Here is a 119,191-nt window from a genome sequence, read left to right as displayed (position 1 = left end):
TTCTTCCATTTAATTATATGAAAGTCAAATGAATTTTAAGTTTTTTTTTTTGCAATTATACATTATGGTGCTTTAGTTAACTTCCTCCCTCTCTTTTTGTTTTGTTTTATTTAGTTAGTAATAAACATCTTTATTAATTAATTACACTAAAGACCCAAGACTATACAGTAACAAATCACTAAATTTCTTCTTATCCTACTTTTCTCAGTAAACTACTTAATGAAGTAATTAACTCTCCAATTCTTTTAGCAAAATAAAACTGATGCAGATTTGTTTGCTTACAACTTATATAAGCAATTAAATGCAAATACTAATTAATTGGGAAGAATGGCAATTAATTTAATTAATTTTCCAAAAAATAACTCCATGGTATCCAATTTTAATATTTATTCTTACGGTAATTTCCGTTTTATCTAGCGGACTTAATTTTAACTCCTATCTTAAGTGAATATTACGACTATAAATTGTATGCCCACAACAAAGCTATTATTCAAAACAAATCAACCAGTGAGTTGAAACTAATTTAGAGAAAAATTGTTTTTAGTTAAAATGGCCAAACACCAAAGTTTCTTCATTTTGTTTATTACATTTGTTGCTATTTTTTTAGTAGAAACATATGAAAGTAAAAAGATTGAAGGAAATTTGGCTGCCCAGGGATGGATAAATGCTCGTGCTACATTTTATGGTGACATGGGGGGTGGTGGAACTATGCGTAAGATATACTTGTACCTTAATTCCTTACCTATGTTGTTGAGACACTTATCGTAGTGTCAACACATTGACGAAGCTATAAATTTTATTTTTTGAAAAAATATTTGAGATTAATATTCGGTTAAAGTTATTCAATTGACTACCTTTCATTCTATGTAGTGACAACATGATATTAAGATATGTTACAACATGTTATTGAGATATGTTGCAGCATATAGGCCATAATTGAATTTCCCATCACATTTCGCCTACTGTAGGCCTCCTCTATATATATTTAGGAATCTAATTAAGCTCACACTAACAAAAGAAAATTATTTTATTTCATTTATTTGTTCTTTTTCTTTTCTTTTGTACACCCTTCACTCTCATATAAATAAATTTCTTGTACTTTTTTTATGGTCGAAGAAGAAAAATAAATTCAAAGGCCAATATATATTTTTTCATAATGTGTGAGTCGAGGGTCCTTCAAAAACAATTTCTATACCTCCATAAGATAAAGTTAAGGTCTGGTCTGCGTATACTCTATTCTTTTCAAACCCCACTTGTGGAATTTCATTAGGTATGTTATTGTTGATGATGACTTTTCATAACATAAAAATTAACATTTGTAACTTTTTTTTTTTAATTACTATATTGCAGAGGGAGCTTGTGGTTATGGAGACTTATTCAAGCAAGGGTATGGCCTGGAAACAACAGCACTAAGCACAGCACTCTTTAACAAAGGATCTACCTGTGGAGCTTGCTTTCAAATAATGTGTGTGAATGCTCCTAAAGCATGCCATCCAGGCCAAGTCATAACTGTAACTGCCACCAATTTATGCCCTCCAAATTTCACAAAAACTAAAAACGTTTGGTGCAATCCTCCACAACAACACTTTGATCTGACAATGCCTATGTTCATAAAGATTGCCGAGCAACAAGCAGGGGTTGTACCAGTTGTTTATAGAAGAGTTACTTGCCAGAAAAAAGGAGGTCTCAAGTTTGAGATCAAAGGGAATTCTAATTGGATTCTTCTTCTTGTTTTCAATGTGGGAGGTGTTGGAGATGTTGTCAATGTTAAGATCAAAGGATCTAAGACTGGATGGCTACCAATGAAGCGGAATTGGGGACAAAATTGGCAGGCTTCTGTGCAGTTGGCAGGACAAACCTTGTCTTTCCAAGTACAAACTAGCGATGGCAAATGGGTTCAATCTGATAATGTTGCTCCTGCTAACTGGCAATTTGGTCAGACATTTGAAGCCAAGAATAATTTTTAGTCATTATGTATTTTGGAAAATCAGTAGTTTTTTATCACTATAGTTTATGATCTTTTCTGTAAGTTTTTTGTTTTCCGAATAAAATCTCTATTTGTTCTCTGCAATGATATTTCTGGAAAAGAAATAAATCAAAGTAAAGTATCAGTACGTGTTTCCTGGGCTGTTAAATATTAGCTCAATGGTGAGGTCTAGTGGTTATTAATGAAGCGGATTGGTTCTCACCTCTAAGCGGAGGCGGCGAAAACATTAGGCTATATCTTCTATGGTAGAAGCATAAGATGGAATTAGTCTAAGAACACAAAAGTTTGGCTCGGACACCACTGTTATAAAAGAAAATATTAGCCTGATTCATGATTCTGGTTCTGTAAATGATTTTTTACCTAGTTTAACACAAACCTCAATGAATCCTAGACAGAACGATAATCTAAATCTACGTTTCAAGCTTAGATAAGGTTAAGAAGGATTTCAAATAATTTATTCAATATCTGAAGAAATATCAACCAGAAAAATTGAAACACTAACAACATAGCCAATGTAATCCACATCACAAGTGAGGTATGGAAATGTAAGAATGTACATCGAACATACCACTGCCTTTGTGAGGTAGAGAGGTTGTTTCTGATAGAAACTCGACACAATGACGCATTACCAAACTAGGCAAAAAAATAAAATAAAAATTGGAGCATTGAGTAAACTTAAACTAAAGGAATATTATACATTGCTCTTTCACTAAAATACTTCACAATTCTTCTGATATCAAATACAGCTGGAGAATTTACGATGCACCTATCGATTTCTTAGCAAGTTCAAAGGAATGCACATATATGTACTATGTCATGAATTTTGATTCCCTAATTTTTTGTTCTTTTTTTTTTTGTCATTAAAAAAGGTAACAAAAATTGGAATATACCAAATCAATAATAGTTATAGTATATAATTATTGTATACTATGATATTCACATGATATATATCGTTTCTTTGAAAAAAAATACTTAGTATTCTATAATATCAATCTAGTAATTAGGAGTACCATTTATCGATATGATATCATAGATGACAATTTCATTCATTCCAAAAAAGAAAAAAAACACTATTCAATTTTATTTGATACTCACCATATATTAATTAAAAAGGTGTATAGTTTTTCATGACATTTACAAGATATGTATCATATATTGACAGAGTCTCATAAATTTTGTTCACCCCATCAAAAAATAGTTCAATCTTCCATAATATCATTATGATATGTATCACATACTGAGAAGACATCATAAAGGATCAATTCATCTCTTCTAAAAGCTAAATCATTATGATATGCCTCACATATTTATATATGCATCCTATTTTTTTTTCCAGATCATTCGTTACTTTTTTTTTATATAAAGACAAGCCTATTTCTTTTCCCATTTGACTATATGAAAGTCAAATGAATTTTAAGGTTTATTTTTTTCGACATTTACTATGCAATTATAAGTTATTATACTTTGGTTTACTTCCTCTACAAATAATCTGATTATGTTAAATTCACAATTAATTACATTAAAGACCCAAGACTATAGAGTAACAAACCACTAAATTTCCATTTATCCTACTTTTCTCATTAAACCCGTAGTCAAATGAAGTAATTAATTCCCCCAATTCTTTTAGCAAAAAACTGAAACTGAAATTTATTTTATAGTGAATATTTTGGCTATAAGTATGTCCATAGCAAAAGTATTATTCAAAGCAAATCACCAAGAGAATTAAAAACTAGTTTAGAGAAAAAATTGTTTAAGTTAAAATGGCCAACACCAAAGTTTCTTCATTTTGTTTATCACATTTATTGTTATTTTTTTAGTTGAAACATTTGAAAGTAAAGAGGTAGAAGGAAATTTGGATGAACAGGGATGGAATAATGCACGTGCTACATTTTATGGTGACATGAGTGGTAACGAAACCATGCGTAAGTTATACTTGTACCTTAATTCCTTATGTATGTTGTCGAGACACCATCGTTGTGTCCAGACAAGTGACGAAGTCAGAATTTTATTTTATTTTTAAAAAAATCAAAGCAATGAAAGTTGTTCATCATCTTTTATTATATGTGGCTATAATGAGATATGTTACAAAATATAGACCAAAAATGATATTTCCATCAGGTCTCACCTATCGTAACCCTCCTCTATTCAGATTTAGGATCGACAACGTAAGTAAACTCAAACTGACAAAAAAATTTATTTTATTACTTTCATTTTTTACTTTTTATTTTTCTTTTGTACACCCTCCAGGCTCCAATCTAATATAAATAAATTCCTGACACTTTCATAACATAGCTATTAACATTTGTAACAAATTTATTTGAATACTATATTGCAGAAGGTGCTTGTGGTTATGGAGACCTATTCAAGCAAGGGTATGGCCTGGAAACAGCGGCACTAAGCACAGTGCTCTTTAACAATGGATCTACCTGTGGAGCTTGCTTTCAAATAAAGTGTGTGAATGCTCCTAAAGCATGCCATCCTGACCAAATCATAACTATAACTGCCACCAATTTCTGCCTTCCAAATTACACAAAAACTACAGACGTTTGGTGCAATCCTCCACAACAACACTTTGATCTGTCATTGCCAATGTTCTTAAAGATTGCCGAGTACAAAGCAGGGGTTGTACCAGTTGTTTATAGAAGAGTCACTTGCCAGAAAAAAGGAGGGCTAAAGTTTGAGATCAAAGGGAATTCTAATTGGATTCTTGTTCTTGTTTTTAATGTGGGAGGTGTTGGAGATGTTGTCAATGTCAAAATCAAAGGATCTAAGACTGAATGGCTACCAATGTCGCGGAATTGGGGACAAAATTGGCAGGCTTCTGTGCAGTTGGCAGGACAAAGCTTGTCTTTCCAAGTACAAACTAGCGATGGCAAATTGGTTCAATCTGATAATGTTGTTCCTGATAACTGGCAATTTGGTCAGACATTTGAAGCCAAGAATAATTTTTAGTGATTATGTATTTTGGAAAATGAGTAGCTTTTAGTTTCTAATCAATATAATTTATGATCATTTATAGAAGTGTTTTGTTTCCGAATAAATTCTCTATTTTTGAATGGACATTGAGCAAGGAAGGAACAAAAAAAGAAGCCAAAAGTGTAGTTTAGCAGTAAATGAAGCACCAGAACAAAATTCAGAGCATCTTGGTATGACAGAGAAATAGGAAAGCTACTTTTCTGTGTCGAACTACTATATCATCTATGGATCTTCATATAACCTTGGTCTTTCAATAATATGAACTCATAAGTCATACTCCCTCCGTCCCTTTTTAGTTGTCCACTTTAGAAATGACACACAGATTAAGACAACAATGATTAACATAGTGAAGTTACAATTTTACTCTTATGACAACTTTTCACTTCAAAATTACAACCACTTATTTGAATTCAAGTGAAATAAATTGGAGGGAAACAACATACACTTTTACAATTTTCAAGAAGTGTAAATAAGGGTATAATAGGAAAAAATTTGTTGTCCTTTCTTGATTTGTCAAAATGGACAACTAAATAGGGACAACTAAAAAAGGAAATATGGACAAGTAAATAGGGACGGAGGGAGTAACATTTAGACTAGGCTAATTCTTCAGAATTGAGGAAAAAATACAAAAAGAATCATCAAGATCATTTTTAGTCGGAATTAGAGATAAAAAGAAAGAGGACATGTGAACTATAGATAATTACTCATTTAATGTCGTTAAGTAAATATGACTGCTGAAATTTGAGGCTGCCATTTATGACTGCTCTAAGAATTCACAGAAAGAATGAAGAGAGGAAGAAGAAGAATGGTTGATAGCAGAAGAACTTTGAGGATGCCATTCTGGATGACTGAATCTATATTCAATTGCAGAGTTAATATCTCGGTCACTCAATCAATAGTTTTTTTTTTTTTTTGTAGAAAGTCATTCAACTTTTTTTTTATAACGTTAAAGGCATTCAACTAAGAATTCTTCTCACAGAAAATTGAGTGACTTTCTAGGAGAAAAATCCTTTGTTAAATAATTTTAAAGTTATAAAAGAAAGTTTAGTGATTTCGTGTGAAAATAACTGTTTGTTAGTTTGGTGACCATCTGACTTCAATTTGACTCACTCCAATTTTATTTTATTTTAATTGTTTTTTCTTTTTGTGGCTTTTGTTCTTAATCTAATTTCATTCACCTTTTTTCCCCTCATTTTATTATATTTTTTTCATAATTAAATCTCATTTGTCTTTTTGCTCTTTTTCTTTATTCTACTTTATTAATTTCTAATAATTTTCATTCAATTTTTTTTATCAAATATATTTTGTTACGGTCTAATTCTACACAACTTCTGATTCCCTTACTTTTGTTCTCTTTTTTCTATAACAACAAAGAAAAGGTAACTAAAATTGAATATGTCAAATCAATAGTAGTTTCGGTATATAATTATTGTATATTATGATACTCAGATGGTATATATCATATATTAACGATATTATATGAAATTGATTCATTTTTTCCGTAAAATACTATCCAATCATCTATCTATATATAATAGGAGAGGTAAAAAAGCGCCACGTGTCAGCACCACAAAAAAACAGATTTTTAAAATAATTAAAATTAATTACATGTAATAGGATTTAATAATAAATTATTATTTTATTTTTAAAATAATTTTAAATTTTAAATATGTAACGTGTGTGTGAGATTCCCTTTTTTTTGGAATTTTTTTTTAACCATCTTTCCACAACCTCCTTATTTGTTATGAATAATAATAATAATAATAATATCTATCTATATATAATAGGAGAGGGGAAAATGCCACGTGTCAGCGCCACAGTTAATCTCAAAATTTTAGTATTTAAAAAGTCAATTTAAAAAAGATAAATAAAAAATATGATTTTTTAAATAAAAAAAAACACATGTCAGCAATTACTAAAAAAAACTGCATCTTTCTGTTCTTCAAAATTTGATTTAAAAATATTTTTACAATGGAATTTTACAGTTAAAGCCAACTGTCAACACCCAAAAAATTGGGATTTAATATTTTAAAATAAAATATTAAATTTATGAATTATTAATATTAATTTAAAATCTGAAAATAAAATAAAAATTACTAACACTAAAAAGAAAAATGATTTTACAAAAAAAAAAAATACAATATAAAATAAAATAAAATAAAATAAAAAAGTTACGTAACTACATCTTAGGTATCCATCTTTTTTACTTCATTTTTTAATTTTTTTGAAAATGATAGTTATCCAAATCAATAATCAAACGGATAAGTTTTTGAAATTTGAGTTATTAATTTAAAATTTAAAATTTTAAAAGATAAATAACTAATTTTATTCCTAGAAAATAGTTACCGCATAACACACGTTTAAATAACAAAAATCATTCTTAACTGCACCATTTACATCTTCCCAAAAACTTACTCATTTCAGAATTGTTATTCTCTTATATTTATTCAACTACTTAAACATGGTAATGTTTTTTGCTTTTCGTATTTGCTTTTATGATTAGTTCATGAGTATGAAGAGAAGATCATTTGATTTAAAAGAGTTCAGAAATAGATTCTGACAACATTGATATTTCTTTCAAGATAAGTTCATAGTTTTTCATATTAATGAAAAGGAGTATGTTTAATTTTGTTTAAGATAAGGAAGGAGTATGTGTTATACTATTAATCAATATGCTTATTTAAATATATACAATATTACTATATATTAGAAGAGTCTAGGATTACTACCATTGTTCCAATAAAAACATTACAAGTGTCCATTATTACTATATAAAATATATAAGTGGGCCCCACCATAATAATAATAATAATAATAATAATAATAATAATTATTATTATTATTATTATTATTATTATTAGTATTATTATTATATATGTATTATTATTATTATTATTTTTTTATTTTTTTTTTTAATTATTATTATTATTATTATTATTATTACCATTGTTCCAATTAAATCACTACAAATGTCCAATACTTACTATATAAAATATATAAGTGGGCCCCACCTCCTTCCACTTAAATAATATTTTTCAACCTTATCATGGTAAAAGTTGAATTTATTTTCCTTTTCATTTAATTTTATATGATATTATTTTTTTCTATAAAATCATTATATATGTTTTAATAATTTAAATTTCAAAAACATTATAATTTAACTTTAAAGATTTTATTTTATCAAAATCTTGTACATTGAAATATATAGCTATGAATTTAAAATATTTTTAAAATCATATAAAAATTTCAATAACTTCTCAAATTCCATAATATAACACTTAAATACTACATATTATATATTAATTACTATACTATAAATGACTTAAATACTCCATATTATCTATTACAATAATTAACAATTATTTGACACTTTAAATTCTATCAATGCCATATAAATTAGGACAAAAAATCTAACATATAATATTTAAATATATTTAAAAATAATATAAGTAATACATTACATTACAATAATTAACAGCTTAATTATTTAAAACTTATATAAAAAATTTAATTGAGTCTCTAAATTCTATTGGTACCACATAAAATAGATTATATAATAAACATATATTGTTTGAAATTGACGAAAAAGAAACAATAAATTACAATAATTAATAAAAAAATAGTCCACTCCAAAAAATCTATCAATTAACAACATATATTGTTTGAAATTGACGAAAAAGAAACAATAAATTACAATAATTAATAAAAAAAATAGTCCACTCCAAAAAATCTATCAATTAACAACATATATTGTTTGAAATTGACGAAAAAGAAACTATAAATTACAATAATTAACAAAATAAATCTCTCGACTCCAACAAATCTATCAATTAATGCCACATAAATTGGGACATGGCAAATAACATATAGTATTAAAAAATTAGGTTCAAAATGTACTAAAAAATACAATAATTAACAACTTAATATATTAAAGAGACATATAAAAAAGGGTTAATATTTAAAATTTTGCATGTGCTACATAAATTAGAACAAATAGAGTAATAAATATTACTTTCAAAATTATGTTAAAAAAAAGTACTACAAATCACAATAGCTAACAATTTAAAATATTTTTAAAATCATATAAAAATTTCAATAACTTCTCAAATTCCATAATATGACATAAATTATAAAAAAAAGTGTTATAAATCATAATAAATAGTACAATATTTAAACTACTTTAAAAGCATTATAAATTGTAATAAATAATACAACAATTTAAATTACTTAAAATTTAACGACTTAAAAATATTTTTTTAAATGTATTAAAATTTTGGTTAATTGTCAAAACTTTACATGTGCCACATAAATTGGGACATGGAGAGTCACACATATTTTTTTTTTTAAAAAGTACATTAAAAGTATTCTATCAATTAACAACATATATTGTTTGAAATTGACGAAAAAGAAACTATAAATTACAATAATTAACAAAATAAATCTCTCGACTCCAACAAATCTATCAATTAATGCCACATAAATTGGGACATGGCAAATAACATATATTATTAAAAAATTAGGTTCAAAATGTACTAGAAAATACAATAATTAACAACTTAATATATTAAACAGACATATAAAAAATGGTTAATATTTGAAATTCTGCATGTGCCACATAAATTAGAACAAATAGAGTAATAAATATTATTTTCAAAATTATGTAAAAAAAAAGTACTACAAATCACAATAGCTAACAATTTAAAATATTTTTAAAATCATACAAAAATTTCAATAACTTCTCAAATTCCATAATATAACACTTAAATACTACATATTATATATTAATTACTATACTATAAATGACTTAAATACTCCATATTATCTATTACAATAATTAACAATTATTTGACACTTTAAATTCTATCAATGCCATATAAATTAGGATAAAAAACCTAACATATAATATTTAAATATATTTAAAAATACTATAAGTAATACTATACATTACAATAATTAACAGCTTAATTATTTAAAACTTATATACAAAATTTAATTGACTCTCTAAATTCTTGGTACCACATAAAATGGATTATATGATAAACATATATTGTTTGAAATTGACGAAAAAGAAACAATAAATTACAATAATTAATAAAAAAAATAGTCGACGAAATTGACGAAAAACAAATTATAAATTACAATAATTAACAAAATAAATCCGTCGACTCCAACAAATCTATCAATTAATGCCACATAAATTGGGACATGGCAAATAACATATATTATTAAAAATTAGGTTCAAAATGTACTATAAAATACAATAATTAACAACTTAATATATTAAAGAGACATATAAAAAAGGGTTAATATTTGAAATTCTGCATCTGCCACATAAATTAGAACAAATAGATTAATAAATATTATTTTCAAAATTATGTTAAAAAAAGTACTACAAATCACAATAGCTAACAATTTAAAATATTTTTAAAATCATATAAAAATTTCAATAACTTCTCAAATTCCATAATATGACATAAATTAAAAAAAAAGTGTTATAAATCATAATAAATAGTACAATATTTTAACTACTTTAAAAGTATTATAAATTGTAATAAATAATACAACAATTTAAATTACTTATTACTTAAAATTTAACGACTTAAAAATATTTTTTTAATGTATTAATATTTTGGTTAATTGTCAAAACTTTACATGTGCCACATAAATTGGGACATGGAGAGTCACACATATTTTTTTTAAAAAAATTACATTAAAAGTATTCTATCAATTAACAACATATATTGTTTGAAATTGACCGAAAAAAAAACTATAAATTACAATAATTAACAAAATAAATCTCTCGACTCCAACAAATCTATCAATTAATGCCACATAAATTGGGACATGACAAATAATATATATTATTAAAAAATTAGGTTCAAAATGTACAATAAAATACAATAATTAACAACTTAATATATTAAAGAGACATATAAAAAATGCTTAATATTTGAAATTCTGCGTGTGCCACATAAATTAGAACAAACAGAGTAATAAATATTATTTTCAAAATTATGTTAAAAAAGAGTACTACAAATCACAATAGCTAAAAATTTAAAATATTTTTAAAATCATATAAAAATTTCAATAACTTCTCAAATTCCATAATATGACATAAATTAAAATTAAAAAATATATATATATTGGGCCCGTGCTGGCACGGGGTCCTATATCTAGTGTATATTACATAGAAATATGACTTTGTTCTCTTATGAAAAAATATTCTTCCTATTTCAATTTATGTGATGTTGTTTTATTATATTTAAGAAAAATGTGAATACTTTGTAATGTTTCAAAATTATTCTAAAAATAAATAAATTTTTAAATACAAAACCTATTTTTATGAAATTATATCAAAATATTTCTAACTACACATTACCGTTTCATGTTGGATTCCTAAAAACCTGGAACCATAAATCAATGTATGTTTAGGACTTCTCTACTTTCTTTTTATTTTTGGAATTAATCAAACTTTTATATCAACTATTTAAACTAAAAATAAATTGATTATATTTATATAAATTCTGCATACAAACAATTGTTAAAAACTTTCAAAATAGAAAATAAGAAAATAATTTACAAGAATCTGGAAAAATATGAAATCAGAATAATTGAAATTTGTGCCATACTTTTCTACTTATAGTTATTTTTATTTGATACTTTTTTTTTCTTTTAAAAATTTCATAAAGGCAGAGTATTTTAATTTGTAAATTGAATCCAAAAACAAAATTTAACAAATTAAAATAAAACATTGCAAACTCAAAATTAACGTACGATACCACTAAAAATTAAATCACACTTTTTAAAACTCTATTTTATATCAAAATAGAAACTACTTTTTTATAACAATTGCAAGGTCAGTTTTATCTCCCAAAAGGGTTAAATTGATTATTTATAACAATTGGAAGTTTAAAATAAACGAAATTTTACTAGAAAAATTAACTGTATTCTTAAATCTATTTTATAGGAAATTAGCAACTACTTCAATATAACAATTACAAGGTCTATTTTATCTCCCACGGGATTAAATTGATTTATTTATTTTTAAATTGAGATATATATTTTAAGTGTTATTGTAGTTACTTAGAATTAATAAATTATTAACATAGTTTTTTTTATTCAAATGACATAAAAAGAATAAAGTATAGACACGTAAAATTATTTGAAGTATTTGATGTTTGATTATCCTTAAAAGAATTCAACATAATATATATATATATATTATTAATAATAATAATAATATAACCAACTGTAGATAACAATAATAATAAAATCATATTAAACTTTATTATTTGATTTTGTTAGAATTTTCTTTTATCAGTAGTTATTTTAAATAAAATTAAAAATAATCATGAAATAAATAATAATGATTAATTTTAATATTTACATCAAATTAAAATACTTTTAACATTATTTTTAATGCATAAAGAAACCTTTAACTATAATATTATAATTAATTAAATAATTAATTTTATTAGTTGATCTTTTAAACTAAATAAAACATATAAATCACAAACTGAATGTACTGCTAAAAAAATTCAAACACTTTAAACTATTTCAATCTATATATTTTTATCTGTATATCTATATATAAGTAAAAGTGACACATGTGAACACCACAAAAAAGCAGATTTTTAATTAAAATTAATTACATGTAATAAGATTAAATGATAAATAACTATTAAATTAATAATTACATGGTATAGGATTAAAAAATAAAATACTATTTTATTTTTTAAAACATTTTTTTAAGAACAATTTATAAAATTAATAGTTATAAAACTTACTTAAATTAACTTTTATTAAAAGAATTCTATTACTTTATAAATTAAAATAAAAAAGTAGAAAAGAAAAAAGAAACTAAAAAAACGTAGTGCATCAGACATTTTCAATAAATAAATAGAAAAAACTGCCCACTTATTAAAAAAAATTGTTAAATGAAGATATACTTTGTTTTTAAAAAAATAAAGCTGATTTTAAATGTGACTTTAAAGTGGAAACGTGACCAGATTGTTACCAAAACTGATTTTAAGTAGCCGACCCAGGTAATTTTATTTTAATAAAAATACTTTTTAAATTTGAATTTGAAGTGGTTATCCATTATCTCTATTCTCTATATATAGACACCAAATTGTTACCAAAACTGATTTTAAGTCACCAACCTTATTTTTTTGAATTTAAATTTAAAATGGTTACCTAAAACTACTCTATCCATTATCTCTATTTTCTATATATACACATAAATAAATTTCAATTAAAAAATTAATGGGTCTATTGTTCTTCAAATATGTAATGTTATTTGTTGAAAGTTCAAGAAGAAGACAATATTTATCAAAGCTCTACTGCACATCATGATGATATTTTTAGATCTATAATATCTTATTGTGCTTCTTTTGGTTCACTTCATTCAATTTTATTTGTTACTATCATATTTTGTCTTAATTTCTTTAGATTGAATGAATTTTCTATGTTTATTTGATTTACATTTATAATTGAGATTAAATTATTTGAGAAAAAATCTTAGTATTTAACTTTCATGTTTTCAGTAAAAATCTAGAAATGGTCTATTAATTAACTTTATTCTTTTGTGTTTCGCAGATTTTTATACGGTGTAAACTCTAGGATCGTAAGCAATACATAGCCAATATTGCTTTGCCAAAACAGATTATGGCTAATTGTAGCCATCCCAAGCCTTTTAGGTGGTAGTAATATTTAGATAAACCACGTAATAGTTGGTTATTTAATAATTAAGAGCGTATGAGAAATTTAATTTATGAATATCATTTTCATGTTAGTAAATGGATTCAAATCATGAACTGGAAAATTGCCAACATCATGTTTGTGGTGTTAAGAATAAGATTATACAATGTTGAGTTTTGTTGCATATGAAAATTTTTCTCCAACTCACCGCATAAATGATGTAAATCCAATAATATTCATATTGTGTCTTTTTGCATATAAGTTATTTTTAAGACTCATATAAAATATAAGTATTTAGGTTGAATACTTCTATTAAATAAAAGTTATCTACTAAACACTCATATGTGTAGCAATCCATAAAAATGATACGAGAGTTTTTTATTTTATTTGAATTAATTTATTTTATGTACTTTTAAATCAAAATAGCTTCTATATATGTTCTATATATAAGTTGGATAAACTAAAAAAAAAAGTCCCTTCTAATGGTTGTGATTATAGTAAGTTAAGAATTTAGACATTTTACTTAGATTTTCTAGATCAAATGAGTTTCTATGTTTTTTTTTTCTGGATTACATTTGATATATTTCATGATTTTTTAAAATTGTATGTTATTTTTATTTAACTTTATTTAAGTTAATATAATACTTTCTTAATTTATTATTTTTTGTTAATTTTTATACAAATCATAGATACTAAATGGTTTTTATTATTGAATTATTATTGGTCATATCTTTACATATATTAAATGATTCTCTATGGGCAATTGGAAAATTAAATTATGATGGAATCATTAGTATAATAGTATCGATAAATATGTAATACATATCATTTATTATCATGATTTATGCATATTATCCCTCTTTCTTATAACCTTTTAATAATATACGTGAGTGTGAGAAAATATTAGAGGTTGAACAAAAACTCTAATTAAAATGTAAAAAGGAAAAATTTAGAAATGTCTAAATAATTAGAGACTAAAAATAATCTCTTTTTTAAACAAGTGAGATAACAGATAAAAATATATTATAAACTTAACAGGTTTATACAAAATTTATCAATATATGTGTATATTTGTAGTATGTGTGTCATAGTAATGAGTGAAGACATCAAATTATTAAGTGAAATATTAATAAGAATGATGCTTAACATGTTTCGAACGATATAAATGGTAATATAATAATGAAATGACAATTGAGATTTTATTAAATTTCTATAATCTTATAGTTTAAATTAGTCAAATTATATGATTAATAATATTATTCGCGCATCGCGCGGGTACAAATACTAGTAATATTAACAGAATATCATATATTGACATAATATCATTAAAGAGTGGCATTTCATTTCTTCAAGAAAAATATATTTTGTGTTATCAATCTAGCATATATCATTTATAGACATGATACCATAGATGATAAATTCATTCTTTTAAAAGAACACTATTCAATTTTATATGATACCACGCAATATATATCGTATGTGACTAATATATCCCTTATTAAATTAAAAATATACTACTCAGTCATAATACCACCATAATGCCATATATATATATACTATGCTATTATACTTTATGATGCTTTAATTGACTTCCTTTACAAATAATTTAATTATGTTAAATTCACAATTAATTACATTAAAGACCCAAAACTATAGAGTAACAAACCATTAAATTTCCATTTATCGTACTTTACTCATTAAACTATTGGTCAAATAAGTTATTAACTCCCCCAATTCTATTAGCAAAAAAATATATATTTCATAGTGAATACTTTGGCTATAAGTATGTCAATAGAAAACCTATTATTCAAAGTAAATCACCAAGAGAGTTAAAAACTAGTTTATAGAAAAAATAGTTTAAGCTAAAATGGCTAAACACCAAAGTTTCTTCATTTTGTTTATCACGTTTGTTGTTTTTTTTTTAGTTGAAGCATTTGAAAGTAAAGAGGTAGAAGGAAATTTGGATGCCCAGGGATGGATTAATGCACGTGCTACATTTTATGGTGACATGGGGGTGGTCAAACCATGCGTAAGTTATATTTGTACCTTAATTCCTTAGGTATGTTATCGAGATATCATTGTGAATAAGCTAGATATTATAATTTTTTTTAAAAAATCAATGAAAGTTATTCAATTAATCATCTTTTATTACATGTGGTTATAACATGGTGTTGAGGTATGTTGCGACATATAGACCAAGAATGAATTTTTCATCAAATTAACTTTATTTTTTGCTTTTTTAATTTGCTTTTGTACACATTGAATTAAAAAATAAAATAAATTTCTGAAAATATAATAGTTTTTTCCCTTCAAAATTACCGTTCTCTTAATGGTTGTGTCGAATTCCCAAAAAAAGATATTTATTTTGGAATAGAGGGAGTATAATATTGACTTTTTTTTGTTGAATTTAAATAAGGAATATAGTCAATGGATACATATAATGAGGGAATGCAATGGATTCATATAATTGAATTTAATTTATTTAAGACTGAGACATAATTACTATTATTATGGTTAAAATAAATTTACCATCCAAAAAAGAAACTTTAAAAGTACAAGTTAAAACCTATTTAGTTGGTGAAATGTCTTTTTATCTCCATTGATAATAATAGGCTAATGGTACATAGTTAGTTACCTTATACATGATGTTGGTTGGAGGTGACAAGTATACCATGGAATTAGTTGAGGTGGGCAAAAGCAGGCCCGAACACCACGAACATAAAAAAATAAAAATAGGCTAATGGTTTGTGTCACTCGCGAGTAATTGAAAAAAACTATGAACCATCTCAAAGGTTTGGAATAGTTATTTTTGGAGAAATATGATGTTATAGAAGCATTTTCACCTATGCATAAAAAATTTCAAAGTTTTTGGTTTGATTTTTCATAATGTGTGAGTCGAGGATCCTTCCAAAACAATCTCTCATAAGGTAAGAATAAGGTTTGCATACACTCTATCCTCTCCAAATCTCACTTGTGAAATTTCATTGGGTATGTTATTGTTGATGATGATTTTTCATAACATAGATATTAACATTGGTAAAAAATTTATTTGAATACTATATTGCAGAGGGAGCTTGTGGTTACGGAGACACAATCAAACAAGGGTATGGCCTAGAAACAACAGCACTAAGCACAGCACTCTTTAACAAAGGATCTACCTGTGGAGCTTGCTATCAAATAAAGTGCGTCAATGCTCCTAAAGCATGCCATCTAGACCAAGTCATAACTGTAACTGCCACCAATTTATGCCCTCCAAATTCCAAAACAACTAATGACGTTTGGTGCAATCCTCCACAACAACACTTTGATCTGACAATGCCTATGTTCATAAAGATTGCCGAGCAAAAAGCAGGGGTTGTACCAGTTGTTTACAGAAGAGTCACTTGCCAGAAAAAAGGAGGTCTCAAGTTTGAGATCGCAGGGAATCCCAATTGGATTCTTGTTCTTGTTTTCAATGTGGGAGGTGTTGGAGATGTTGTCAATGTCAAAATCAAAGGATCTAAGACTGAATGGGTACCAATGTCGCGAAATTGGGGACAAAATTGGCAGGCTTCTGTGCAGTTGGCAGGACAAAGCTTGTCTTTCCAAGTACAAACTAGCGATGGCAAATGGGTTCAATCTGATAATGTTGCTCCGGATAACTGGCAATATGGTCAGACATTTGAAGCGAAGAATAATTTTTAGTGATTATGTATTTTGGAAAATGAGTAGCTTTTAATTTCTAATCAATATAGTTTATGATCTTTTCTCTAAGTTTTTTTTTCCCCGAATAAATTCTCTATATTTGAGTGGATATTATTGAGCAAGGAAGGAACAAAAAAAGAAGCCAAAGGTGTGGTCTAGCAGTAAATGAAGCACGAGAACTATCAGGTCTCATGTTCAAATTACAGCCAAACCTAGAACACTAAGCAATCAGTACTTGAATTGGTGGCGGTAGCAGGTGCAAGAGCTGGCCCAGACATGCTTAAAAGAGTAAGGAACTAAAAAGGTCACTAATAACAAATACTCCAAATAGTAACTAGGGACACATATCTGGAACAAAATTCATATCACCTTGGTATCTTGAAGAAATAGGAAACTACTTTTCTGTCTCTAACTATTATATCATCTATGGATCTTCATATAACCTTAGTCATTCAGTAATATGAACTCATAACATTCAGCCACTTGAACTTTCTATCTATTTAAGCTTTCCTAATACTGCGAAATAGCAGCTTTAGACTAGGCTAATTCTTCAGAACTGAGGCAAAACCAGCGGCAAAATACAAAAAGAATCATCACAGATCCTTTTTAGTCGGAGTTAGAGATAAACTTCACCTCTTATTGCCAAATGCTTGAGCATGACTTCTGGCAAGAATAACCATCAGAGCACCAATTCCAGCAGCCATCCCAGCTCCAAAGCAGAAAGAAGGCATGTGAACAATTGATCTTCCTTTGTTTTGCATCAGCTCCCAATGCAATTGAACATCATCTGCGTGCCATAAGCTCATGTGTACAGCCAGTGTCATTTTTAGATCAGAATCAAGTGGTGTGCTTAGAACTTGTAAGCACATTGGACAAGAAGCTTTCAAAGTCGTTCCTTCTTCCATTATAGCGACTCTCCCAGCAACTGCCATCGCCTTATCTCGCAGTGGCTTTCCAAAGGGCCTAGAAATCTAAACAAGGATTTTAGCTTCAGAAGAAGATAAATTGCAAGATTTGCTAATAAACATGACTTAGTGGCAAGTCAAATTTCAATTGAAGTAACTGGCTTACCATTATAAGCCTACAGAGCCGCTTCCACGACATCATCAGCTGCCTCCTCATCTTCTAGGACTAAACTACTGTGAATAATTAAAATGAAAGTTGTTCTCTGCAATGATATTTCAGGAAATGAAACAAATCAAAGTAATGTTTCACGAAAGATCAATACGTATTTCATGGGCTGTTAAATATTAGCCCGATGGTGAGGTCTAGTGGTTAATGAAGTGGATTGAGAACCACGAGGTCTCACCTCTAAATACTAGCGGAGGCCAAAACATTAGGTTATATCTTCTATGGTAGAAGCAGAAGGTACCCCGTGGAATTAGTCGAGGCACACACAAGCTTGACTCAGACACCACGGTTACAAAAGAAAAAAATATTAGCCCAATTCATGATTCTAGTTCTGCTAAATGATTTTTTACCTAGTTAAACACAAACCTTAATGAATCCTAGACACAACGATAATCCAAACCTTCGTTCATGCTTAGATAAGGTTAAGAAGGATTTCAAATAATTTATTCATTATCCTAAGAACTATCAACCAAAAAAATTGAAACATCAACAACATACCTACTGTTATCCCACACAAGTGGGGTCCAGATGTCTGCAAACGTTACCCCCTACTTTTGTTAGGTAGAGAGGTTGTGCCCGATATTGTGAGGTAGAGAAGTTGTCTCCCATAGACTGTATAACGACGCATTACCGAAACAGGAAAAAAAAAAATTTAAAAAATTGAAGCATTGCTTAGGAAAGATTATACATTGCTCTTTCACTAAACTACTTCACGATTCTTCTGATAGCGACCCAACTCAAACTTAAAAGTCAATTTTCTCCATATTTTTTCTCTTTTCCTTACAAAATACTTACCGGCAGCCCATTGATGCTTCAAGGAAATACTCGAAATTACGACAAAAAACGAGTGATTCCACTGTAAAAATTCACATTTAGCACTACAATGAACAACGATACTGCAACCGATTTAAGCAGGAATAGAGCAATTTATCCGTTACTTGGTGTAAAAGTAAACGCAAAATTTTCAAATACAGTTGGAGAATCTACAATGCACCTATCGATTTCTTAGCAAGTTCAAAGTAATGCACATATATTTACTATTGTCTGTGTTAGAGTCTAGAGATAAAAAGAAGGGTACCGTACTGAAGCAACTTCGCCGGAAAAATCTCGCCGACGATCTTTGAATTTACGTATTTATATAATGGATTAATTTGTTGGAAGAGGAGAATTGGGAAAGTTGTCTTGGTGGCGAAGGATGGTCAATCACTTTTTGACTTATGTAATATGCCATAAATAAAAATTAAGTAAAAAGTTATAATTCATCGACCCTAATATATTTTTATTATGTTTGATTATTTCTTTTCTAAAGAATCTCTCAATAATATTAAGATTGAATGTACATAAATATAGTTTTAAAAGTGAAACGTAAATAGAGAAATACGCTAGTCCCTCTGTTTATTTTTAATTGTCATGATTTGTTTTTTTAGAGTCAAACTATAAGAATTTTAAATAGCATTTTACGATGTATTTTTTCATTATATTGACATGTAAAATTGCAATTTATAGTATTATTTGTATAATTTTTGAATTTTTTTTTTGTTTAAAATATTAAATTAATGTAATCTAATTTACTTTGAAAATTAGTAAAATTGACTTTTGAAAAGCAGAACATAACAATTAAAATGGACGGAGGGAGCAATTTACATTTAATTTGTAGAGAAATCCCAAAATGCTCCTTGACTTTCGGGCTTAAATATGATCACACCATTAGTGTATTGTGTCCATTTAAGAAAACATTTGCTTATTTCTCTGAGAGGTAAATGTAGTCAAGGGAAAACTTGTCCTTTATCATTGATAATCCCACAAGTGGCGTTTGGAAAGGAAAATGTGTATGCAGGCCTTATTCCTGCAACATAGAGAGACTGTCTCTGATAAACTGTTTGTGATTCAATTTTTCATTTTCAAGAAAGTGAGCAACTGTAAGATGCAAGACAAACTTGATACCAAGTTGTCACAAGTTTTGTGTATCTTACTTTTTCCACATGCTAATATATTTCGTAGCGCCTAGAGTTTTTCACTCTCATCATCAAGGAGGAAACTTTGTTCATCCAGAGTGAATGCCTCCCAAAAAGTAGAAAAAATGCGCATAACACAAGCTAACATTCTACCAGTGAATGTAATAGAAAGTATGCTTGATTGTAAGGTAGGACAATCAAGCATAAATTCTCACTTAATTTAATGCATGTATTATTTGGTACCATATACCATAAGCATCAATTATATTTCTCCTGCGATAAACTAAACATTGCATTAGTTACGTGTGAAATAATTTTTAGAACTCTTCCGGCAAAACATTGTACAATTTGATGCCGGAATTTATTTTCCCCATTCTCTCCAATTAAACCACAACTTAAGGTTTACATTAATAGACTCGTGAACATTTCACATTGGTGAACTTACACACAGTAAAATTTTATATGAACTTCCTTATTAACCGTTTAGACTAAATTTAAACCCATACAAACATGGCCCATCCAACTTGTTGAAGTGAACGCCTATTTATGGAGTGGTGGCAAGTAGTTATTCCAAAACCTGCTTTGGGGGGTTAAATCATACATTATCAAGGCACCAACACACGCATCTAAAAAATGCAGTCATGCAGCAACCTGATTTCTAGTAAATTAAACAGTTAATTGCGTTATAAACAGTTCACTGAATTCACATAGCTTGAATGCAAAATGAGCAAAATACTCTCCAGGAGTGTCATTTTAAGTAAAATAGAGATAGAGATTGACCTAAAATGCTCAATATCTCAAGTTAAGTCAAACCTGTCAAAAATTACTTCCCATTCATACCATGTAAATTTCAAAGCCTGGCTTGATGCGTGACCATTCCTTGCCTGAAGCACGAGTGACCAGAGAAAACCCTGTCATTGACGTTGCTAACAGCTGTTAAGGGGTTCTACTGGTTTAAAGAAATCCTTCCTTTGCAGGGTCCAAGTATCAAAAAGGTACAAACAGGCAACACAAACAACTTCGCAAAGCTGACATTCATATTTTACCTACTAAGTTAAGCCTAGGCATCATATATTTACCCAAAAGATGTGAAATTCAAGTACACTACAACCTGACCTTAAACAATTACCATTACATTCACAACACTGAACTAACTACATATGGGCATCTCTCTATCTCTAACTATGGAGAGAGACACATGGAACGAACAACATTTCTTGACAATTGGCATAATTGGCCTACATGCAAAATGGACTGCATATATTGAATTCGAGGTAGCAATTTAGAGACGATTCTTTTTGCAATTATCTCTTTATGTGGCTCTATTTCTGCTGCTGCTAGTGCCAGTACATAATTAGCAACAAAACTCCAAGGGATGTGGAGCTAGTGGATTGATGACGAGAATGTGGAAAAAATATTAACTAAATCAATGATCATAGTGAAAGACATTGTACCCTATCAGGAAGATTTTGAGGCATTGGGAGCACATACGTATCTTTGCAGAAAAGGTTTATGGCTACGTGCAGCAGCATCTGTTGAAGATGACTCAACACCACTGGATTGCCCCCCGACCATGAAACTTTCAAATCGATAGAAGACTGAGAACTTCTCCAGATCTTGTCCTTCCACTATCATGTCTAATAGTGGTTCTTGTCCAAACTGCACCATAGTGGCAGCAAAATCAGAACCATGTGAATTGACAAGTGTCCTAGTCAGTAACACATCAAAGATAAAATGAACTACTTATATTAATAGGAAGCATTTATGGAAGCAGATATAAGGACAATGGCAGAGTTACTGATTAAAAAAAATAGTAGTGTTGAATTTCTCAGAACAGACTAAATAACTTCATGCACATGCTGTGATTGAAGAAGTGCAGGGCAAGCAAATATGCACTCTCAGGAAGATTTCATCTAAATTAGCACTATTTCTTCATTTCATGAAATGGGAAATAGCAGTACTGATGATAAAAAGACCTGTTAGAAATTGGCATAATTTAACAACGGCTCTCTCAATTGAATTGAAGTATTTGAGACTTTTTACATTGAAATAATAGTGAATTCAAATATTAATACTTTGATATTTTACCAATACCCACTTATATATGTATTGTTTTTTTTTTTCATAATCATTCGATGAAAAAAGTAATACTACCTCCATTTCAAAATAAGTGAATGGTGGAGCCTTTTTTCTTAGTTCAAAATAAGTGACTTGTTCAAAGTTCAAGAGAGTTGTTGGAATTTTTTACCATTTTTGCCACTCAGTTACATCCTCTAGGTGATAAATTCAAGAGAGTTGACTGCTCATATTTATGATTTTACTTTGAATTATTTCAAGAATAGTTTGAAAATAACCAAAAGAGCAAAAGTGGAAAGTGGTATTTATTTTACGGACTATACTTTTTTTCTTAATGGGTGTACATTGTACAACAATTCACTTATTTTGAATTGGAAGGAGTAATATTAAGACAAGCCTACTTATTTTTTTCCCATTTTATTATATCAAAGTCAAATGAATTTTAGTTTTTTAAAAAAAAATTCACTATGCAAGTATTATGATGCTTTAGTTGACTTCCTCACTCTCTTTTTTATTTTATTTAGTAAACATCTCTATTTACTCAAGACTACAGAGTAACAAATCACTAAATTTCGACTAATCCTACTTTTCTCATTTAACTACAAGACAAATGAAGTAATTAACTCTCCAATTCTTTTAGCAAAATAAAATTGATGCAGATTTGCTTACTTACAACTTATATAAGCACTTAAATGCAAATACTAATTAATTGGGAAGAATGGCAAGTAATTTAATTTATTTAATTAATTTTCCAAAAATAAACTCCATGGTATCCAATTAAAATATTTATTCTCATTAATGTAATTTCCTTTTTTTCTAAGGGACTTCATTTTAGTTCCATTTTAAGAGAATATTATGGCTATAAATTGTATGTCCAAAGCAAAACTATTATAAAAAGCAAATCAACCAGCGAGTTGAAACTAGTTTAGAGAAAAAAAAATTGTTTTAGCTAAAATGGCCAAACACCAAAGTTTCTTCATTTTGTTTATCACATTTGTTGCTATTTTTTTAGCAGTAACATATGAAAGTAAAGAGGTTGAAGGAAATTTGGATGCCCAGGGATGGAAAAATGCACGTGCTACATTTTATGGTGACATGGGGGGTAATGAAACCATGCGTAAGTTTTCCTTGTACCTTAATTCCTTATGTATGTTGTTGAGACACTTATCGAGTGTCGAGACTCGAGACAAAGAAGGTAGAAATTATATTTTTTGAAAAAATATTTGAGATTGAGAATATATATATATATATATATATATATATATATGTTACAACGTGATGTTGAGATATGTTGCAACATATAGACCAGAAATGAATTTTCCATCAGATTTCACCTACTGTAGGCCTCATCTATCCAGATTTAGGATCGACAATCTAAGTAAGCTCACACTAACAGAAGTAAATTATTTTATTTTCATTTACTTTTTCTTTTTCTTTTCTACACCCATCATTCTAATATAAATAAATTTCTAGCACTTTTTTTATGGTCCAAAATGAATAAAATTTTCAAAGGCCAAAGATGTTTTTTTTTCATAACGTGTGAGTCGAGGGTCCTTTGGAAATAATCTCTCTACCATCACGAGATAAGGTAAGGTCTACATCCACTCTACCCACCCGGAAACTCACTTGTGGGATTCCATTGGGTATGTTGTTGTTGTTGATGATGCTTTTTCATAACATAGATATTAACGTTTGTAACAAATTTATTTGAATACTATATTGCAGAAGGAGCTTGTGGTTATGGAGACTTATTCAAGCAAGGGTATGGCCTGGAAACAGCGGCACTAAGCACAGCACTCTTTAACAACGGATCTACCTGTGGAGCTTGCTTTCAAATAAAGTGTGTCAATGCTCCTAAAGCATGCCATCCAGACCAAGTCATAACTATAACTGCCACCAATTTCTGCCCTCCAAATTACACAAAAACTACAGACGTTTGGTGCAATCCTCCACAACAACACTTTGATCTGTCATTGCCTATGTTCTTAAAGATTGCCGAGTACAAAGCAGGGGTTGTCCCTGTTGTTTACAGAAGAGTCACTTGCCACAAAAAAGGAGGTCTCAAGTTTGAGATCAAAGGGAATTCTAATTGGATTCTTGTTCTTGTTTTCAATGTGGGAGGTGTTGGAGATGTTGTCAGTGTCAAAATTAAAGGATCTAAGACTGGATGGACACAGATGTTGCGGAATTGGGGACAAAATTGGCAGATTTCTCAGCAGTTGGCAGGACAAAGCTTGTCTTTCCAAGTACAAACTAGCGATGGCAAATGGGTTCAATCTGATAATGTTGCTCCTGCTAACTGGCGATTTGGTCAGACATTTGAAGCGAAGAATAATTTTTAGCAATTGTATTTTGGAAAATGAGTAGTTTTTAATAAATATAATTTATGATCTTTTCTAGAAGTTTTTTTGTTTTCGAATAAATTCTCTATTTTTGAGTGGACTTTGAGCAAGGAAGGAACATAAGAAGAAGCCAAAGGTGTGGTCTAGCGGTAAATGAAGCACGAGAACAATATTCACATCATCTTGGTATGACAGAGAAATAGGAAAACTACTTTTCTGTCTCTAACTATATCATCTATGGATCTTCATATAACCTTAGTCACTTAGTAAATACGAACTCATAATATTCAGCCACTTGAAATTTCAATCTATTTGAGCTTTCCTAATACTTCAAAATAGCAGCTTTAGACTAGGCTAATTATTCAGAACTGAGGTAAAAACAAGCAGCAAAACACAAAAAGAAACATCACAGACCGTTTTTATTCTGAATTAGAGATAAACGTCACCTCTTATTGCCAAATGCTTGAGCATGACTTCTGACAATAATAACCATCAGAGCACCAATTCCAGCAGCCATCCCAGCGCCAAAGCAGAAAGAAGGCATGTGAACAATTGATCTTTCTTTGTTTTGCATCATTTCCCAATGCAATTGAACATCATCTCCGTGCCACAAGCTCATGTGTAGCCAGTGTCATTTTCAGATCAGAATCAAGTGGTGTGCTAAGAACTTGCAAACACACTGGACAAGTAGCTTTCAAAGTTATTCCATTATAGCGACTCTTCCAGCAACTGCCATCGCCTTATCCCACAATTACAAGATTTGCTAATAAGCATGACTTAGTGGAAGGTCAAATTTCAATTAAAGTAACCGGCTTTACCATTATAAGCGTACAGAACCGCTGCCACGACATCATCAGCTGCCTCCTCATCTTCTAGGACTGGCAACTGTGAATAATCAAAATGAAAGTAGTTCTCAGCAATGATATTTCAGGAAAAGAAATAAATCAAAGTAAAGTATCACGAAAGATCAATACGTGTTTCCTGGGCTATTAACTATTAGCCCGATAGTGAGATCTAGTGGTTAATAAAGTGGATTGAGAACCACAAGTTCTCACATCTAAATACTAGCGGAGGCGAAAACATTAGGCTCTATCTTCTATGGTAGAAGCATAAGGTATCCTGTGGAATTAGTCAAGGTGTGCACAAGCTTGGCCTGGGACACCACCGTTATAGAAGAAAACAATATTAGCCTGATTCTAGTTCTGATAAATGAATTTTTACCTGGTTAAACATAAATCTCAGAGAATCCTTAACGGAATGATTATCTAAACCTATGTTTCACACTTAAATATTAGGCTCTATCTTCTATGGTAGAAGCATAAGGTATCCTGTGGAATTAGTCGAGGTGTGCACAAGCTTAGCCTGGGACACCACCGTTATAGAAGAAAACAATATTAGCCTGATCCTAGTTCTGATAAATGAAAATTTACCTGGTTAAACACAAATCTCGGAGAATCCTCAACGGAATGATTATCTAAACCTATGTTTCACACTTAAATAAGGTTAATAAGGATTTCAAGTAATTTATTCATCATCCTAATAAATATCAACCAAAAAAACTGAAACAATTACAATATACCCCGTGTAATTCTACAATCACAAGTGGGTCTGGAAAGGTAGGATATACGCAAACCTTACCCTTACAGCCTACCTTTGCGAGGTAAAGATGTTTCTAATAGACCCTCGACACAACAAGGCATTATCAAAACAGGCCAAAAAATAAAATAAAAATTGAAGCATTGATCGAGTTAAATGAAACTAAGGATTATTATACATTGCTTCTTTCACTAAACAATTTCGTGATTCTTCTAATAGCAACCCAACTCAAACTTAAAAGTCAATTTTCTCCATATTTTTCTCTTTTTCCTTACAAAATTCTTACAGGCCCATGCTTCAAATTCAATGAACTACACTATATTAAGCCAAAACGAGCGAATCAACCATAAAAACCCACAGTAGCACTACATTGAGCAACAGTACTGCAACCGATTTAAGCAGGAATAAAGCAATTTCTCCGTTGTTTTATGTAAAAATAAAGGCAAAATTTTCTAATCAGCTAGAGAATCTACAATAAACCAATATATTCACTATTGTGTGTGTTAAAGATAAAAAGAAGAGTACCGTGCTGAAGCAACTTCGCCGGAAAAATCTCGCCGACGATCTTTGAATTTACTGTATTTGTATAAATGAAAAGTAATTTGTTGGAAAAGGAGATTTGGGAAAGTTGTCTTGGTGGCGATGGTCAATCACTTTTTGACTTATGTAATACGCCATAAATAAATAAAAATAAGTAAAGAAGGTTATAAATTTATCCACCCTAAAATAGTTTTATGTTTGATTACTTCTTTTAAAAGAATCGTTGGAATAATGTTTATAATTGAATGTACATAAGTACAATTTTAAAGTAAAAACTAAAAAGTGATTAGAGTTTACGTTATAAGCTATTTTTCAAATGTAAATTTTAAATTAATGATTTAAATTTTCATATTAAACATTTCAAATAAAGTGAAAAACAAAAAGATTAAAAAAAATTATAGCCTAACGGATCCAATTATTTAGTTCGCAAAAGACTTCTCTAAAACACAACTCCCAACTTACCATTCATTTTAGGGAAAATTATATATAATAGCAAACTATTAATTCAAATCAAATGCTATAAATATACTTTGATTCAATTGTACCCTATAGCAAACTATTGTTATTTTCGCCACTTTCCCTGGTGGAATCTCGCTCGCTACTCTCGTATGATGGCAGTCTCGCTCGCCTCTCTCGCTTTTATACAAACACAAATGTATAAAATGCGTTTGTGTGTGTATAAAGCGAGAGGAAATTGTATATATACATATATTTTCGTTCCCCTCTCCCAGATCTCGCTCGCCACTCTCCCAAATCTCGCTCGCCACCCTCGCCTCTCTCGCTTATACAAACAGAAACGAAATGTATAAATTGCGCTTTTGTTTGTATAAAGCGAGAGAAAATTGTATATACACATGCAAATACATATATCTTTGTCCTATACACTTATAATTATACAATACAAATATTTTCCTACCCAATTTTCTTTTGCCTTTCTCGCTTTCTCATTTTATACATACACAAATTATACAATTAATCTTTTGTATACAATTGCTTTCTTTTGTATATGTATAGCGAATTATACAACTATTTTCTTTGTATATGTGTAGCGAATTATACAACTATTTTTTTTGTATATGTGTAGCGAATTATACAACTGTTTTTTTGTATATGTATAGCGAATTATACATATATATATTTGTTATGGGGCGCAATTATGCAAATTTTGCTATAGCATACAAATATGAATTTTGTGTTTGCTATATATGAAAGTTACTCTAAATTTTATACATGTCTTTTGACATACCAAAATACTTGTAACCTTTTTTTTAAAAAAAATAAAAATTATTATTTTAATTCAAACGAAATCCAGAAAGGGACTAATGAAAGATTCGAGGGGCAATATAACAACAAAGAACTAGCCTCTTAGTAAAGGTCCATTTGGATTGACTTAAAAAGTAATTTTTAAATCAAAAATAAAAAGTCAAATTAAAATGACTTTTAAGTCAAAAAATAAAAAGTCAAATTAAAATGACTTTTAAGTCAAAAAATAGAAAGTAGAGGAAGATCTACTTTTGATTTTTGACTTATTTTTAAGTCATTCTTGACCTTGCCAAACACTTCTCAACTTATTTTAAGTCATTTTTTATTTATTTTAAGTTATGTTTTATATTTATCAAACACTTCCAGAAGTCAAAATCTGACTTAAAAGTAGGTTTGACCAACTTTTAAGCCAATCCAAACACCCTCTAAATGAGGCTTAAATAAGATTGCATCATTAGTGAAAACATGTCCTTAAAAGGTGAAAATGCCATATCCCATATATAATCCCACAAGTAAAGTTTGAAGTGGGTAATGTATATGCAAACCTTATTCATGCAAGGTAGAGAAATTAATTTCAATAAACTGTTTTTAGTTCAATTTTTCATTTTCAAGGGAGTGAGCAATTGTAAAATACAAAACAAACTTCATACCAAGTTGTCACAAGTTTTGCGTGTCTTCCTTTGTCCACATGCTAATAATATATTTCGTCGCGCCTACAATCTTACAGAGAAGGAAACTCCGTAATAAAATTTTGCTTCTGAATGTAGTAGAAAGTATGCTTGAACATCATAATTGATCGAGAATCCGATATGAAATGACTCCAGTCAACAATTCAAAAGTACGACAAAGATCAACGAAGTCGATTTAGCACCTCAATAATCACATCATGGGTTAAAATGCCTCGAGGGATTGTTACCCAGCAAAATAATTCATAAATTCTGACTTAATTTCATCTGGTACCATAGACCATAAGCAACAATTATATTTCTCCTGCGATAAACTATACATTGTGCAACTAACATTGCATTAGTTACGCATGTACTAATTTTTCAAACTCTTCCTGCAAAACATTGTGCTATTTGATGCTGGATTTAAGCCAATTATTTAAACACACACTCTGCAATTAACCAACTTAGAGTAAAATTTTAAACAAACTTCCTTATTAACCGTTTAAAACAAAAATTTAAACCATACACATGGCCCGTCCAACTTGTTTAAGTGACCCGCCCATTTAAACCCAGCCATTTAAAAATGGACTGGTGCCAAGTAGTTATCCCAAAACCTGCTATTTGGGCGATGAATCATTCCATTACTAAGGCACCAACACACGCATCTAAAAAAAATGTCGTCATGCAGCAACCTGATTTCTGGTAAATCAAACAGTTAATAACATTATGAACAGTTCACGTTAAGTAAAATGGAGATAGAGATTGAGATGAGCAAAATACTCTCCAGGAGTGTCATTTTAAGTAAAATGGAGATAGAGATTGACCTAAAATGCTCGATATCTCAAGTCCTTTTATACGCCTTTGGCGTTCTGTAAGCAACCACGCACAACAAAATGTTAAGTCAAACGTGTCAAAAATCTCTTCCCATTCATACCATGTAAATTTCAAAGCCTGGCTTGATGTGTGACCATTCCTTGCCTGAAGCAGGAGTGACCAGAGAAAACCCAGGCATTGACGTTGCCAACGGCTGTTAAGGAATTCTACTGGTATAAAGAAATCCCTTCTTTGCAGGGTCCGCAGGAGAGGGGGGTTCCAAGTATCAAAAAGGTACAAACAGGCAACACAAACAGTTTCGCAAAGCTGACATTCATATTTACCTACTAAGATAAGCCTAGGCATAATATATTTACCTAGAAGATGTGAAATTCAAGTACACTACAACCTGACCTTAAACAATTACCATTACATTCACAACACTGAACTAACTACATATGGACATCTCTCTATCTCTAACTATGGAGAGAGACACATGGAACGAACAACATTTCTTGACAATAGATATAATTGGCCTACATGCAAAAATTGGACTGCCTATATTGCATTCGAGGTAGCAATTTAGAGACAGTTCTTTCTGCAATTGTCTTTATGTGGCTCTATTTCTGCTGCTGCTAGTGCCAGTACATAATTAGCAACAAAACTTCCAAGGGATGTGGAGCTAGTGGACTGATGACGAGAATGCGGAAAAAATATTAACTAAATCAATGATCATAGTGAAAGACATTGTACCCTATCAGGGAGATTTTGAGGCATTGGGAACGCAGATACGTATCTTTGCAGAAAAGGTTTATGGCTATGTGCAGAAGCATCTGTTGAAGATGACTCAGCACCACTGGATTGCCCCCGACCATGAAACCTTGCAAATCGATAGAAGACTGAGAACTTCTCCAGATCTTGTCCTTCCACTATCACGTCTAATAGAGACGCTCTCTTGTCCAAACTGCACCATATAGTGGCAGCACAATCAAAACCATGTGAATTGACAAGTGTCCTAATCAGTAACACATCAAAGATACAATGAACTACTTATATTAATAGGAAGCATTTATGGAAGCAGATATAAGGACAGCAGCAGAGTTGCTAATTAAAAAAAAAGGCAGTGTTGATTTTCTCAGAACAGACTAGATAGCTTCATGCACATACTGTGATTGAAGAAGTGTAAGGCATAGCAAATATGCACTCTCTCGAAGATTTTGTCCAAATTAGCCCAATTTCTTCATTTCGTGAAGTGAGAAAAGGCGGTTATGATGATAAAAAGATCTGTTACCCACATCTTTCAATTTTCAAAGATGTGCTAAATCATTAGAGAAGATGTGATTTCCAAGTCTAAGTAAACCTCCATGTGTCCTTGTCCTTTTAATTTAGATCTAGCTGATAATCTATATCAATATCTACGTATATTTTTTATATTAAAGGCATGAATCCCTAACTTGAAAAGTTAAATTACTTAAATGCCCCTCTAATCTTAAAAACCTAATACACTTACTTAAACAAAAGAAAAAAAAACTACAGCTACGAGCTCCCCCGACCAAGTTTCGTACTCTTTTGAACAAACAACCATTCAAACACAAAACTATTGAAGTTAATCGTTTTGCCCAAAAGTTCCTTGGTTAAGACTGATCTATATAACAAAATTTGCATGTCAAAACATATAAAGGAAATGAAAAAAATTGAATGCGGTAGAAAACAATGCTATACTTCAATCTTAAAATGATGTCCCTCTTCCAGAGAAGCTTTGTTTGATTTCTCCAGATTTCACAAGCCCAACATCAAAATTTCTGTTTTGACTATGTTGGACCTTGAATGTTTTCACAAATTATATGAACCAGATTAAAATTTGACCACGGAGGGGAGAAAGCTACAGTATATAAGTTGCACGACAATTGTTAATTAGAGATATGGGTTGCAAGTCTTCACCTTATTTTTTCCTCACATTCTGCTTTAATTTGATCATTTTCCCTGTTTTTTCACTGTGTTCTACATATTATTCTTCTTTGATTTGTGCAACATTAAATGAATATTGGTTACGGGTTATTTTTACTTGATGGTTGACAGGATGGGGATGATCCCTAAGCAACTTATCAACATGTACAACATGATCTCGGTTTTTAACCAATTAATATGTCAGTTTTGCTTATCATTACAAATGTTTAGAGATGGACGTTAAACTTCAAAGATGTTATAGCGTCGCTCCTATATATATTTTTCTATATATGTATATGAACTACCTTTTCAATTGCTTTTTTCTATTTTGCTGTTCATCACTTTTCCCAAGTATTTCAATCATTCCATGAATGATACTAGTTTTACTCCCTCCATCCCAATTTAAGTGTCTTAAATTGATTGGACACAAAGTTTAAGAAATAAAAGGAGACTTTTAAATCTTGTGGACTTAAACTTGCTCGCTAAAATGTTGGAATTGGAAAATTTACTAAATATAGAAAGAGACATACTTTTTGGGACATAACAAAAACAAAAGTGAGACACTGAAATTGGGAAAGAGGGAGAAGGTCTTTATTATTATTGATTATTTTTGTTTTATGGGAAGCAACTTTGTACTTTATAGAGGTGTATATATGTGATCGGGTTAGAGGTCATCAATTATCTTCCTCATTTGGTTTTTGTAATATTGTTCTTTTTAGTTTGTGCTTAGTTCTATATTTAGTTCACTTATATTTTGTCAAACGTATCGATTTATATATTGGATGTCCAAAACTAAATGAATAAGATGGGATTGATATCATGTTATAATTAAGCTTTTCGTCGCATTGGGCTTGCCTAGTGAAGGTTACCTCTCCAGTGTGGTTTGCAAGCTATTAATAGCATAGAAGCGGGGTTTACCCTGTGCGCACCCAATGGATAGCGGTTGCGGGTTTCTCTTGTCATAAAAAAAATAAGCTTTGAGTCGTTGGTTGTGCCTTTTCACACCCCTCCCTAGAGACTCCCACCATTTTTAATCCCTTGGTGACTCGAACTCACAACCTTCGGATTAGAAGTGAGGGGTGTTTACCATCCGAGCAACTACCGGGCTTACCCTATGCGCACTCAAAGGATAGCGGCTACGGGTTTTCCTTTTCATAAAAAAAAAATTAAGCTTTGAGTCATTGGTTGTGCCTCTTTGGCAATTTTTTTTACCCCTCCCCAGGAACTCCCACCCTTTTTGCTCCCTTGGTGACTCGAACTCACAACCTTCGAGTTGAAGGTGAGTGGTGCTTACCATACCATCAACTCCCTTTTTCCTGCCTCTTTGACATTAATTATCAAATTTATTGAATAGAATGTGCTACATGTTTTTTTGCTTCTTTATTAGTTGAGTTGAAAAGTATTACTCTATAAAGTATTGTCAAAGAAATAAATTCAAGTTATAAGTTCAACAAGGTAAATTTTCTATATTCACATATATACTCGATTAGAGGATTAATCGTGTGACTTTTAATGCCTTCTATTTTAAGAAAATATATAATGTGTTGAAAGAAGTTTTGGTTTGAGAAGTTGAAGTGTTTCACACGACATGTGTCTGTTATTAATCATTGATAATTGCAAAATGTGATTAAAAGATGCTTCTATTTTGTTTGTCATTTAACAAGAAGTTGAGCAGAAGTATTGTAAGCGTAGGTATTTCCTTACATTTCAGCAATGCAACTTCCATAAACCTTAAATAAAAGGAAAAAACATATTTATCAAATTAAGCTTTGATTGTTTATCTTCATAGATTTAACCAATATCCAATTATCTTAATCTCAACCAAGTCTCCATACGACAAATCACCTTAATCGTTGATAAAAACTTGTACTTTGTTTTTGAGGTGTAATTATTTACTCAAAATTTTATTTAATTATATAGATATTATTTTACAATAGGATGAACTACATGCCTAGGCATATGCAAGTGGCGAGAAACTAGTAGATTTAAAAGCACGAAGTCTCTTAGCTAAATGGTGTTTGCTTTTCTAGCCTTTAAAAATTGCTTTCACACTAGACAAAGTAGTCATTTAACTATTTCTCTAATACATAGGACTTAAAATTAATTATTTTTAACAAACTTTTCCTTATTTGAACTATATAAGCAATTTAATATTTACAACCTAAGTTGCTTGGACTCGGAAGCGGGTGTCCGATACAGGTGCGGATCTAGAGGTTGGATCTTTCATGATTAAATTTTTAAGATTCGGGGATATAGATCCATATATGGATATGGGTGCAGGGATTCGCCTAAAAATAATTAAAATATCTAAAAATAGAGTATTAAACCTAAATTATGAGATATTATGTGGAGAACTTGAGGAGAATCTTGGAAGGAAATTAAAAGAAAAGAAGTGACATAGAAATTTCTATATAAAAGGTTATACTCCCTCTGTCCCAATTTATGTGACTTACTTTCCTTTTTAGTCAGTCTAAAAAAGAATGACACATTTCTATATCAAGTAACAATTTAACTATAAAATGTTTATTTTACCCTTAATAAATGATTACAGTCACACACATTTCTATCATTCATTTTGGAACAAGTTTTAAAAGTCTTCTATTCTATCTTAAACTTCATGACAAGTCAAACTACCTCACATAAAATGGAACGGAGGGAGTACATTTTCTGCAATTTCACCTTAGCTTTTGTATTGATTAAAGAACTCATTAAAATTGTCTAGACTTTCCTCATCGATTTTGGTAAAAGTACCCAAAGTTAGTTGACCAAATCGAACACGGATCCCACACCCATGTCATGTTGACACGGGAACAGCACCATAAGTGGAGAGTCCGAGCAACTTAGTTTACTACTAACTAAAATATTGCTCACTAAACCTTTCCATATTTAAACTACTATTTACAAAGTTAAAATCAATCAAGATATAATTGATGACTACCAAATCAAGTCCACTAACAAAAGAAATAGATCTCACAAAAAATGCAAATACTAATCTAATTTACATAAAACATAATACCCAACACACACACCCCCTCAAAAAAAAAAAAAAGACTTATCCTACCCGAGCTAAAATATCTATCATTCACGATTCACTTTACAATATTGTTAATTAATCTTATAGGTAAACTATGACTCTGCCACTTCAATTTGAAGTAATTTTCTCCTTCAATTGAAAAAATACAGTATTTTACATTTCTTAGATTTTCTTAATGTATTTCTATGATGATTATTTCTTTCAAATACTTCATTTCAGGAAACAAGGGATTACAACACACAACTATTTATTCAAATTTCTATAGTATATGTTTGATTGTGTTGATATACTTGGTACTTATTTTCTTGAAAACTTAACTTGTGAAAAAATATTACTCCTTTCGTTTTAATTTGTTTGTCTTGTTTTAATAACTCCACAATTTCAACTTTCCAAATTGGCATGTTTAAGACCACAAAATTTAAGGGAATTTTGGTACATTATACATATCTTTAGTTTAAGACCACAAGATTCAAAACTCTACTCTACTCTTAAAATGTGTCAAATCACAACCAGACAAACAAATTGAAATGGAGGGAGTACATTAATACAACTTTTAATTTCTTCTCTATTATTTATATAGTTCGTTAACATATTTAATTAAAATATCATATTAAAGATTTAAAGCATTATTTAAAAGCATGAAGCTCTTACATGAAATGTTGATCGAACTTTTTACCATTCAAAAGGAATTTTCATACAGGATGATAATAATGTCACTTGATAATTTATAAATATTTAGGACTTTGGAATTAATTAAACTTCATATATTCATAAATGGGTTAAAATCATTTACACCCCCGCCTTATGTTTTTTAAAGAAAATAAACTAACATCAATTTAAAAGAAAGGCAATATTAGGGCTTAATTGCACAAAGCCACAAACTGCAACTCTCTTCTTCCACTTCAGCTTTGGCAAAAGGTACGTCTTCTTTCTCCCCTACTTCGAGACACTTTCTTCCTCTCTTCTAACTTTTTCTTTCGCGGCTCTTAACCAGTTCAGTGCATTGTGCACAACTTATCATTTCTCTGTTCTTATATTTTGTTCTTTATACTCTGTTTTGAATTTTCTGCTATCTGCCCAATTTTAAAAATAAAAAAATCTAATCCTTCTATTTCTTTCGAATTAATACTAATTAATACTGTAATTATTTGCTCATCTGTTATTGCTATTGGGATTTTGGGTTATTTATATATGCAATGAAATATTTTTTAAAAAAAATTGTATTGATTGGCGCCTCACTTCAAAAAGGCGAGTGTCTCACCTCTAGCAATGAAGCAGAGGCTTGTCGCCTTTCGCCGTCCAAAACACTGATTGAGAGGAGTCCTCAATTTTTGTCATAAATATACATAATATAAAAAATGACACCAAAATAATTCACCGTTGGAAACTAAATTTCGTGCCACAACTGCACTAGGTTTATGAGTCTTCATTCTATATTATAGAAGTATAACCAATCTTATTTGTTATAATTTGCTTATTTTAGTGAAAAATGAGAATTAATTAATTGAAAGAGAAATAACATGGGAATTGGGTTCTGAGCACAAAGCAGGAAAAATTTGGGATGGCATTATTGAGAAAACAGAGAAGAAATTGGCTATATGGAAATCTCAATACCTATCTCTGGGAGGTAGAGTTACATTAATTAACTCAGTTCTGGATTCTTTACCCACTTATGTGATGTCCCTTTTTCCTATTCCTAGTAGCATAGTGAAGGTTTTAGATGCACTCAGAAGGAACTTCTTATGGCAAGGGAACAAGATAGAAAAGGGATTCAACCTGGTGAAATGGCCTGTAGTACAACAAAGCAAGGAAAATGGGGGGCTGGGAGTGAGAAATTTAAAAGTTCATAACATGAGCCTCCTCTCAAAATGGTTGTGGAGATATAATCAGGAGAAGCAGGCTCTATGGAAAGAGATAATAAACCACAAATATGGGCAAGAGGATTTCTGGTGCACTAGTGAAGTTAATGAAACTTATGGAGTTGGGGTGTGGAGGACCATCAGAAACCTTTGGGAGAGTCTAAAGAACAACTCAAAAATTGTGGTGGGTAGAGGAGACAAAACAAAGTTCTGGCTAGATGATTGGTGTGGAAATGGGATTTTGAGGGACTTGTTCCCTATTCTTTTCTCAATATGCACAAATACCAACAGCAAGATAGAGGAGATGTGGTCACCACAAGGTTGGAATATAATATTTAGAAGACTGCTAAATGACTGGGAGATTGATGGAATGGTGGAGTGTTTGGGCTTGATTGGTGGATTCCCAGGTACTACTCTAGAGCCAGACAGATTAGCATGGGGACATCACAAAGATGGGGTATTTTCAGTGAATAGATTATACAACTGGGGACTTAAAAGATGTGCAGGAAGATCCATTGGACCTTGGAACACAATATGGAAAAGTGTGGCTCCTGCCAAGGTGAAGTGTTTCACTTGTTTGGTTGCTAGGAAAAAATGTTTGACTCATGAGGCAATGCAGAAGAGGGGCATCAACATAGTATCCAGATGCCTCCTTTGTAAAGAAGCTCTGGAGACTAACAAACACTTATTCATGCACTGTAAGGTAACTGCTCAGGTGTGGGCTCTGTTTACAAGCATAGCCAATGAATATTGGACTATGCCTGAACACACCTCTGACCTTCTTAGCTGCTGGATCAAAAGGGGAGGCAGCAAAAGTCAGAAAAGATGGTGGAGAACAGTTCCAGCATGTATATGGTGGATTATATGGAAAGAAAGGAATCAGAGAATTTTTGAAGGAAAGGAGTGTACAATACAGAAGATCAAATGGAAAGTAATTACTACTTTAGGTTTTTGGTGTAAAGAACAGGATATAGAAGAGGAGTTCCAATTAGTGGACTTCATAGGATCTCTGTAAGTATTTCTTTTTAGTCTTTTCCTTTTGTTGTAAACAGACTTTTTTTGGAGGTGGCCAGCATAGCCCTTAATGCTGAGGAATATAAAAAGTTACCAATTTCAAAAAAAAAAATAACATGGGAAACTAGAAAGATCACACTTTTTGTAAGCTTTAACACTTATTTATAATTTAAGCAAATATTCTAAATTATGCATTATATATTAAAAGATTGTTATGGATGTACTTGCCAAGAGTCTTTCAAAAACAATCTCTCTACCTCCATGAGGTAGTGGTACGGTTTGCTTACACTCTACCCTCCCCAAACCCACTTAGTGGGATTCCACTGGGTATGTTGTTGTATATTAGAAGATTGTTAAGAGTTAAATATAAAATTTACAATAATTGCTAGGCTACACGTGTGAGGCACGCAAACGTTATATTAAAAGCACAAAGTCTCTTAATGAACTGTCGTTCGCCTTTTTTACCCTTTCAAATAGGTTCACATTGAACGAATTTATAACTTAATTATTTTTCTAATACTTGGGACTTTGAAATTGAACTAAAAAATTCCTATTAATAATCTTTCTTCATCTGATCTATATGTAGAAAGTCCTACTATTTAGGATTTAAAACTAATTAAGATTTTACCTTATATAAATTTTATTCGTATTTGAATGTCTTTACGATGTGTAGTAATCATTAATCACTACTAACGTTATTGAAAGTTTGTTTTACACTCTCTTAGTTCTTAGAGAACTAGGATTTCTAAGAACTAACAAATCCACTTTTCAATATCTAATTCATCATTGTTTCACATAACATCTTCAATTTTTTCTCCTCTATAAATATTTCTCTATTTGGTTGCTATTTGTTTTAGTTTTCAAATTTAAAAGTTATTTATTGATAGTAGAATTACACATACACACAACATAACCAGTGTAGTCCACAAAGTGTGATCTAGAGAGGGTGTAGAGAGGCTGTTTATGCTAGACCCTCGGCTCAAGGAAAAACAGTCCAATGCAGTCAAGGAAAAGAAGCAACGGAAATGAAAGCATAACAAAGCATTCAAAATAATAATAACTAAAGCAAAATAATCCGATAATTGGAAGCATAATAAAGCACGTACCCAAAGACTAGTAAAGCTGAAATCAAACCAGACTTCAGCATTTTGTGCAGTTCTGCTTTAACCAGGCAAACTATTTCTAATCATATTACAGACACCTCCAAATATAGAGGTGAAAATGAGAAAACATCAGCGTAAATAAAACGACCAAGCTCAAATGTAATCAACTTCAAAAAATATCTAGTGAATACTGAACTTATCTTCTATTAGAACCTATTCAAATGCCACAAGGAAAGACATCCCTGATTTCTTACATGGCTTGATTCCTTCAACTATTTTTCTTTCCCTCCCACCACTACCAAAAAATAAATGTATAGGTGTGCATGTAGTATATACGAATAATTTTAGGGATGGAAGTTGCATTTATTAGCATAAAATAAAAGGTAAGCATAAACAAACATGAACCATTTACCTCACAAAGTCACTTTCTAACTTCCTAGCTTTTCCCATTAACTCCTCCATAGCTCTGCCGAAGTGATGTCTATCATTTCTCTCAGATGCCTTGCACTTGTCAAGAAGACTAGTAATACATCAAACAAATTATCAGGACCTCAGCAACCAATTTGTAGATGCAAATTAATCAATCTCAACTAATAACTAGAGCATCAACAAAAAAAAGCAGCTGAAATGTGGACGTCTCAAGGCAGGGAACTTCTAATAAGGAGAATATTGAATGATTGGGAGGTAGTTAGGTTGACTGAATTCAGTAAGCAGATGGAAGACTTTAAAGGTTTACAGAGGGGGTGGATACATTGTGGTGGCAGAGGCATAACAGTGGCAGTTACAAGGACAATGCAGCATACAAGATCTTGAATCAATCTTCCCAGCAGATTATTAATTGGCCATGGAAGCATATTTGGAAAATCAAGATACCCTATAAAGCAGCTTTACTTGGCTGCTAGCAAAAGAGGCTGTCTTGACCCAAGATAATCTCATAAAGAAAGGAATTTCACTTTGTTCAAGCCTTAAGGTGCTATCTATGTGGGGAAGAAGCTGAAACAGTTAGACCCTTATTCACACTGCAGAATAACAACTGTGATTATTACCATGGAAGCATGTTTGGAAAATCAAGATACCCTATAAAGTAACTTGTTTACTTGGCTGCTTGCAGAAGAGTCTCTCTTGACCCAAGATAATCTCATAAAGAGAGGAATTTCACTTCGTTCAAGCTTCAAGTTGCTATCTATGTGGGGAATAAGTATAACTTACAGTTCTTTGCCATCATGAGGCATATTGGTATCAGCATTCGAGCAAGAGACCATGCTGCATGCATCCCCCAATGTCAATCGGGAAATGGAGTAAGCCACACTCTCATACTCCGATTTAGCATCAGCAAATAGAATTGCTGCAGGTGGAGGATAAAATAGTTGCTGCACAAGCTGAGTGGTCAACATAAGCCTTCTTCTAGCTTTAAGCCTTGGTGGCCCATCATCAATAGAATCAATTTCTTTAACCTGTAATCAGACGAATATAGGATGTCAGAAATGAAATGCCAACCAAATACCAAATAAGATGATTATAGAAGACAAATCAAGACACCTTATCAGTAAGCCTATTAACTGCTTTGGCCCACTCTATATCCGACAGGCTGCCAAAGGAAAATTAACATGCATCAACAAACATGATGTTGGAAATAACATAATAACCAAAGTGAAAACAACAGATGGAATAACAGAAGCAGCCAAATTGCTTCAAGGCAAAGGGATCTATCAAAGTTGTTGCACAATAACAACCTGATTGTCTGATCGCTCCATAGATCCAGAGAAATTTCTTTGTACCAAGGAGTGAATTCATATGTAGAACGTTTCCGCTTTTTGGGCTTCATGATTGGATTCTGCTGATCAATACTCATGGGCAACGTTTGTAGAGAAGAAAAATGCTCAGTTCCAGCAGAGTTGGCAGCTGATCTTTGCCCAAGATTACCAATTTGACTTCTATCAGCAGTTGCATGGATTACATGCTGAATAGAGTTAAAAGCATACAAACCACTGGTAGACTTCGCAGGAGTGAAAGGTTGTTCTGCTGTCTTCATGGCAGCAGCTCTGTGTACATCATACATCTGTAACATCTGCCCGTTTTTGAAGCTTCCATACTGATTGAACCATGATGGTGCCATATGTGGACTAATCTGAGTTTGCTCAGGCATAATAGAACTAGTATTGCTGTTATGAGAGCCAATCTGAGATTCATCCTGTCGAAATGCAAAATCGTGAGGAGTCATCCTTCCTCCATGTTGAAATGATAGACTTCCCTGCAAATCATCTGGCCCAGCGTAGTTTAGCATTCTAGAATCAGCAGACGGAACTTGCTGAGTAGCTGCACTGCTGTCTGGTACCATCATTCTTTTGAAGTTCATATTGCTTGGGTCAGTCTCCGTGTTTTTCATGGTCCACATTTGGCTTAGTAAGGAATAACTTTGATTAGGAAAGCTATTTGGTTTCAGTGATCGGCCAAAGGCTTCAATATCTCTCTGCATAGAGGCAGATTCGTGGAGATTCTTGACAATAGATTCTCTACCCTGTGAATCATCCATCTCCTGCACTAAGTTCACATTTACCATAGGTACTGGTTCAGAAATGTTCTCCTTTTCTCCCAGTTCTTCCCCCTCGACAGAATGCAGAGAATTCACTGAACCACTACCAAGCTCAGACATGAAAGTCCCTCCTTTATTGGCATCTTGATCACCTTGCCTCTCTGGAGCAGATAATGATGACTCCATAATATTCATCTGATTCAGCTGGGGAATATGAGAAGCATCCTTGCAATACTGACTACTAAAAAGGTGCGGTGGTGGTGGAAAGTTGGTCCGCATATTAGTTAACTTCTTGGAAGATGAATCCTGCAGAGATATCCCAGGCATTAAAAAAGATGGGGAAGCTGGCACTGGCTCCTTGGACGAAGGTCGATTAGTGGAGACGCTTCCATGGGGTCCATTGGCATTACTTAACTGAGACTTTCCTGTAGAGAGCGCTGGGCTATACGATATATTGCCAGCCCCATCCGACAATGGTCCTCTGCCAGAATCTCCTCTTTCTGTTGGATGGGAAGCATCTTCATCAAAAGATACACCAATGGACTGATTTGTTGAATCTTTCCCACTAGCCCTAACCATGTGGGGATTTTGAAGCGGATTTCTCAAGTAGGTATGACCAGAAGCTGATTCAAATGCTGAAGAAAAGTTCCCAGACATGGTGTGCGTAGCAGTTTCTTTAATTGTACTTCCTGGAACTCTAGATGTGTTATGCTGCGACTCTTGCTGTAAGAGATCAGAAGAGGAAGGCGAGGATTGAGTCTGATGGGGACGGAGCATCTGCCCCCGACTTTTCTCTCTAATCTCAGCAACAGAATGGCTTGCAACTGCTTCGATAGGACCTTGAGATGACAAGAGATGGGTTTGGACTGAGATCTGCTGTGATGGAGGGCCAAGTTGAAGACCAAAACCTTGAGAGGCAGAAGACTGACCTCGCCAGAGGTGTCCAGCAGATCCATCAGAATTTTCGGCTTCAGGAACATCAGACGATGCTTTATGTTCATAACTGTTGAAGTGAGCCGTAGAACCACGCTCTCTCGATGGGTCCATCTTCTGAAGAAGTTGTAGCATGTCTGGACTGCAATGAGAAAACCAGTCAAAGCATCAGATCTGTACAGCCTGAATTAAAAGATTACAGATGAATGTTCCAAAGAACCATCTAAAGCTATAGCAGATAACTTATTTAAGCCATTACTGTGTACCTAGGAAATTAACAAAGCATGTGCATGGGCAATATTTGAGTCGAAATTTGAAAAATAGTGTTTGAAATTCAAGTTGAAAAAAGGTTTGTGGAAGTCGGAGTTCTGTTTGGACATAAATTTCATTTAGAAAAAGAAAATTTCTCAAACTTGAAGATTTCTAAGGTGAAACGTCACTTGAAATACAACTTAACCTACTAATTATTTCATGTAAGTTCAAAAAATATTCCACTTGAAACCCAAAACTTCTAGCCAAACTTCAACTTGGATATAACTATTTCAGTATTTGAGTACTGAAAAAAATATTTCCTGCCAGACGGGCCTTTCTAAGTTATGAGAAAACTCAATTGACAACCTAGATTTTGGAGCCGTATTTGGAGGGAGCCCAATAGATCTATTTATCAGTGTAGACATATTGGATGCACCGCCAGGAAAGCCGCCACCAGAGTGCACCCCATAGCCTTTTCTGTCAGTCAGCTCATCAGATGCACGCACCTGTAAATTAGGACACATTCTCCTTTAATTACTGACCAAAGGTTTATAGAAATTAACATAATTATATTATAATCTATCAGAAATAACACCTTTGCCAAATCTGTCTCAATATTAGGAACCTGAGCCAACGGAGACTGTCCATAGTGGGCCACATCCTTATCCACGTTTCCTATAGGATGATGCTGAAACTTGTTAGCCCAAGAATTTCTCCGGCCAACCTCATTAGACAACTTATGCTTCCCAGTAGGCAGAAACCTTGAATCCCTAGCATCTGACATTACATTTTCCCTAACATCACCAGTAGAAGAATGAGGGGATAAGTTAGAGCGATGGCTGTCATTTGAGTTCTCCTGTTTATCGCTGTTCTCCATCTCATGCATTTTACCCTCTTTGTCGTCAATATCCTGAGATGAGTGCAAAAACTGGTTGTCCTCAGAAACATGATGCTGTAAGACCTCCCCTTTGCTGATACTAGATTTTACCAACTGATCAGCGTTCTTCCAATAACTAGATTGATGATTATTTTTGAAGAACTGACTGGTTTCCTTGCCACTCGTCATAGTACTTGAGTTTGGTATTGCAGCAGAATTATGCAAGCCAAAGACCTCAGAATTTGCCTGGGGACTACCCACAGATGATTCTGTGGGTGCCATAGTAACAGTAGTATTACTGCCAGGATTAGAATTCCATCCCGCGCCCCTATGAACAACTTCACCTTGAATGAACTTCTTCTGATTGTAATCTACTGCATCTCCAGAGGGCATTGCTGATTCAAGAACACTCCAACCAGCTGATTTATGGTATTGTTCCTTAGCTCCACCAAGCTCGGGTGCCAAATTACTAGAAATGTGTTTTGAAGTCATTTCCCTGTCAAGATTTGAAGTCTTCTCAACCATCTGGCATCCTTCAGCACCCAACATTTGTGATTGACCTAACTTAGACCACTTATTTCTTTCGTCTGATGACTGCACAAGTCTCTGAGAAGAATCTGATTGCAGACTCTTGCCTGGCTCAAATGGAAACCTCCGTCCCTGAACATTGTGATAGCTATTTCTCATATCGGGGCTACCAGAGGAATGAACAGAAACAGAATTCAACGATGAGGCTTGGAGCAAGTTGTCTTCGGCATAAGTTGCTTTATGACTCTCACTGTTGTATGTCAAGTTGGGACTCGCGGAAGGAATTTCAGTACCATGAATATTTAAACCAGTCCACTGCTCCGGTAGACCAACATCACTGCTAGAAGTTTCTGCAACAGCAGACTGCATAAGAGCACTCCAAGTACCACCTTGGATAGATGGAGTCCCATCAAGCAATTCAGCACCATCAAAAGGATTACCACCTTCACCGCTCATAGGGCTCTTGCCAAAGGCGGCCCATATATTATCACCTGAACCAAATAAAATTCGTTCTTCTGTAGGATCTAATCCAACTTCATTCTGTGAGGGAGAAGCTCCCTTTGCTGCTTCCTCTTGTGCGGTTTCTGGAGAAACAGCTATATCCAGTCTGCCACGAAATTCGTGTAGAGCTGACACATTTTGCATGCTATCAACTTGCTGAAGGTTTCCCACATCCATTGGACTAGATAGAGCATGGCTTGGAGCATCTCCAAATACATTATCAACTTGGAGTCTCTGTCTAGAGAGGAAAATCCCGTCCTGCCCACTGACTTGATCTGCTAATGGAGTATATTGATTAACTGGAAATGAACTATTAAAAGTTGGCATTTGCTGCACTGCTTGCTTATCTGTCACCCCTTGTGAAAATTGGTTTAGAGATGGTCTTGAACTAGAAACAGGAACTCCATATAGAGATTGATCAATCTGTTGAGGAATCAAACCCATTAAGTCTTGTGCTTGGCCATTATTGGTGGGAATGAGTCCACTGGAGGACCCTTGAAGTACTAGAGAACCACGCTGTGACCAGTTTGTGTTGCCAAGCTCATTTGCCCAGGAATGATTTAATGCACCAGAATTCGCAGTGCCATTAACTAGTGCAGAGGAATGGACATCAGATGCTACCTTAGGAGAGGAAGAAACTTGATTCAATGTATTTTGTTGCCTTGCTTCCAGTTGAATTTGTTGTTGTCTCTGAAGTTCTTGCTGCATCTTCATGAACATAACCTGCTGTTGAAATTGCTGCATGTCGTTAATCCCAGACTGCTGGCGCTGCAAAGAATGCAGCATGTTTGATTGCTGATGAGAGATTTGCTGACCACCAAAAAGATTGCCACTGACAGGACTATCCGAAGGTTCTGATCTAACAGATACTCCTGTCTGCAACTCAGGACCCAACCATTGCTGTGACTCAAAAAAAGATGAGCCTCCTGAGGCTATATTACGTTGATCAGAACTAGTATCCACAGCAGGAAAGTTTGTTTCATCCTGCCTTGTCTGGTAAAACTGATTACCATACATGTAGCCATTCAAATTTGGCTGCTGGCTCTGTGACTGACTTTTACCAAACTCGGGCCTCGGAATTGGCTGTGTAAAATTTAAACCATGCTGCCCATTGAATGGATAACTGCTTATTCCTCTCCCAGCGTCTGCATGCAGGAAAAGTAAAAGATCAAACACGGCCATTCAGCAAGCAAATAATAATTTAGAGAGCACTAGACATGTTAAATTACCAGAGTTCTGCAAATTGTAATTTTTCGTGTTGGAACTCAGTACACCTATTTGTCTCTGATTTCCAGCCCACATATTGCCCCTTGAAGTTGGCCAATTGATGTCTGCTACCGGGGAATTATGTTGTACTTGTGACAAGCTGTCTTGTGCAAAAAAATTGTGAACACTATCTCCAAATTCATTGCCAGGCATAGATGATTCTCCAGAACCTTTGACTGTAAAATTTTGCAACTGAATCTTCTAATACTTGGCATTACAATCAATGTACTACTCGGAACATATACATAGTCACTTTGGATAACTATTTTGAGCTGTCTGTCTTGAAACTCCTGCAAGAAGATCATTCAAGTTTTAATTAAGAGTTGCAAAATCATGTTGTAAGTGCCACATTGTCAGGTTCTTCGTGATATTATTTCAGATGAAAAAGTGGTCTGATGCAAGAATGGAGCATTAGCATTGATGAACTACTTACATGCATAAGCTATATAAACTACAAGAAGATAAATCATAAGGAATAAGTGCAGGTATTGAAGCTCAACACTAACCTTCCGCACAAATCAAAGAAACAACCTAAACGGATGAAAAAGAAGACATGATATAAACAAAAGAAAGAAGAATTGGAAATGATCCAAGATTTAATCAATATAAAGCATTTAAATGAGACTACCAAGAGCAATAGACCATCTAAATTTCAAGGCAACTTTTCAAAAGAAAAAAATATCCTCTCCCCCAGTGTACCACACAAAGGGAAGAGATGGAAATATGTGCAACAACTATTATTCTTTTCTCTTTTTTTTTTTTTTTTTTTTTTTTGTGTGTGCGTGTGTGTGTGTGTGTGTGGGGGGGGGGGGGGGGGGGGTTATATTTTAGCAATAATCAGATGATACGTTCACAAAGTTACGTCTAACAAAGACACAAGATTTCAATCGGAATTGTGGTAGATAGAAGAGAACACACGGGGCACGGAACGTGGCTCCATTTGCACTTATGTGAATTATTCAGAGAGCAACAAATATGAGAGTCTTTGAAGGGATAGAAATGAATCTTTTAAGATTAGGAAGTAGCATTTTACCCCTTATTTGTTTTTGGTGCACCAAGAAGTTCTTCTTTGTATTGACAACTGGGTATTGTTCTTGGAGAACCATATTTCTATGTAGGTCTCTACTTTTTGGTATACCTCATGTATACGGGTTTTTATGCCCAAACTTTTTCAAAAAAACAAAAGATGCCAGTGGCACACATACAGAGGAAAAAATAGAAGGTTGCCTGAAAGGGCAGACCATATCTAATGCAAACATTCAAATGCACCGTCTCTTAGTGTTATAAAAAATGATGATTGAAGATGTTAAAAGAGGACGATGTAACCCTAAAAATACATGGAGCAATATTGTCCTAATAACCTACATCCTCTAGAAATCAATAAATGGATAATAAAGTGAAAAACAGAGCACAATGAAGCAAATAAGGTTTAGACATTATTGGTCCACTTACATAGTTTGGTATTTGACATAGTGTATTTAATCAGTTAAGAGTTCTATGTCATCGCATGGTCAAGTGTGACATTGAGAATCAGAATTGAACGAGCTTAAAGGGGTAAGTGGTTACTGTTGACTAGTATAGTCAAACCAACAAGTTTGAGATTAAGGCATAATAATAATTGTCTGTTGCGTCTTCGAGATAGATTTTGCCTGCCAAAGACTAGAAACTCTTCCAGACACAGTCAAAGGCAGGACATCAGGATTGATAGGATAAATTCTCTCAATATGGCTGTAGTGGGGAATCAAAACTTGGACCTAACTTACAAATCAATGCTTACTTTCCTTTGGAGTTAGATCTACAATTCCATACAATGGAAGGACTAGCATGTTGGTTTCAGGAGCATTAGCTTGACTAGCTTAGTAAAGAATGCATTTCTTCACATGATCTCAAAATGTCCCTATGCAAACTAGTGGCATACATCAGGACACCTACAGAACACATCACAGGTCAAGTTGAAAACTAATCCTCGTGATTAATAAATTTGTGATGCTTGTTCTTGTTTAACATGGTCATGTGGTCCCAGTAAATTTAATGACTTAACATTATAAAATTATTGCTCATGTGACCGCTTTATTTTGCCTTATAAGGAAGTCAAATCCCTAATCACAATTAGAACATCACACTATACTGCTCTCATCATAAGGTGCTACCTCTCATCAAGACCCTACAACTCATTCATTGTTGCCCTTTCAACTATCTTCACTCCTGCAACAACTCATCTCTACTGCAAACCATTTAGATCACCTTCTTAATCTGTGAAAAGTTTACCGGGAATAAACCTATTTGAATTTATAATGCTAAACAGTAATTGCAACTTATTCCATATTGTGGTGGTTGAGTAGCTTACTTTTTTCATTCGGCCCTGTTGACACTTGACACTTGAGCCACCATAGTAATATAACTTGTTTAACTAGAATTGTATGGAAGAACTATCAGCAAGAGGCAATCCCAACTACTCACGCTAACAATACAGTTACACAGGATCCACCACATATCATCTTAAGAAGAAGAAAAAGCATGGTCTTTATTCCACTAGATCTGAGATACCACAAAACAACTATCATCCTAAACTAGCCGACTGATATCCCATTTAGGGGATAAAAAATGAATGACTTGAAGCCATCAAAGGATCATATGAAGGCGAAATTCAAAGATGACGGCAAATGCAAATCTGGTTCCTGATTTGCAGAGGTGGTGCTTTGTGAGGAACTATCTATTTTCATGTTTTTTCTTGGGATTTAGAGAAGGAAACACAGAAGTTAAGAGTAAAAATGTCCATATTAACTAGGGTTGACACCAAAATCAACACAAATCAGTATTTTGCTAAGGTGCCTTGACAAATACGTATGGAAGTAGGACAAAGTGAAAGTGTATCCCATAATGAATCATTGATAAGAAATGGCAAATCTGAAATTTCATCCCACCAACAGCAATAACCAGATGCTGAATAATTCAATGACAAAAGATCTAAATGAAGAACTAAGTAATACAAAAGACGCAGCAAAGTCACAAGTTCATAAGGAAGACAATGTTGTGAGGTTCATGTTTTAACAGCTGCTAAACTAAATCAAGCACTCAACCAGATAGTAGATTCCAATGTGATCTTGAGTTGGACTCTAAGGAGGAGATGTTAGGATCAAGTGCTTACCATCATGCCAAAAGTTATAGCTTATAGCAAAGGTGCAAAATTATTTCTTAACTAAGTCCACCAGAAAAGAGTCATGTTTGATCATGACTCCGACACGGGCCACCCAACCCCTCGTGGGCCTTGCCACAGGCAGGATGTTGACATTACCCAACAATCCCCTCCCAACACCTGCCTCATGCAGAATGTAGCTCTTAGGAATCGAATCCACGACCTTGGCCCTGATATCACTTGTTAGGATGAAGTGCTTACCATTATGCCAACAGTTATAGCTTATAGCAAAAGGTGCAACTTTATTTCTTAACTAAGTCCACCAAGCAAGCGTCATGTTCGATCATAACTCTGACCCGGGCCACCCAGCCCCTCGTAGGCCTTGCCATAGGCAGGATGTAGGATTTACCCAACAATAGGGAGTGCGAGACTTGGCACTTCCGTGGAAAATTTCCAATAGCTTTTAGTAGGGTTGACAAAAACTTGGTACATACTCATCGAACTTCCTTGTTTACTTTGAAAACTTTTGAAACCATACTAGCATGAACAACAGGTTGCTCTTCTTTGCACCCAAAGCCCCAGGGTGTGTCCTAGCAGTCAATAGGGTGGATGAAAACCATTGGAGACAGCAAAAATCCCATCGGAGACGAAAAACTGTAGGTGATTTTTTTCCATCTCCCTATTCCTCGATGGACAGAGCTACCCGGTACAGTGTTGGTGGTAGCAAGTACGCCGTGGAATATTCATGATGTGTGCAATATGGCCCAAACACCACCATTGTAAAAAAATGTTTATACTTCTGTAAAAGATAACTTTGTCATATCCCTGTATATAGGGTTTTCCTTTTACAGAACTACAGAAGTACAATTATTTTATCGAAAGGTGGCTTTTGACCCTTAATTCAATAAACTTGGCAGTAGTTCACTTGTAATCTATTCCTAGTGACAAAAGCGACAATAGTCAACATTCTATTGTCACCTGAGAAACTTTACATAGCCAGAATACATACTTCTAGTTTCAGTTGATAAACTTGATAGAAAATTAACTCAGAAACGAATAGCCAAGTCATTTCGACAATAATATTCCCAGGAGACAGCTACGTTTGGTGGAAACATTAGCAAACAGTTTTTAGCACCTTTTGTTCTTTGAAATGATAAGTATTATGGATGTCAAAGTATAACAGAATTTCTGGAAAAGTAACCATCTTTAAGCTATCAAAAGAAGTTCCAAAGATGGATCTAATACTTGATTCCCACTTAAACCTACAGATTAGTGCTAATCATACACTCACATTGCACTCATTTGGAACAATCTTGCTCATCACAGTCTGCACAAAAAACATATAAAAATTCTAAATTGTAGGTTAGAGAATTTAAGTATAAAAAGACATCATTTTTAAACAACTGTATGCGGTATCTGAAAAATACTCAGCTAGCATCATAATACATAGATTTACTCAATCAAGAACAAAGCTGATAGGAAAAGCTGTCTAATTCACTGTACTCGGGAAGGAAAAAGACAATAACCAGAAAAAATCGAGTCCAACTAAAAACAGTGCATTTTCACAGATATGGAGAAAATTAGGGCTCGTCATAAGATATTGAAGAAAATTGTTAACAAAACTTACCTAAATGTCGAGTCTATTAGCCAATGGAGCTCGGAATCGGCCGTTCGGTTATCGGAATTCTAGGGTTTTGAATCGGCGATAGATATTGCGGTGCTGTTAGAGAGAAAGAGCGAGAGAGAAATGGAAGAGCCCGTAGAGAGATAAAGTAATCGAAATAAGATTTTAACTGAAATAGTCCCTAAAATGCAAGGGATAGTTTAACTGGGTCCTTGAATATTTCCATTGAGCATAATGTATGCTTCAAGTTTACCATTTTGCTGCACTTTGGTCCTTCATTAACTGCCAAAGCCAAACGGTAGTTGATATGCTTAACGGACATTAGGTCACGTGCATGGTTAAAACGTACCCCGTAGCAGATGTTTGTCTCAATACTTTATTTATTTATCAAAATAAAATAAAGTATGTGTTTGCACATTTTTTTAAAAAATAGTATACATATAATTAAATAAGTATAAATTTTTATATACTGAATCACATTGGTATGATGAATTGATTAGATTTTTTACTAAAATAGATTGAGAGTGTTTGGATCGATTTTTTATTTTTGATTAGTAAATCAAAAGTCAGAAGTTTGTATTTTTAATTTATGACCTTTGATTTATTTTTAGCAGTTTAACTTAAAAATAAGTGTTTTTAAATATTTTTTATTTTATCCAAACATTCTAAAAAAAATTTAAAATTATCTTAACTTAAAAACACTTAAACTAAGTCAATCCAAATGAACTTTAATCTGAAAAATAGCCAAGGTACTCATATCAATTTATGGAATCAACCTTGACTAGTGTTATATTTATAACTATGCAAAATGATTCAAGGTCCTCTATGATAATCTGATTTACAGATTTTTGTTGTTGATATTAACAAATATATTTATAGTTTTACTTTAATGTCTTTTATAATTTTTATAAAAATTCAAAGTTACATTCAAAAAAATTGCCTAAATCGTTGTGTTAGCTTCGATAAAAACACTATTAAAAATTATTATTATTACTTGCTCAAAATATTCAAAGTGATTAATTAAATTGTGGTTGAATTTGGGCATTAAATGTTCATAATAAGGTAATGACTTTCTTCTAGCTATGCTCATATGGTAGGCTTCCATCAATTGTAATCTTTAAAATCTTAATTCTAACATGTGTATTCTATGTTTAATGAAACAAGTAATACCTTTTTTCTAACCTTTTTATTTTAATATCCTAATGCTACTCAATGTGGGAGAGACTTGAACGTTCTATTTAATTTATTAATATTCTTTTAGTGGAGGATGATTTATATTAATACTTTTAATGATTATTTTAACTTATAAATTTGAAAATTTACCATCTGGACTGCTTAGAAAACTTCTTATCTCATTCACCACGTAACGTATTCGAAGAACTTTCAATCATAACATTTTGCTCTCTCATGTATCTTCAATCAAATGTTGAGGTCATTTGTCAATTAGTGTTATAGTATTATTATCGTGAATTTAATTGCTTTCAATAATTTTTTCAAAAAACATATAGAATTTTCTTTAATAAATTATTATAATTTGAACATTAATAAAAAAATAAGATCAAAAGAGTAAAAATATAGTATAAGAAAAATTATAAGCAATTCCAATAAACAATGGAAAAAGAATTCTATATGTACAATAGACTATATTAATATTTGATATTTTTTTTCAAAATTTGAAGTTTATGCACGAGCAATACAGGTCAAATATACACATTAATCTTGATGCTATAAAAATAGTTAGACTATTAGTGGATATCACCAATATTTTAAACATAATTAATGATTGCAGGTATTTTTTTTCAATCAATTGACTATGTGGGATTTAGAAGCTAATTACTTAGACATACTTTATGTAACACCGTAACTACTAGTACATGTGATGCTAAGTTGATGTCGAAAAAATTGAAAAGAGGATATAAATCAGCATTTTCTTAAAGAAATGTATATAAAAGTATTTGACGTGTAAAAACCAAGTTCTAGGTCAAGGAAAGTCTTAACACAAAGTTCGAGTTAGAGGTTTATTGTGACAAAGTGTCCCAAAACAGTTTCATATATTGTTTATCTTTGAAGTTTGAACGAGTATCTCTCAATCTACGAAGAGTTAGAGAATCTACAACATATCAATTTGAAGGTTTATGAGTTTTGTTTTCAACTCATTAACAATTTGTTGATATGATATCGAAGTAGAGAGATATTTGCATTTTAGTGAGACTAGGGTGGCCTCAGAAGTCGATGGAAATTATGTTGGATATATATTACATTCCAGCTTCATTTTAACTCATTTTTTTGCCCAATTCAGAATACAAAACATTTATAGACTTTCTCTAATAGTTCCACTTCAATCAAATACAAAAAAAAAAAAACTATAAGATTTCAAGGAGATTCCCCGCTAGAAATTTTGTAGAGGTTGTGTTACATGTTTCCTCATCTTTGTTTATGGATTGAAAGATTCTTCAAGGAGAACGAGTCTCGGTTATATGGTGTCTTATTGTTATTTTGAGGTAATTATTCACTCTTCATATTTAGCTGAGTGAATCAAAATGATAGTTAAGCTATGTAATTTAAGACATACGATTAGACGAACGGAAAATCATATTTGGATTGTTATATGAAGTTAGGTTGCTTTAAGGGGTTTATGGAATGTTATTGTGGCCGAAAGGTTGGGGAATGATCTATATAGTTTGGATTGTTGTTGATATTCAACTAGAAAAAAAGCATAAATGCTTGGAATTGATGAGTTGTTAGTTAGGAACCAAGTTTTTTGCTCGATTAATTGTGTACTAGCAATCATTTAGTTAAATTTTAACGTGAGTTTTATTGTTGTTTAGATTAAAGTATTGTAACTGGTAAGGTTTATCGTGTTGTCAATTTAACTGGCCTAAAGGTATGTAACAACCTTCTTAATTTTGATTTGGTGTAAATGTTTTATCTCAATGACAGGTATTGAGAGAGAGAGCCTAAGAGACGTGGTGTTGTATGTACTCTATTTTTGAGAATCAACAAGTAAGCCAATATTTTGATTGTAAATATCTTGTTGATATCTAAGTGGTTATGTACAGATAGATCATTTGAATTAAATTAAGAGTTAATCTTCCTAAAGTTGGTGTCTGAAAGCTAATAAAAAAGAAAGTTAAACCAAGGAAGTAAAGTAAGAGATGTCGAGTGTTTGTTCATAACCGTCCTTCATCTACTTGTAGTAGTTAAATCTAAAGTATATTATTCGAAAATGACGAGGGTCTCGAATTATATCTCTGTAAAGTATGCAAATAAGTTACTTGGTAAATAAGAATATAAATTTTATGATTAAATGGACCTTGATGACATTTATTTGAAGGTGCATGCACGCGCCTTTAACATTAATGCCCTTTCATTGCATTATAAAATAGCCCATTAACGATACGCATTAGTCGTATTATATTGGGCCCTTGACGATGCACATTTGTTGTATTATATTGGGCCCTTGACGATGCGCATTTGTCGTATTATATTAGCCCATTGACGATGCCCCACTTATTACATTGAATCATTTGAGTCCACAGTGATGCTCATAGAATAGAGAGACATTTATCCTATAAAATTCAAGTTGTTGTGTATATGATGTTAAGAAAGATCCTTGAGTACAAGTTATATGCCCAATGGGGTCTACAAGTTCCAATATGACTATTATTATCTTTTATATGTTATTTAATACCTCACATACTGGTACATGTTGTTTGTACTTACGCCCTATTATCGGGGGCACTGCATTTCATGTTGGAGGTTCAAATAGAGGTTTAGATAGACCCCTATAGTATATGGCTGTCACATTCTGCATTTTATTGGTAAGTTCCACTTCTTCAAGAGCTCCTGAGTATATGTCGTGAAGTTATAGTTCATATGTACAATGATGGGTAGGTCGGGGTCCTGTCTCGACTATGTGATACATAAGATACTTTTAGAGGCTTGTAGGCATGTGGTATGTGTTTGCATGTTATGAGTGTCCGTATCGGCTTTACTGTTAGCTTACGTTATTTGTTTTGGCCCTTTCGACCTTTTGTTTAAGTCATGTTGGGATGATTTTCAAGCAGATTGCCCCATAAAAGGATTTTGTTAGCCCGTTCAACCTTCATTATCAATTGGGCATATGTGTTCATATGTTGGTCTTATTGGCCCAAGTAGTTTAAGAGTATAATTATATGAGTTATTCTAGTATGCTTGGTCATGTGAGGTACTGGGTACCTGTTGCACCTCTCTAGGACTGGGACGTGATACATTAGTTTGTAATGTTACGTATTTTACTAGATTTTGGTGCCTTCAGATACATCCAATTACATGTATCTCGAATGGTCAAATTTATGTTTTATTTATGGATACAATGTATTAAAGTGGATTCACACGTATCTAAGATACATAATAGATCTCTCTGACCGCCTTCGCCTCTCTTCTATGTATCTGGTATCCTAAATACATACCAATTACCTCAAATACATACATATATATGCATCTAGTGTGATTCACATGTATTTGAGATGCATACGAATCTCACTCACTCGCCTCTCTCCCTATTTTTGTGTATCTGGTAGCAAAAATACATGTATGTAAGTGTAAGATCACGTAAGAAACTCTTAATTAATGATAAGATATATAATATTTTAAAAGTATGGATAATAACAATATATATAATAATAAACTATGTCTAACCGTGTATTTTTTCCTAAAAAAATGTACCAAGATCAAAACAAGATTATTGATCAACTAGCTCATTTTTTGAGCCATAACTGATGAGAGCAATTTTGAAAACTCTTGCACGTCCTCATATTTTTGTTTAGTATAAGAAGTAGGTCATGAAAGTATTATTCAATCAATACTTCTCTCAATAGTTATCATTTTTAACTATAATATCAATATTAATTTCATAACAATTAAAAACAAAAAATATCATAACAATTAAAAGTTTGGAGAATAACTTAGATCTAGCGTCAACAAAGTTGTTTGTTATTACAACAATCCAAGCCTCTCACGTACCTTTGGCTAATATAAATGAATACTATCCTTCTTATTAAAAAAATGTAAGCTTTTATCGACAAGAATATACTCTTCAAAATCGTGTTCCTCTAACTAGTAATTTATTAAAAAATAATTTTATGGTTTTTTTTTAAATCTAAATATATGAATGTTTGACTTTATTTTACATTAATTTTTTTTTACATTATCAGAATAATTTTGTTCTTCGTAAAAGTCATTGCAATTTTCATACATACAAAAACGTGAATCATAATTGTTCAAACAATTAACATTAAACTTGTGAATGATTTATACATTATGCTCTATTTGATTTAATTCAAAACTGAATTTTCATAAACACATATAGTTTAGAACATAATTATGAACAATTCTATAGTTTGCCGAATTATATTTCATAGCAATAGTTTTAAAGAGGGGGAAAGTGAGCGAGATCGAGAGAGACATAGTAAAGAGGCAAGCAAATTGTATATCAAATACAACTTGTACCTCAATTGAAATCGAGATACATTGTTTACAAATATACATATACACAATTTTCTATCCATCTTTCCCAAATCTCGCTGCCTATCTATTTCAATATCTCACACAGATACACATGTAGCTTTGAAATTAAAACATAAATATACATATACATATTGTATCCACCCTGAAATAAATACACATATACAATCTTTATCAATATTATGTGATACACAAACCAGAAAGCATTGACATAATATTTGAGTACTGTATTGCCCTTAAAATAAATATATCAATTTCATACAAGAATACAGTTTAATAATAGTCATATTATTTTTTTATGATGTACAAATACTTTTTTTTCCCGATATGTTGATACAATTGGTTGTATCAATATGTATCAATCGAATAATATATCATTTGATGTACACAATATTTTTAATATTTGTATTAGTTATGTTGTGATTATTTCTCATATAATGTTTGATTTGGTGAATTAAAAATAACATAAATTGCATATTTTTTCAAAAAAGTATTTGTTTACAAAATACCCTCCACAAATATAGTAAAAAAGATGTGAATTTTTTTTTGAGAGCTAGTTATTTCTTTAATTATACTTATTAATTTTTTTACATTAATTATATATAGTTTAATACCAAATAGAGTACATAGATTGAAAAAAATACCACATAAAACTAATGTATATATTATTTTTCGTAATGTACACTACCAAACGAACCTTAAGGACATTTATGACTTTTCCTTAAGGGTCTATTTGGAAGGACATCTTGATAATTGGATTTGGTGTAATTACACTATCTTGTCATGTTTGGAAGGACTAGTAATTACTTGGTCAGCATGTAATTGGTGTAATTGACAGGGAGTAATTACACTCTACAATTCACAGGCAGAGGTTGTGAATTGCTGATAATTACATGGTGTAATTACCACCTGATTACTTTTTAATTTCTTTATTTTATTTTTTTGTTTTAATTTTTTTAACTTCTATTATTTTAAGTTCTTTTTTTATTTTTCTTATTCTAAATATTTGTAAAAGTTTTTTATTTATTTTATATTATTATATTTCATTTTCTTCTTATTCTCAACCTTACTTTACGTGATTCTATATAATTTTCTTGTATTATTTATTTCTTTATGTCATGCTTATTTTCTCATTAAGATAATTTTATTAGTATTCTAATTTTTAAATTAAAATAGAATTTATTGTTAAGTAAGGTTATAGACTTACGTTTTCTTTATTAAGAAAAAATAAAAATAAATCATATTTATTGCTATGTTGAAATTTGTTATAAGCGTATTATGTTAAATTTTTTGTTTTGAATTTATAACATATTTTATATTTCCAGTTTCATTTGTTTTAGTAATATTGAATTTACATTGGACGTCATTTTTTAATTAGACTTGATAGATTATATTTTTGTCAAACATTTAATAATTTATGACATTTTATTTATATATTATTCTTTTTATCAAACATGCATTTCACGATGTTCGTAGAAACTTCATACTTTTAGTTGTTACGATCAATTCAATTGAAATATATTAATTTGAAAAAATATAAACAATTAATTTTTCATAATATTAGTTACATAAAATATGTTTATTAATTAATATATTTTCAAAAAAGAATATATATCTTAAATATTTAATTTAATGTCATTTATAAAGTTTTTTATTTGTCTAGTATAAATTTTAAATAATTAATTTTTATTTTTAGAATTTATTATAATTTTATGATTGCAATTGTGCATCCAAACAGAACATGTGTAATTACACTGTGGCATCCAAACAGGACATGTGTAATTACAGTGTAATTATACTATGACAACCAAACAGATCAGTGTAATTATTAGACAATGTAATTACTAGATTGGTAATTACTACCCTAATAATTACACCAATTCCAATTACGAAGTGACTTTCCAAACCGACTCTAAAAGAACTAAAGCCCCAAATAAGTTTGAAAACATTTTTGACTTTGTTGTGAATAAGTTCAACTCAGATTACAAATGGGGACCCACAGTTTGTTTCGCTCCCAGACAATCTCCGTCACCGCTTAAGATGCTACGTGTGAAAACTACGCAATGGGTCACCGCTTGTGACAAATATAAAAAGACAAGCAAATAAAAATTGGAAAAACTAATTAATTTATATTTCCTTAAATTTATCATTGGTCCGTCATGTTTTATATGTGACCAGCAGTCAGTTTAGTGAAACCTCCTAATACAGGTGTGATATTACTCAGCTTCACACAGTTTGTGAGAGGCGTTACAAAACAGTGTTCAGAAACTCAGGAAAAAGGCTAAAAAAGCACCGAATTGAAGAGAGAACGAGAGAGAGAAAGCAAAGAGGAGCCATGGTGGGTGAAGAGAAGAAGAGGCATCAGATGATGCAAAACCTGTTCGGTGACCAATCGGAAGAGGAGGAGGAAGAAGAAGAGGAGGTTGATTCCGAACACGAATCCAATCGTCAGCCTTCGGTTCGATTTTTTACTTTTTTTTTAATCTGAATTTCGATGTTTTTGATTAATCGAGTTGTTTTGTTGTTGAATTTTTAGTCAGTGAATGAATGTTATATGTTTTTGTTTGGTTTTCTGCTGAATTTTTGAACTTGGCCCTAATTGGTTATATATCATGTATGTTTATTGGTTCTAAGGGTACAAGAATGATTTTAGTAGGGAGAAATGAGCAGGTTTATTCCAATTTAGTACTACTTTATGAAGGAAAAGAAATCAAGAAAAGGAATCTTGAATAATCTTGAATGTGTGTAGCCAGCTCAGTGGTTTGAACGAACTTACTTGTTCTATGGCATGTCAGCTGAATGAATGTTGAAAGAGATGCTATTTATATTATTAACTTTGAGTTTCCTATTGAATGAATTCGTAAAATTTGAATCCTTTTTGGAAAACAAGAATTAGGGGATGCTTTTCCTATAGTTGTTGGTATATACATTTTGTACAGACGGTTGAAATCGTGGATGATTCTCTCTGACGTACAGTCTTATTGCTTGTTGGTGTTATTTATCGTGTATGAAGATTTTTTTGGGCCATAGTAGTGTAATTTTCTTTGATTGTTTCAGCCCTCTACTTGATGACATTACTTGAAGTGATCTAACATGCTCTCATGTGTTAATGTCTTGGTCAAACAAAATAAAAGCTTCATAATTCCAGTCAATGTTACCTTTGCTTCTTGGAATTGGAATTCACATTTTTCATTCTTCTTTGTGTTTGGTTACATAAACGTTTGGACTTTGAAACTGTTCCTTGCTACTTTTTTCTTCTTCAGGATGACGGGGATGGAGGCTTGGAACCTGAAGGAGAAGGCGAAGGAGAGGGAGAAGTTGATATTGATGTTGATGTAGAAGGTGAAGGTGAAGGTGAAGGTGAAGGTGAAGGTGATGATGATGGTGAAGGTGAAGGTGAAGGTGAAGGTGAAGGAGATGGTGATGGTGAAGGTGAAGTAGAAGGCCAAGGGGAGGCTGAGATGGAGAGTGAAGGTGAAATGCAAGAAGTTGATCCTGGGCAAGGAGAGAGTGAGGGTGAAAGAGATCAGAGTTCTCAGGAAATAGAGGTTGGTGATCAGAGGGCACAAAGTGAAGGAAGAGATTCAGAGAGTGATGAAAAAGAAGATTATGGTCAAAGAGTAGTGACTAGTAGGAGGCGGGATGTAATTGACAGTGAATCAGAAGGATCTGAGGAAAACCGCTATGGTGACAATGAAGACGAGGAAGTAAATCAAGCAAGAAGTCCAAGGTATTGCTGTTTCTTCCTGTCTCTACTATCCCCCCCTTCCTCCTGATGTTTTTGCTCGGGGAGAATGTAGAAATATGTTTTGGTCTTCTCATAACCAGCTCATGAGTCCTATTGCAACTGCTAATTGCTGATTCTGCTAGGGTTTATCTGTTGTAAATCCTTCATATCATTTGATATCATATAGCATGTGGACCAATAGCAAAAAACACACTATAAAAGGTTTGGGTGCATAAGTTGGTTGGTGGAATTTCAATTTCTCATCTTGGAAAAAGGAATTCTTCTCTGATGTTGTTTTGTAGCATCCAATTTATTTTTTTATCACAGTGATCTTCTGTTTTGCAGTAGGTCTCCTGGGGAAGAGAAAGATGAGGCTCACTTATCCTCTGCTCCGGAGATTCGTGATGTGTTTGGGGATTCAGAGGATGAAGAAGAGGCTGATTATGTCGTTCAGAATAAAATTGACGAGGAGCAAAATGTTTGTACAAGTGCTAAATGAGAGGCACATTTCAACTTTAGTAGTTGTTTGGTTCACTTAGGGATTTAAAATATTTCTCATTGCAGATAATGGATGAAGAAAATAGCTACGGCAAATTGCAGCAAGAAGATATTATACCTGAAGATGATGGTGGATACGAGTCTGAAGAAGAGCATGTGGAATCTAAAATAAAGGAAAAACCAGTTGGGCCCCCATTAGAGCTGGAGATCCCATTGCGTCCACCACCAACTTATTCAGACAACGTCAGTACTCTTTCTTGTTTCTACTGATGTAATTCAGAAATATTTTTCGTGTTTCTTCCTCCCCTCCCCCCGGTAGCTTAGTTTGCAGCTGAGTCGTCCAATTTCTAACATGGATTCTTTAAATCCAAGGTGGTTATATTATGTCTTATCCTCTGAAAACCTTGGATAGATTTTAAGCTTCTATTGGAGAAAACTTCCAATCAGACTAAACTGTGTCCAGTTATTTCTTTTTATACTAGCAAATTCAATTAGTCCACATGATGCGATTGCTCATGTGGAGTTGTCATATATTTAAAGCTTCATTCATGTTTGTCATTATTGTTTCCGCCTTTTTTATCAACCCGAACCTTAATGATTGAAAAATATCATTTGGTGCTTAATCCTGAACTTTTTACTTGTTCACCTTCTTATGATGCAGATGAGCATGATCAAGGTTTCTAACATAATGGGCATTGATCCCAAGCCCTTTGATCCAGAGACATATGTTGAAGAGGACGCTTTTGTGACTGATGAATCTGGATCCAAGAAGCGCCTCAGCTTAGTTAACAACATTGTTCGATGGAGGAAAGTTAGGAAGCCTGATGGCATGACAACTGTAAGTGAATTATATTTCTCCAAAAAGAAAACTGCAAGTGAATTTTGAATAAACTCGTTTATACCTATATGCTCGGGCATGGATCAGAAAATCATCTCATCTTGATTCATCAGTGTAAGTTGAGCTCTATGGCACAACAACTGTAAGTGAATTTTACACTTGTTTATGTTGCACATGCTTGATTCATCAGTGTAAGTTGAGCTCTACGGCATGGGTTGTCTGATGATGCTAGGAGACTTTTTTTATTTTACAACAAATGGAACTTTTGTTGTTCTGAAGTGTTAATTCCACATAATAATTAAAATTATCAAAACGTTAGAGGAAGGAAAAATCCGAGAGTGTGTCCTAGTGGTCAAAGAAGTGGGTTCTGAAAGGGGTTCTCGGGTTCAAATCCCAATCCCAACTGAAACATGATCTTTTCGCGGTTCACATCTATCCAAGCCTCGGGGGAAGGGTTATGAGGTAGCAAGTACCCCGTGGAATTAGTCAAGGTTCTTGCAATCTGACTAAGAATCACAGTTATAAAAAAAATCTTAGTGAAAGGAAAGATAAATAATGTGACAAGCACAAAAGGGAAAAAAGAAGAAACAAAAGGCATAAGGTACATCAAATGAACATGAAATCAAGAAAACGAGGAGGTACAATAATAGGTTATGTTTCTAGTCTTTCTTACAAAAACCTAATAGGTTATCTTGACTTTAATGTCTTTGGTGGCTGGTCAAATACCGCTGATGTCTATGTTGGAGCTAAAGCTTTCAAAGCTGGACCATGCAATGACAAGTAAAATCCCCCTTCAGCAAAAAAAGAGTAAGGATTATGTCTTAAAGGAAACATTGTGTATTGGTCATAGAGACTGACATAGAAAGTAGAAACAGATACTTGCATGTCAATATAACTCTACAAGGTGGACTTGCTTGTTAGTTATTTATCATTGATCATACTTTGATAACACTTTAATATTTTATGTGAGTTTGGATTCACAGATCAAGAAAATTTCTGATTCATTTAGCATTTCTTGCTACTGACTGAATGGATGTTTCTGTATGTAGGTAGAAAGCAATGCACGCTTTGTGGAATGGTCTGATGGCAGTGTGCAATTAATGATTGGAAATGAAGTTTTGGACATATCTACGCAAGATGCGCAGCAAGATCATTCACACCTGTTTCTTAGACATGGAAAGGTGAAATCTCATGTCTATTGTCATATGTGATGCATATTCCTAGTTACTTTGGCTGAGAAATTTCTGGGAAAATAGTGGTCCTTTCGTCAAATCAGCAGACAGTTTTTTTTTAATAAACAATAACTTTGTATTATATCCAGAACAGTACTTTAGGTAGTACTGTAACCATATTTACAAAATGGACTCTAGAATGCTTCTCTCTCTGTCTATAATGAATCAAGTACATCAATAATAGACACAGAATCATTAAGAGTATAACTGGTTACACCAAAAACAGAGCAGTAAGATAAAGTTAAGCTTGATTTTCTGCACTTCATTTTCTACACCTTCATAGCATCTGGTGTTCCTCTCCTTCTACATTGTCCACCAGATGCAAGCTGGGATGAGTTTCCATCTACACCTATTTTTAGCTATTACTCCTACTTCATCCCAGCTTCTCAGAAGTTCAGAAACCTTGCCTGGCATGACCCATGTTAGGTTTTTAAGGTTCAAAATAATACTTCCATAACCTGCCTGCGACTTGCAATGAAGAAATAAGTGGTTGACTGTCTTGGCAGTCTCCTTACACAAAAAACACCTTGAACACATGTGAATTCCCCTCTTAATCTGTCCCTACATTGTGCTTATCTTTCCTCACCGCCTGAAGACTCCTTTCCCTTCAACTTTTCAGGCAGTTTGCCAGTTTCCTCCCTCAACCTGTGATCTTTATCCCTTTTGCTAAAGTTAGGCTGCATGTCTCCCTCATCCCTCTTATTATTGAATACTATTAAATTTTTGTATCTCAATACCTATAGTCTATGTACTTTATGACATTTATTGCATTGTGATCCTTAGCATAAATACCTAACTCGCAGGGAATACTACAATCACAAGGGAGAATTTTAAACAAGATGAGGTTTATGCCTTCATCATTGACATCGAACTCGCACCGTTTATTGACTGCCCTTGTTGATTCACGTCATAAGAAAGTTTACAAAGTGAAGAACTGTTTCACCGACATTGACCCTGAGAGGGAGAAAGAGCAAAAGGAGAAGGTAAAATTGATGATTAATGGATTTTATTTTGCTCTTGGTACGTTGTAGCTGGTAAGTTGACTCTGACTTTCTTTTTGTCTATGAAGGCTGAAAGCCAAACAATCAGGGCAGGTGTACTCCTCAATCGGAAAAAGGAGAAGGTCAGCCGCAAATACATGCCTACGTTACGTAGGGAGCGCCAACTCTCTCCTGGTTTCTTGGAGGATGGGCCTGAGGAGGTTAGATAGATATTTTTTTCGTTTGTCATGCATATTGTAGGAAAGCATTATTCAGTGGCATGATCTATAGAAACCTCCTGATCCCTGCTTGCTCTGAAGTGGGTGAATTATCTGTTCAACACGATTCAATGTTTATTTTAGTGTTGCCTTGTGGAAGACATTAGTCGAACTACTCAGCATTCCATAAGAAAAAGTTGCCACTCTGATCTATGCTATCTGCCTATTGGAATTTTCTCCCATTATCAGGAAGAGGATACTGATTACTATGACTCACGACGGTCTGCTGCTCGCCGTCGCTTTGATGAAGACTTAGAAATGGAAGTTCAAGCTGAGAAACGAATCATTAATGCAAAAAAGGTGCAGAAGTCAAGTGGAATCAAAGAAATTTCTTGTTATTTTTTTGCTACTTTATCAGCTAACATGAAGATTCTCCCCTTTGTCAGAAAGATATTCCTAGGCAAACATCATTGCCTGCTCCAAAGCATTCTCGACGTCCTGTTGATTTTGATGACAGCGAGAAGGAGGAGTCTGAGTATGAAACCGAAGAGGAAGAAGAGGACGAAGAGAGGTCTCCACCACGTAGAAGGGCTGTCCAGGAGGAGCCGGAATATGAAGAAGAGCAAGAGCGTGATCAGCGTGAGGAGGAAGAAGCATATGATGAAGAGTCGGAACAGGAGGAGGTAGGAAGCTGTTCTCCATTTTCTAGTTATAACCCATCTGAATCTTCTTGATCATGTATTGCATTTAATAAATAGGTATCTGTGAGAAGCTTAAACTTTTACTGGGAAGTTCCATACTTTTGTTTGGTATTTCTTAATCTGCCTGTTTTAAACTCTTGTCCCAGTACTATTGTAAACTTTCTAGACACATGGGCCTTCTCATATTGGTTAGTGAGATGGTTCAACAAGATTTGTTTAGTGTTCGACTCTGCATGCCATTTTCCTGGGAAGACGTGTCAGATGTTCTCTGCTCAGTAATTTGTTTGAGGATAATTTTATAAACATGTTAGTCAGGGTAAGGCTTCCTCAGCTGGACTTGCTGAGTAAAACCTTAATGATTGCTAAACATGTCAGTGAGACTTCAAGACCACGTGGGCTGCTTGCCATATCCCTGTCCCTTACATTTTTGCCGCAACTTGGTGGCACTACAAGCTATCAACTGCTATATCTGTTTTTTCTGTGGTTCTGGCTGTGTAATAGTTTGGAGATAGGATTGTTCGAAATGTGAAACCTGTTATGTCGTATTAAATTAAATATCTAGGAGCGTGACAAAAGCTACAAAGCTGCCAGCTTGGATTTCAAAAAGGATAATTACCTTATCTAGCTTATTCATCTAGTGTTCAAATCTTTGAAAATACTAATATTTTTATTAGATCTGATTTAATGATCATAAGTGCTTTTAGTATAAAAACACTTGTTCAAGTGTTAAATTTTTTGAAAAGGCAATTCTTGCTGGTAGAGGTTTTGGAAGAAATTCTCGTTGTGAATTCGAGTTTTTGTTCCTAAAACTTAGACAATATTTCTGATGAACAACTTGCCTTGCTAATTTAACCTATGAATTTCTGGTTGAAGTTCATTTTTCTAACGAACAATAGAATCAGAGTAGACTCCAGGGGAATCTTTCCATTGGTCCTAGCCTTATTGAGTAAAGTAACTCGATACATGTATTGATTGGAGTTAGCTGGTAATTGGCGAATTAGTCATGGCATGCACAAGTTGGCTTGGATGTTAATTTTAATGTTAAAAGAATAGTAACCGTATCAAACTTTTGATTAAGTGTTTGTATACACACTATACGTCTCCCAGATGCAGTGCCTCCCAAAATGGGGCATTACAATTATATCATTGATCGCTTTGGTATTTATTGTCCATCGATCCCTTTAGGTTAGAAAATGATATATATATGGGGACTAATTTTGCCAACGTGAGCTTTGCAAAGTTTTGTTAGTCCGAAGCTCATATAAAGATGATTTTGGTATGTGAACAACTACAACAGCACCACAAATCCAGTGTGATCCCACAAGTGGGGTCTAGGGAAGGTGGGGTGTATACGGAGGCGCAGACCTTATCCCCATACCTTTGCAAGGTAGAGAGGTCATTTCCGATAGACCTTGGCGGTATGTGGACAACTAGTTTTGAAAAACTTTGACTATTATGAATCCTCTTAATCCTTCTCAAAAAAAATTATGAATCCTCTTAATAAGGCTTGAAGGGACGACTGACGAGATTGATATAAATGATTCATGTAGCCGACTCAAAATTAGTTCGAATCGAGGCTTATATGAGTAGAATTGGTATGTAGAGCTATTATGGACTAAGAAGATTTACATTAAAGATGCACTGTTAAAGATGCCAACTGTTCACTACCTTATTGGACCCATGATTTTAATGGAAAAGAGATCAAGTTTTGAAGCAATTATGCAGCTTGATGCTTAATAATTATTTCTTTGCTGCTATAGCAATTTTGGCGGTCATCATTTCATGGAAATGAGGGGTACATTACCATATGGTCTCAAGACAAATGGTTTGATTCATTGACCGTGGATGTGGCTAGAATGAGAAATTAAATCACGAGGTTTAGTTAAAGTAACTAAACAGGCGGACATAATCCGTATATCAACATTTCTCGTGAAGAAGACTCTTTCTAAACACTAAAATTTCAAGCAAAGGTCGTTAGGTTTAATATGCTCAGAAGAGGACAATACAAAGGAAAACATGAAAAAAATGCAGTATGAGTAGTTTCCGCCTAGGTGTTATTCCGATAGCAGCAAAAAATGGTTCTCAGTGCTTAAGAGTTGAAACTAAAGTGTCTACATCGCATGAGCAAAATAATTTTTTTAATGCATCTAAGTTGCCTGAGTTATTCGACAATAATAAATGTCCTCTTCATTTAGCCTTGAGGAAATGATGTGATCGGGGTTTCGATGGAAATAAAAAGTGTTTTTCCTTTTTCTGGCAATATCCATTTATTGGTCAATGGTTGGTATATTTATAAGCAAGGGAAGAAGAATATTGGATAATGAGTGCGATCTGTTTAATCACTTGCGAGATATGGATATCTCATGAGGTGTTTCGTGTTCTTGGTGTTTCATTTTCTTATGGTCTCTTGTCCCATGCATCGAGGCCCTAAGGGTTGTTCTTAAGCAATGCACTCTTTCTAAAATTACATGCTTTTGATGCAAGGTCACATTTTCCTAAGGGTATTAGTCTTTCTCTACTGGTTGAATTTATATTTTTGAAAAAATAATTGGATTTTGTAGAACTAGTAGAGATAAGATTATAATAGCATGCGTATAAGAATAGATAGGTTTCCACTTCATTAATCAATTAATTTTACTTGTTTGAATGATCCCTTGATGTCGCTTCATCGGTAATATTAGGGCCCAATGCCTGGATATAAGGTTTTGAAATGCTAGATGACACAATAGTACAACAAGAACATACCCAGTGTAATCCCACAAGTGGGCCTGGAGAGGGTAGCGTGTACGCAAACCTTATCCTTACCTTGTAGAGATACAAAGGCTATTTTCGATGGACCCTCAACAAGAATGACACAATAGTAAACAAGAGTAAACCATTGCGGGTGCCGACAGGTGCAAAATTTCATTTTGGAGAAGTTAGTGATGTCGTCATATGCAATGCGTAAATCAGCATGGATTATATATAATGTACGAGTTAAATTTTTTTCTATCTATTAAGAAAAAAATGTAAAGACTTGAAATAAATGGATGAAATGAGGTGTGTTACGTGAAGGCTATATTGATTTTCGAAATAGTTGAGCTCATATTTTTTGACATGGCTACTTGAGCTCACTGCTTACTTTTAATGGATTCCAACTTCGGGCTGGTTGTATGGATTTTCAAAATCTTTTAGGTATTTAGGTAGTTTGATGCTAAGTTGCTCAGACTCTTCACTTTTGGTGCCGCATCCGTGTCGCACGACATGGGTGTGGGTGTGGGATCCGTGTCTAATTTGGTCAACCGATTTTGGGTACTTTGACCAAAATTGATGGGAAAGTTTGGATAGTTTTAATGATTTCTATAATCAATACAAAAGCTAAGGTGAAAATTAAAGAAAATTGAATACCTTTTATATATAAAATTCAATATCACTCCTTTTCTTTAATCACCTTCCATGATTCTCCTCAAGTTTTCCACATAATATCTCATAATTTAGGTTTTATAACTCTACTTTTTAGATATTTTAATTTTTCTTAGGCGGATCCCCACACCCGTATCCATACATGGATCCATATCCCCGAATCTTAAAAATTAGATCATGAAGGATACGGCCTCTAGATCCGCACCCATATCGGACACCCGCACCCGCTTTTTTTTTTTGCTCACGTGGTGACTCAAGCCCACAACCTTAGAGTTGGAGGTGGAGGGTGCTTACTACCTGTGCACTCTTGTCGCAGAACTCCGAGTTCGATGTAGTCCTTCTTCAACAATAATGAAGAATTTGAGGCGCTATTTTAAATTGCCGAAATTTAACATTTGTCCTCGCCTACCTCATATCGTACACTGCTTGCCACCATCTTCAACTTACCAAATCATTGATTGCATACCTAAGCAAATGACTGCTATTATAGGCAGTCCCCAGTCCCACCAGCACATAAATTGGCCCAATCTCTACTCTTCCCTCTTCCCAAATAGTTTCAGTATGATTAACGAAGTTTTCTTCAATGAATTTTATCTCCAAGTGAGAGTCCAGATGAAGATGCATGTCCAGTGCTTTGTGCTCCTACTTTCATGCTGAGACAGCATCAACAACATCAAATGATGAGAGAAGGGGGATACTTCGGTACACAAACATAATGGAAGAGAAAATGGAATCTAACTTCAAAACAAACGATATCATTTGGAAGGAGAGAAAATTGGTCACTAGCTTCAGGGGCATAAGGTGGACTATGCTTGAAAGAGAAGGTCAGGCTCTAGTAAGCTGGAACAATGAGGGTAGTGGCAGTATAGACAAAAACAGATGGAGAATTGTCTCAGCAGTGATATGATGGACCATTTGGAATTCAAGATGTTTTGAAGTATCAGTGGCCCTTTACATAGGATTAAAATGAACTGCATTATCACTTTATGCTATTGGTGTAGTTCTGAGCATATAGATGATCCTGTAGACGTTATAGACATCTTAGGATCGTAAGATGAAATAGGACCTCGAGATAGTTTTTCTTTTTATAGTTGCTAAGCCTAGTCTACTCAGTAGTATGTAGCTCCGTGTTGTAAATTTTTGGGATCCCAGCCTTAGTGCTGAAGATTTACATACAAACTTGTTACCTTCGTCAAAAAAAAAAAGAACGAGATCTTTTCAGAAAGTCAACGAATCTGTAGATTTTATTAGAAGGTGGAAAATATTTATGGCAGTGATCTTGAAAAATTCCTGCCTTCTATATCTTTCACTCTCCTCCTGTGCATTCTTTCTTTAATTTCTATTCTAAAGTTTGATTCTTCTGAGTATCATGATCATGACCATCATATTTGGTAGTCAGTCCTGTTTGGAGTCATCAAATGCAATAATCAGGGGATCTCCCTATAAAATTTGATCATTCAATGACGGTATACATGTTTCACTCTAGTTTTTAATTTTGGTTGACAGCAAGTAGTTCAAATAGGATTTTACCTTGTTAACAATCTCAGTCTTAAAAAACCACACCTCAGCAGGAGGCAGGCTACACACTTTTATGGTGTCTGGCTTCTAGAGGGAAGACTGGAAGGGAGCATAGATTACAGGGAAATCATTCTAAAATTTCAACCTTTGGAACCAGAATGTCCCCCGTTAACATGCTATGTCCTACCTGCACTAAAGTTGATCGATCACAGAAATATTCTTTCTACCCGTACCTTCTAGTTCTTTTTGGAGTTCTCTATTATGGTTAAAAAAAATTGTTCTGCGCTGATTAACACTTCTTTGCATGCTAAATTATTAACTTGGGATTCCGGTTCCATGCAGTTTGATGAATTTTCTTATCTGAATTTTGATTGTTAAAGTCATTTACTCCATTTCTCTTGCTTTCGTCCTTCTTTTTGTGGTTCAAAATTCATCAGGAGCCAAAGCAAAATTTAAGGGAACCAGCATCGAGTCACAAGCGGAAAGGGATTGAGTCAGATGAAGAATCTCCTCGTAGGAAGATTCCAGCTGCTCATCGCAGAATGGCAATTGTTTATGACAGTGATGAGGATTAAAATCTAATGGCGTGGAATCTAAGACAAGTGAGTGTTGGATGTGAACTAATTTAAGCTCCCTCTATCCCATGCTTCTTCTGTGATAGATTTCAAGGCTTCTTTTTGATGAATGTATGACATGCTGAGTTGTATTTTCGTCTTGCATATATACATGTCTCTGCTCTGGAGATTTTTTTTGCCCCATCATCTTTTGTCTTCAACTCTACTGAATCACAAGTTTATTGCATCCGTTGAAAGATTAATTGCTGAACGTCCTGTTTTTCTTGTAAATTGATTATACTAGAGTTTATGCGTAGTTGCTGGTGTTTGGCTGTAGCAATTGAACTAGGTCAAGTGCATGGATTTTTATTGAGATGTGCAGACTGGTTGCAATTATTGTTTTCTATCCAAAGACATTAAAATTTTAAGCTGGAAAACTTTCAGTTATTTACTCCCTTTGTTTCAATTTGTTTCGTCTTACTTCCCTTATTAGTGCCTCTTTCTTTTGGCAACTCTTTAATTCCAACTTTCCTTTAAAACCACGATATTAAAGGACATTTTGGTACATTCTACATATCTTTAGTTTAGGACCACAAGTTTCAAAAGTCTTCTTTACTTTCTAAACTCCATGTCAAGTCAAACCAACCAAACAAATTGAAACTGAGGGAGTAAAAAGTTTGTGGCTGCACGGTGGTCAAGACATTCTTTGTGGTAGAGTAGTTGTATTAAAATTACCATCAGTTAATGAATCGTCATATTGGTTCTAGCATAACTATAATGGTTATTATATTTGTATGTATACTATCCAGAGTTACGAATGATGGTTCATTCTCAAAAAGAAAGAGTTAGGAGTGTTGGTGAAGTGGTGGTGCGTGCTTTTCTTTGAGATGTATGTACATCTTTTAATTTGCTATGAAACTTAAGTGCTATGCTTATCTGTAAAGACCTATTTTTCTAGTTTTCACAAAGCTGCATGCACACTAGATTTTTTTTGGACTGAAGTTTGAAATGCGAACTACCTTTCTTGCTTCAGGTTTGCATTTGCCTAGCAAATTTGCACAGGAGATTGTCACAGGATGGAATGGGATGCTCGAAAGCCTGGGATTTGAAAAGAGGCATCAAGAGCCTGAATGTTGTTCAGTTATACATCACCGACCTACCTTAGGTTTATACTTTCAGATATCTTTCTCATGCTGAATTTGGCAATGAGCCGTAGCAGAACTGATGTTACCTTTTTCTTCCCTTTCGTATGAATTGTTGTTTAAGATGGATAGCCTGGGTTTTTTTTTATCGGTGACCTATTTATAAATGAAACTTGAAACTTAGTACAGCTTGCTGTCGTCTTTTCTTTACATGTTCATCAGTTTTCCCCTTTGCTCAATTCAGCAGTTATTCTGAACTGTACGAAAGAGAGTGGCAAAAGCATGCTTGCTTTGCACCTTTCGGTTTCTGTTCTTGTAGTTTGATTTCTGAAAAAGGTCCCCGCAGAGATCATGTGGAACTGATTCATTAAAATCTGGCAAATCTTGATTTTATTCTGGCTTCAAAGAACCAGTGGAGCAGTTTGGGCTTCTGTTTTCTGGGATGGTTGAGGTATCCAAGCGTCTGCAGGATACCTTCAATGTGGGCGCTCTTGCTTAGAGTGACAAAGATGCTTCATTCTTTCTGTTTTAATCATGTTTTGTTGAGCCATTTTGTGATTATATTCCAATTGTTAGTGATGCGATTGCTTGATGTTGGATCGTGTTCCTCATTCCGTGGAACAACCCAAAATTGAATTAACTGATCTTTCAAATCAGTCTCTCTGGTGAACGTTGGTTGTAACTGTAACGGTCCTAAGGCAGGGAAGTTCCTTGTCGGGTAAGTCTCTACCTGCACCAAAAGTGCAACGATCTTGGCACCATCTCTAAGAGGCTCGATGAAATAGATATATCGATGAAGATGCAAACTACCTATGTCCAGATTGACAGAACCTATGAAGCTTCACTATTCAGTTAAGGTTTTATTGTTTAATCATTTCAGAATCAACTTTGAGACACTCTTGAAATTGAGGTTGAGAATTGCTTATCTGAAGTTTTCAAATTTCTAATATACGACCCAGAAGTTAGGCTTAATTTTTAGAATAATCTTTTTGGTCAAATTTTTTTCATTAATTTATTTTGAAAAGTACTTTTGGTAACAAATAGTTTGTTTTTGGCAAATTCAATTAATAAACACTTTAGAACAGAAGTATTGTCTGATCAAATTTTTAACAATTGTATTTCCTTAAAAATGTTTTTCAAAAAAAGTGCTTTTGGGGAAAAAAAGAAGAAGCTAGTACTTCTTTTAACTTCTGAAAAAACACTTTTTTACACCTCAAGATCACTTTTCTCTCAAAAATTAGGTCAAACACTTTATTTTTTAAATATGCACTTTTAACCTTCCAAAAATTTGATCAAAATGTGTTACTCCTATTAGTTTATAGAAAATTAAATAGTTATATTAATCTTAATGTCCTTTTAGATTTTGCATAGGTTCATAGTACTAGTAAAACCTGCGGTCAGATTCTCTTTCTTTATTTTTTTCGGTATACGCATTTGTTTGATGATATAATAACCATGCTAAAGAAGGATTATTGTATACACACCTTTGTATTAAATTAAAATTAAAAGAATACAATAATGGGAAGTTTTTTCCCTTCACTTTCATAAGATTATCATATAGGTCTTCTCTGTTTTACTATCTTAATCCACTAATCACGTGTTAGAAGTTCAATGTAATTTTAAAATAATTTACTTTAATTGAAAAATGATCACACCATGTCTTTTTTATTTTATTTTATTAATAACACCATGTATTATAATCCTTATTTCCATGTAAATGTCTTTATACATGTGTCATTGTGTCAACTTTTTCAAATTTATTTAAGCCTATTTAAGCGAGTCAGTGAATCTTATTTTTTTAATTGTTTTTTAGTAATTTCGTGTTGGGTCAAATCTTCTAATTTTTTAGTTGCTATACAACAAGTATTTGGTTATTAACTAATTTATTAGAGTATCAAAAAAATATCTGGTCAGATCTTTAGACCTATTTGGTAAGATGCATAAAATCCAACTTCTTCCATTTTAATTCATTTTTTAAGTTTAACCGTACTTTATATAAAGAAAAAGAATTAAATTCAATTTTAAGTTTAATCATACTTTATATAAAGAAAGAAAATCTTTTAAGGATTGAAATATATATTTTAATATAATATTGTGTCATGAATAGTTCATTAAAGAATATCATTTCTATAAATAGAGATTCTATTTCTATAAATATGATAATAATTCATTACTTCAAAAAAAAAAATTTATACCTTAAATTTTCTCATTAATCAAATATCATTACATAAATTGGAACTGAAGAAATTGACAATTCAGATGTGTGATATTGTTTCTTTTATTATCTACAAATGAAATTATTTCTGTCATCTTCATGCTTGGATTTTTTTTTGCAAAATAATCCTTTTTTTTTTATAAAAATAAAATAAAAATTTCTTTCGTGATAAGAGTGGGACCCAAAGTGAATTATACAAAATATGGGTGTTAAAAATCTATATTCCAGGATCAGTCTAGTAGTCACCAGAAACACAAATCATACGTTACCACGTTGCAGTTATGGAGTAAAAAATAATTCTAGTAAGTTCCAGACATTTCTTTTTCCTTTTTTCGTTTGTTTTTTATTCTGGTAAGTTCTAGGCTCATCGTTTAAACTTCCAGAACTCTCTGTTTTCCTTAACATAAATACCTCTCTCCTTTCTCACTTCTCAACCGAAAAAAACTAAAGAAGAAAGAAACACTCGAAACTCAAAAACATACATTTGATTCTCTCCGAAGTACAAATCAAAAGAAATTCTCTTGTTATCTGTTAAAAGGTACGCTTGCATGTCCCTTCGATTTTCAGTTTTATTTTTTTATTAAAGAAAGGATTTACTGGTTCGAGCTGTAGAAATAATCTCTTTTAAAATAAAGTTGTTGTAATTTTATTTTACCGGTTCGAGAAATGGAAATAACCTTTGTAAAGTTGTTAATGTTATTTTACGGGTTTGAGTTGTGAAAATAATCTGTTTTAGAAATGGTTTTTCTTCAAATATGTGCGTAGTGGGAGATAAGTGCACTGAGATTCTTTTTTCTTTCTTTTTTGGATTGGGTCTTGTTTTATTGTGTGCGTATTTGGTTATTTCATGAGAATTCATACATTGTTGATCGGTTTTATGTTTTTGATGGAACTGATGTATTTTTTTTGGTGATTGAGTTGGTTTGGAGAATTTAGCCGGTTTTGTTATTGATCATTGTTCTTCGTTTCCGAGTTAAAATTTTAAAATTTTTGTTGGGTTTAGTTAATATAAGTGAATAAGTTGGTTCCTTATGATTATTTTCAGTTGGGTTTTCGTATTTTGCTTTCTGGATTTATTTTATGGTTTCTCATTGTGGTGTTTCTGTTGTTGCAGTTTATTGAAAGACAGAGTAATTCATCATGAATCCTGAAAAATTTACTCACAAGACAAATGAGGCTATTGCTGAGGCACATGAACTGGCTGTGTCAGCAGGGCATGCTCAGTTGACACCTCTGCATATGGCTTTGGCTTTATTATCTGATCACAGTGGTATTTTCTGGCAAGCAATTGTCAATGCTGCTGGTAGTGAAGAGACAGCTAATGGTGTTGAAAGGGTGTTCAATCAAGCTAAGAAGAAAATCCCTTCTCAGTCACCTGCACCTGATCAAGTTCCAGCAAGTACTTCACTTATTAAGGTGCTGCGACGGGCACAATCGTTGCAGAAGTCTCGCGGTGACAGCCATTTGGCGGTTGATCTGTTGATTTTAGGACTTTTGGAAGATTCCCAAATTGTTGATCTTTTGAAAGACTCTGGTCTTAGTGCAGCAAGAGTGAAATCAGAAGTTGAGAAACTTAGAGGAAAAGATGGAAAGAAAGTGGAAAGTGCTACAGGGGATACCACATTCCAAGCACTTAAGACATATGGTCGTGATCTTGTGGAACAAGCAGGAAAACTTGATCCTGTGATTGGTAGGGATGAAGAAATCCGAAGAGTGATTCGGATTCTATCGAGGAGGACAAAGAACAATCCGGTGCTTATTGGTGAGCCTGGTGTTGGTAAAACAGCTGTAGTTGAAGGGCTAGCACAAAGGATTGTTCGAGGGGATGTTCCAAGTAATTTGGCTGAAGTTAGGCTTATAGCATTGGATATGGGAGCACTCATTGCTGGAGCAAAGTACAGAGGTGAATTTGAAGAGAGGTTGAAGGCTGTTCTGAAGGAAGTGGAAGATGCAGAAGGGAAAGTAATTCTCTTCATCGATGAGATACACTTGGTTTTAGGTGCTGGTAGGACTGAAGGGTCAATGGATGCTGCCAATTTGTTCAAGCCAATGCTTGCTAGGGGCCAATTAAGGTGCATTGGTGCAACAACTCTGGAAGAGTACAGGAAGTATGTGGAGAAAGATGCTGCATTCGAAAGACGTTTCCAGCAGGTATATGTCGCTGAGCCTAGCGTTCCCGACACTATAAGTATCCTTCGAGGGTTGAAGGAGAAGTATGAAGGCCATCATGGTGTCAAAATTCAAGATAGGGCTCTTGTTATTGCAGCCCAGCTTTCGGCTCGATACATTACAGGTATGAACTTTTGTTGATTCACCCATTATGTCACTAGTTATTGTTAGATATATTAGATACAAAGATAACTAATCTGTAAATTTTTACTTTAGGTCGACATTTGCCTGATAAGGCTATTGACTTAGTTGATGAGGCTTGCGCAAATGTGAGGGTTCAGCTTGATAGTCAGCCAGAAGAAATTGATAATCTTGAAAGGAAGAGGATTCAGCTAGAAGTTGAACACCATGCTCTTGAAAAGGAAAAAGATAAGGCTAGCAAAGCTCGACTTGTTGAAGTAAGTGTTGTATTCTATTAATGCTTTTACCTAATATTCTAGAACCTGTGTAGGGAATGTGTACAAATAACATTAATTACTATTCAGGTGAGGAAAGAGCTTGATGATTTGAGGGACAAACTCCAGCCTTTGATGATGAGGTATAAGAAAGAGAAGGAACGGATTGATGAGCTTCGCAGGCTTAAACAAAAGCGTGATGAACTCACGTACGCTTTACAAGAAGCTGAAAGGAGATATGATCTTGCTAGAGCAGCAGATCTTAGATATGGTGCCATCCAAGAAGTGGAAGCTGCAATAGCTAATCTTGAGAGTAGCACAGATGAGAGTACAATGTTAACAGAGACTGTTGGACCCGATCAGATTGCGGAAGTAGTTAGTCGCTGGACTGGTATTCCTGTCTCTAGGCTTGGCCAGAATGAGAAGGAGAAATTGATTGGTCTTGCTGATAGATTGCACCAAAGAGTTGTCGGGCAAGATCAAGCTGTTAAAGCTGTTGCTGAGGCTGTGTTGAGGTCTAGAGCTGGATTAGGAAGGCCACAACAACCAACTGGTTCATTCCTCTTCTTGGGGCCAACTGGTGTTGGAAAGACTGAGCTTGCTAAAGCTCTCGCTGAGCAGCTCTTTGATGATGACAAATTGATGGTCAGAATTGACATGTCCGAATACATGGAACAACATTCTGTTGCCCGATTGATTGGTGCTCCTCCAGGGTAAGGATCCTTAACCATTAAAGTAAAATAGAATTAATCACGCTTTTACAAGTAAGAGTTATGAATGCTGAATATGTTTGTGTCTGCAGTTATGTTGGACATGAGGAAGGAGGACAACTTACTGAAGCTGTAAGGAGGCGCCCTTACAGTGTTGTGCTTTTCGACGAAGTTGAAAAAGCTCATCCAACTGTGTTTAATGCCTTGCTTCAAGTGTTGGATGATGGAAGATTAACTGATGGTCAAGGTCGTACTGTTGATTTCACCAACACTGTGATCATTATGACCTCAAATTTGGGAGCGGAGTATCTCTTGTCAGGATTAAGTGGCAAGTGTACCATGGAGAAGGCCCACGAAATGGTCATGCAGGAGGTATGTTAGAACGTCCTATATTTGCTGCAAAAAGACTGTTTACATTGTTAATTAGAACAACAGGTTCTCACACATCTTCTTTTGTGACAGGTGAGGAAGCAATTTAAGCCTGAGTTACTGAACAGGCTCGATGAGATTGTAGTGTTCGATCCTTTATCACACGATCAGTTGAGGCAAGTCTGCCGTCACCAACTGAAGGATGTGGCAGGCCGTTTAGCTGAGATGGGTATTGCATTGGGTGTTACTGAGGCCGCATTAGATGTCATACTTGCACAAAGCTATGATCCGGTAAGACCTAATATCCAGTAATTTAACTCGAAGATCCAAATTTCATCGGTGTGACGAAGTAGTTGTACTAACTTTTGTTATCAATGGTGTTCAGGTGTATGGTGCAAGGCCTATTAGGAGGTGGTTGGAGAAGAAAGTTGTAACAGAGTTATCAAAGATGCTTGTGAAGGAGGAAATTGACGAGAATTCGACCGTGTACATAGATGCCGGACGTGGCGGGAAAGATCTAACTTATAGAGTGGAGAATAATGGAGGGCTTGTGAATGCTGCTACTGGGAAAAAATCTGATGTACTGATTCAGCTACCTAATGGGCAAAGGAATGATGCTGCTCAAGCAGTGAAGAAAATGAGGATTGAAGAAATAGATGACGAAGATGATGAAATGGCAGCCGATTAAAGAGAGGTTGAATAACACCATGAAAGTTGAATATATATGACTTGTTACTTTTGTTTAAAATCCCCTGTGTGGGGTTAGTCCAATTTTACTTCTTTAAGAAGTGAATGCATGTTCACAAGTTCTGTTGATTTTGTTGTGTTGTTGCTTTATGTAACTTGAAAATGTCTAAATAGAAAATTGTATTTCTCTGATTTTCTGAAAAAATAATCTTTTTCTATCTGTGTTCGGAAAATTATCTCAACTGCTAAAGGGTAAAAATATCACAGGGAAAAAAATTACTGATTTGTTTCAATATAGGAACAAATATTAATGGTTTGTGCGAATGACCGATTATAATTGTGAATTGCTTTATTTCAACTGTTTGCATTTTGGAAAAACTAGTTAGTTATTGATTGAATATCATTTAAATTTTGGTGTGTGGAGTCCCAAATTTTATTTTAATTGAATTAATTAAAATTTTATTATTTTTCCTTTTATTTATTATTTTTGATTAATAATTAAAAATATAGTTAATGAAGATAATTATGATATGTTATTGATTTATGTGATATGGATCTGACATGTCATCTATTTATGGGCGAATGAATTACACACATGGTAGGAGGGGTTTAAAAATCTTGTTTTGATTAAGTTTAAGAGTTCAGTTGGTAAGGAATTATGTAGAAGGATTTACAATACAAACTCAAACAAGTATTAGGGGTTCATTAGACTATTTCGTCTATTATATATACTGAACTTACCTTTACTTTCAAACAATTACATATATTACCACTTTTAATATTTTATAACATATATTTTAAAAGATATATTTAGATACACACATTCCTTAAAACTAGGATTGGTTAATTATCTTTTACTCCATCTGTCCCTAATTACTTGTCAATTTTGATAAATCAAGAAATGACAATTTTTTTTATCTATTATACCCTCAACTAATTACTTTGAAAAATGTAGAATTTCTTGAAAATCTTAGGTTTTTAATTCATCCACTTCATAATTAATAGAAATAAAATGATAAACTCACTATGTCAATAATTATTTTCTTAATAGGGGTGTTAATTCAAAAGTGGACAAGTAATTAGTGACAGAGGAAGTATTTAAGTATCACTATGGCTAGTGGCGTAGCCACCCTTATGGCAGGGTGTCTAATTGGACACCCTTCGTTGGAAAATTATATCGTATATACAAGTAAAATAATAAATAAAGTGGCTAAATAATATATTTTGGACAACCCTTGAGACAACAATATAATGTAATCTAGTGATTTCAGGCGCCTTGAAAGAGTAAAGACACACGAACTTAAAGTATTTGTGTGTTCGAATCTTACTAGTAACAAATTTTTTTCACTTTTTAAAAAGAGCGGGTTCACTTTAACACTTGGGCACCCTTCATGAAATTTCTGGCTCCGCCACTGACTATGGCAAAAAACATGAAATGTTTGCTGCAAATTATAAATAAAAGAAATTATGACTATAACATTTAATTTGAATTAATAATTTGTTATTTCATACAATTTTCCCATTTAAAAATACCCTTAACATTTTTTTAGACTTAAAAATACCCTTTAGTTAACAAAAATCTGATGTGAAATTTAACTACACAAGTGACAAAATTTCATTGGTCCAGCTAGTTTTTTTTTTATCAAATAAAATAAACCCACCCAACCCAAACCCGTTTCACTGTCAATTTGAATGTTTTTTCTGTTTTTCTTCCTCTTCTTTCTTTCTCAAAGAAGAACAACTTCCCATTCAAAACTAACAGATTTTTTATAAACCCAATGTATTTGTGAAGTCTTGTTATTTAAAAAATCAGACATACGAATTAAACAAGAGAGAAAGCAAGCAATTAAAATATTTTCATATGATGCTTTATAAACCCATATGTATGAAATTTGAATAATCCTAAATTTAGAAAAAAAATCTAGCATTAATCCTTTTCAAAAGTGATTTAGTCAGAGGATGAGCAAACAAAAGTTTAAATCTCCATGTGACAGAAACAAGCAAATAACAGGAGGTATAAAATTAAATATATGAAAATTGGGTTAGATTTATCAAAAATGGGTTTGAGTGTAAGGTTTATTTATTTGATAAAAAAAAAGTTATATGGGCCACTTATTTAGTTAAATTCCACTTCAGATTTCTGTTAACTAAAGGATATTTTTGAGCCTAAAAAAAAACCTTAAGGGTATTTTTAAATGGGATAATTGTATGAAATAACAAACTATTAATTTAAATTAAATGTTATAGCCATAGTTTCTTTTATTTGTAATTCGTAGCAAATATTTCATGTTTTTTGCCATCCCATTTGTATATCGAAATATACAAATTCAAGACCCATTTGTATACCAAAATATACAAATAGACCAAAATTCATATTTTTTATGTATATGTATACCGAAATATACAGATTAATAGCCATAGCAAACATAAAGTTTGATGTGGAGCGCAATTATACAAACTATAGTTATGACATACAAATATGATTTTATGTTTGCTAAACCTAAAATTTACTCTTTTTAAATCAATAGGTGGAAGGAGGACATTTTGAACCTTTTCTAATAGGTTTAGGACATTTTTTTAGTCTTTTCCCATTTTTACTTTTTTTTTATAAGTAAATATTTGTGTTTACAAATTTTCAAATACATACAATTTAATAAAGATTCATTAGTCTACTAGTAGTAATAACTAACTACTTATTTAATATAATTATTTTATATGATACTATATTAATCTCTTTATGTTGATTATGAATATTTAGCAAATAGCAAAAGAGGTTGGACATGAAAAAGCAGATCGTTTCAAGGAGAAGGCGTCTGGAGGATTCTTTTCAGCGCTTAGATGTGGGCATCACTAAATAGATGCAACAGATACAGAATATTGATAATATTTTTAGTTACACCTAATTTAAACATTTTTTTAGCCTTATGTATTCTTTCTGTACAGATTATTATTTTTCACTGATCAACAGGGGCGGAGGCGGCATATAATCCGAACCTCTTCGACGAAAAATATTACTATTTATACATAATTAAAATTATTTTTTAGATATGTATAATAGATGTTGAACCTCCTTTCACTAGTTCGTGTGTTTACTTCTCAGATTTTGAACTCCCGTATTAAAATTTCTGACTCCGTCACTGTTGATCAATGTCCCAATAGTCGAATAAATTTTTTGTTTTCAGTTTAAAAAAAAGAATATTTTTTGCAAAATTAAAACATAATTTCAAATTGCATGTTCAACTGCTGAATTAAATAGCAGTTTCAAATTATATATTCAAAAAATTGTTTAAATTTCATATTCCGTCAAACATACGAATAACTGGCATTTCATTTTGGGAAAAAGGACAAATATACCTCCGAACTTTCGTAAATGGTATCTAAATTTCCTTCGTTATACTTTTTGGACACTGATGTCCTTACCGTCCAAATTTTGGGACATATATAACCTTTTTACTAATGGCGGGACACGTGTCGAAATCTAAAACGTCTATCCAAATTTATGAAATTTCAACCCATAAATAAAAGACCCGCCCGGATTAATTAAAAAGCCCACCCAAATTATAACCCAAAACTTCTCTAAACACTTATCATCTTCTCCACCAAATCCAAATTAAAAAGCTTCAATTTTCTTTCCCACCAAAACCCTAGAACTCCCCATTCGCACTCCCAATCTCCACCACTACCGAGTAACTTTCGTCCACCCTCTTGCCACCATTGAAGCACCGCATAAGGTAGTCAAGCTTGGAGTTTCAGCCGCATCTTCGCTTTCGCCGCCATCATCAACGCCCTGATCGAGCAGAGGAGAAGAAAGAATTTGCCGTAGTATGTAATGAAATTCCTAGTAATATTAAAAATGTGACTATTATATTTATCTTTTAAAAAACAATTTAAAAGAATTTATAGTGAAGGTAAGAATTATTTCTTCTCCTCAAGTCAAAGAATTTGATGTAGTATTCAACTGGAGCATCTGTTAGAAAAAAATTGTTTATAGTGGAGCATCATAAATTATTTTTTAAAAGCTAAATATAACAAAAAATCATCTGAAATTTGCTAAAAGAATTTTTATCTGGGTCTTTTTATAATTAATTGAGGATCAAAATGAATTTATGAAATTGTATTTGCTAACAAAAAATCAAGTGGGTCTATTTATAATGGAATTTAGAATCAAAATGGGTGGATAAGAGAGCAGACGGTTTTGGGTTATAATTTGTGGGTGGGTTTTGATAAATTCGGGTGGATTTTTTAGTAAATCCGAGTGGATTTTGGGTAGGCGCTTTTAAATTGCGACATGTGTCCCGCCGTTAGTAGAAAGGTTATATACGTCCCAAAATTTGAACGATAAAGACATCAGTGTCCAGAAAATATAACTAAGGGTATTTAGATATCATTTATGAAAATTCGGGAATATATTTGTCTTTTTCCCTTTCGTTTTTACAAAACGTTTGAGTCGTTGTCACAAAAAGGAAAATGAAGGACGTGAAAATTGATGACAAGTTGGGCATTATAGACAGCTCAATATTATTGCACCAGTTTGCCTGTCTGCTGGGTTTGTTTCAAAATATCACAAAAGTCAATTGTAGGTAGAATTTGTGGTTCATACAAATTGCACTATTTTAATATTTTCAATCTACAATAATAATTAAACACATCCACTCTGCCCTCAGTAGATCCTCTTTCAGTCTTCTCAAAATGACGTATCGTGATAGCTCAGTTGATTAACTATCTAAGCTTTATTTTGTTGGTATTAGATTAATTTTCCATATTGTGATTCCTTCTTCATTTCCCCTTCTTGGCTTCTTCTACCCTCAAATAATTTTTATAATTTTCTATTTAAAAAAAGGCTAGTCAAATGGGATAAATTTTAAACTTAGATAATAACGTAATTATAAATTTTTGCATCGAAATAAAATAACTTTATTTTATAATTTAACATTATACTACTTACATTAGTAACTAATTAAATAGTCACAAAAACCATAAAATGTAAACTTTGATGGTTTTTTTTTTTTTTTAATTTTCCACCTTTCACATTTTAAAACAAATGACCATTGAATAAATAATGAAATCCATAATGATTGTGATTCACCAATAAGCTTTTAGCTTAAATAATGACAATAACATCCAGATTGTTCCTTCTTTATTCCCTCTCCCACTATTTAATTATTTTTAAATGACCATTTGTTTGAAAAACTGGGGGAAAAAAGAAGTAAAAAAGACAATCCACTGGAATTTAGTACATTTGAGCAGTTGTGGCTGTTTGGTCATTAATGTGATACTTAGTATATTATATTTTTCGATTATTGTAAAATAAAATAACGTATATTTAATGCAGAAAACCCTATATATATCATGAGCTGAAAATACCTATCGATATTTCTTTCCTAAAATATATATACTTAGTTAGACGTAATTTGCCGTAGTTGACATTGTTTCGTGTTTCATCAATCACCAAGCAAAGCAACCGATTAGATAATATATTTAATATCCATATGTGTTTGTACGTACTAGAGAATAATTTATTAATTTTGACTTTTAACACAAATTTATTAAGAAAAATTATAGAAATTCCAATTGTTAATTTATTTATTATCATTATCCCCTATAAGTTTTATAAATTTCCAAAATCCCTCATTTTTGCGCATCAGATTAATGTATCATCGCTTATATTATTGTATCTCGCGCATCAAATTAATGTATCAATGCTTATATTATTGTATCTCGCGCATCAGATTAATGTATCAGAGCTATATAAGTGATGATACATGTGCGAGATACAATAATATAAGTGCTGATACATTAATCTGATGCGCGAGATACAATAACATAAGCGTTGATACACTAATTTATGCGCGAAAATGAGGGATTTCTGTAATTATAAACTTTTAAGGGATAAATTGTAATTTTGCCTTTAAAGTATGTGATTTCTGTAATTTGCCTAATTTATTATAGGCAATACGCACTATTATCTAAAACATTTACTAGTGGTAAATATATATTAAGGTTTTTACCTAGGACAATAGAAGTGAATCGCACGTAACTGATAAAAAAAATAGTTGAGATAGTAAGCACTCTCCACCTGTAGATTGAGGTTCTGGAATTGAATCACTGAGAGAACAAAAAAGATGAAAAAGAGGGATTTAAAAAAAAAAGATAACTTTTCTTACTAGTATCAGTCAATATTTTTTTCTCCTTATTAATTATTACAAATTTATTCAGATTTCAGCTAATAATTAAGGGATCATTACAACTATGTCATGGTAAAAACTTATTAATATCATGTGTTTATACTAAATCAATAAATGTATAATATGTGTTGCACACATACTTCTATTACTTGACTATGATTAATTAGTTAATGAATATTTCACTTAATTAATTGATTATAATAAATTTTATTGATTTGGTATACCGCCGCTATTTTGTCACAAGATATGGTTAAAGTATAATTAAATTCTAGTTTCCAATTTTACAATGACCAAATATTTCATCACTTCAGTTTCCCAAAAGAATAATATAACCTAATTTACAATAATGTGGCAGAAATTAAATACTACACTCATTGCAATTTGGCAACTACCAACCCGTGCTGAAAAATAAGAAGTAAACAAATTACAGTAAATTAGTACTCCCTCCGTCCCATTTTATGTGGCACCGTTTCCTTTTTGGTCAGTCTCAAAAAGAATGTCACATTTCCTTATATGATAAGTATTAAAAGGTACAATTCCTCTTTTATCCTTGTTGGTCCCACTTAATCTTAAAATAATACTCCAATACATTTATGAGGAGAGAGAAATGTGAGTCTACTTTTTAAAGGGCAATTTGATAAACATTTCAAAGTCTTCATTTATTTCTTAGACTCCGTGCCCGGTCAAATATTGCCACATAAAATGGGGCGGAGGGAATAAAAAATTACTTGTATCGTGACGTTTGCTTATATTTGTGGAATTGTTGATTAGTATGTTTAAACAATTAAGTTTTTTTTTTATATATATAACATGTTCCGTACATTCTTGATTCTTTTTCATGATATTACCATATGAAAATTTCTTTTAATAATGAGTGATAGTGCAATTTGAGCCTAAGATCTTTATCAATTCTGGTTAAATAGTCATATACTTCAATAATATCAAATCAATATAAACGTTAGATAAGTTTTTTGTTCTTTCCGAATTGAGGGTACGTGCATAGGAAGGGGGTGGAAAGAAAATTACAAAGTGGGAATCAAAGTTTGACCAATAAAATAAAAATTCAGATAATCAACCAATCGAGCTAATAAAATTATGTGTTGTCATTTTATAAGTTTTATGGCTTAAGTTAAGTTACCAGTATATGGTCCCGCTCTCTCTTTATTTTCTCTCTATTTATAGTCCGTGTTAGCTACTAATATTATTGTCCAACTTTTCCTTCTAACATTACACTCCACCAAATGGCTATTTTTTCCTTAATTCTATACACTATTATTTCCTCTTTTATTCTACATTTTATTCTTAGCTTATTTTTTCGTAAACGTTACCCAGTGCCACTACCACCCGGTCCAAAACCATGGCCAATAATCGGAAACATAGTCCAATTAGGTCCGAAGCCGCACCAGTCCACTGCATCAATGGCCCGAACTTACGGGCCACTCATGCACCTTCGCATGGGGTTCGTGGACGTGGTGGTTGCGGCCTCAGCTTCGGTGGCGGCTCAATTTTTGAAAAATCATGACGCTAACTTCTCGAGCCGCCCACCGAACTCTGGGGCGAAACACATGGCTTATAATTACCATGACCTTGTGTTTGCACCTTACGGACCTCGGTGGCGTATGCTAAGGAAAATTTGTTCTGTTCATCTTTTTTCGGCTAAAGCTTTAGATGACTTCCGCCATGTCCGACAGGTTTTTTCAAAAAAAAAATATTTATTTTGACCCTTCATCTGCCAAGTTTTATATAAGTATTGATGCAATTGTCAAATTGAAGTGACATAATTTAACTTGCTACAAAAATTTTAAATACTTTATTATTATTTCATATAATGGTGTTTTATTTTTATATTTTTTTCTTGATAGGAAAGTCATGATTGACTGAATGGAAGTTCTCATATCTTATATATGAGAATTACGTGCGAGATTCTGTAGCATTTATACAGTATATTAACGTTGATATAGAGGTTATTCAGAATTTTCAGAAAATGAATGTATTTTTACGAAAAAATAGATGTAATTTATAAATTTGATTGATTTAACCTTTAAAGTTTTTATCAATTGAACTCATTTAACATTTTAAATTATAGGTCCAAAATAGATAGAAATAAGATTTAAATTTATATTTTCACTTAGAGAGGTACACTCAATCATCATCCCATTGTATAATACTTTGAATGCAAATTCACACATGTATATGTAATTATTTTTAAGAAATCAGAACACTATTATACATGATTTCGGAACGACAACATGAGTTCACGTGAATCCGGTGAGCTCTTTTATACACCTTATGATGTACTACCCCTATTGTCATTTTGTAAGTTAAGTAATGTCCATCTTTTTTTTCCTTTTTTATTAATACTTGAGGCAAGATAAGTATATTGATTGATCAAAATATTGAGTGCGGATATTTACTTAATTCAACTTTTATTTATACGATCTTTATAGGCACACGCACACTAATTTAATTAAGTTGTTTTTTTAATTTAACATTTTTTAGACGCTTAGAAGAATTAATCACAAACGTTAACTTCTCTGTTATTTGGCCTAATTACAACGGCAGGAAGAAGTCAGAACACTTACGCGCGCCTTAGCAAATGCTGGCCAAAAGCCAATCAAATTAGGGCAGCTGTTGAACGTGTGCACCACGAATGCACTTGCGCGTGTGATGCTCGGGAAGCGGGTATTCGCCGACGGTACTAACGGTATCGATCCACAAGCGGAGGAGTTCAAGTTAATGGTGGTGGAGATGATGGTGCTCGCCGGCGTTTTCAACATCGGCGATTTTATTCCGGCGCTTGATTGGATGGACATTCAAGGTGTAGCAGGAAAAATGAAGAAACTCCACGCGCGTTTCGACGCGTTCTTAACCACGATCCTCGAAGAACACAAGGGAAAGCGAGTTGGAGAATCGAAGGAACAGGGGGATTTGTTGAATACGTTGATCTCTCTGAAAAATGAAGAAGACGATAATGGAGGAAAGCTTACTGATACAGAAATTAAAGCTTTACTTTTGGTACGCCTCTTACAATTATCTCTTTATTTCAAATTGGACAAGTAAAAACAAATATGGATTTTTAGTATATCTAACAAGTAAAAAGGAATAGAGGTAATAAATATGAAACTATGCCATTTTTCTTTGACGGACTAAAAATGGAAGTATGTTAATGTCCTAATTTATATGATAATGTTTGGCTTGAAACAATGTTGTTTAAGAAGTTAATTTTAATGGTATGAGTTCGAATTTCAGGATATAGTTTGATCACTTGTTCTTGTACAAATTCACTCTAAAATTACAAACTTACAAATTCTTGAAGTTTAAAGATTTATCAGTTCAAATTTCATGATTTTTGACCTTATACTCGAATATATACAAGTGTTGGAGTTATTTTGTGTAGCCATTAGCAGTTTTGTACAAACACTAGTTTCGCCTTAAAAAGTTATTGTTATCCGGTTACATTTCAAATGTTGGCTACATATTAATTAACAAACGGTCCAAAAATTGGTTATCCCAACTAACTTTACGCGGAGCAAGTTTTAACCCGCTAATATTTCAACCGCTCTATCCTGTCCCATTAAGCATGTTTTAACCCGCTAAGATTTCATCCTCCTAATACTAACCTGCCACGTCCTCTTATTTAAGCCCTGGCATATCAAAATTGTAATGTTGTTATAAAGGGTTGTTGAGATGAATGGTGCTGAAACCACAACTATCCTAAGTCTCTGTTGGAAATACTGACGAAGACAGCTATAATGTTAGAATGACTTTAAGGCAATTAAATAGTCCAGCAGGGCCTCGATGCCTTAGTTGCTGCCTGCTTTTATATTTGAGTGATTTAGTACTTGTGATGGTGATCTCCATAAATACTTGTTCCCGTGATTTATTTGAGTCCATCTGGACCGTACTCGATTGGACATTTGTCTTGCTATCTGTTCATGTTAGTAATCGTAGTATTGCTCTTGTATTATTTTGTCCTTTGATTTCCCTGTTTTATTGGTTGATTCCTTATATCTCGATTATCAATTGTTTTTGTTGTAGTTTATATTCTGTTAATAGCTTTTGTTTCTTGTACTTCCTTTACTTTCTTTTGACTGTTTTTCTTGAATCGAGAGCCTGTAAAAGAAAACAAGCTATCTATCTTAGCGGTGTAGAGGTAATGTCGGTGTACACTCTAGAATCCGGGACTACACTAGGTTGTTGTTGTTAGTTTCTGTATGAGTATTTCAAATTTTTTTCATTCACAAAACTTTCAACTTTATTTAAAAGTGAATTAACGTAGAAAAGACAATTTCAACGTCAAATATCACTCGGTTCATATTTTGGTGAATTACTGCAGAACTTGTTTATAGCTGGGACAGACACATCTTCTAGCACAGTGGAATGGGCCATTGCAGAGCTTATTCGTAACCCGAAAATATTGGCCCAGGCCCAACAGGAGATCGACAAAGTAGTTGGAAAGGACCGGCTCGTTGTGGAATCTGACCTGGCCCAATTGGCTTATTTGGAAGCCATAGTCAAGGAAACCTTTAGGCTTCATCCATCAACACCCCTCTCCCTCCCTAGAATTGCATCCGAGAGCTGTGAGATCAATGGCTACTTCATTCCAAAAGGATCAACACTTCTCGTCAACGTTTGGGCCATTGCTCGTGATCCAAATGAATGGGCTGATCCATTGGAGTTTAGGCCCGAAAGATTCTTGCCCGGAGGTGAAAAGCCCAAAGTTGATGTGAAAGGAAATGACTTTGAAGTAATTCCATTTGGTGCTGGTCGAAGAATATGCCCCGGAATGAGTTTGGGTATACGCATGGTCCAATTGATGACTGCAACTTTGATCCATTCATTTAACTGGGCTTTGCCCACTGGACAATTGCCAGAGAAGTTAAATATGGAGGAAGCATTTGGGCTGACTTTACAACGGGCTGATCCATTAGTGGTCCACCCGATCCCACGGTTAGAAGCCCAAGTATACGGTGGGTGAACAGCCGAATAAACAGATGACACGTGGCCCGTGGCTGAATGTATAATTAAGTCTATTTTGTATAAGCTTCTAATTTAGTAGTAATAGTTTGTATTGAAAGATCAACGTTCATCAGTTAGAATATGTTGTTGTGTGTTTCTTTTTATTGTTATTGTCAATAAAAATTTTCTTTTTATCATTGAACACAATGGTGAATTTAGTAATTGTCGTTGTGTTTGCTCGTGCAAATTGAGTGTTGTCTTTATGTTTGATAAAAGAGAATTAAGGGCTATTGGTACGTACAAAAGGTTTCATCAACAACAAGCTAGAATAGGAGTTAAAGAGTTTGGCCGAATTCAGTACCTTTAGTCCAATTTTTATGTCCTAAAAAGAAGGGAAAATCACTTGCGTGTACACTTTTTAAAAAATATTTACGACATTTGTCAACATTATTCTTTTAACTATATATAACAATTTGGTTGAATGGTAGTATTGCTAAAAGTTGTGAATGACAACACTTTTTGCTAAGTTTAAAGGAACAAGATTGTTTAAGTAAGTATTGCTAAAAGTTGACAAAAATGGTAATAAATTAAAAGTATACTTAAAAGTGGTAATTATTAAATAAAAGACATTCACTTATGTATATTTTCCTAAAAAGAATCTATTTAAGGAAAAACTACCTAACTAGACATACCTTACTACCATATATATTTATTTTACCTCTAGTTTAGAAAAAATTACACATAACACCATTTTTAATATTTATACCATATATTTTAAAAGATTGAATTAGATACACAAATTTCTTAAATATGGTATTGGATAGTTATCTTAAAATTTAAACTCCTTAATTAATGGACACAAATTATTTTCTCATTACCCTAATGTTCACCTCCACCCCATCTCTCTCACTCTCTTCCTTAACCAAATCGTGATAATCAACATCATATACAAACTCATATTCATTATCGTCATGGTCCATACATCTTTTCTATAAATTAGTCATTAACCTGCTTCTTTCAGATGACTAATATTATCCAGAAGAAGTTCAAGGTTTTTTCAATACAATTGTTGTATCAATGAGGTAAATTATTATTATTTTTCATTATTCTCATGTATCTTGGTTTACGTTCCGTTCATGCATCTGAGATAGAGTTCATATTGGTGTAAAAATTGATTGTATAAACTTTTACAAATTAGGTTTTTGTCATTGTAGGGTCTTCATCCGCCAACATTCAAGCCGGAAATTTAAGATACAAGGAAGGAATTGATGAAGAAGATGAAGTTTACAATTACAGAATTACTATGACTTATGATTACGTTATTTTAGGAACACTTGTTAGAGTTGATACACAAGTATCTTGTAAATCTGTTTGGTTTGTTAATTATTCTTCAATTAATGAAATAAACTACACCCTTTTAATTCAAAATAATGAATCGTGTATCTCGACTTTTAAAATCGATGGATACGTGTATCTCACGAAAAATGATACATGTATCTCAATGCCGAAATATTCGAAAATTTAAGATACAAAAGAAGGAATTAATGAAGGAGATGAAGTTTACAATTACAAAATTACTATGATTTATGATTTCATTATTTTAGGAAAACTTGTTAAAGTTGATAATCAAGGATCATGTAAATTAGTTTTGATTATTAATCATTCATCCATTAATCCTTTAATTAAGGAAATAAGTTATACCTCTTTAATTCAAAGTTATAAATCATGTATCTCGACTTTTAAAATCGATGGATACATGTATCTCGCGAGTAATGATACATGTATCTCGCGAGTAATGATACATGTATCTCAATTAATCCTCTAATTAAGGAAATGAGTTACAACTAATTAATTTAAACAAATGAAATATGTATCTCGATTTTAAAAGTCGACAGATACATGTATCTTCTATAATTTTCATATTCGATGTCAGATACCCATGAACTGAAATGACTCAATAATATTGTGATATTCGCCATGAACAAAAGAAATTTAGAAAATTTGGTGATTCAAAAGGACGATAATTTGATGAAGAAGATAAGTTCAGAAAATAATTTGATGATATCAGTCGTTGATGATGAGATGGAGCCATAATTACATTATGGTTGTTATATCTCCCATAACTTACTCCTTTAATTAAGGAATTAAACTAAAACAATTAATTCAAATATGTATCCTATCCTTTAAAATATGTATCTTTAAATTCTAATAGAGTCATGTATCTTAAGGTTTATTATCCATGTATCTTATGAACGAAAAATGGTATAGATAGTAATATTGAAAACTAACGGGATTCCTAGTAATTAGGATGTAAAGTAGTGTGATTTATGTAGTTTACCCAAAAAATATGTATAAATCAAGATTGAAAAGCTTAAATACTAGAGCTATAAATATGGGCTGACTCACCCCATACAAGCTTTGAAATTTGACGGGCTAGCCCATTTTTTGTGTGGGCCAGAAAATGGTCGTCCAGCCCACAAGTACGTGGGATACGGGCTTTGCCGGACCAACCCTTTTTTAAAAAGTATATTGTTTTAATTTTAAAAATTAAATTATAATTTTAAAATATTATCATAAATATCGACAAGACAATATTACATGATGTTAGTGTTACTACTTGTTAACCAAATCCACAAATAAAATCATCTTTATAATATGTATTAAGTTTGATTTCAAGTAAAAACATAAATAGCTAAATAGAAATATTAACCTAATTGTTTTCCAATGGTCATAATAAAACACAAAAACTATGACAATATTCCATAGGCTACGACCTATGTAGTGATTCCCTAGAAATTTTAGGGAAATTTTATTTAATGTAGTACATATTTTATAAACATAATTTGTATTTAAATTGTAATCTTTCAAACTTTAAAAAAAAAATTGAGTTTAGACTCTTGTTATTTTTAATACTATATTTTAATTTTAATTTTTTAATTAAATTTTATTTGGCCCACGGGCTGGCCCTATCCATATTTCTCAAGTCCCACAAATTGGCAGACTTATTCAGGCCGGGCTAAAAATCCCTTTTCTTAAATGGGCTGTAAAAATCGTAGTTAGGCCCTATCAAATCACGGGTTAGGCCAGGCCGGTCCAACGGACCTAACCCATATTGACGGGTCTATATACACACCCTTTTCATTCAATTTTAATAAGGGAAAATTATAGAAATCACATACTTTTAAGGCAAAATTACAATCTATCCCTTAAAAGTTTATAATTACAGAAATCCCTCAAACGGATACAATAATATAAGCGCTGATACATTAATCGGATGCATGAGATACATTAATCGTTAAGCTTACATTACATTTTATACTTGATACACTAATCTGATGTACATTTTATACAAGATACCCTAATATGATGCGCGAGATACACGCGAAAATGAGGGATTTCGGAGATTTGTAAAACTAATAGGAGATAATGGTAATAAGTAAACTAAAAGGTGAGATTTTTGTAATTTTTCATTTTAATAATTAATATAAGTATTTACCACAATACTTATATTAAGTGATATTTACTTTTATCTCGTAATATGATTTGGAGAATAAATAATTTAAATTGAGAGTAAAATATGATTCTTTTTTCTTTCGGTACATTAAAAATGGAGTTTTTGGCTGAAAACATCCTTAAACTATATCTCCAACTTAAACTACATCCTTAAATTCTTTTTCTTAATAGAAAACATCCCTCAATTATTTAAAATTGGGAAAAAGGACAAATATACCCCCGAACAATCGTAAATGGTATCTAGATACCCTTCGTTATACTTTTAGGACACTGATGACCCTACAGTCCAAATTTTGGATTGTATATACCCTTTGAACTAACAGAGAGATACGTGTCAAAATCTTAACGGTCTATCCAAAATTTATTTATTTTTTATCCCTAATTAAAAAACCCACCCGGATATCTATAACCCAAACCCACCCCCACAAAAAAAAATCCTAAATAAACTCCAATTTCTTCATTGTTCCACCAACCATCAGCAACCAATTAACACTCCATCGAACCCACGCCAGAACTCCACCACACCGCCGTGACTCAACTTCTCTGATGAAGTTCCACAACAAAATCACCTCTAATTGCTACTAAAATCAACCTCCCTCGCTTTGGGCGAAATCAACGATGAAGTGACCCTTCGACCACCATGACACTTGACCATCATGAACCTGTCTCTCCTTTATCGTTGCGCCAATAGTACCGGCGAATAGAATCAGAAATCTTCGAATGGATTTACAATCGCAAAAATTATAACCTTTTTTTGCCTTATTGAAATTATAAACATCTGGGTATTGTCAATTTTGGTAGTTAGTGATGATTTCTCAATTAAAACCTTTCACTAATACCTCACGAGTTCAAAATAAACCGATAAATCCCTTTGTCCTTTCTCTCATATTTCCCCCTATCCTTCTCGAAATCAAACATATTGTTATTGACTCACTTTTGTGTTACCTTCATCAGGTTTATTGATCACACAAGAGATTAACATGTATACTGAAAAGGTTTTGGGTTATAATATGTGTGTGGGTCTTTTTGGTTTTTGGGGTTTTGCCGGTGAAGATGAAGTTGCAGTGGTGTGGTGGAGTTTCGGTGTCAATCTATTTCGCGGGGTGTTTGGATGGTGGAACAATGAAGAAAGGGAAAATGGGTTTATTTGGGTGTAGGTCTGTTTGGGTTTTTTTTTGGGTTATACATATCCGGGTGTGTTTATGGGTGGGCTTTTTAATCAGGGATAATAAATAAATATATTTTGGATAGACCGTTAAGATTGTGACACGTGTTTCTCCGTTAGTTCAAAGAGTATATACAAACCAAAATTTGAATGGTAGGGGCATCAATGTCCTAGAAGTATAACGAAGGGTATTTAGATACCATTTACGATAGTTTCGGGGGTATATTTGTCCTTTTTCCCTTTAAAATTTGTCAACTTTAATCCCTTTGTTAAAATTTGTCAAAAACTAACAAATTCTTCACAAAAACATGATCGATTCACACTACTCTCAACAAAACTCCCTAAATCAAACCAATTCTGTTCATTCTACATACGTCTAAAACATCATTGTGATTTTTTTTAGCAATAACGTTTTGCTTTGTCTTCCTTTTAATTAGCAATTTTGTTTTTATTTACTTTTTATTTGATTTGATATCAAAGAATTATCAGTTGAAATGTTTTCTTTTTACTGAATCTGTATAAAGTGGTGTCAATCGGAGACTTTTATTCTAATAATTGAAAACGAAACCTGAGTATTGGAGATCAAAATCGGCTGAAACTTGCTGATCACCTTAGCTATCAATTTCCCCCAATAAATTATTGATTTAATGATATTTTGACTTTGCAAGGTGAAGATGGCGTGAAATTAAGCTGCAACTCTCCATTCAGTTGATAAAAGGGAAGGGCAGATCATGTCTCCTCATAGTCTCACACCGTCCTAACATTGATTTTTTTAACAACAAACAAGGGTTTCAAAAAAATGTTTTCTATTTTTGGAAGATTTTTCCAATCGGTAATAAAATTATAGAAATTTTGCACATGCTTTTGTATGGAATTCGCTAATTTTTTGACAAATTTTAACAAATGAATAGAAGATGTTATGTTTTAAATACGCGGAGGATGTTTTTTGTTAAGAATGATAATTTAAGGATGTGATTTAAGTTAGGGGCATAATTTAAGAATATTTTTAGCCAAAAACTCGGGTCTAGTGCATTAGCCCACTCCCAAACCACCTCTTTTTCAATGTAAGGTTGCGAGAAAATAGTCAAATGCCCCCTCAACCTATTATCGAATTCCTAACTACACACTTATGTCTCACGAGAGTCCTATCACCCCCCTAGACTATTTTAAAACGGAATAATTACACCCTTAGATGCTGACATGGCACAGAGAGTGTCATCACTCTCTTGGAGGCATGTGAAAGTCAGAAGAATTGAAAAATAAAATTTTTAATTTGACTTTTTGTTAATTATATATTTTTTACTCTTCTCTTTAAGTTTTTTGTTTCTTTTTCTTTTTCTTTTTTCCCCTCTATTTCTCATTACTCAACATGCACCCCACCACCATTTCCTCCACCTTGAACCACCATCACTACACTAACCACATCTTTTTATCCATCTTCTAATATATTTTTTTACAATTTATTTCACTATTTTCTACAACTAACACGGCAAATCATCAAATAATTATTAGAATTATTACTCATACTGTCGGAAAAATCAAATCGTCCTTAATCTCATTATTCCAAAAAAAAAAAATCACAAAATAAAGACAAAAAAAAAAGCATAAGAAGAAAGATAGTAGAAACAAAACCTTAAAAAAAATAGAATTATTAAACACCTTCCATCATAAAAAAATCATTCTTTTATTGAATTTTTTTAATTATTGAAGAAATTCAGTGAAATAAAACAATTATGACTATAAATTAAATTTTTTCGATCATGAATTTCATAAAGCAAACTAAACATGAGTTTTGGGTGTATGATCTGGGTCATCCATCTTTTTTCATTTTTATCAATCTCAAATTAGTTCAAAATATCAACACCATTAATCTACCTTTTCACCAATTTTAGGTCAGTAAAATACATCAACCATCAGATCTTATCTTCAATCTCTATTGTTGTTTGGTGAAGACCCAAGAATTTAACCATCGACAACCCGTAAATAAAATATTACAAATTTGGTGTCATAAAGATAAAGAAACAGCATAATAAAAAAATTCAAAAAAAGAAAAGAGATGAGTAATCAAGCTCATCAAGGTGCCTGGAGGATGATTTAAAATGATGAAAAAATGATAATAAACATAGCTTCAATTTTTTTCATGGATGACTAATTTGGAAGAAGTAAATGAAAAGCAAAAGAGAAAAGAAGAAGGAGGAGGAATAAAAGAGTAAAGATATTTTTGTAATTAATGAAAAGGTGGATAAAAAGGAAAAAATAAATATAAATAATAAAAATAACAGCTGGTAGCGAGTGGGCATCACTAGATGTTGAGAATGTGGTTGTTTAGTTTTAGGGTGGTATATATTTTATTTTTGAAAAATTCAGGAGGGTAATAGGACCCCCGCAAAGTATAAATGTGTAGTTGAGAATTCAATAGTAGGTTAGGGAGGCATTTGTCTATTTTTTCTAAGGTTGCAGCGACTTGTAAGAAGGAATGATATTTGTAAACCATTCATTGTTTTCCATTGATAGAAATTTTGGATGTGCCAATTACTTCCACAATTTACTTTTTATTTATCATTTTTAACGATTCAACTACTCTCAACAAACTCCTTAAATCAAACCAATTATGTTCATTTTACATACATCTAAAACAATGTATAGTTACAAATATCATTCTTTCTTACAAGTTGCTACAACCTTACATTGAAAAAGAGGTGGTTTGCGTGGGAGTGGGGGTGGGCTAATGCACTAGACCCCAACTTTTTTTTTTTAAAAAAAGGTAATGCCACCAAGAGGGGGCCACACCATCTAAAACCTTATTAGTCATTATTATCACTGTATCATCTTTGTTGTATTTTTGTGTGTGAAAATCCTGTCACTTTACCCAACACAGAGAGCACTCCTCAGTACTTACTCTTTCACACTCACACAACATACGGACATTTCTGTGTTTTTATCTTCTCTCCCTCTGCACCATTCTTCATCCCCAGCCTCTGTTATCCTCATCTTATCATGTCTGCTTTTGTGTTTGCACTCCTCATTTTGGCCATGGCCGGCCACTCAAGTAAGTATTTTTTTCAGCCTATTAAGTTAATTTGTGCTTCTCCTGCTGAAAACTGCATCTGGTGTTATAATCAGGGGCGGATCCATAATATCAAAGTTATGAGTTCACGTGAACCGAATAGCTTTTGCTCAGACCTGTTAAGAAATTCCCTGAATATTTATTTATATTAGACTGTGAACGCAATTAATATTTTATATATTCACTTGAAATTGTGGTGAAAATTCATACAATTTGAATCCTAGATCCGTCTCTAGACTGTTATTGTCATATCCACCTTGTTATTCTTTCTACATTTGCAAAATTGTTTCCGTTTTTGAGCTGCAACTTCATTTTTCTTACCTTGTCATTTAAAAAAAATATGACCTTATTTTTTTTTGGAGTTGAATTCTGGAAATCATGTTTGGCCATAGAATTTAATTTGAAGTTGAATTCTGAAATTTGAACAAAACACTTTCTAAATCACTAATAAGAATTTAAAAACAATTTCAGTTTATATTCATGGTCAAACACAATTTCCCTCGCTCGTGCATAAATTAAACTAGAATAAATGAGGTCTAATTTCATCGATGCTCACTACAGTTACTCTTTGTTCGTATTTCTCTTTGGAATGGTAGATGCTGCATGGTGCGCTTGCAAAGGATTGAGTGATGCAGCTTTGCAAAAAACACTGGACTATGCTTGTGGAGCCGGGGCGGATTGCACCCCGGTCCATACAAACGGACCTTGCTTTAACCCGAATACCGTAAGAGCTCACTGCAATTTTGCTGTCAACAGCTATTTCCAGAGGAAGGGCCAAGCTGCCGGATCATGTGATTTTTCTGGCACCGCCACTGTTACTGCAACTGACCCCAGTAAGCAACAAGCAAATTCTTCTTTACGAAAAAAATAGTAATCATCAGTGAAGTTACATTGTTTCATACACTCTGTAGGACCTCCAGTACACAGGAGTAGTACGGAGTAATAGTCTCTTCGTCCCATTTTATGTGACATAATTTTAACCTGACATGAAAATTAAGAAAAAAAAAAATTAAAACTAGTGATCTAAAATAATTTTTTGATATTTGTGTAGTATCTTTAAAATTATTGTTTCTGTGGTATTTTTTTTTTTTTTTCTAATAGACTAAAAAAAAAAAGATGTCACATAAAATGAATCTGATGGAGTATGATTTTTGGTGATAAATGTTTCTCATCTTCTTTTTGGATCTTACTCTATACAGGCACAGCTGGCTGTGTTTATCCTGCTACTGCAAGGTAAGGCTTTTTTTAAAAAATAAAATAAAATGAACAGTTACCATTTTCATTTTACAAGTCCTCTGTAACTTTGGCCAGTCCTTCTGTTTTGTCTAATTTTGTTACTGGTTGCCTGTTATTCTTTATACACATTTTCCTCCTTTAAAATGGGGGTAGGGATAGGGGTTGGACATGTGAAATGGTAGAGAGAATTATGAGTTAGGTAATCGAACATTCACTAATAAGGTGAAACTTTATGTAGCCAAATCAATTGAATTACTTAAATTTTCTTATATGCCACTTTTATGTATTGTCCACATAAAGGGTAATTATTATCTTAAAAATAAGGCATATGGTATGTAGTGGTGGAACAAGGATTTTTTTACCGATGGAATTCAAAATAGAAAAAAGTTCATATACATGAAGAACTCAAGAAAATTCAATAAATAGTAAATACATTAAAAAAAGAATATTAACATATCTACATAGTATAATATTTTCTGAAAAGGGTGTTAATGGACTCCCCGTAGACTAAGGTAGTTTTGCCCGCTATATAATGTGCTACAACATGTTAAAATATCCTAGCGGAAACTCTCTCCATGTAAAACTCTTTTGAATGTTGAAATTTTACAGATCTTAAAACAGCTACGCTATTAGCTTATTAGTAGCACTTATTTAATGCACAGTTAATGCCTTACCACCCCAGTAGAGGGGTTCAAGTTGAAATCGTGCTGCACATGATAAAAATAATTTATATATAAACTATTGAATTTCCTTGACATACGATTTTGTTTTTAGTATAATAGCAAAGGTTCTTCTTTAAAATTACTTTACGTTAAGAGTTCAAAAATTGTTTTAGGTCATACGTTCAAATCTTATGTGTGACACTATAGCATATTTTGAATTATCTCGTATGAATTTCTGATTCCGCTATCTGATAGAATAGAAGCATCTTGATGATGTCTAAATCCAATTCCTTAATTTTCCTGGACTTTTTCTTTTTCTCCTATTTTTATCTTTTGTGAGTCTCGATAAAGTGCAACATTATAAAGCATGTTTTCATCTTTCAAATTACTACCGTACATATTTTTGAATCGTTTATATATAAGCCAAATTATGTCCAATCACCCTCTAATTTGTTTTCTTTTTCACTTTTGATCTAATCTATATTAGCTCTTTTTGTCTTTAATCTTGAAAAGTGTATTGCATTCGCATCATCACTCTTTTGACTGATTGACAAAATTATTGCTTCTACTATTTATTGGAGTTTTCTTTTCTTTTTTCACTCTTTTGCTAGCTTTTTCACAATGCTGCAATTATTGAACATCCAAATATTCACATCTTTTTGCACACGTCAGTAAAAAAATTCAAACATTATGGAATACTAAGTAGGCGTTGGTCAGATTCGTAATATATTTTTACTGTATTTGAAATTTATGAAGTTATGTTTAGTTATATTTTTAACAAAAGAGAGAAAAAAAGTTGGATTTTGAAAGTTTATAACTAAACATTGATTTTGTATAAAGATGAATAATATTCATGATCAAACGATTAGTGTGATGGATGAAAGAAACTAATCCTGGCATATATTTTCAGTACCCCTTGAGAGGTAAATAACACTTGTAGTACCTGAAAAATTCAAGTGGTCAAAAGTTGGTGGGGTTGGGTTATAAATGTCATGATCAGACACTCTGGCCACTAGATAGTGTGTTGTCTTTGTCCTCATTGAAGAGTAACAAATTGATGTTTGCTGCTGGCAAAGTAGTATTTACCAAATGAGTGATTGAAAACTGTAAAGGCCTTCAAATAATGGCTGGTGATAAGGTAAGGGTGTTGTTCTTCTTATTTTTTGGCTTAATGCATCGATAACCCTTGAACTTGCTAGTAAATTTCATTCAGACACTCGAAATAAGATTTGTTTCAATTGAGCATCTGAACACATAATGAAGTGTTCCCATTAGACAGTTTCGATTGAAATTTTGAAAAAATGTTTGACGTGTACAAAGTATCGACTAAAGTTACTTGGTTCAACTAAGACCTTATCTTGATGGCTAGCTCAGCCATTTCTTGTGTTGCATAATATTTTGTAGTGATTGATTGAACTAAAGAGGTACAATTTGCTGGCTCACTCTGCTTTAAAATCTAGACTAAACATTCCATTTAGTGTATCTTTTTCTTCTATTTACCTCTTGACAAGTTACTTCTTTATTTAGTGGCACCATTCCTACGACTACGGGCACCACCACGCAAACACCATCCACCACTACAACCAACACGGGCGGATCTCCTTACGTGACAAATCCGGGTGTATTAGGAGGCGTCAACAACGGTTTAGGCCCGTCGGGTGCTGGCATGAACACAGATATAAGCCATGGTGGAATTTCACTGCAACAGGGCAACCTGTTTTACTTTATGACCATTACTATTATTATTTCTTCACTTTGCATTATTTTGAGCTAAATAAGATAAGAAGTTCCACTGTTTGTGTACTATAAGGTTAGTTATTGGGACTTATGTTAAAATTGTATGAGCAGAAATGGGCATATGCCTATATATGTATGTGATGCTATTACTATAATTGTTGAAATTTGTTTTTCCTTCCGATCTATTTTGATGTCTAAAGATAGTTTTTTGAGTCAAATCCTTGTATTAAATGATTTATTTTTTATAATTTACTGAATTTCAGTTCCTATTGAGGGGTTCAAGTCGTTGTTTTTACACTTTAAATCCTTGTGGATTTTTCAGTTAAAAAATTATGTGTTTTATTTTTCATGCTCTTTGAACCCTAAGTTCGGCTACAGGTAATTGGTGAAAACACCCGCTAAATCATTTTCATTATAATGTTTTTCGAATTCACAACTTTAAAGTTGGAGATGGAGAATGCTTACCATTCAAGCAACTCCTCATATCGTGCCTATGAGTGTGTTGTATGTAAATACCATACTAAGAAGGAAGCATATATAATGACCACTTTCAGTTAGAAAGATTATCAATGAACAAAAAACATGTTTAAATTATGATGGCATTCGACTATCCTAAGTTAGTTGAATAAAGACGTATATCCAATTTTTTAAAATGTGATTTCACTCGGCTATCCAAGTTAGTTGAATCAAAACGTATATCAACCCAATTTATACTAGGAAGCTAAAACATACAAATCCAACATTTTCATTACTAATAATGAAAAAGTAAAAAACAATGTGACAGGAAAATAATTTCCCAAAAACTGGTAATAGATTGTCATGAGCAAAACTAAAAAGGAACAATACAAATACGTCAAGTACTACCGAGATCAACAATGGAAATGCAAAAACATAAAGCTAGAAAGGTATGAATAGGTAGCAACAGTAACAATTTCTGTTAAATATCTAAATCAAAGCCATTTCTAGAAGTAGTTGTCCAAACCACAGTGTCCAGCGTTCACACATTTTCTCCAGCTATCATGTCTATCTCCATTTGAATCACTTTGTTGCTGCCCCTTTAGCACATCCATTTGTGTCTTGTCCCACGCGGTAAAATAATCCCCACAAGAAGTACTCATTGTTCCATTCTGTAAGAACATCACAAGATGAAAGACAACTCTACAATTATCTAGATAATTTATCTTCCATGGAGCATAATCATATGTGTGTGTATATATATGGATAAAAAGAGAAAAATAAATGTAAAGTCAGAATTATAAAGTATAAGCAGATTATACAAAAAGTAAATAAGTAATTATAATATGTCATCTAGCGTATAGAGTCAAACAGTCAAGGCAAACTTAAAAAAACACTGCTTTGTGATTTGACTAGGTTGATATATATATATATATATATATATATATAATTTAAGTCAGAATTATAAAGTATAAGCAGATTATACAAAAAGTAAATAAGTAATTGTAATATGTCATCTAGCGTATACAGTCAAACAGTCAAGGCAAACTTAAAAAAACACTACTTTGTGATTTGACTAGGTTGATATATATATATATAATTTAAGCACCTAAATAACTCTTATATAACAATAGTTTGACTTTTAATATACATAGCAATATGGACTATATATGTACTATAGCTTCCCAAGTTATAGGAACTATATATGGATTACATACTGTAGCTTGCCAAAAGTTATAGAAAGAATACACTGACTATACAATCTATATATGAGTTATACACAGAATATACATTAGAAAATAGTCAAAAAATTGAATATAATTTAATTATACACAAGTATATTGATTATACAATCTCCATTAACTTAAAATTACCTCTAAACAATGTCAAATTTTAAATACGTAATCTTCTTAATATTTTAAATCTTTACATATATAATTTGCTTGAAACAATTCATATTTTTTACTCAAAAGAGAAGAAGAACAACAAGCAGAAAGAAGACGAAAACACGCCAAATTTCGTAAAATAAAAGTACCATTAATATTAGTTTGTAATATAAATGACTTACATTTGCAAGTTACTATTTTTTGGGTAAAAAAGTTAACCTAACGAACATTCAGTTTAATTCGGCCTCCTTTTTTTTTTATTTTTATGAAAACCTTTTCGGACCTTTTTTTTGGTAGGCGTGCCGCCGTGGAGTTCTCACCCTCCGATGCAAAAGGAATTACGTATGCACAGCATTCATCATGCTCACATGGTATAACTATTTGTTTATTTTTTCCCGTAGCTAATGTTTATGTGATTCTGTTTTTTTTTTTTTAATTCATGGTAAAGACTGAATTCTTTTTAGGATGATGATTAGCGTGGGGATTAAGCGTTTTTTTAGTACTTTTTCTGAAAGATGTGTTTTATTTAACGGATGAAATTTCGGATTTCTGATTCTCGGATGTTTTTGAAATTGGAATTGAGTAAATGGAAAATAAAAAATATTTCCTGGGTATATCGTTTGTATAGTGGTGGCTGAAAATGTCTGAAAGAATGTTCCTTTTTATTTAGTGGTTGTGGGGGGGGGGGGGGGGGGGGTTATGGCTTGAAAAGTCAATTTGATAGAGTGTGTATGTGTATATTATCTAGATATATCCGGTGTGATCAAATCCTTGGGGTAATTGGTAAAGTTGTTGTCACGTGACATAGAGGTTACGGGTTCGAGTGGTGGAAACAACTTCTTATAGTCCATAGGACTTTGTCGAAGGAATTTCATTATCTTATAAAACAGTGAGCAATTCATTAAGTGGAAACTTAAATTATAAAAATCGATAACGTCATAAAAGAAGCCATGGAAGGCTACATTAGAAATTTTACTAAATCAAACATGACATGAGTATGGTGTTTGTACAACTTCTAAGTCACACATGAGTCTAGGCCTTGACTATACCCAAAAATATACAAAATGTCACTTCATAAGCAAATGTGCCTCAATGATAAATAGGGTTCACCACAAACCAACAGAATGAGTGGAGTGCCTAGCAAGGATCCATGCCATCCTAAGAATCCATACGTGCATCACAAAAAGATGCAGTTCTTGGACAAAAGAGAAGTGACTGAGTGAGTACATGTGCAATAGTACTTACATGATGAGGTGAACTATTTGGTACCTTTGACCAGCTCGCTAAATGATTTGCTATGGTTAGCAGTCTTTGATGGATAAAATATTCGTCTTTCAAAAGTTGCTACATTATCAGATGCCTCGTCGCCAATGGCGAGAGGCGAAGCGAGGCGACCCTTCATCGCCTTTTAGCTTTGTGACGAGGCGATCTTTGAAAAGCGACGCCATGCCAACAAAAGGCGAGAGGCGAGAGGCGAGAGGTGAGAAGTGAGAAAGGCGTTGCCTTTTGTATTTTTTTTAAAAAGGCTATAACTATAGGGTTTTAAAAGTTAAAAGGTAATTTTAGTGTTTTTGACTAGACTCCTCCAGCGACCAACCAGAATTTTCCGTCGATTCCGAAGTCCAACCAACGCATATTTATTCTTTTCTTCATCAGATTATTCTTCCTCTGTTTCTTTTTCCATCTTCTTCTACAGACTTCAGAGTCACTTTTACCTTTGTTTTGACTTTTGTTATATATTTTTCTCATTCAAGTTCTACTTTCAGTTTTTGAATTGAAATATTTGCTTATATGTAATTGCTATTGAGATTTTGATTATTTACATATGCAATTAAATATTTTATTTATTGGTATTAATTTGTGTCGCACTTTAAAACGTCGAGCGCCTCGCCGCTCGCCTCGCCTCACCCTTGTCCCCTTTTATCGCCTTTCTGTGTCCAAAACACTGATCAGATGTAAGAGATGACATGTTGCACATACTTCAAATAGGCAGCATTAACTTCTAAAGTTCTCAACTCTCAAGTAAGTTTCTCTAGTATGTTTTCCTTTTATAAGAAGCTTGAATTCAGTACAAGTGCTATAATAATATCTTCTACATCATTAAGGGACAGATTAAGAGTAAACCTTGATTTTCTCAAAAATTGTTCTTTTCCTTCATCAACAATATGATACTAAAGTTCCGGATTTGATTGTCAAACAATGTATCAACTATAGTGATCTATGATGTAAATCATTGTCCCATAACTATTGGCAACTTCAATTTTATCTGCATTAGGCAATAGTAATCAATACACTGCTGTTTGTTTGGTGCTTTTTCCTAATTATTTTGAGTGTAGTTCAATTGTCACAAGACCTACAATTGGTTGTCTTTGTTGTTCTGAAAACCCCCATTTCCTGTCCAAAAGAAGATGTAGGGGAGAATGTTAATAAATGAGAGCCCCACCGTTAGTTTCCTACCGACGTTGGGATTTTTGAAGACAAATCCGTTGTGCACAATGGTTACCTACATAGAATAAGTATACAGATAAACGGTATTCTAACAAAAGAGAAGCAGATCGAATTTCTTATTATGTATTTACAATGGCAGAAAAAAAATAGCATTGTACCACTGGCTTTTACTATCCTTCACCTCCTTAAAGTGTTTCTTATGGAGGAGTACTGGAGGTATTTCCGTCTAGATGAGATATAGCCAAAGAACATTCTAGGAAATAATTTGTTTGGATAATACTTGGAATGCAATCAATGCATTTGATATGTATCTGCTGCAAAAGGGAGATTTATTACATATATAAGCATGTGAGCTTAATAAAGATGGAAACATGATTTTGCTGGTTATGATTTACCTTTGTGTAATTAATGACATTTTGTAACTGATCTTTACATTGTTATTAGTGCAAAAATGTTGACGTGCACCAGTATGTTCTGTCTATTCTCTCTAATTTTAACATGAAAGTGCAGTCAGGTGAGCTGAAAGCCATGGCTCTCTGAACCATACTTGCTTCATCACCTTGTGTCATATCTATATGTTCTTTTAAACCTAAAACATTGTCCCAATCCCAAATCCCTTCTTTTTTAGTTGACTTGCCATTTCTAAGGGATAAGTTGATCTTTTAACACAAGGGGTTGCTCGTCTTCAAGGAAATTGCTAGTTAGATTATCAGCTATGCTTCACTTTTTTGGAATGTTAAGTAGGGATGAAAAGTGGAACATAACTTTAAAAGCCTAAATGGAAGTGATATTAACTCTTAGGGAGAATAAGGACCTCTTCGAGTTGTCTAATCTAGCTAGCATTCTTGACTACTGGATCCTAATGGTATTGGATACTGGGTTCCACCTAAATGATACATTATTTCTTTCATTAGCATGTTCTGGCATTTAATTCTCTTTAATACTACGTGTATACATAGTCCTAAATTCTGCTTTTCTCTTCCTTTTAGATATTGCGTGCCGCGCTATTGTGAGGATGCACTAGTGGATTGGTGGTTGTGAAAATTGTGATATTGGCAAGGGGGTAATGTATTCATCTAGAAAATGAGTCTCCTGAGGGATCCAAGTTACGTGCCTCTGCAAAGATTTAGTGTGCAACCAAAGAAACATAGTAAGTTTATCTACTTTTGCTTGACCCAAAATAGCCAAGTGTTTTTTCGCCTCCTAGGTGTCTTCTACCTCATTTTCTTCAAACCCGTTTTGTTTGCCAATTTTGAAGTTCAAAGAATATGAAGTTTCAGTAGATGTGTCTGATGTGTAGTTAAACAGTTACGCAGTTTCTTTTATATCCACATGATTGTGTTTATGTATCTAATTACTCAATTTTCTTGGGCAGCTGCGGACATTTTTCTGTGGAGGGACAAGAAAATTACTGCCAGTGTGCTTGGGTTTGCCACTTCACTTTGGGTGCTTTTTGAGTTGCTTCAGTACCATTTGCTTACACTTGTTTGCAATATACCGATCCTTGCATTGGCAGTCCTTTTCCTTTGGTCCAATGCATCCACCTTCATCAACAAGTAAGTATACTCTTTATCTTCCTTGGTAATTTGTCTATTCAGATATACCTTAGGATTGACCTTGAAATATATGCACCAGGTCTCCAGCCCAAATTCCAGATGTCATTCTGCCTGAGGCAGGGGCGGCTCAACATAATTTGTGGCCTAAAGCGAAATTTTTATTAGAGGCCTAAAATCTATATAAATTTTATCTATATCTATTTATTTTTCTAAATTTCTAGATGTAAATTACTACTTAATATCTTTTATATAAATGATTTTTCAAACACTTTTTTTTAATTATTAGTTTTAAGTAAGATTTTATCAATTCAACATTGAAAAACATCCTTTTATTGAGACAATTATTATATGAATTATTAACACAATTTTATAAGTAATAAGTTGATAAACTTTAAAGATAAAAGTTAGAATCATAGAATTTGATTCAAAAAGTTGATAACTTGGTATACCTACTTTAATATGAAAATTAAGAAATAAGTTTTAAAAAAAAGAATTTGTAATGCACTTTGTTCAACACTTTTCGACTATTGATTCATATTTATGAGAGTGTATTACTCTAACTATCAAAGATTTGAAGAGTGCAAAAAGAGTTACAAAGGATAAATAATGTGAGTGTTAACGAAGAAAATGTAAGAATCCAAAACAATGTTTCCTTAATTTCTTCTATTTGAATGGGGTTAAGATACATAATTTTTTATTTATAAAAATTTGAGGCCCCCAACTAAGGCCAATGCCTAAAATTTTATAGGCAAGAGCCGGCCCTGGCCTGAGGACATTGTCCTGGGTGTTGCTGCTGCACTCAGGACTGATCACTACTTCCTGTGTAGTTCTTCACTCCTTGCTGTATGTTATCATGTCCTTGTAGTATAATTCTCTCCATTATCTTGAGAGAATCAGCTTATCACTACTTCCTGTGTAGTTCTTCATTCATTTGAGTGTCACCTCTTCTACATTTTAATACAAAAATTGGCATTGTATTAACTGGGAAAAGGAGGTACAGACCGAGAAAACGAGATATTGACATGTTGAGGAAGCACTTGCTTTGTCATCATGCATCGCTGATAAATATTGTCTCCTCAAGAGTTTTGTCATCCAAATCCTTGGCAACCGTGTCTCGGGGGAATTTTAGCAAGCCTAACTCAAATTTCAAATAATTTTCCTGAGAAGAGTACAGTGCAGAACTCCTAGGATCAGCAGGCTATGCGAAACCTCGCAAATTTCAAAATTCCAGAGCAACTGAACCGAGCAAAAAACAAATACAATCATCTAAAGGTTAAGTGTTCACCAACATCTCTTGTATTCATCACTTTTGTAGATTTATCCTCTTCTTATATCTTTATTCATCAAAATTTTCATTTTCTATCATATACTCTTATTAATTTTTTTTAAAATAATGTTGTTGATATATCTAGAGTTGATATTATCTTCCAAAATGATTTCTATTACGCCATCAATATCTGTAAAGCTTTCATAGCTAAATTTATTTATTTTTGTTCTTCCATCCAATTAATGTAGCCTATTTTTTAGGTCCGAGTGGTTCTACAATTCTGGACCATAGGAGTCCGGATGCTGTGAATGAGATAAAATAATGAATTCACATTAATTACTAACATAGGTTTAACATAGGGCAAACTGAGCTCCAAAAAAGTTCAAATTCAACCCATCTCTGTTTTCTAATGCTACCTTTTTGAATGGCCCATCTTTGCTAGTAGTTAGCTGACTCATTAATCTTTTCTTTGTAATTTCCCTATTGATAAGTAAAGAAACATATATGATACTTTTTAGTTAATAACATAATATTGGTTCTCGAGGGGATGACCTAAGGGATATGAGTAACAACTTGGAGATTCCAGGTTTGAATCTTAGTTGCAACACTTGGTGCGCCCATCTGGTCTAGCCTTGGTGGGCAGTACTACGTTGTCAATATGTGCCATGGACTCCAATACTAGCTTTGTTTCCATGCTTGTAGTATGGTGTTGAAATTTCTCCCGGGTTACCTCGTGACTTATTTGATGCCAGGAAGTTAGACTTTTGCATATGAGTTTAATAATTCCCCTTGTGGGATGGACAGGTGTACCAATTAATTAGTTGGGGTGCATGCAAGCTCTAGGGACACCATTAGTTTCACTAAAAAAATGAATTGGGTACTGTAGAATATATGCCCAACTAGGGACCAAGGCTCATACATAGTTGTGAGTTGTGACATAGTGAGACGGTAGTTAACTTGATCCCCATTATGGATAAATTCCTTGAGGATTTGAAGTGACTGTCACTCTATATCATTGTATTATGGACCATCTTCTATTTTCAGGTATGGGAAACAAGAAATTATGGGTAAGTAGGTTATATGGGAGCCATACATTTTTCTAAAAATTTCAGTTTTGCGACTTAATGAGATGTAGAGTGCAAAACAATTTTTAGCTTCATGTGGAACTTTCTCTATATGTTTTTTTGCTAAGAAATTGCTTCATGGATCTTTCTTGTGTCTTTGAAACTTGAATATGCCTTTCGTTGTGCGTCAAAAAGTAGAAATTTCCCTTTGATTATTCTACAAACTACATATATATTGAAGATGTATTTTTTACTTGAAGAATCTGCACCACTCAACAGGATTGCAAGTTCTTTTCTCTACAATTATTAGTCTTTCTCTTTTTCTTTTCATTTTAGGGGAAGTTTTGACATCTTAGGTGTTCTGGAACTTACACCTGGGATATTCAATAATTGTATCCGTGTTCATCCTCCTTCTAGAGTTAGATGTAAGGTATAGGAGTTTTCAGGGCTATTGCCTAATACTCTTGAATATGAACTAGTTCCGCGTAAGGTTATTTGGGCAAAGTCTATTCAACAATCATTGTCTGGATAAAGAAGACTTATCCAGACAATGATTGTATTTTCTTGCAAATGAGAGAGAAAGATCAGCTTTTGCCCTGTATATCTATTCGAAAATGGATAAGGGTTGCAAAGTATAACTGCACCCTTGCCCAATAATGTTTTTAGTAGAAATTGATTTGCATTTCCCATTTTATATAGGCTTGAGATATATATTGCTCTAGTGAAGTTTATGTGTATCAAAGATTTGGTGATGAGAATGCTTATAAATGATGTTGAACTGCTTATGCTTCCATCCAATTTCTGTATGCAAGTATAAGCAACTCAACATCATTTATAAGCGTTCTCATCACCAAATCTTTGCTACGCATGAACTTCACCAGAGCAATATATATCTCAGACCTATATATAATGGAAAATGCAAATCAATTTCTAGTAAAAACATTTCCGGGCAAGGGCACACTTCTACTTTGCAACCCTTACTCCTTTACTGATGGATATTTAAGGTAGAAGATAACATTTCTCTCCCACTTGCAAAGAAATACAGTCCTATATCTTATTTACCCGAACAATGGTTGTTGAATAGACTAGCCCAGATATCCCCACGTGGAACTAGTTCAAATTTAAGAGTATGAGGCAATACCCCTAAGAACTCATACACCTTATGTCTAACTCTGGAAGAAGGATGGGCGTGGATACAATTATTGAGCATCCTAAGTGCAAATTCCAGAGCACCTGAGATGTCAAAACTTCCCCTGAAATACAAAGAGAAAGACTATTATTAATTATAGAGAAGAGAACTTGTATTCTTGTTTAATGCTGCCAGTCCCTCAAATTAAAGTAAGATCATCAATATATATGTAGTTTGTAGAATAATCAAAGGTGTTAACTCCTATACCTTTACCACTAGGCCATCTCCTCGGGGAACATCATTATGTTGTTAACCAAAAAATTAATATAAATTTATTCGTACTTATCAATAGGGAGATTACAAAGAAGAGGAGGTTAATCAGTTAGCGGACTACTAGCAAAGATGAGCTGAATTTGAATTATTAATAAATGTACATGATGAAGTTTATAACTTACTTCCAGGAATGAGCTAGAGTAGTATCACAAAGGTGTCATAAGTGGGTTCATCATTCCACTCGCTTTCATGGCATTGAGAATCCTATGCTTGGTAGAACTACCGGGACCTAACAAACAGGCTACATCAATTGGATGGAAGTACAGTAGTAAATAAAATTTGCTAGAAAAGATTTGCAAAAGTTGATGGTCTAAGGAGATCATTATTTTGAAAGACAATAAATATATCAATGACATTATAAAATTATATGATAGAAAATCAATTTTTTGATGAATGAACATATAAGAAAAGTATATATTTGAACAAGTAATGAATACAAGAAATGTTGGTGAAAATTAACCTTTAGATGATTATACTTGTTTTATGCTCAGTTTAGTTTTCTGAAATTTGGGAAATTGCGAGGTTTCATAAATCCTGCCGATCCTAAAGAACGCTGCACTGTTCTCTTCTTAGGAAAGGCATCTGAAATCTAAGTTCTAGGTTTGCTTAAATTCCCTCGAGTCTCAATCGTCGTGGATTTGGTTGACAGAACTCTTGAAGACACAGTTTTCTTCCGTGGACACCCATATTTCTTGATGTCCGATGAAAGACTGAGTGCTTCTTCAACAGGTAGATATCTTGTTTTCCCTGTGTGTACCTTCTTTTCTCAGTTAATACTATGCCCACTTGGAAACTCAATACGATATTTTGGTGGCAGAGTAGTCTGACAAATCTTTGCTGAGGCATGTAACTTGGATCCCTCAGAGTATGAAGAAATAATCCTCTTGCCAGTATCACATATGTCACAACACCAATCCACTGGTGCAGCTACAAAATAGCCCAGCACGCAATACCTGTAAGAAGAGAAAAAACAGTTTTTTTTTTTAAAAAAAGAGGACTACCGACTACGTGTGCATATAAAATACAGACAGTATCAAGTTGATCCACTGTTACTATGGTAGGAATAGGGTGCTATATATGAAGTACCAAGGCAGATTTCAGAGAATCTTAAATGCTACCAAATATGTTGAGAAAGCTGGGTTTAGCATGGCTAAGTTGAATGAGATGGAGAATTTCTCAATCAAGTAAATTTATGTGAAGCTCTGTCAGAAGGTTGAATGGAGAAGATTTGTGTGTAATAACTTGGGATCACCTAGATGTATCTTTATCTCGAGACTGGCTGCACTATATAAACTACACACTAGGGACAGAATTCTGAAATGGATCCTAGCTGTCCTTTCAGAACTCTCCTCTTTTTTTTTGCTTGTACAGTCTCTGCTCATGTATGGCAAAAACTCCTGAAATAGTTTGGAATTCCTCGGGTACCTGAGAGTTGAAATTATGAACCATTATGTGTAACACTATAGCATACTATTTTGAATTCTCTCGTATGAATTTTCACAGACTCTGTTTTCTTTTTCTCCTATTTTTCTCTTTTGTGAGTCTCGATAAAGTGCAACATTATAAAACATGTTTTCATTATTCAAATTACTATAGTACATATTTTTGAATCGTTTATATATAAGCCAAATTATGTCCAATCACCCTCTAATTTGTTTTCTTTTTTCACTTTTGATCTAATCTAAATTAGCTCATTTTGTCTTTAATCTTGAAAACTGTATTGCATTAGCATCATCACTCTTTTGACTGATTGACAAAATTATTACTTCTACTGTTTATTGTGGTTTTCTTTTTCACTATTTTGCTAGCTTTTTCACAATGCTGCAATTATTGAACATCCAAATATTCACATCTTTTTGCACACGCCAGTAAAAAAAATTCAAATATTTTGGAACACTGAGTAGGTGTTTGGTCATAGATTCGAAATATATTTTTACTTTATTTGAAATTTATGAAGTTATGCTTAGTTATACTTTTAATAAAAGAGAGAAAAAAGTCAGATTTCTAACGTTTATAACTAAATACTGATTTTAAATGAAATGAATATTTTTTATGATCAAACAACTCCAAAGTTAATAAATTGGATACGTTTGGTGTGATAGATTAAAGAAACTAATCCCGGGATATATTTTTGGTATCCCTTGAGAGGTAAATAGCACTTGTAGTACCTGCAAAATTCAATTGGTCAAAAGTTGGTGGTGGCGGGGATATATAAGGGTGTTGTTCTTCGTATTTTTGGCTTAATACATCGATAACCCTTGAACTTGCTAGCAAATTTCATTCAGACACTCGAAATAAGACTTGTTTCAATTGAATATCTGAACACATAATGAAATGTTTCTATTAGACAGTTTCGATTGAAATTTTGAAAATATGTTTGACGTGTACTTAAGACAAACATAAAGTTTGGACTAAAGTTACTTAGTTCGACCAAAACCTTTACAGACTTAAATTTTATATGCATAATTATAGTGATTGATTGAATTAAAGAGGCACAATTTGCTAGCTTACTCTGCTTTAAAATCTAGACTACACATTCCATTTAGTGTATCTTTTTCTTCTATTTACCTCTTGACAGGTTACTTCTTTATTTAGTGGCACCACTCCTACGACTATGGGCTAACACCATCCACCACCACAACCAACACAGGCGGATCTCCTTACGTGACAAATCCGGGTGTATTAGGAGGCGTTACACAGATATAAGCCATGATGGGATTTCACTGCAACAAGGCAACCTGTTTTTCTCTATGACCATTACTATTATTATTTCTTCACTTGCATTATTATGAGCTAAATAAGAGAAGAAGTTCCACTGTTTGTGTACTATAAGGTTAGTTGCTGGGACTTATGTTAAAATTGTATGAGCAGAAATTGGCATATGCCTATATATGCATGTGATGCTATTACTATAATTGTTGGAATTTGTTTTTCCTTCCCATCTATTTTGATGTCTAAAGATAGTTTTTTGAGTCCAATCCTTGTATTAAATGATTTTTTTTAATTTACTGAACTCACTTTGTGTAAATTTTAGTTCCCATTGAGGGGTTCAGGTCGTCGTTTTTACACCTTTAAATCCTTGTGGATTTTTTAGTTAAAAAACTATGTGTTTTACTTTTCATGCTCTTTGAACACTAAGTTCGGCTACATGTAATTGGTGAAAACACCAACTAAATCATTTTCATCATAATGTTTTTTGAATTCACAACTTCAAAGTTGGAGATGGAGAATGCGTACCATTCATGCAACTCCTCATCTCGTGTCTATGAGTGTGTTGTGTGTAAATCAACAATACCATACTAAGAAGGAAGCATATAATGACCACTTTCAGTTAGATTATCAATGAACAAAAAACATGTTTAAATTATGATGGCATTCAACTATCCCAAGTTAGTTGAATCAAGACGTATATCCAAAAAATTTTGAATGTGATGGCACTCGGCTATCCAAGTCAGTTGAATCAAGGCGTATGTCAACCCAACTTATACTAGGAAGCTAAAACATACAAGTCCAACAATTGAGTTAGTAATAAAGATAAAGTCGAATAACAATGTGAAAGCAAAATAATTTCCCAAAAATTGGTAATAGATTGTTATAACCAAAACTAAAAAGGAACCGTCTACAAATACGTCAAGTACTACAGAGATCAACAACGGAAATGCAAAAACAATAAGCTAGAAAGGTATGAATAGGTAGCAGCAGTAACGGTTTCTGTTGAATATTTAATCAAAGTCATTGATGAAAGTAGTTGTTGAGACCACAATGTCCAGCATTCACACATTTTCTCCAGCTATCATGTCTATCTCCATATCAATCACTTTGTTGCTGCCCCCTTCAGCACATCCATTTGTGTATTGTCTAATGCGGTAAAATAACCCCCACAGAAAGTACTCGTTGTTCCATGTTGCAAGAACATCACAAGGTGAACGACAACTCTACAATTATGAGATAATTTATCTTCTACAGAGCATAATCATATATATATATATTACCTAAAGTTTCAATAAATAAGAAAACAGTGTAGAGATTAACTATAGTCGTACTTTGAGAATCATTGTGCAGCGTTGTGGATGCAAGTACAAGCAGCTCAACATCATTTATAACCGTTCTCATCACAAAATCCCTGCTACGCATGTACTCCACCAGAGAAGTATATATCCCAGACCTACATATAAATAGGAAATTCAAATCACATTCAAGTAAAAACATTCTTGGGCAAGGGTGCATTTCTACTTTGCAACCCGTACCCCTTTACAGATAGATATATAAAGCAAAAACTAACCTTTCTCTCTCACTTGTAAAGAAATATAGTCCTACGTCTTCTTTACCTGGACAGTGATTATTGAATAGCTTTGTCCAGATCTTTCCACGCGGAACTAGTTCAAATTTAAGAGTATGAGGCAATTGCCCTGAAAACTCATACACCTTACGTTTAACTTTAGAAGGAGGATGAGCCTGGATAAAATTATTGAGGTCGCTTTGTACAAATTCTGAAGCACCTGAGATTTCAAAACTTCCCCTGAAATACAAAGAGGAAGAGAGATTATTAATTATAAAAAAGAGAACATGTATTCTGGTTGAATGCTCCCACTTCGTCAAATAAAAGAACATGATATATATATATATATTGGGTGTCTTAATAATAAACAAAGTTGTTACATATATATCTTAACCACATGGCCATCTCCTCCGAACCAACATTATGTTGTTAACTAAAAAGTATTACATATATATCCATACTTATCAATAGGGAACGTATAAAACAAAGAATTTAATCAGTCACCTGGCTGTTAGCAAAGATGGACCATCCAAAAACAAAGATGAATTGAATTACAGTTAGTAATAAATGTGCATGATGAAGGGTACTTACTTCCAGGAATGAGCTAGAGCAGGATCACAAGGGTGTGTCATAGGTGGATTCATCATTCCACTCGCTTTCACAACATTGAAACTCCTATGCTCTAGAATGGTAACTCCCCCAGGACCTAACAAGCAGGCTACATCAATTAGATGGAAATACAATAGTATATGATAGAAAATGAAATTTCTAATGAATAGAGACCTAAGAAAAGAATATATTTGAACAAGTAATGAATACAAGAAATGTTGGTGAAAATTAACCTTTAGATGATTCGACTTGTTTTATGCTCGGTTCGATTATTTTGAAATTTAGAAAACTGTGAGGTTTCTTATATCCTGTTAACCCTAAAGAATACTGCAGTGTTCTCTTCTTAGGAAAAACATCTGAAATCTGAGTTCTAGGTTTGCTTAAATTCCCTCGAGTCTCAGTCGTCTTGGATTTCGTTGACATAACTCTTGAAGAGCCAGAATTCAATAGATCAATTGCTTCTTCAACAGGTAGATACTTTGTCTTCCTGATTTGTTCCTCTGTTTTCCAATTGATCTCACGCTCACTAAGAAACTTACTACGTTTCTCTGGTGGAAGAGTGCTTTGACAAATACTTGTAGAGACATGTATCTCTGATCCCTCAGAGATTTCATTTTTTTGTTTTTTGACACATTTTTCACAACACCAATTATCTGGTGCATCTTTATAACAGTCCACCTGGCAATACCTGAAAGAGAGAAAAGATAGAATTTTTTAAAACAGGGAAGAGGGTTACGTGTGCATAAAAAGCACAGACAATATTTAATAAAATTAAATGTCACAACATGCTAATGAAAGCATGTTGAAAAAACTGATAATCTAATTAGCAATTTCCCTCGAATTGGAGCAGCCCTTCAGTGATGAAGTAAGTACCGATAAGAGAGTTGTGGCTTTCAGCTCACTTGACTACCCTTTCACGCTTAAAATAAAGAGAGAACTTACTCATGCACGTCAACATCTTTACCGTCATGGCCGGTAACTGTTGCAATTTGAAAACCTACATCACCGCAAAGTTTACAAATTTTTTTCTGCAAGTTAACACAAAAAACACAAGAAATTTAGATTTTGGCCGACTCTTAATCCAACTTAAGTGAAGCTCATATTGGCCTCTAGTTCTGGCGATGAACAAGTATTTAGATGCTATTAAAGGACTCTATTCAACTTCTTTTGTTGCACAGAATTGAGATTACCACCATACGAACAGAATGAAGAATAAGGGGGCAAACTGTGATCAGGTATACAAGTTTGTTCATCTGTATACATATTCTATTTATGTCTGTTGTTTTGTACTTTAATTTAATACCATTAACCATTATTTATGTTGCTATTAGCATCCTTTCCTACATCTTCTTTTGGACTCGAAATTAAATTTTTCAGAATAACATAAACAACCTGTTATAGAGCATAAACCTTGATCGCATGAACAGTCTATAGGTAAAGCAAATACTTCCTCTATTTTAATTTATTTGATTTATTACTCCTCCCTCTGTCCCAATTTGTGTGGAACATTTCGCTTCGCGGGAGTCTAACAGTCTAACTTTGATCATAATTTTTGATATATCCCTTAAATATTTTAAATTGACCACCATTGTGACTTAAACTACTATTTACGTAGTTTCTGAATATAAATTGACAGTCATTGTGAAATCTTTAATTTTTTTAAAAGAAATAAATATATATTCATAAACTACGTAAAAAGTAGTATAAGTCACAATGATTGCCAATTTTAAATATTTTAAAGATATATGAAAAAATTTATGGTCAAAGACAGACTTATTTAAATCTCAAAATCCGAAAGGAGCCACATAATTGAGATGGATGGAGTATTATTTTTAACTTTTTATAAAAAATAATAAATAAATATTTATTTATTTATAGTCCCAACTCTTTAATTTCAATGTGTATTTTTGTAGTGTCGGCATTACTATCATTTTTTACTTTATTAGGCTCTCTTTAACATGTCAAAATTAGAAGAAAAGAAAACAACTGAAAATTGGACGAGTAAATACAAAGAAAAGTATAATATACTCTTTCGTTCAATTTATATGGTACATTTTAAATTTTGAATTTCAAATGTTTCTTCGTGACCTTTTTTTCTTGTCTTTTAAATATTATGAATTATAATTTATTAGTGCTTAAAAATTATTTTTGTATAATTTCACATATGTAATTTCATTTATAAAACAATAAAAATTTCATGTCAAAATTCAATCAATTTTTTGTAAAAATAAATTCTTAAAAATTTAACTGCGGCACACGTAGTAAGAACTTACTAAACAAAAAAATTAGGGTTTACCTTATGGGGGCCTTGTCCCTTTTGCCTCTGATCGTGAGTGGCCATTTGCGCTTCACAGCAGCACACCAACAATGAAAAAAAATCAGAATCGATCCTACACGTCACATAATTTTTTAGTAATAAATTTAATTTCAGACCAAAAAAAGAAAATCATAGAAGGCAATTTTGCACATTTTCCGGCCGTTCCTGCAGAAAGTACACTTTATCACTAGGAGGAGATCCTTTCTCGTACTCATTAATACTCTCTCTCTCACACACACGTACGCGCGCACACACAATATATATATATATATAGAGAGAATTTAGTTAAAATAAAGATTAAGAGCACATAAATGAAGAAAAAGATAGATGTCATACCTTAAAAGTTGAAGCTCTAATCTCAACACGTCTAAATCAAGTGTATTATAAGGAATAGTCTCTTGAGGTGTATATATAGGTGAAAGTGTGTGTATTGTGTATAGAGAAAAGGATAAAAAAGGAAAACAACAAAGTGTATAGTCAGTGCAGATAATATAAAAGTAAATAATTAATTACATTATGTCGTTTAGCGATATATATGTCAAACGATTAAGTCAAACTAAAGAAAAAATGACTTGTGATTTGACTAGGTTTATTTAATGTTGAGAAAAATCCCTGGCCACTCTTGATTATTTTTTGTATATTAAAAAAATTAAATCAAACAATAAAGATTAAGAGCACATAAATGAAGAAAAATATAGATATCATACCTTAAAGGTTGAAGTTATAATCTCAACACGCCCAAATCTAGTGTATTATAATGAATAGTCTTTTGTGTTTTATGTGTGTATGTTTATATATATATATATATATATATATATATATATATATATATATATATATATTGTTCGTGTATTGTGTATAGAGAAAAAGATAAAAAAAAGAAAATAATAAATATAGAGCTAGTGCAGATAATACAAAAAGTAAATAATTAATTGCACTATGTCGTTTAGCGATAGACATGTCAAACAGTCAAGTCAAACTAAAGAAAAAAATTTGATTTGTGATTTAATTTGTTTACGTTAATTTAAGGTTGAGAAAAATCCTTGGCCACTCTTGATTATTTTTTGTATTAAAAAAATAAAATAAATCAAACTAAACTCAAATCAAAACGACATAATACATATATAATACTCTACATATCTCTCTCACACACACGTGCACGCGCGCACGCACGCACGCACACACACACTATATATATATACTACTTTAAAAGCATAACCTCCCAAAAATGAATGTTGAATTACTAGAATACCCTCAATTAAAAATACTCTATTTATTTAATTTATTTAATTTAATATATTATATTAAAAGTAGATACCTTTTTTACACTAAAAGATTGTGACTTTTCCGATGAGTTGTTACTTTTTTAAAGGATTGTGAATTTTTCAAAGGATTGACTGTACAAAATAGTTGTGTCTTATCTGATGGGTTGTGACTATTTCAAAGGGTTATGACTTTTTCGATGAGCAGTGACATTTTTGAAGGGTTGTGACTTTTCTTATAAGGCACAATAAGTACCTATTCATAGTACTATTTGTTAGCTATAAATAGAGGGGTTTTCTCTCACTTTTAAACTACGATTTTTGTAAGGCTTTCTACTCTTCTTCTTCTTAAAATAATTAAGTGTTATTTGCAACAGTTTATTAAGTTCAAAATTCTATGAAATTGGAAGTACCACATAAGAAAGAGTTGGTGAACAAATTGTAACAAATCATTCATCAATTTACAATTATATTTTCCTCTTACAATTTTCATCATACAAATACTTCAATATGATTTATATCATTTTAGAAAATTGATAGCCTTTTAATTAACCTACATATTTTATTTTTTAAAAATGCTAATTTTCTACAAATAGTCACAACAATTTCTACCTTCATGTTTCTTCGGTCATAAATCACAACAATTCACTCCTTATAAATTTTTGGTGATCTCTTTTCTGTAACAATTTGAGATCATTTAAAATTTTCATACATAATTCATCCCAATCCATTGATATGTTTCGCCAAAGCTCTTAGAATTGGAATTTAGGTATTGTATTTCTATTAAATAAGAAAAGAAGAGAACAAAGAAATGTGCAATTAGCTATAAATTTTGCTTCACACAGAAAACTTCTATATATAGTGCGCAAGAATTTTCATTTGTTTTGTTTCTTTAATTAATTTCTTTTGTATTTTAATTCGAGATAGAAGTTAATAATTAATGTTAACATAATGAGTGGACAATGACGAATACAAACATTGTAGATTATTTTTTTAATTAAATAAATAGATCAAATTGTGAGAGAGACAATAACAATAAACAAATACGAAAAAGGCACATGACTGGAGTAAAATATTTCTTCTTTGTTTTTCCTTTTTTTTTATTCTTTTAACCTCAGACGAAGGAGTTTCTTCCTCATTTTGGAACACTAAGGTTAATATAGCATGAACATATATTTTTGTCTTCCTTCTTCAATGGCTATCAATTTTTCAATATATTTTTTGGAGAAAGTAAAGTGTTGGTGGCAAGAGATTTCAATCAAATTGAACACTAGAGTAAATATATCATGAACATATATTTTCGTCTTCCTTCTTCATTGGCTATGAATTGTTCCATATATTTATTCTTTTTTATATTTATATTG

General features: G+C 32.7%; 10 protein-coding genes and 2 pseudogenes across 16 annotated transcripts; 8 read left to right on the top strand and 4 right to left on the bottom strand.

Moving 5' to 3' along the window:
* Positions 1-549: 549 nt before the first annotated feature.
* Positions 550-1,967, top strand: LOC125832532 (expansin-A23-like). Its single transcript, XM_049511702.1, has 2 exons — positions 550-712; positions 1,351-1,967. Exons 1-2 carry the CDS (start codon positions 550-552, stop codon positions 1,965-1,967), a joined length of 780 nt encoding a protein of 259 aa, XP_049367659.1.
* A 1,791-nt stretch (positions 1,968-3,758) lies between these two features.
* On the top strand, positions 3,759-4,961 carry LOC125832537 (expansin-A23-like; the record flags this gene model as incomplete). The annotated part of the gene is made up of 2 exons (XM_049511709.1): positions 3,759-3,909; positions 4,323-4,961. Coding segments are annotated over 2 exons (768 nt in total), but the record flags the coding sequence as incomplete, so codon positions are not given.
* A 10,569-nt stretch (positions 4,962-15,530) lies between these two features.
* LOC125832529 (expansin-A23-like) lies at positions 15,531-17,645 on the top strand (annotated as a pseudogene).
* Positions 15,581-112,310, top strand: LOC125832533 (PLASMODESMATA CALLOSE-BINDING PROTEIN 3-like). The gene is made up of 6 exons (XM_049511703.1): positions 15,581-15,587; positions 95,961-96,069; positions 96,684-96,920; positions 97,287-97,320; positions 99,513-99,795; positions 112,194-112,310. The coding sequence occupies exons 2-5, from the start codon at positions 96,018-96,020 to the stop codon at positions 99,757-99,759; spliced, it is 570 nt and encodes a 189-aa protein (XP_049367660.1). The 5' UTR covers positions 15,581-15,587; positions 95,961-96,017; the 3' UTR covers positions 99,760-99,795; positions 112,194-112,310.
* On the bottom strand, positions 17,868-27,058 carry LOC125832534 (uncharacterized). Of its 3 annotated transcripts, none has more exons than XM_049511704.1 (3): positions 26,973-27,058; positions 18,419-18,515; positions 17,868-18,318 (listed from the first exon to the last, which is right to left on the bottom strand). In XM_049511704.1, the coding sequence occupies exons 2-3, from the start codon at positions 18,467-18,469 to the stop codon at positions 17,977-17,979; spliced, it is 393 nt and encodes a 130-aa protein (XP_049367661.1). In that variant the 5' UTR covers positions 18,470-18,515; positions 26,973-27,058; the 3' UTR covers positions 17,868-17,976. The 3 variants fall into 3 exon arrangements, with proteins under 3 accessions (XP_049367661.1, XP_049367663.1, XP_049367662.1); XM_049511706.1 differs by having other exon boundaries at positions 18,419-18,486; positions 26,973-27,019; XM_049511705.1 differs by lacking the exon at positions 26,973-27,058 and adding an exon at positions 19,562-19,588.
* LOC125832530 (expansin-A23-like) lies at positions 23,410-24,851 on the top strand. Its single transcript, XM_049511700.1, has 2 exons — positions 23,410-23,626; positions 24,235-24,851. The coding sequence occupies exons 1-2, from the start codon at positions 23,464-23,466 to the stop codon at positions 24,849-24,851; spliced, it is 780 nt and encodes a 259-aa protein (XP_049367657.1). The 5' UTR covers positions 23,410-23,463.
* Positions 30,049-50,482, bottom strand: LOC125832522 (uncharacterized). 2 transcript variants are annotated; one of them, XM_049511690.1, is made up of 10 exons: positions 50,342-50,482; positions 45,542-45,868; positions 43,583-45,457; positions 43,002-43,552; positions 42,773-42,912; positions 40,422-42,296; positions 40,228-40,276; positions 39,898-40,142; positions 39,101-39,208; positions 30,049-30,695 (listed from the first exon to the last, which is right to left on the bottom strand). In XM_049511690.1, exons 2-10 carry the CDS (start codon positions 45,729-45,731, stop codon positions 30,464-30,466), a joined length of 5,265 nt encoding a protein of 1,754 aa, XP_049367647.1. In that variant the 5' UTR covers positions 45,732-45,868; positions 50,342-50,482; the 3' UTR covers positions 30,049-30,463. The 2 variants fall into 2 exon arrangements, with proteins under 2 accessions (XP_049367647.1, XP_049367646.1); XM_049511689.1 differs by having other exon boundaries at positions 43,002-45,457.
* On the top strand, positions 58,110-70,798 carry LOC125832524 (protein LEO1 homolog). Of its 3 annotated transcripts, none has more exons than XM_049511694.1 (12): positions 58,110-58,301; positions 59,107-59,573; positions 59,919-60,048; positions 60,135-60,311; positions 60,730-60,906; positions 61,956-62,087; positions 62,942-63,121; positions 63,208-63,339; positions 63,586-63,696; positions 63,783-64,019; positions 69,395-69,559; positions 70,545-70,798. In XM_049511694.1, the coding sequence occupies exons 1-11, from the start codon at positions 58,179-58,181 to the stop codon at positions 69,530-69,532; spliced, it is 2,004 nt and encodes a 667-aa protein (XP_049367651.1). In that variant the 5' UTR covers positions 58,110-58,178; the 3' UTR covers positions 69,533-69,559; positions 70,545-70,798. The 3 variants fall into 3 exon arrangements, with proteins under 3 accessions (XP_049367651.1, XP_049367652.1, XP_049367650.1); XM_049511695.1 differs by having other exon boundaries at positions 59,916-60,048; positions 69,398-69,559; XM_049511693.1 differs by having other exon boundaries at positions 59,916-60,048.
* LOC125832523 (chaperone protein ClpB1) lies at positions 73,253-77,416 on the top strand. Of its 2 annotated transcripts, XM_049511691.1 has the most exons (7): positions 73,253-73,406; positions 73,983-75,161; positions 75,254-75,435; positions 75,523-76,145; positions 76,235-76,514; positions 76,605-76,802; positions 76,897-77,403. In XM_049511691.1, the coding sequence occupies exons 2-7, from the start codon at positions 74,009-74,011 to the stop codon at positions 77,197-77,199; spliced, it is 2,739 nt and encodes a 912-aa protein (XP_049367648.1). In that variant the 5' UTR covers positions 73,253-73,406; positions 73,983-74,008; the 3' UTR covers positions 77,200-77,403. The 2 variants fall into 2 exon arrangements, with proteins under 2 accessions (XP_049367648.1, XP_049367649.1); XM_049511692.1 differs by lacking the exon at positions 73,253-73,406 and having other exon boundaries at positions 73,975-75,161; positions 76,897-77,416.
* On the top strand, positions 84,599-88,544 carry LOC125832527 (flavonoid 3'-monooxygenase). Its single transcript, XM_049511697.1, has 3 exons — positions 84,599-85,074; positions 85,946-86,398; positions 87,720-88,544. The coding sequence occupies exons 1-3, from the start codon at positions 84,625-84,627 to the stop codon at positions 88,359-88,361; spliced, it is 1,545 nt and encodes a 514-aa protein (XP_049367654.1). The 5' UTR covers positions 84,599-84,624; the 3' UTR covers positions 88,362-88,544.
* LOC125832235 (uncharacterized) lies at positions 100,720-110,809 on the bottom strand (annotated as a pseudogene).
* An 823-nt stretch (positions 112,311-113,133) lies between the features above and the next one.
* LOC125832528 (uncharacterized) lies at positions 113,134-116,589 on the bottom strand. Its single transcript, XM_049511698.1, has 7 exons — positions 116,545-116,589; positions 115,191-115,276; positions 114,482-114,936; positions 114,231-114,345; positions 113,643-113,879; positions 113,403-113,525; positions 113,134-113,263 (listed from the first exon to the last, which is right to left on the bottom strand). Exons 1-7 carry the CDS (start codon positions 116,587-116,589, stop codon positions 113,134-113,136), a joined length of 1,191 nt encoding a protein of 396 aa, XP_049367655.1.
* Positions 116,590-119,191: the final 2,602 nt, after the last annotated feature.

This window comes from Solanum verrucosum, unplaced genomic scaffold, assembly GCF_900185275.1.
Source record: "Solanum verrucosum unplaced genomic scaffold, falcon-dt-bn FXZP01000009.1, whole genome shotgun sequence".
Classification (NCBI taxonomy): Eukaryota; Viridiplantae; Streptophyta; class Magnoliopsida; order Solanales; family Solanaceae; genus Solanum; species Solanum verrucosum.
The sequence above is the reverse complement of the archived record's forward strand: the minus strand, read 5'-3'. Positions and strand labels throughout refer to the sequence as shown.

Bases quoted from the DNA above. Each gene is read 5' to 3' on its own strand.
- LOC125832524 (XM_049511693.1), top strand. From the start codon at position 58,179: ATGGTGGGTGAAGAGAAGAAGAGGCATCAGATGATGCAAAACCTGTTC. The intron at 60,049-60,134 runs GTTTGTACAAGT...TTCTCATTGCAG, and splicing joins AAATTGACGAGGAGCAAAAT to ATAATGGATGAAGAAAATAG. The intron at 63,340-63,585 runs GTTAGATAGATA...TCCCATTATCAG, and splicing joins TGGAGGATGGGCCTGAGGAG to GAAGAGGATACTGATTACTA.
- LOC125832528 (XM_049511698.1), bottom strand. From the start codon at position 116,589: ATGGCCACTCACGATCAGAGGCAAAAGGGACAAGGCCCCCATAAG. The intron at 115,277-116,544 runs GTAAACCCTAAT...GTTAACTTGCAG, and splicing joins AGGGACAAGGCCCCCATAAG to AAAAAAATTTGTAAACTTTG. The intron at 113,880-114,230 runs GTAAGTACCCTT...TTTGTATTTCAG, and splicing joins GCTCTAGCTCATTCCTGGAA to GGGAAGTTTTGAAATCTCAG.
- LOC125832527 (XM_049511697.1), top strand. From the start codon at position 84,625: ATGGCTATTTTTTCCTTAATTCTATACACTATTATTTCCTCTTTTATT. The intron at 85,075-85,945 runs GTTTTTTCAAAA...TTACAACGGCAG, and splicing joins ACTTCCGCCATGTCCGACAG to GAAGAAGTCAGAACACTTAC. The intron at 86,399-87,719 runs GTACGCCTCTTA...GAATTACTGCAG, and splicing joins AAATTAAAGCTTTACTTTTG to AACTTGTTTATAGCTGGGAC.
- LOC125832523 (XM_049511692.1), top strand. From the start codon at position 74,009: ATGAATCCTGAAAAATTTACTCACAAGACAAATGAGGCTATTGCTGAG. The intron at 75,162-75,253 runs GTATGAACTTTT...TTTTTACTTTAG, and splicing joins TTCGGCTCGATACATTACAG to GTCGACATTTGCCTGATAAG. The intron at 75,436-75,522 runs GTAAGTGTTGTA...ATTACTATTCAG, and splicing joins GCAAAGCTCGACTTGTTGAA to GTGAGGAAAGAGCTTGATGA.
- LOC125832533 (XM_049511703.1), top strand. From the start codon at position 96,018: ATGTCTGCTTTTGTGTTTGCACTCCTCATTTTGGCCATGGCCGGCCAC. The intron at 96,921-97,286 runs GTAAGCAACAAG...TACTCTATACAG, and splicing joins TGTTACTGCAACTGACCCCA to GCACAGCTGGCTGTGTTTAT. The intron at 97,321-99,512 runs GTAAGGCTTTTT...TTCTTTATTTAG, and splicing joins GTTTATCCTGCTACTGCAAG to TGGCACCATTCCTACGACTA.
- LOC125832532 (XM_049511702.1), top strand. From the start codon at position 550: ATGGCCAAACACCAAAGTTTCTTCATTTTGTTTATTACATTTGTTGCT. The intron at 713-1,350 runs GTAAGATATACT...ACTATATTGCAG, and splicing joins GGGGGGTGGTGGAACTATGC to AGGGAGCTTGTGGTTATGGA.
- LOC125832534 (XM_049511704.1), bottom strand. From the start codon at position 18,469: ATGAGGAGGCAGCTGATGATGTCGTGGAAGCGGCTCTGTAGGCTTATA. The intron at 18,319-18,418 runs GTAAGCCAGTTA...ATCCTTGTTTAG, and splicing joins GGCTCTGTAGGCTTATAATG to ATTTCTAGGCCCTTTGGAAA.
- LOC125832530 (XM_049511700.1), top strand. From the start codon at position 23,464: ATGGCCAAACACCAAAGTTTCTTCATTTTGTTTATCACATTTGTTGCT. The intron at 23,627-24,234 runs GTAAGTTTTCCT...ACTATATTGCAG, and splicing joins GGGGGGTAATGAAACCATGC to AAGGAGCTTGTGGTTATGGA.
- LOC125832522 (XM_049511689.1), bottom strand. From the start codon at position 45,731: ATGCCTGGCAATGAATTTGGAGATAGTGTTCACAATTTTTTTGCACAA. The intron at 42,913-43,001 runs GTGTTATTTCTG...CCTAATTTACAG, and splicing joins TTGAGACAGATTTGGCAAAG to GTGCGTGCATCTGATGAGCT. The intron at 39,209-39,897 runs GTAAGTTATACT...ATGTATTACTAG, and splicing joins CCTCATGATGGCAAAGAACT to TCTTCTTGACAAGTGCAAGG.